Raw genomic sequence first — 144,179 nt, forward strand, 5'->3', positions numbered from 1 at the left:
AACAAATTGTTCTGATGAAGGGTCTTTGAAATGAAACTTTAGCTCTGTTTCTCTTCCCACAGATGTGGCCTGACCTGCTGAGTATTTCCAGCATTTTTTGTTTTTATTTTAGGCATAAGAATCTTTCAAAATCTGGTGAGATGATCTAGTTCTCCAGGCTTCCAAGAGACTCTTCCAAAGATCTTATCCTTACCTTAGGCTTGCTTCTTCTGGCCATGATTTTTTCTTGTGCTTGGTTAGCTTGGGGTGCCAAATCATTGAATTGTATGGACATGTACATCATAGCTCATCAAATCCATGCAGGTTCATTTGAGGAGCAATTCATTCTGCCTCACTGCCCGCTTCTTCTCTATATCCTTACAATTATTTTTCTCCATTTAACCAGTTCCATTTTGAAATCTGCAATTAAATAGTCAGAGAGAATTGGAGGAGCAAATCTGTAGAGAGATAGCAGACCGATGTACGAAACAGAAAGTTGTAATAGTAGGGGATTTTAACTTTCCACATATTGACTGGGACTCCCACACTGTAAAAGGACTGGATGGCTTGGGGTTTGTCAAATGTGTTCCAGAAAGTTTTCTAAATCAATGTATAGAGGTACCAACGAGAGAGAATGCAATACTTGATCTCCTATTAGGAAACCAGACAGGTCAGGTGACAAAAGTATATGTAGGTGAACACTTTGGGTCCAGTGACCATAATGTCATTAGTTTCAAGTTAATTAGGTCTAGTCCCCGAGTCGAGGTTCTAAATTGGAGAAAGGCCAATTTTGTGGAAATGAGAAAGGATCTAGGAAGAGTAGATTGGGATAAGTTGTTTTCTGGCAAGAATGTGTTCAGTAAGTGGAAGGCCTTCAAAAGCGAAATTTTGAGAGTGCAGAGTTTGCATATTCCTGCCAGGATTAAAGGCAAAGCTAACAAGCATAGGGAAACTTGGTTTTCAAGGGATATCGGCGATCTAGTTAAAAAAAAGAGAGGTGTATAGCAGGTATGGGCAACTAGGAACAAACGAGGTACTTGAAGAGTATAGAAAATGTAAGAAAATATTAAAAAAGGAAATCAGGAAGGCAAAAAGAAGACATGAGGTTGCTCTGGCAGATAATGTGAAGGTAAACCCAAAGGGTTTCTACAAGTATATTAAGAGTAAAAGGATAGTAAGGGACAAAATTGGTCTCCTAGAAGATCAGAGTGGTCGGCTAGGTGTGGAGCCTCAGGAGATGGGGGAAGATCTTAAGCAGTTTTGTTTTGCATCAGTACTTACTCAGGAAACTGGCATAGTGGATATGGAAGGAAGGGTAACAAGCACTAGTGTTATGGAACATATAGAGATTAAAGAGGAGGAGGTGCTTGCTGTCTTACAGCAAATAAAGGTAGATAAATCCCCAGGGCCTGACATGATATTTCCTCGGACCTTGAGAGAGACTAGTGTAGAAATTGCAGGGGCCCTGGCAGATATACTTAAAATGTCCTTAGCCACGGGTGTGGTGCCAGAGGACTGGAGGGTAGCTCATGTTGTTCCGTTGTTTAAGAAAGGCTCTAAAAGTAAACCAGGTAATTACAGGACAGTGAGTCTGACATCAGTAGTAGGTAAATTATTGGAAGGTGTTCTGAGAGATCGGGTATACAGGTATTTGGATAGCCAAGGGCTGATTAAGGATAGTCAGCATGGCTTTGTGTGCGGTAGATCGTGTTTAATGAATCTTGTAGAGTTTTTCGAGGAGGTTACCAAGAAAGTAGATGAAGGAAAGGCTGTGGATATTGTCTACATGGAATTTAGTAAGGCCTTTAACAAGGTCCCACATGGGAGATTAGTTCAGAAGGTTCAGACACTAGGTATCCATGGAGAGGTTGTAAACTGGATTCAAAATTGGCTGTGTGGGAGAAGACAGAAAGTGGTAGTGGATGGTTGTTTCTCAGACTGGAGGCCTGTAACTAATGGTGTGCCTCAGAGATCTGTGCTGGGTCCATTGTTGTTCGTTGTCTATATCAATGATTTAGATGATAATGTGGTAAATTGGATCAACAAGTTTGCTGATGACACTAAGATTGGAGGCTTTGTGGACAGCGAGGAAGACTTTCAAAGCTTGCAGAGAGATCTGGACCAACTGGAAGAATGGGCCAGAAAATGGCAGATGGAAATTAATGCGGACAAGTGTGAGGTGTTGCATTTTGGAAGGACAAATCAAGGTAGGACATACACAGTAAATGGTAGGGCACTGAGCAGTGCGGAGGAGCAAAGGGATCTGGGAGTTCAGATACATAATTTCCTGAAAGTGGCATCACAGGTGGACAGGGTTGTAAAGAAGGCTTTTGGCATCCTGGCATCCATAAATCAAAGTATTGAGTATAGGAGTTGGGATGTTATGGTGAGGTTGTATAAGACATTGATGAGGCCAAATTTGGAGTATTGTGTGCAGTTCTGGTCACCTAACTATAGGAAGGATATCAGTAAGATTGAAAGAGTGCAGAGGAGATTTACTAGAATGTTGCCAGGTTTTCAAGAGTTGAGTTACAGGGAAAGATTGAACAGGTGAGGACTTTATTCCTTGGAGTGCAGAAGAATGAGGGGAGATTTGATAGAGGTTTACAAAATTATGAGGGGTATAGACAGAGTAAATGTGAGTAGGCTCTTTCCACCTAGATTAGGTGAGATAAGTACGAGAGGACATAGCTTTAGGGTGAAAGGGGAAAGATTTAAAGGGGAAAGATTTAAAGGGGAACAGTAGGGGGAGCTTTTTCACTCAGACAGTGGTGGGAGTGTGGGACGAGCTGCCATCTGACGTGGTAAATGCGGGCTCACTCTTAAGTTCTAAGAATAAATTGGATAGATACATGGATGGGAGAGATCTGGAGGGTTATGGACTGGGTGCAGGTCAGTGGGACTAGCAGAATAAAGTTTTGGAACAGACTAGAAGGGCCGAATGGCCTGTTTTCTGTGCTGTAGTGTTCTATGGTTCTATGGGTCTATCTCAAGGGTCTAGAATATAGAACATAGAGCACTACAGCACAGTACAGGCCCTTCGACTCACAATGGATGACATCCCTAATAGATCAAAGGCTTCTCGTGTGGCTTCTTGTCTCTTTATCAATCACCTTAAATTTGTGCCTTCTCACTTTCACTCCTTTAGTTGTTATTAACTGCAAGTAAGCCCTTCATGGCTTTACAAATTCCTCCATAAAATATCTTCTCTGCTCAAATCTAACTTCTCCGGTCTATCCATGTGACTACAATCCCTCAACCCTAGAACTAGGTTGTTCAGTTCTGTGCTTTTCCTAAATCCTTAATGTCCTTTGTAAGGAATGGCACTTAGAAGTGGACACAGCATGCCTAAATGGGGCCAAACTGGTGTTTCATAACTGGCAGTGCCATTTGCATTTCAGCAAGGTCCTTACTCATGAAGGGGTGGTGGTGGGGGAGGGGGGGTAAAGAGGGTGGATGAGGGTGCAAAATGGCAACAGTCAAAAAATGCAATCTTGAAAGTATGCAAAGGTTCATATAGGTAGCTCCTATATGACCTTCTCAAAAGCAGTCAAGGATAGACAACAAATACTCACCTTGCCAGTGATGCCTACAGTCTGAAAAACAATTGAATAAAAACGGTGGCATCAGTCACCTGATTAGCACTTACTTTAACCCCTGCCTGCTCCATTCCTTCTTGGTAGGCTGAATAAAAATCCATCCTATTGCAGTTATTGAATATTTCTTGCCACTTGCAAGGTAAAGTGTCAAAATAAATGAATTCTACAGTCTATGCCATTTTGAATTTATTGATGAAATGGTCAAGGATAAAGCAGCAGCAACAGCAAGTTTCGTGCAAGTCATCCATTACTGCCATCAAGCCAGACCTGGTTTTTTGCAAAATGGGAAAACATTATATTGACTAAATCTGACCTTGCATAGCTCATCATGGGACTGAGTCTGAATCAGTTTGCCTTTGAAAGCACAGTTCATTAACCTACAGATTGAAACAACTTTGAATGGCAAGCAACTTGGTTGTGAATCTACTCATGTGCTAAATAAAGCAATCCCTGATCTAATCCATAAATTTTGCTCTGATCTTTCTGCATGATACTGCAGCAGTTAGTACAGCTGCCTCACACTCTGGGACCTGGGTTCAAACTTGACATCAAGTGTTGTCCGTATGAAGTTTGCTTGGCTCCACTGTACTTATGTGTGTTTCTGCTGGTTGTTCCAGTTTCAAAGAGTCATAGACTCACGCAGCATGGATACAGGCCCTTCAGCCCACTGAGTCTGTGCCAACCATCAACCATCTATTTGCACTACTCCCACTGTAAACCATTTTATTCTCCACACATTCCCATCCATTGATTCCTCTTATCCCCACCTCATTGTTCCTATTCACCTATACACTTGGGCAATTTACAGTGGCCAGTTAACCATACAGCACAATACAGGCCCTTCGGCCCACCATGTTGTGCCGACTTTCAAACCACTCCTAAGACTATCCAACCCCTTCCTCCCACATATCCCTCTATTTTAAATTCCTCCATATGCTTATCTAACAATCTCTTGAACTTGATCAACGTATCAGCCTCCACCACCACCCCAGGCAGCACATTCCATGCACCAACCACTCTCTGGGTGAAAAACCTCCCTCTGATATCTCCCTTGAACTTCCCACCCATTACCTTAAAGCCATGCCCTCTTGTATTGAGCATTGGTGCCCTGGAAAAGAGGTGCTGGCTGTCCACTCTATCTATTCCTCTTAATATTTTGTATACATCTATCATGTCTCCCCTCATCCTCCTTCTCTCCAATGAGAACAGCCCTAGCTCCTTTAGTCTCTCCTCATAATCCATACTCTCTAATCCAGGCAGCATCCTGGTAAATCTCCTCTGCACCCTCTCCAACGCCTCCACATCCTTCCTATAATGAGGCGACCAGAACTGGATACAGTACTCTAAGTGTGGTCTAACCAGAGTTTTGTAAAGCTGCATCATTACTTCGCTGCTCTTAAACTCAATCCCACAATTTATGAAAGCTAACATCCCATAAGCTTTCTTAACTACCCTATCCACCTGTGTGGCAACTTTCAGTGACCTGTGGATATGAACCCCCAGATCCTTCTGCTCCTCTACACTGCCCAGAATCCTGCCATTTACCTTGTATTCCGCTTTGGAGTTTGTCCTTCCAAAGTGTACCACCTCACACTTCTCCGGATTGAACTCCATCTGCCATTTGTCAGCCCAGCTCTGCATCCTATCAATATCCCTCTGTGAGCTTCGACAGCCCTCCACACTATCCACAACACCGCCAATCTTTGTGTCATCTGCAAACTTGCTAACCTACCAACCTACGTGTGTTGGGGATGTGGGAAGAAGCAAGAGCAGCCAGGGGAAACCCATGTGGTCACAGAGAGGACATGCAAATTCCACAACAGATCCCAACACTGGAGGTCAGGATCAAATCTGGGTAAATGAAGTTATGAAGCAGCAGCCGTACAGCACCACCGTACTACCAAGTTTTCCTCCCACATACTGAAGAGGTGCTGGGAGATTAATTGGCCACAGTGCTTCTCTGGTGAACTACTGCTGATTGCCAGGGGACTACCAGCTGTGCTGGTTGAAGTTAAGCCACATTTGATTGTACTGACATTTGTTAACTGGATCAAACTCAACTGATCTCTAACCATATATCCCCCATGGATTAGCAACAGAGGGAGTGATGATAGAAAGGATAAAGCTAGTAGGGCCTGGGTTCTGATTCTTTGAGCCCACGTAGAATTTACAGACGAGCAAATCTATTCACAGGACAGGAATCAGGCTGCAGTAACGTTTGGAGGGACAGTTCTGGCAGCCCTGGATAATGAAGTGGACCATTGGTAATAGAGGCAGAGTTGCCAATGGTATCTTTGTCTTGACTGAACACAAAGGAACTATAGCATGGTTCCTCACACTTCACTCCTGGGGAGAAACAGATTCCCCAGAAGGAACTGACTGCTGTGAAAACAAAGCTGGAATACTGAATTCTGGGAGAAGTAAAAAAGAAGATAGACTCTAATCAGCGATGGCCAATAGTACATGTTTGTTTCAGACAAGAGAGGTCAGGTAACAAGTCGTGAAAATCTGTCTGTCAACATGTGTTTGAATCTTCACCTGGTTAAATCCTTTTGTGGGAGCATATCTTTAAGAGGTCGTCAGTTTGTCTTCAGTATCAGTTACTTATACTGAGAGTTGTTAATCCTTTGTAGCCTTGACTGTTGGTTGGGAGAGTTCTCTGGTTCTCTAAACCAAGTCTTAAGAAGAAATGTTGAAGTAAAGGCTAAGGATTAAAGTTTTAATTGCCGATATTGGCCATCAACTGATGCAATGGTTATGATTTTGACCTTCCATATTGAACTCGAGGCTGCTGGACTTTAGGATGAGGTGTGTGAAGTATTTGAATGTATGTCACCTTCGCAATGCCCTTCATAATTTTATATACCTCTGTAGGGTCACCCCTCAGCCTCATATACTCCAGGGAAAGAGTCCAGCCTATCCAGTCTCTCCTTGTAATTCAAGCACTCCAGTCCCAACACCAGTCACAGGAAACAGAGGGTGGTGATGGATTGTTTTTTAGACTGGAGGCCCGTGACTTAGTGATGTTCCCCTGGAGTCAGTGCTAGGCCCCATTGTTATTTGTCATCTACATCAACAATTTGGATGAGAATGTACAAGGTATGGTTAGTAAGCTTGCAGATGACACTAAAATAAATGGTGTCATTGACAGTGAAGATCATTATCAGGACCTACAGTGGGATCTTGATCAGCTGGGTAAGTGGGCCGAGCAATGGCAAATGGAGTTTAATTCGGTTAGGTGTGAGGTGTTGCATTTTGGAAAGACACATCAGAGTAGGACATTCACAGTCAATGGGAAGGCCCTGGGAAGTGTCGTAGGATGGAGGGACTGAAGAGTACAAGTACATGGCTTCCTGAAAGTGGTGTCTTAGGTAGACAGGGTGGTGAAGACGGCTTTTAGCATGCTAGCCTTCATTAGTCAGAGCATTGAGCATAGAAGTTGGGATGTCATGTTGCAGTTGTACAAGATATTGGTGAGGCCACATTTGGAATATTGTGTTCAGATCTGGTCACCCTGCGATTAAGCTGGAAAGAGTGCAGAAGAGGTTTACAAAGATATTGCTCAGACTTGAAGGACTGAGTTATGGAGAGAGGTTGAGCAGGTTGGGACTTTTTTCATTGGAGTGTAGGAGAATGAGGGGTGAACTTATAGAGGTGTTTAAAATCATGAGGGGCATAGATAGGGTTAATGTGCACAGTCTTTTTCCCAGGGTTGGGGAATCAAGAATGAGATGGTATAGGTTTAGGGCAAGAGGGGAAAAATTTAAAAGGAACCCGAGGGGGAACTTTTTCACCCAGAGGATAGTCAGCATATGGAATGATCTGCCAGAGGAAGTGGTTGAGGCAGGTACATTAACAACATTTAAGAAAATATAGAAAGTTACAGGACAGGAATAGGCCCTTCGGCCCACCATGTCAATGTTGACCACGATGCCAATCTAACTAATCCCATCTGCCTACATAGGTTGCACATTCCTCTATTCCCTACCTGTTCATGTGTCTGCCTAAATGCTTCTTGAACATTGATATGGTATCTGCTTCTACCGCATTCCCTGGCAGTGTGTTTCTGTCACCTACCAACCTCTATGTAAAAAATTTACCCCACACATCTCCGATAAACTTTCCACCTCTCACCTTAGACGCATGTCCTCCAGTACTTGACATGTCTACCATGGGAAAAATATTCTGACCATCTACCCTACCTATTCTTCTCATAATTTTATCTACTTGTTGCCCCTCAGCCTCCAATGGTCCAGAGAAAACAATCTAAGTTTGTCCAACTTCTTTTAGATAACACTCTCTAATCCAGGCAACTTCCTGGTGAACCTGTTCTGCTCCGTCTCCAAAGCTTCCACATTCTTCCTGTAATGCGGTGACCAGAACTGCGTGCAATACTCCAAATGTGGCCCAACCACAGTTTTATACAGTGATAACATGACTTGTCAACTTTTATCCTCAATGCCCCGACTGGTGAAGGCAAGCATGCCTTATGCCTTCTTTATCACCCTATCCACACGTGTTGCCACTTCCAGCGAGCTATGGATTTGCACCACAAGTTCCATCGGTATATCAGTGCTCCTAAGGGTCCTGTCATTTAGTATATACTTTCCTCTTGCATTTGACATCCCAAAATGCACCACCTCCTACTTAGAGGTGTAGAAGCATAGAGACATGCTGCACCTCCACTTCCAGTGCTTTTTGTCTCTTCAAACCCTTCAATGGCTGCTGACATTTTCATATTTAGAGTCATAGTGTCATAGAGCACAAAAACAGGCCCCTTGGCCCAACCCATCCATGTCTGATCGATTCCCATCTAATCTAGTTCCATCTGCCCATGTTTGACCCATATCCTTCTAAACCTTTCCCATCCATGTACCTGTCCAAGTACCTTTTAAATGTTGTTAATGTACCTGCCTCAACCACTTCCTCTGGCAGCTCATTCCATGTACTGACCACCACCTGGGTGGAAGGAGTTGCCCGTCAGGTTCCTATTAAATCTCTCCCCTCTCTCCTTAAACCTCTGCCCTCTAGGTTTTGATTCCCTGTCCCTGGGATAAAGACTGTGCGCATTCACCCCATCTATGCCCTTCATGGTTTTAAACACCTCTATAAGGTCATCCTCACTCTCCTACACTCCAATGAAAAAAGTCCCAACCTGCTCAACCTTTCTCCATAACCCAGTCCCTCGAGTCCCGGCAACATCCTTGTAAATCTCCTTGGCACCCTTTCCGGCTTAATGGCGTCTTTCTTGTGGCAGGCTGACCAAAAAGATTTAAAAGGTACTTGAATGGACAGGAAAGGTGTAAAGGGATATGGGCCAAATGTGGGCAAATGGGACTAGCAGGTGGGAATCTCAATTGACGTGGACCAGTTTGGCCGAAGGGCCTGTTTCCATGCTGTATGACTCGATAACATCCTGGTGAAGCATCTCTGCACCCTTTCCAGCTTAATGACATCCTTCCTATAGTATGGTAACCAGAACTGCACACAATACTCCAAGAGTAGTCTCACCACATCTTGTACATTTGCAACATGATGTTTCAACTCTTGTGTTTATACACATCTTGTACTCACTAATGTTTGTGTTGATAAGGAAGGGGGAATATTTTCAGAATCAGAAACAGAGTCAAAATTAGATCACTGACATATGACGTGAAATTTGTTTTGCAGCAGCAGTACAGTGCAAAATCTATAAATTACAAAAATAAATAAATTGTGCAAAAAAAAAGGAATAATGAGGTAGTGTTCATAGGTTTATGGATCATTCAGAAATCTGAAGAGATGTTCCTATGATCAGGTGGGTGACCGGCCTAGTGCAGGTACTACCAAGGCAGTTTTGTAGAAATAGAAGTGGTGAGATTTTGAAACTAACCTGACTAACCCTTGGTTGAAGAGGTTGCCAGCAGAGGTTATGGGGGTAGATACGTTAGGGACATTTAAGAGACTCTTAGATAGACACATGAATGATAGAAGAATGGGGGGCTATGTGGGAGGGAAGAGTTAGATAGATCTTAGAGCAGGATAAAATGTCAGCACAACATCGTGGGCCGAAGGGCTTGTACTGTGCTGTAATGTTCTATGTTCTATGTTCTATGAAGGAGCATTCAATATATACAGGGGATGGACTGAGCAGCAATGACCTAATTACCTGGTGATGACCAGGCCCTCTCTTCCCTTTGTTTCAGTTTACAGGGAACACAAACCAAAATGAAAACGCTACAAAGTGGAGCAGCATGATGCTACTGCCAAAAGTCACAGGACTATCATTGGGATTCAAAGGAATCTTTGAATAGATTCCCAATGGATCAGGACAAAGAGTAAAAGAATGGCATTGTGTAACATATCTGTTGGGGAATTCATACCTGCGAGGAAAGACTGGGGCTGAGAAAGAACCCACTTTAATGCACAGCTCAGATTACATGCAGGGAGGGCAAGAGTATATGTGCACTGTTCCACTGATGCAGCATGCATTAAGGGGGGGGGGGGTCAGTGAATGATGAAACAATGGGTTTCAGTGCTGGGAACATGATAATTAACTCACTAGATATGCAGGGAGTAAAGGAGAAGGTAGAACAGCTTAAAAGATCATGAAGAACCTTATGGCACAGGTCAGGGGGATCCAGAGAGATCAACCAGGTCTGAGGCCGAGGACAGCAAAAATACACCTGGAAGGAATAGCAGTGCTAGAGGCTCTTGTCAGAACAATCAATCACTTAATTGACAGAGGGCGAGAAGACATTTGCAGGCTCCAACAAGGACGGATGTACCATTTGGTAGAATAAATAAGACACAATGTGCACCAGATCCAAAATGGGGAGGTACCCGATTGGATCAATATTCAACAAGTGGCTGAGTTTGCCAAACGGGGGAAATTCTGGATAATTGTACTCTGAAGGGTCTGATGAGAGTATACCCAGCAGTCCGCAGTTGTGAAGTCAGGCGCTTTGTCAGATTGGGGTGGTCCTAATGATTCGTATCATTGCATCTGATGCCAGTCCATACCCTTGATACTAATTGGAGAATATCTGCGTCATACAAGGCAAAAATTTTCTTTACTGTCACCTCACAGGAACCGATCAGATGCACAACAATGGGACTCTTTGTGAGGATTCCCTGACTGGGTATAAACAGTGGGGTAGTATGACTATGTGTCCTCATTCAGTCAGACAAGGAGAGCAGATCTGTACAGATGGATGTGTCCTGGAGGTAGTACCACCCTACAGCACCTCGTAAAGTCAGGGTATAGTGGAAATGGGAAAACCTGTGCTTCTACGACAGAAGCATCACACTTCCTGAACTGTCCCATCACATATCCAAGTTTCAGTTTAGCTCTTGAATGCCCATTACTGTGGGACAGGCCCAATGATGTATGTACGTACAGCAAATGGAGTTGGACACCATTCATGTCATTGATCAGGTACACATTGCCGACCTAAAGACCAAACAGGTCCCATCCCAAACTTGGTGGAAAAGTTAACAGAATTAAGGTGCAAAGTGGTCAGTCCAACCTAACCATCAGTTTCCGAATAAAATAAACTTTCTCCAGGAGGGTATTGAAGAAATACTCTGAGATCAGTATTACTGGGACTGGGGAATGAATATCCACAGCCACCCGTTGATCAGAAGAATATCAGACACAGTAGTGGGAGTACAGTTGATATTGGCCCTGGCTTGGGGAACAATGGCTTACAGAAGGCGATCAGGGCCCAGATTAAAGAGCAATGGGAGATGATGGTTTTAGAGGGGTGATGACTTACATTATACTAATTTGATCTAAATGACCGGAGTTCCTGAAATCATGTGACTGGCCACTACCTAGAAACAGGGTATACCAGATTGTTTAAAAATATAGATTGGTTAATGGGACTAGGATAGTGGGTATTGTTAGAAGTGGCCAGAGTGAAAGCAACATCGCACAAGAAGACATGTAGAAAGGTAGTTATGTAACAAAATGGAGAATAGTCACATGTTATGGTACAAAATGGAGAACTGACTGGATATTATGGGACATGACCACATTCCATTTCTGTGGTCTCATAGACAGAACTGACTAGTTGGGCCTCTGTTTATCAGTATTGAGGCAGTTCAGGTTGGATACCATAGAACCATAGAACCATACAGCACAAAACAGGCCCTTCAGCCCACCGTGTCGTGCCGTCCATCAGACCACCCTCACACTACCTAACCCCTTCCTCCCGCATATCCCTCTATCTCACGTTCCTCCATATGCCTATCCAACAAGCTCTTGAACCGGTTCAATGTATCTGCCTCCACCACCACCCCAGGCAGTGCATTCCATGCACCAACCACTCTCTGGGTGAAAAACCTCCCTCTGACATCTCCCCTGAACCTCCCACCCATAACCTTAAAGCCATGACCTCTCGTCTTGAGCACTGGTGCCCTGGGAAGGAGGCGCTGACTGTCTACTCTATCTATTCCTCTCAATATTTTATATACCTCTATCATGTCTCCTCTCATCCTCCTCCTTTCCAGTGAATAAAGCCCTAGCACCTTAAGCCTCTCCTCATATTCAATACCCTCCAATCCAGGCAGCATCCTGGTAAATCTCCTCTGCACCCTCTCCAATGCCTCCACATCCTTCCTATAATGAGGCGACCAGAACTGAACACAGTACTCTAAATGTGGCCTAACTAGAGTTTTGTAAAGCTGCATCATAACCTCGCGGCTCTTAAACTCAATCCCGCGACTTATGAAAGCCAACATCCCATTGGCCTTCTTAACTGCTCTTTCCACCTGTGAGGCAACTTCCAGTGAACTGTGAATATGAACCCCCAGATCCCTCTGCTCCTCCACACTGCCAAGTACCTTGCTGTTTACCTTGTACTCTGCCCTGGAGTTTGTCCTTCCAAAGTGTACCACCTCACACTTCTCCGGATTGAACTCCATCTGCCACTTGTCAGCCCAGCTCTGCATCCTATCAATATCCCTCTGTAAGCTCCGACAGCCCTCCACACTATCCACAACACCGCCTATCTTAGTGTCGTCCGCAAACTTACTAACCCAGCACTCCACCCCCTCATCCAAGTCATCTATAAATATCACAAAAAGTAGAGGTCCCAGAACCGATCCCTGCGGGACACCACTAGTCACTGCCTTCCAATCCGAGGGTACTCCTTCCACCACAACCCTCTGCTTTCTACTTGCAAGCCAATTCCTAATCCACACAGCCAAGCTTCCTTGGATCCCTCGGCCTCTGACCTTCTGAAGAAGCCTACCATGAGGAACCTTATCAAATGCCTTATTAAAATCCATGTAAACCACATCCACCACACTGCCCTCATCAATCTTCCTGGTCACCTCCTCAAAGAACTCTATCAGGCTTGTGAGGCAAGATCTTCCCTTCACAAAGCCATGCTGGCTGTCCCTAATCAGTCCATGATTCTCTAGGTGTTCATAAATCCTATCCCTTAGAATCCTTTCTAACAGCTTACCCACCACAGACGTGAGACTCACCGGTCTATAATTCCCTGGCCTATCCCTATTACCTTTTTTGAACAAGGGGACCACATTCGCAATCCTCCAATCCTCCGGCACCACCCCCGTAGACAACGAGGACTCAAAGATCCTTACCAGCGGTTCAGCAATCTCCTCCCTAGCCTCTCGAAGCAGCCTGGGGAAAATCCCGTCAGGCCACGGAGATTTATCTGTCTTAATATTTTTTAACAACTTCAACACATCCTCTCTCTTGATATCAACAACCTCGAGAACATTACCCTTACCAGCACTCCCTTCCGCGTCGTCAAGACCCCTCTCCCTGGTGAATACCAAAGAGAAGTACTCATTCAGAACTTCTCCCACTTCCGCCGCCTCCAGGCAAATTCTCCCACCTTTGTCTTTAATCGGACCTACCTTCAACCTAGCCATCCTCCTACCCTTCACGTACTTGAAAAAGGCCTTGGGATTTTCCTTAACCCTACTAGCCAACGCCTTTTCATGTCCCCTTCTAGCTCTCCTCAGCCCTTTCTTAAGTTCCTTCCTCGCTACCCTATATTCCTCACGGGCCCTGTCTGAACCTTGCTGCTTATACCTCACGTATGTTACCTTCTTCTCCTTAACAAGTCGTTCCATCTCTCTCGTCACCCACGGTTCCTTCACCCTGCCATTCCTTCTCTGCCTCACCGGGACATATTTATCCCTCATATCCTGCATAAGATCCCTGAATATCGACCACATCTCCATGGTACATTTTCCTTCAAAAAGGACATCCCAATTTACACTCCCAAGTTCTCTCCTTATAGCCTCGTAGTTAGCCCTTCCCCAATTGAAAAACCTCTTGTCCTCTCTGCATCTGTCCCTGTCCATGACAATTTTAAAGGTTGTGGAGCAATGGTCACTGTCCCCCAAATGCTTACCCACCAATAGATCCTTCACCTGTCCCTGTTCATTTCCTAAAACTAGATCTAACATGGCATTCCCTCTAGTCGGCCTGTCAACATACTGCATCAGGAATCCCTCCTGGACACACTTAACAAATTCCGTCCCATCTAAACCTTTGGCACTAAGCAGGTTCCAGTCTATATTTGGGAAGTTGAAGTCTCCCATTATAACAACCCTGTTATTTCTGCTTCTCTCCAAACACTGCCTGCCAATCTGCTCCTCTATATCTCTACTGCTACCGGGGGGCCTATAGAATACTCCTAGTAGAGTAACTGCTCCTTTCTTATTCCTTAACTCCACCCATACGGACTCTAGAGATGATCCTTCTACAACATCCATCTTTTCCACAGCCGTAACAGTGTCCCTGACCAGTATCGCCACCCCTCCACCTCTTCTCCCCCCTTCCCTATCCCTCTTAAAACACCGAAAACCAGGAATATTCAATATCCACTCCTCTCCTGACGTCAGCCACGTCTCAGTTATAGCCACGATATCAGAGTCCCCCATACTTATCCAAGCCCTCAGTTCATCCCCCTTATTCCTGACACTTCTTACATTTAAGTAAACACACTTCAGTCCATCTACCTTACTACTTTTACAGCTTGTATTCTGCTTCTCCTTCCCCAAAGCCTCTCTACCTGTTTGATCTAACTTTTCCCCATTCCCTTCTTCCTCTGACCTACTCCTCCGGTTCCCTTCCCCCTCACAAACTAGTTTAAACCCTCCTGTACCACCTTAGCAAATCTCACCGCAAGGATATTGGCCCCCTTCTGGTTCGGGTGTAACCTGTCCTCTCTGTACAGGTCCCACCTTCCCGAGAAGAGATCCCAATGATCCAGAAATCTAAAACCCTCCCTCCTGCACCAACTTCTCAGCCACACATTTATCTGCCACCTCCTTCTATTCCTACCTTCACTATCACGTGGCACTGGCAGCAATCCCGAGATTGCTACCCTTGAGGTCCTGTTCCTCAATTTTCTGCCTAGCTCCCTGAACTCACTCTTCAGGACCTCATCCCCCCTTCCTACCTATGTCATTGGTGCCAATATGGACCACAACTTCTGGCTGCTCTCCCTCCCGCTCAAGAATTCTGTGGACCCGATCAGTGACATCCCGGACCCTGGCACCTGGGAGGCAACATACCATCCGGGATTCATGCTCACTGCCACAGAACCTCCTATCTGTTTCCCTGACTATCGAGTCCCCTATCACTACCGCATGTCTCTTTCCCACCCTTCCCTTCTGAGCAGCAGTACCAGTTCCAGTGCCAGAGACCTGGTAACTGCAGCTAGGCCCCTGCAGGTCATCCCCCTCAACAGCTTCCAAGGCAGATACACAACGTAACTGAATATTAGGGCCGTTGTTCTGGCTCAGAGACGATGAACAGGATGTCTGGTGAACCCCATGTACAACCCAGAGCTGTCTATCACCTATTCGTTAGATGGGTAAACTGTACCCCCTTACGTCTTGGTTGAGTATGTGTGTAATATATGTAATCAATTGTTAATGTTATTGGTCTGTAGCCAGTGGAGGATTAACTGGAAAAAGATATGATACCAGATATTTCCTTTATTCTGTAAAGAAGTTGTCTGGAACACACATTGCTTCTCTCGACTAGCAATAAACAATGATACTTGTAACGGACCTAGATTTTGACTGATTCTTCAGTCATTCGATTTTCCCCTAACTGTGCCATCCCAAATGCTCCTTCTATACAACTAGTAGTCATGGACCAGGGAATACCAGAAATGGGAGTGTCGCAATGTTCAAGGAGGCTTTGGGAATATCCATGAAACCTTGTTCATCTGGTGATTGCTTCCCATGATGGAGCCCAGAATAGTGTGTCTGCTTCAGGAGTCTGGAGATTAGCCAATGGAGTGTGGCACATGGTCCAATATCAAACAGGAAACAGGCTTTTCAGATCTTCAGAAACACTTTCTCAACATAGCAGTTCTTAGAAGCATCATTGCAATTACACCAGGGTGAGGGGTGTGGGAGGAGAGAAACTGGAAATTATGGTGTGGTAGCACATAAAATTTGTGGTTGGACCTCACTATTTTGATCGTAGCATCCATCCACATTATTCTTGGATGCGGTTCCGTGAATCGTTACCATTTGTCGAAATGCAAGAAACAACAGATGCTAGAAATGCAAAATCTAAAACAAAAACAGAAGATGCTGCAAGTACCCAGCAGGTCAAGAATCAACCCTGAAACATTAACTCTGTTTCTCTCTCCATAGGTGGTGCCTGACCTGTTGAGTGTTTACAGCAAGTTCTGTTTCAGTAATACTTGTTGAAAGATGTGAACGCTAATTAAGATCATACCATCACTTCCTAGAGAGGTGTGAGATAGTGTATCTGTTAACTTTAATTACCACTATATTAACTTTAATAATCCAAAGCCATGGGAAACTTACTGAAGGAACCATGATTTGCAGAGATGGTAACAGAGAGTGGAGAGAAGGAGAGAGCTCCCCTCGACTCAAGGGACCAGGAAGTCTTCCAGTGCCATCATGTATTGAAAGTGGGAGGAGTATGCTAATGGAATCGATGACCTGAGCAGTGCACCCAGGATATTGATGTTATATCAGAAAAAAATTAACCACGTCACATGATTGGTCAAAGTCAGTGAAAACATATTAAATATCAGCAACTAAACTAATGCTGCTTCATACCTCAATGTTCAATGCTGCTTCATACTCGGGGAAGCAGCAAACATAATCCAAGATCCCTCCCACCCTGATCATCCTCCCTTCCTCCCCTCCCCTTCCATCAGGCAGAAGATATGAAAGCTTGAAAACATGCACCACCAGGCTCAAGGACAACTTCTATCCTACTGTTATAAGACTCTTGAATGGATCTCTTGTATGATAAAGATGAACTCTTGATCTCTCAATTTACCTCATCTTACTTGTCTACTTGCATTGCACTTTCTCTGTAACTGTAACACTATATTCTGCATTCTGTTTCCTTTTTTTACCACCTCGATGTACTTATGCATGGAATGATCTGTCTGGATGGCATGCAAATCAAAGCTTTTCACTGTATCTTAGTACATGTCACAATAATAAACCAATTACCGATACAATACACCCTCATCATTTATCTAACTAAAATCTCTATCCATCAATATTCCCAGCTAACCCTCTTACCACGGCTTCAACTCTTGTTTCACACCTTTTCTACACTCCTGGCTGTCCAACCATGACAGCAACACGGCCCAACACGTTGCAACACACTCATTAATATCCTTCTCTTTCCAGCCATCAAATGGGCAACAATCAAAGTCTTGTGCGTTGACTGAACATTTGAGAAGAGAGAGTGCTGGTCACCACAAAGTCAGCAGCCAGTAGCAGCACAGATGATGATAGGCTCAGATCTAACCTACTGCATGTTATCTGTTTTCCCCCTGATCCCATGATCTCTTCTGTTTCACAGCCCACTCATGATGCAAGCACTCATCACTTTCTTCATGCTCCCTTCACGATGGACATATCCATGTTTGTTTTTTTCTCTTTTCTCATACTCGCTCAACCAAGTGACAGTTGCTAAGCCACAAGAGGGACAAGAGAAGGCTTATCAAGTAGACAAAATCTACTCCCAGGCATGCTCTGTATGGTTTAATCACTGCATGCTCGAGTTTACATTCTGCTGTTTTTACCATGTAATTTAACATTCTATTGATTTTGTTGAGTGCTGCTCTGTACTGAATAGACATGTTGAGGATTGAGTCTATTAAACCTCATTAGTCTTTTTCCACCAGTGTTAGCAATTTCAACCTGAAGTATATATGTTACTTAGATTTCCACTCCATGTGCAATAATTTGCACTTGGCAGCATTAAGTGGGATCTGTCATTAATCTGGCCATATGCTTATTTTATTCATCACATTGTGCAATTTCTGAGCTTCTCTCTTCCAGTTCCACGAGACATCTCAGTTTGTTTTGAAACCTTTTGCACTAAGAAACAAAAATACTTTCAAACCAGAGTCTGGGGCTTGTTGCTGAAGGTTTCTTCCCATCTTGACATCACTTCAACTATGCCCAGCCATGCACTTGGTGACGCCTGTCTCTTTCATCACTCTGTGATACATGTCGCCCACCTCCAAAAAGTTGCTAGTTATGTGATATTATTGTGTCTCTAATACTTGCATCTCAATTAAATTAAAACCATTGGAAATACATTAACAATCACTTGTTTGTTGAAGGCATGCAACAGTTTTTATAATCTCAAAGAGGAACAGGATTTTTAAAAGTTCACTTGCAACCATCATCGACAACTTGATGATTCTTCCTTCACGATTCTCAATCTTCACGATTCTTGATAATGTAGTGGGGAATTGCCTTCATAAACTGCTGCAGTTCATGTGGTGAAGGTGCTCCCACAGTGCCCTGGGAAGAACATTCCAGGATTTAGATCAGATAACAATGAGAGACTGAGTGTTTTTATGTAAGGTCAGTATACGTAATGTTCCTACATCCCAGAAAATGTTGCCTTCCTGTGCAGATGCTAGTCAAAGGCATTTGCTGTTAGCTAATTTTGCTAAAAGTTCTGCTCCGATCTTTTCCAGCAAAGTAATTGGTGGAATTGACAAACTACATGGATGGCTTCTAGAGGATACTGGGTATGGCAATAGTTGTGGATAACATTCCCCAGAGATCTGCAGAATACAATGTAGAAAATTTCCTGGATACGTTCTGTTCACAAAAACAGGACAATCCAATCCAGCTAATTACTGCCCAATCACTCTACATCCAGTTATTGGATTTATACGGTGATAAAAACGGGCTAGCTTATCTTTTGACATATGAGTCCTGTGAACTACCTTAAACTGTATCAAAGAGTGTCTGGCATACATTGAAGATGTATTTACAAATGCTCAGTTTGGGTTTAAAGAGGACTACTTCACTTCAGACCTCATTGCAACCTTGGTTCAAATGTGGACCAAAGAACTGAATTACAGATGTGACATGAAAGTGACAGCCCTTGACATCTAGACAGCATTTGACTGCGTGTGGCATCAAGGAGCCCTGGCAAAACTGAAATCAATGGTCATCGAAGTGAAAATATTGCAGTGGCTGATGTCACTTCTCACACAAAGGAAGGTGCTTGTGATTGTTGGAGGTTAATCATCCCAGTCTCAGGACATCACTGCAGGAGTTCTTCAGGGCAGTGTCCAAGGCCCAACCATCTTCAGCTGCATCACCAAAGACCTTCCATTCATTGTAAGGTCAGAAGTGGGGTTGGTTATGAGGGAAAGTCAAAGCTGATGGATTCTGTGACAAGTGATTAATTCCTGACACACCTAACTCCTTCCACAGTCTACCAAGGCACAGTCAGGAGTGTGATAGAGTACTTTCCACTGATTGGATGGATGAGTACAATTCCAACAGCACTCCAGAAGTTTGAGAAAATTGGAAAAAAACTGAAGGTGCTGGAAATTTAAATATAAACAGAAAATGTTAGAAATACTCAGCAGTCTGTGGGAAGAGAAACAGAGTTGACGCTTCAGGTCAGAGACCCTTTGTCAGAACTAAAAAAGAGATGAAAGCAGCTTATAATGCTGCATGGAGGGTAGGGAGATGGGATGCCTCCGATAGGGTAAAACTAAATGGGAGCAGTTAGAGAGTGAGGGAGCAGTTAGAGAGTGAGAACCTAGACTAAAGGATGTGGAACTTGTGGAAGGCAGAATAGGCGGACAAGCCAAGCAGGTCAGGCTGGACGGGTCCTCCACTTCCAAAGAGAAAAACAAGGAAGATGAAAACAAGCTGAGCCATATTACAGGTGTATGACTGATACAGAATGAGAAATCAAATTACCTGAAGTTGTGGAATTCAATATTGAGCACAGAAGGCTGCAAATTGCCAGACGGAAGATGAGTTACTCTTCCTTAAGCTTGCACTGGGCCTCACTGCAACAGTACAGGAGGCCAGAGATCGACAGGTCAGAGTGGGAGTGGGATAAGGAATTAAAGTGGCAGGAGAAAGGAAGCTCAGGGTCACCCCTGTGGACTGATTCTGATGCTGGAAATCTGAAACAAAACAGAAAATGCTGGAAATACTCAGCAGAAGTACTCATGTTGCAACCTCTTTGACTCCCACCAGGTCTAAAGGTTCATCAGCAAAAAAAAATCAATGAAAACAGGTGAGAAATCTTGTGTTATGACTGTACCTTTTGTGTTCCATTTACCCGTGCTTTTGGGTGCATGCATATCATGTGTGTCTACATGTTACAATGGTGAGGAATCATATAACATCATGAATTGCAAGAGAAGAGCTCAGAAAGTTCTTATTGTTAATTGGATAAATTTCTTAACTTTAATGGCTCTTTGTAGTGTTGACTGCTAGTTACCATCTGACAACTCTGAAGGATTAACATCAGAGCCACAGCTGATTTGCTGAGAGTTTTCTGTCCAATATACGATGATGATTTATTACCATGGGACAGATCACATTAAAAAGTAAAAATACAGTTAGTTGAAACAGTCTTCCATAGAACTCTTCCAAAACGTAGTTAATGAAATATGTTTTTCTAAACATTTAGAATGATGTCTTACCATTTGTGTAAAAGTAGTCTTCACAGGGGATCCAATCAAAGGCAGATGTGTTTACTTTGGTTCAGAGGAGAGTGAGGTTTGCTGAGATGTAGACACAACACTGATCAATTACAGCTGGTTGATGGATAGTTCTGATTCTTTATTACTTCTTGGACAGAATTGCATGATGGTTCTTAAAGCTTAGATTATAATTAACAGGGAATACATGCCATCTATTATTTGAAGGAAAAGGAGCAAGGAGAAGCCATTAGGAGTATAAATCCACCAAAATTCACTCATTCAATTGCAAACACCATTCTTCTGTGTCTCTTCCACCCAGTGAGGGGATCGTTGTGAAAATTCACCGCCTATAGATTAAAGGAGAATTTATTACAGAAACAGCCCTAGCCAGCAACTACAAATGAAATTTTAGTATTCAACTTAACCTGATATCTTAAATGTATATCTTAAACATGATTAAAGGACTTGATGGGGCAGAATGGAAATAATCCTATTCCCTTGGCAGAACAGAAAGACACGAGATTAAAATTAATTATAAAAAAACGGAATATTCTAGAAAAACCCAGCAAGTCAGGCAGCATCTGTGGAAAGAGAAGCAAAGTTAACATTTCAAGTCAATGATCCTTCATCAGAACTGGGAAAGAGAAAAACGAATTAATCTTAAGTAAAATCAACTTATTTCACATTTCCAGCAATGAAAGATTTTTTTTACTTTCAAGCTTAAATTTAAAGCCAGGATGTTTTATGTGAGATTATGTATAACTTCTCCATATAAAGAGTGGTAGAAATCTGGAAACTCTTCTTCGAAAAGGAAGTCAATTGAACATTTGGGAACTAGAATAGATAGATTTTAAATAAAATGGAATTGTTAGAAATACCGAACAGGCAGAGAAGAGGACTGTTCAATACAACATTAATTCCAAAGAAGCAGCCTCGGAAACTTCTGGCTAAAGATCTTGGAAGGCTGTGGGTAATCCGTTTATAAAATTATGAATAATGAGCTTGGAAAATTGTTTGAGCTTTGAAAATTATGGGAATTAAATTTAAAAGCTGCAGGATACAGTAGCATGGTGGTTGTCATTGGGCTGTTATCTAGAGGCCAGAACCATTGATCCAGAGACACAAGTTTGAATCCCACCATGGCAGCTGGCATTTAAATTCAGTTAAATAAATCTGGAACATAGAGCTATTGGGGGGGCTATGAAAATGTTGGATTGTTATAAAATCCCATCCAGTTTACCGATGCTCCTTGGGGAATCTGCCAGACTTAGCTAGTCTGACTGGTATGTGACTCAAATTCACTGCAATCCTAAATGCTTTCTGAAATATCTTAGGAAGCCACAATGCTGGGCCATTTTCAGATGGGGAGTAAAACACTGGCCTTACCATGGATGACCAGATCCTGTGAATGAATAAAAAAACTTAGAAAATTATAGGAGCATCAGCCAAGAAAATTGTGGGGAACGAGCTCAAAAATCCAGAGTGATGAGTTAGGAAAAATGTAATCACTGACTCAGGACGTTGGGGACTATGAACTTGGAAGAGGGTTGGTAATAAGCTCAGCCGCTTCTGCCAAAATAGGTTAGAAACTTGTAACATTTGAGCGTGGAAAGGCAGATTGATAAGCCTAGGAAACTGTGGGTAACAAAAATCTGGAGATATCAAATTGTGAAAATTGTCTAGAGAAAATATAACAAAATCAGAAAATTTGGAGCAAAAATCACATAAAACTATGGGGGAGTAGGTGAGTGTGTGTTGACAGTCACAAAGCCTCACTGGGTGTTTGAGGTGTTTCAAAACCTACTCTATAAAGACCAAGGTCCAGATAGATGAGCATTACAACATTGTAATCATGCAACATAGCAACACTGCAACAGCACATAGTATCAGCAGAGCAACTCCTGTATCTGTCCCCTGCATAGCCCTGGTTATGCTTCAATGTTAAACTTCATTTACCTTTGCTGAAAATTACTTAAGATTACAAAAATACGCAACAAAATTTGCATTCCAATTTGAGACAGTCCAATATTTTATTTAATAGTATGTACATACCATTTGAAACTATTACAGGGCCAGACATACACAGAGCAGCTGGAAATCAAAGCAGTGAGTCTTTTCAGGCACAACCAATAAAATATAAATACCCACATAAGACAACAGTGGTCACTCACTGAGAAAATCAAATGTGTACTCCAGCTGCACTGGCACTAGAACTGCCCCTTGTGAGAACAAAACTCCAGGCCTGTTAATTTAATAAGCTACATTCATACTTATTAACATGTTATTTAACAATTAATAATCAAAGTATTTTAAATGGAAGTTGTTTGCCTCTTGCATTCTATTGACTATCAAATATTAAGCCATCTTTTAATACTACTAGGAGCAATGCCTTGCTCTTACCCAATGAACCACTTTGATCCAAAACTGAAAACAGTAATGTTGAAGTTCTGATGAAAGATGTTCAGCCAGAAAGATTAACTGTTTCTCTTTCCACAAATACTGGATTTTTTTCCAGCATTTTCTGTTTTTGATTTCTAAAAACAATTAATTTTTTGACTCAAGATGCAGTTGAAAGAATTTTCAATGTTAATGAGTTAAAGGGATACAGAGTTACTGCAAGAAAGTGTTGCTGAGGTGAAACGTCAGCTCTGGTCTTATTGAAGAGCAGAGCAGATTAGAGGGCCAAATATTCTACTCCTGTTCCTATTTCTTGTGTCGTTATGAAATTCAGTTCCTCTGGCTTCAATGAAACTGAACTTTGGAGATAGATTACAATGCACAGCCCTTATCTTTTGGTGTTGAGGTCAAATTTCCTCCCTGGAACTTGAGTGAAGAATATCACTCCAAGATGGTTTATTAATGCTTGATTTATACCTTGATATGACCGGAGCAATTTTAACTTAACAAGCCCAACAGGAAGGTGAAAATATGAATTCAAGCACAATTTACGCTTAGTCTTTGGTATTTGGTATTTGCCAAATTTTGTATTTAGCTTTGGTATTTCACACCAAAAGCAACGCAAAAACAGTTGTGCAAGGTGTAAAACAAGCACACCTCAGATTCCACCAGAAACATGCTGAGTGATTAATTTAAATTGGACCTCAGAATCATATAATAACCTGATAGAATTATACCAGAATTGTAATTTGATGGCAGAATCAGTTTATGACAATCTAAACACAATTGCAAGTTAGTTGAACAAGTAACAGTTAATAAATATTTGAGGAGAATGCTGGCAAAATATATTCATTAACTGTGCATTATTCATTCTCCACACTCACCAAATAACATTCCACTTCCCCCAACTTTAATCAATTATAACTCACATAATATTCCACATATTTTCTCTTCATCATATATTATTGATTTTCTCCTGGTATTGAAATTCAGCATTTCAATATAATAGTAAATTTGAGGTATCAGACACAAAACAAAATGTTTAATTTCTTAATTATCATTTTGTCACTGTAGCAGGCTAAAAACAATTCATTCTGCTCAAGTGCATAATGCATTCTTTTGTTTGGTCTTATGCTGGGGTCAGCAGTATAGTCATTGAACATCTAAAGACAAATTAAGAATAACTTCTGGTCAGATTTAGGATGGAGCTAATTACCAGATTCATACTGTTGCATTCATTTGAAAGGGGAGAAATAGTATTCAAGAATTAACACAGCGTGGTTTCTCACCACTGTTCATTCTAAAACATTTAACTAATCAGGAAAAAAGGCATACATTATTTCAAAAACTCCTGCAGTATCAGCACCAAATATCCTTTGTAATTGCTTCATGTTTAATAAGTAAAGTAAATTGGGAAGTTAGGCAATAAGTTGAGCTCATGAAAGAATTTCTTCTGGGACCTGTTATTTCTCAAATATAACTGCAAATATTCAGCTTCTAACAATTACTATGTACTTCATGTATGTTGATGGGTTCAAAACCCCTGGGTGCCTGAATTAGAACTACCTGAAGAGAGTATGTTCGGGTACAACACGCTTTGTGCATGGGTGTTTGACTGAGATACAGTGCATGCTGTTTATGGAGTGTGTTATTGAGGTACAGCACACACTCTGCATGATTGTGTGATCGGCGTACATTGCATACTGTGCATGGAGTGTCTTATCTGGATACAGTACACACTGCCTGGAGTGTCATCCAGGTACAGCAAACAGTGCATGGGGGTCTGATCCTGGTGCAGTGCACACTGTACATGAAAGAGTGATCCAAGTTCAATGTACATTATGCCTGGCTGATATAGGGGAGATGTCTAGATGACCCTGTTCGAGGACAAAGGGAGTTTAGTGAAAGTGATCGGCTCAGTGTGAAGCAACCAGCTCTGTGTCACTGGTTCAGTTCCCTGCAGGAGCCACAGTGGGCGTAGTCCAATTTCAGTGGCACTAGCAGCCTCCAGAATGGGTTCATACCACAGAAAATAGTACCATTGCTTTCTTTGAATGTCAAGTCTGGTTGTGATCCCAGAAGTTGTTCACCTGTCACTGGAAATGGTGATAATGGTGCATGTTGTGTGGGAATGCAGGGGAGCGAGCTCCAGGCAAGGCAACATTCATTGCCCATCCAAAATCAACCATGAAGTGAATTGCTTACTGGGCCATTTCAGAGGGTGCTTAAGAGCTAACTGCAGTATGCAAAGGCCAGACTGCATAAGGAGGGTATTAATGAAATGAATGAGTTTTTACGTGGTCATCTTTACTGATAATAGATTTTTCATTGCATGTTATCTGATGAGATGAATATTAATCCCCACAGGTGTTTTAGTGGGTCTTAGGAACTCACGTCTATATCATTAGTTAAGGATTCAGGGCTACTCACATAGCAATGTATCCACTCAGCAGCAGGTACATGACCTAAAACACACTAAAAAGCGAGAACCATCCACTCAATTTTTTCTCCCACCACAAACACCATTTCCAGCATCCTCCATTTGATTTCAGATTTCAGCTGCAGCTCCAACCTGCATTTCACCATTCTAACATACCTGTCTGTTAATTGTCTCTACTTTTAATTTTTGTTATTAAACTATTAATCTGGTGACTCCATAAACATTGGATTCATCTGGGAAATTCTGGCCTCACCCTATCAAAGATATTTCCTTATTTTCATCCATCCCTCCGCCTCCCTCAAAATAAAATCCTTCAATGCTGGAAATCTGAAATAAGTTAATATTACTTAAAACTAACTTGTTTTCTCAAACAGAGAAGGCATGAAAGAAATAACATCAGAATAATAGTTTAATAATAAAATGGTCATCACAAAGGTTCAGGTTATATTATTTTCATCAGGAGTAGGGCAGACAATCTAAAAACAATGTATCATTAAACCATCTTATCTGTTTATTTGTACAAAGCAGTGCAATGAACATTGGGAAAATGTGTTGAAGTTGGCATTGTGTAATGTTCTGTCGCTTTAGTTCAATGCTTTGGAGTTTGTAAAGTTCTCCTGACCAGCCATCAGTGGAGGAAGATGGGCATGTGGAGGAAAACCCTGATGAACCTGAAACGTTAACTCTGTTCCTCTCTCCACAGATGCTGTTTGATCTGCTGAGTGTTTCCAACATTTTTTTGTTTTTTGTTCAGATTTCCAGCATTTGCAGTTCTGTGATGTTTGACCAACAAATTAAGGTGACTCAGAATGTTAAGGTTAGTATGGTCCTCCTAAAATTGTGATCAGAATTGGCTTTCAGAGAGTAGATGTGCATCTTCCTCCACTGATGGCTGGTCAGGAGAACTTCACAGACTTCAAAGCATTGAACTAAAGCGACAGAATGTTACACAATGCCAACTTCAGCACATTTTCCCAATGTTCATTGCACTCCTTTGTACAAATAAACAGATAAGGTGGTTTAATGATACATTGTTTTTAGTTTGTCCCCACTACTCCTGATGAAAGTAAAATAGCTTGAACCTTTGTGATGACCATTTTATTATTAAACTATTACTCTGATGCTATTTATTTCATGCCTTCCTCTCTATTCATGCGGTCAACTGCTAATCTGCCTCTAAAGCTGAAAATATAAATAAATTAGTTATGCAGAACAGGTTTCGAAGCACAAATCTCCTTTTTGCTCTGACCCAAATGACTCCCATACATTATCTGTGACAGCATACCCCAAGAGCTCTCAAAATTCTTTTACCAACTAAAAGCTACCAATTGGTTGAGAAGCCGCGTAAAATTTTAAAATTTGCGCATGCAAGAAATAAATCCACGAATCAGTTAAAAGTCTTTCTTTTCAATGTGGGCACCCTGAAATAGTAACAAAAATAGTTAATTAATTCAACTGTGTGCTGAATGGAGGGTGGAAGAACTTACAGCAATAGTTTCAGACTCTGAACACAAGTTAATCATCACTTAATTCAAAGAATGGATAACATTCTATATAGCATTCAATCTTATAATCTTGCCAACTTCAGTGCATGAGTATGTTTATACAGGACGTAAGGAGCAAAACTACTGTATGAGGAGTTTTACTGCTTAAATCTTATAGTCTGTTTAAATAGTCATCAGATCAAGAGTGATGAACAACTGCACCAATGTAATGCCATGGTTTGTGGATCGAATTACAATCACCACCACTGTTGGTTTTAAAATGGCTACAGCCTCTAGTTTTTTCCATCACTCCATGGAGCAGACTCGATGGGCCGAATGGCCTACTTCTGCTCCTTTGTCTTGTGATCTTGTGAAATTATTAATATTATTTCAGAGCTTTGTTCTGTTGAATAAGAACCATCCCACATCAGAACCGTATCAGTGTGAATTTAAGGAAGGTGTGGATTAAAATTACTCAGACAGATTTAATGTAATTTCAGACTCCTGCAATCATCAGGGAGAGTGAACTATCTCTGCAGCTTGAGTGTAATGATTTATATTTTTGTTTGTCATTTTTCATCTGAACCAAATCATAAAAGGAATCTTGCAACTGAAACTTCTGAGAAATGCTCTGGAAAGCTTGGACACTAAGATTTGGGATGTACTTGCCAGAAACAAAAGCTGAAGATTAATTATTGAGGGCTAGACAGTTAAAAGCTTTGCAAATAAAAATTGCCTGGATGAGTGCAGCTCCCACAACGTGCACCATCTTTTCTGTTTCCTTCACATTTTCTACTCTGAACGTTTACTGTATCCTCCATCAGTACACTCTTCTCACATCATATACCATCGGCAAGCAAATGTTTCAACAGCATGCACTAAAACTGTAATTCCAGCCATTGAGAAGGACAGCACCTGGGAACCACCACCTTTTATTATCCCTCCATGTCTCATAGCACTCCTGAAGAAGGGTCCTGACCCGAAACGTTGACCACCTGCTTTTCTCCACCGATGCTACCTGGTCTGCTGAGTTCCTCCATCATCAGAGTGTTTTTCATCAAGATTCCAGCATCTGCAGTCTTTTGTTTCTCTATGTCTCATAGCATCTTGGAAGTAAGTAACTGTTCCATCATCATTACTGGGTCAAAATCCTGGAATTCTGTACCTGGAAGCACTGTGAGGAGCCTTGATCACACAGATGCAACACTTCCGGAAGCAGGGTCCTTAAGGATATTTTAGGTTTGACATTAAATACAAGTCTTTTCAGAAGTGTCCCATAAGCAAATAAATTGAAAATAAAATGATCAATACCTTATATAACTTGTTACAAAGGAAAGCAAACAGAATTAAGTGCCTTTTTTTTAGCATTTACTCTAAAACATACCATCTTAGAGAGTGAACTTAATTGCATCTTTTTTTTAATATGCAAATTGCACAGAAATGTCACTTTAGTTGACATTAGTTGAAGGTGATAATGAACATTTCCTGATGATGTCCCACCCATCACGAAATTGATCCAGGCACTTACGGGCATAAATCATCCGAGTGGAGTTGGTGGTGCCATTCGTGCACATATTGATCTCGTCAACATGCATGGTGTTCACCTCTGTCTCACTGAATGTAATTGGAGCAATAATGCGCAACCATATTTTAATCTCCCAGTAATACAAGAGGCAAACCTGGCAGCAAGTTGACTATGAGACATGAACTGGAGGGTTCAGTCAGGTGCACAGTTATATCCCCTGCTTGTGTTGTTAATGCCTTGCAGATTCCATGCAGTTTTGCTGGGTATCGCATTACTGTATTTACTGTAGTACTACATTTACTGTAGCAGAGCAGAGTTACATGAAATGATCTCTGTGGAGTAATGAGCCTGTGCCTACGTGGTACAGGATCAGATCTGAGCCAACAGTCGTTGGAGGTGGGGTAGATACAACCACACAGACAGAAGACATGCCCCCCCCCCCCACCTCCCCAATGTCTTCCCTCACCTTCACAGCAGCTTCTTATGCTGCTGTACTGTTGTTTCATCTTTAAGGCTGAAATCAGTTTTTCATGATTCCCAGCGGCAAGGACGCAGCAGCTGCAATCTCCAAAGGAATGTGCAATCAGAAAACCATGCAGGTTGCATTTTAATGCAGCAATCAGGGTGGCTCTACAATGATGACTCTTTAAAGGTAAATTCTCTCAACTTGGGGTCCTTCGCATTCAAAGCAGAACATATTCAACACACCAAGTAAGGGTGAGCTCCAATTTCAAAACAAATATCTTTTCAAAACATTACTTATTCTCAGGATATGGAAAATGCAGAACTGTGATACTTCCTGGACTTCAGCCATCCATGTGGGGAAAGTTTAAAGTGCTTGAGCATACTATTGCCTTCTGAATCCATTCTCATCTTTATCCCACTATATATTTATTTATTTTCTGAATGAACACTGGGTTGAATACAGAAAATAGGGAAAACTTAACAGGGGATGGAAGGAGCAGTGGTAATATATGTGTAGAGATTGATGAGCAATATTTAAGTGAATCTAGAAGTCTTTTGTTGTTATGTGATCAGCGAAAAGAGAACTAAGCGAATGGTAGAGCCAAGTAAGGACGAGAGAGGGGATCTTCTTGTGGAACAAACAATCTGACTCAGATAATAAATTAGTACTTTACAACTGGCTTCACAATGGAAAAGGATTCTGAAAACCACAATAAAACTGTAAGTGCCGGGAATTTGAAATAAAACCAGAAAATATTGGAAAAGCTCAGCAGGTCAAGCAGTGTTAATGGAAAGAGAAAGAATTAACATTTCAGATCTGAAGCTTTTCGTCAGGACTGAGAAAGAGAGCCGGGATTACAATAAAGGGAGAAATAATATACACCAAAAATAGATAAAAAATGTGGTACTTAAAATAGAATCTAGTAAACACACAGGCCAATAGCATAACATCATAGTTTACTGAGGAAATAAAGGACAGAATTTATATTTCCCCAGTCTTCTGTAAGGAATGTTTAAGGAAGAGCTACAAATGCGAATGAAACATGGGTGAATGTATCTTCGAGCTCACTTTTGCTCAGTCCAACTGATTAATCACCATAATGTTACAGATATAAAAACTAGCCACATCTTTTTATCAAGACAGTAAATATGTTCTTGAAGACTGGAAGTTTGTAAATGCTCTGTTCAAAGATGGAGAGAGAAATAACCTCAGCAAAAACAAGCTAATACAGGAGGTGAGAAAATTTTTAGTGATAAAAATCCACTAGAAAAGTAATTAGCACATGGAAAACTGTGGGTTAATAAATAAAAACCCATGAGGATTTGTTAATAGAAATTATATTCATCTAACTTGACCGAATTCTTTGAACTGGATTGCTGCGACCTCAACACCTTAGTTAAATCTAACCTGCTTTTGATCTGCCCAGTGAAAACTGGGCAAAGAGGCAGTTAACATCCTCTGCTATCCCAGAGGTTTCCCTTAGCAAGCTTTTCTTAGGGAAACACCCGATCAAAGAATTAGACCTCATAAATATATGCATTAATGTCCTAATCTCTCTTGTGGGACCCCATTTATAACTCTGCTGCCTACAAGCAGGACTGTCAGATCGATCCCACTCAGAATTCAGCAGCAGCCTGTACAGACACTAATGAAACATAGGTAAATGCATCTTGGAGCTCAATTTTGCTCGGTCCAACTGATTAAGCAGCATGAAGATAATGTTACAGGTAAAAAATAGCCACATCTTTTTACCAAGAGAATAAATATGTTCTTGAAGGATTGTTTCATTAATAACATAACAAAATATCGTTGTTAAATTGCTTAGTAAATGCAAAGCTTTAGTTTGCAGCATATAAGTAAACTAGGGGCAGAGAAGTATAAATTGCATTTACTCAGCTTTCTGTGTAAGAGAATGGTTACAATGACCAGATTTGCCCAACCCCTCCACTTCCCTCTCTCCCATGACTCTTTAACTGCTCTCCCCAGGTTTTTCTCCAGCACCTTCATACCCTTCACATTCACTTATTTACATTTAGATGGGCTTTCAGAGTCTGCAGTACCATATCACAAGCATGAGTTCAGTACAGAACCAATATCATTACAGTCTTTCTTTAAACTCTTGCTCCCTGAAATGGCCCAGAACATGCAGTGGTGATGATGTCATCAGATTGCTCCCATTTCACTTACCTGGAAAACGTTATCTGCCTGTACTTTATTGCAATCATTTTACAGGCTTTATTCAAGACATTTGTTGAAACTCCTCCTTGCTTCCAAGCTACATTTTCTATTTTTCATTCCATAATAGATACATAGAACGTAGAACAGTACAGCACAGTACTGACCCTTCTGCCCATGATGTTGTGTCGACCAATATAAACCTTATCCACATTCAACCTATCCTCCTCTCTGCTTCACCTCCCATAACCCTCTATTTTCCTTTTGTCCATGTGCCTATCTAATTATCTCTTAAATGATCCTATCGTATCGGCCCCTACTACCACCCCAGCAGTACATTCCAGGGACCCACCAATCTCTGTGTAAAAAACCTACCTCTGACATCTCCCCTGGACTTTCCTCCACACACCCTAAACGGGTGACCTGTAGACATTAGATATTTTTAGATACATCGAAACACACAACGAAATGCATCTTTTTGCATTACTGAGAATGTGCTGGGAGCAGCCTGCAAGTGTCGCCACTCTTCTAGCGCGAACATAGCATGCCCACAGCTCCTAACCTGTGTGTCTTTTTGGAACATGGGAGGAAACCAGAGCACCCGGAGGAAACCCTGCAGACACAAGGAGAATGTACAAACTCCTTACAGACAGCAGCGGAATTGAACCCAGGTTGCTGGTGCTGTAATAGTGTTACACTACCTGCTAGTAGTAATGGGCATTGCCACCCTGGGGAAAAGATGCTGGCTGTCCACTCTGTCTATGCCTCTCATAATCTTATATACCTCTATCAAGTCTCCTCTCATCCCCTGTCCCTCCAAAGAGAAAAGCCCTAACTATTCAATGAGTAGTATTAACTATTCATCAGAAAATGTTGCATTTTCTGTCAAATGAATTAAAACAAGAACAGGTTTATAAAAAGTAGATGAAAGGAAATGGAGACTTTAATGATTCAACTCAACTGACAAGAGCTGATTATCACTTATGCGCATTAGCAGCTTTATGTTTGAACAGATAATTAGAAATATAAGTCAGATATAAGCTGCTTATCACAACCACAGAACAAAAGACACACACAGTGTAATTTTACAGCTTGAGTGCAATAACTTGTAAGCAAAATTGCTCCAAGCTAAAAGAGAAAGAAGTATTTATATCAGGATGGTGTCTAGACATAGTTATTTCAATTACCCACTGTTTGCCATCTCACCTTGCACCCTCCTATAGTTGACCTTGTCTAAAACTCTGCTGCCAATATCCTAAAGTACTCGACCACTACTGTGCTCACCGTCCTACATCCTCTCCTCATCTGGCAACATCTTGATTAAAAATTCTCAACTTTGTTTACCAATCCCACCATGGCAACACCTTCCTATCTCCAAGACCTACTTCAGCCCCACCAGCCCCTCCAATCAATTTGTGTTCCTCCAGTCCTGGCATCTACAATACTCAATTTTAATTGGTCCCCCCATAGTGGTTGTATCTTCAGCTGCCAAGGCCATAGGCTTTGAAATTATCTCCATATATCTCTCTACCTCTTGTGTTTCCATTAATGTGCTTCGTAAAGCTTCTTCTTGATTAAACATTTAAAACTTGGCCCTGGCATTGCTTTATGCAGCTTGGTATAATATTTTATTTGAGAGTACCCTTGGCAACCATACCAGATCCTTTATTGCATGCAATTTCTATTGATTGGTGTAGAACAATGCATCTGCTAATTTGCTAAAAGCAAGGTCTCAGCAATGACATGCATACGTTAAGTTGTTTTTCTCAGTAATGCAAATGAAGGCTAAATACTAACTAAGAGATTGAGGAAAATCCATCTGCCTTGCTTCCTGTGATATCACAGGATCTTTATGAGCACCTGAGAAAGCAGAGAGTTTAACGTCTCATTCAAAAACCAGCAACATCACCAGTGTAGCGCTCCTCCAGTACTCTTCTGGAGTGTCATCAGGCAAAGTTAGACATATGGATTCTTGTTAATTTTGTAGTAGAATTTGTTGAACTAATGCAGGGAATTGGCATGGAAGCTGAACCTCTCTTGCCTGCTAGATGAGATAACTAACAATTGTATGTAATATATCAAAAGGTGCTCCTTTACATTGTGTAAAGTCAGAGTTGAAACTTAGAAAACAAGAAAGTACCATGCAAAGGAAGTGCAGATCCATTGAGAGAGTTTGCAGAAAGGTTCATAAGAGATCTCCCCAAACAGTCAATGGAAGTCATTTTGACTGATTACCTGGGTAATATATAGATAAATCATATTTTGTGACTCACTGCAAGTAAAGGTTGCAATCTTAGAAATGAATTTTAGTGTGTAATATAAAGGAGCAATTATTTATTTCTGCTGTCCATCTGTTTACTTGGTGGGCTTTTTTTTTAAACACTAAGAAGTATGTTCAGGCAAAGAAATCCTATAATATTTGGGCTCCAGACAAATGACAGACTTTATATTCTCTTTTTAAGCAAGATCTTTTCTGGCTATGTAACAAAGTATAACATTTGGAATGCAATGGGCTGGACAGCAACCTTCTGAGATCTGGATTAATGTCACTGATATAACATACGTTGGTTAGATCCTTGAGCTCAAACAATGTGTATGGGGAGCAGGACAGATTTTAAATCCTACCCTCAAGCCTCATGGGAAAGGCTGAGAAACTTCGAAGAGTGGGGATAACGTGGAGGCAGCACCTCCTCTCCAACCTGACGCCGCTCTCACACCTGCTTAACTGCCAGATTGTAGGAGATAGAAGAAGCCGGCAGGGATAGCTTTAAAAAATAAAAGTCAGGGACAGAGAACATCCATCAGATCCTGACACTATTTTAAATTGGTAGTGAATGATCAGTTGCTGGCTTCATGAGGGCATGTTATTGAGCTGCATGCCCAGAAGAGGTCCAAAAATGTCAACAGTTCTTTTAATTGCTTTCTAGGAGAGAAGGAATGCTTCTCTGGGCTGCAGCACAAAGCATTAGGATCAGCTTCCTGCCTTTCTAATCAAGCCTTTTCATCACCCACCAATTATCTTGCGGTGGGGAACGATGGGTCCAAAATGCATGCCCAATTCCACACTTTCCCAAGACTTGCCTGTTGGCCTAATGCCATTGACATATATCAGGCAAGGCAGGGGCTGGCTTTATTTTAAATGGGTGGGAGAGTTTAATATGTCCTGGATCTTATATTGATGAGATTAACCCTCAACTCAACACCCTACCCCTCACCTCCAGCCCAGTTAAGACCATGATTATCATCTGTAATAGATAGAAAACTGAGTAAGTTGCACATCTAAATGCGTGTTGTGCACTGCTGGTGGACAGAGCTCCTCGCTGAGTGTGCAGTTTCATGGAGGTGTTTCTATAAAGCGTTTCCCCCATTAAATTGCATCAGTAGAAAAAGGAAGGATTTAATATTTCCATTCCATCAGCTAGTTACTCAATTCCACTAATGAAACAATGTCTTCTTCTCTTTCATACAAAGCTAGACCCTGATAACTGGAATCCCAAACAATAGACATTAGGCTTTGCATTCTTGGGACAAGTTAGTCCACTGCTAGGCTCCAGTAGTCTGGTGCTTATCTATGTTAAGGTTAGGATTTTCTGCTCTCATTGCTGTGGCCATGATTAGTTGTCTTGGTAGGAAAGCAGACATTTTTGATGCTGATTGCAAGGAGGTTGGAATGCAAAAGGAAGAAAGTCCAGCTGTAACTATAAAGAGATACATTGAGAGCACTCTAGGAGCACTGAATACAGTCGATAGAGACACCTCCAAGAAACTGCACGTTTAAGGAGGGGTGTACTTGGTTTGCAGATGATACAGTAAAAGTTCATTTGATGAAGATGTTGTTTCATGAAGTAGGATGGATTTGATTTGATCCATAATCTCTAAAATTGAGAAGAATGAGAAGAACACGTATGACATTGAGGAGGCTTGACAAGGTAGCTGCTGAGAAGAATTTTTCTCAGCTGGGGAATCCTGAACTAAGGGCATCACCTAAGATGAAGGGATGCCCATTTATGATTGAGGTGAGGAAGAATTTCTTCTCTCATGGGTCTGTGACACTTTAATAACTTCAGAAAGTCATTAAGTACACCCAGAGCTGAAATTGGTTTATTTTTGTACTTTAGGGGAATCAATGAATCTGAGGATTAGACAGGAAAGTTTAATGATTAATTTCATTAAATCAGCTATGGTCTTATTGGATGGAGGAGCCTACTTGAGCAACGGTAAGGCCTTTTCCTGCTCCTTTTCTTATGTGCTTATTGTTGGGCTACAAGTAGGGGAAAGCAAAGTGAAAAGCACAAATCTGCTTCCACTGCAAACTTTTTATCTAAAATAACTAGCAGAGGAAATAAGCTGCAATCACAGGAGATCTTTTCATGCAGTGAGTTGTTATATCGTAATAACTCACCAAATCACTGGAAGGCAGCAACTGAAAGAGTAGACGTAATAGAGCAATTTGCCTCTTCTTCTGCTGAAAGATTCTGTGCTTTCTACAAGCTGCCAATGGGTAGCAATCCTTGGTGGAAATCTTGGCTAGCTGCTCCGTCAATCTGTGCTGGAAGTGGAAGCCTATTGCTGCCCAGTTAACGTCAGGTAGGAAATCAACCCAGGGTCTTTTGCCTGTAGGCACCATATCTATTGCTATCTTAGAATTGTAGAATGCAATGGTATAGAGGTAGGATGACATAGTAGTTAATTTGCTGGATAATTATCTAGAGGTCTTATGAATTCAAATCCCATCATGGCTGCTAGAGATTTAATGAATATGGAATAAAAAGCAAATGCCAATAATGATCACAAAGCTACCAGAATGCTGTTTAAAATGTTCATAAAATCTGCCATCCTTGCTGCAATCTGCTAATCTCTGAAACGGTGTAAATTCCAGTGATGTGTTCTAAATGCTGGCCTCAGAATGAAGCCCTCATCCTGAACAAATATAGATAATTAGGCATTTCAGTCTCTGTTTTTCACATTTCCACTGCTTACTACTGTTGCTAATTTCAGATTTTATTCACCTCCCTGTTAATCCTCCTCCAGATCTACTTGATTTACAGTGGCTCCATAACCCTCTTATACATTCAATCTCTCCTCGTTTCCATCCAATCACGTACCTTCCTTTTGATCTCAGCCTCCCTTTTTGTCTCTACCTTAAAATTTGTGTCCAGTTTTTCCCAGTTCTGATGAAACTCAATTAACCCAATTTCTTTCTTCATAGATGCCACCCAACCTGTAGAGTGTTACCAGCATTCCATTCTCTATTTAATTTCAAACAATAGGAAAACACAGGGCACCCTCTAAAAATGCTGCCTAAAAATCTCCATCCCCTTGGACTTCTCCCATAGCCCTAAAAATGTAAGCCACTATTTTAAATCCTTCCTTTCAAGGGATTCCAGATAAGAAATCACTTTATAAATTTTGTTTCCCTTGTGTTGTCTCTGACGTTTTAGCCACCAGGATGTTGGACGATCATTGCATTAGAAATTCACTAAACTATTTATATCCACACATTATCCAAGAGAGGCAATTGATGAAAGTTTGTGACCAAAAGGTCCATCTGTTATTCCAGCAACCAAGCACGGTGCTTCATTAAGTATTGCAGTTAGAGGAATGAATGTTTATTTGTTTGTTCCCATGTTACTAAAACTAAGGGTATTCTTCATACATTACTAATTTTCTTTTGGAGCATACAGAAAAAAAGATGATATTTTTCAGAGGTTAAATTAGACCTGTTCTGAGGTCACCTTCTCACAGAATAGCTGACAATGAACAGGCTGTGTTACGAATGAAGGATTACTAATCCCACCAAGTGTGAAGCCACTCTCCAGGCTCTGGTCTATGATTTCTCCTGCTCTATTGACAAATCACCTATTTTTTCAACCGTAAATGAACCCTGGAGAGAAAATCATTTGCTTTTAAGAGACTTCATCACTGAACAAGCACTTCCACTCCTTCTCCAGTGGCCCCTTAGGTCTCCCACACCCCACACCGTCCCCTCACCCCCCACCTTACCCTTATGGATCAACGCATAGATTAATGGTCGTTTGGAGACAACAATTTGAAGAATTTCTGCAACGACACCAAATACTCTGACCCATAAGGGTTTAATCATCTCACAACTCAGCAACACATGTCAAAACATTCCAAGCATGATTGGTCTCACTTCAAATTGCTATCATGCATCATTCGGTTCATGATTGATTCTGTGCAGTTTGCAAAAGAAAAAAAATACACTCTGTATGGAATATTTTATTGAACGGGACACAGAGTCCTATTTATCTGTAGCTCTGTATATATTCAGTTGAAGGTAATAGGAGCAGTTCAACATGAAGAAATAATTGCCCACTCGTTCTTCACAGGACCCATGGAGAACATTTCTGAACAATCATTTCTTACACTTAGTAGATTCTCTTGGAGGTAGAATTCACTGCAATCGTGATATTGGTGATGAATGCCATATGTTGGACCATTGTGATTGAGTGGCAAGTGTACTATGAGCTTTACTAATACAATAATGAGAATGCACTACAACTAACACAGTGGTGAATTGGGAAATGTTCAGCCAATGGCCAAAGGAAAGCCCATTGCAATGGTATAATGGTCCTGAAATTTATAAATACAAGTTGAGCTGATAGAAAGAGCCAATTCAGTTAAAGTGAATTGTTTTAGATCAGGGATTGTTTTTCTTTGTTTTTTTCATTATTTGTGACAGAGATATCCCCATTTCTCTCTTATCCTCTTCATTCTCCCCCTGCAGTTGTAAAAATAGCATGGAAAGCAGAGCTTTTAGCCTTCAATAGCTAAAGTAGGCTGCAATCCCATTATTATTTGTTTTGTTACATGAATACGTGAATATTCAATCCCCTCAGTTTGCTTTGCCATTCAATAAGATCATGTCTGCATTCCCTTCTACCCCCCCCCCCCCCCCCGAAAACTTCCATCCCCTTGTTTGTCAAGAAATTCTCTCTCTCTGCATTAAAAATATTCTAAGATTCTTCTTCCAATGGCCTTTGAGGAAGAAAACTCCAAATACTCTCAAGCAACTGAGAGAAGAATTTTCACCTCATCTCTGTCTTAAATGAATGACCCCTTGATTTTAAATAGTGACTTCTAATACTAGATCCTCCCAGAGGAGGAAGCATTCTCTCCTTCTGCTTTCTATCAAGTCCCCCTCAATCTTTCTTTATCTTAACTACTAGTGGACATATATTTAAGGTGAGAGGGGGAAAGTTTAAAGGAGATGTGCAGGGCAAGTTTTTTATATGGAGAGCAGTAGATGCCTGGAACTGTGATGGATATTCACTATCTAGGCCCAGGAGGCCTATTGTTAAAATCAGCTTTTTAGCACAGCAGAAGAAACTGTCCAAGATTCAAGATTGTTTAATAATTTGAATCTATAACTAGTTTACCCATCCTCTTGATCTGCTCATGAGAGACAATACTGTCCATGTTGACCTAACTAAGAGTGCAACCTAATCAAAAGAAAACAACGTTATCCACGTTAATCTAATCAAAATGCTCCATCCACCTGACCTGATCAATGCATTTATGAAAAACATCACAAAAAGATGAGGTTGTTACTAGATGACTGGCAAAAAAAACAATATAAATATTAGAAGGCAGTAAGGGTGGGTAGGACTTACAGAGATGAAGACATAGAGTCCACTCCTCGGCTTCGACCCAAGAAGGATCTCTTCGCAGACGGAAAACGGACAACTTGTTCGTCTGCAACTTATCGGTATGCTTTTCTAGTTTGTAAAAATTGTACTTGTGTTTGGAAATCCTTTGTAGAAATATAATCTCAGTTAGAACTTACTCCTCAAAATATAAGTGCTCCATTTAGAATAAAATAGATGTTTAGTCTGCTTTATTAGCTGTAAGTATCCCCTCCTTGGTTGGGAGGGGGGGACCAACTGCTCAAAATAGTGATTATTTTCTGCTAAGCCCCTTCAGAAGAGAGACGAAAGTAGTTAAGTAAATTGGTCTTTGAACTATTAGTTGATACAGTATAATCTTCTTAAAGTGAGGGTACCGATATACACCTTTAACTAACAGGACTTAAGGTCTTGATTAAGTCTAGGACTCTAGAATGGGTGCACTCAATATCATCACAGAACTGGCTGCGAGGGGCACTGGTGGAAGCAGATACAATCATGGTGTTTAAGAGGCTTTTATGTAGGCACAAAGATATGCAGGGACTGGAGTGGTGTGGATCATGTGCAGGCAGAAGAGATTTCATTTAACTTGGCATTGTATTTGACACAGACATTGTGGGCTGAAGGTCCTGTTCTGGTGTTGTACTGTTCTGGTATTGATATTACTTTATTATTGCGATATTGGAATTGGAATTGGTTTATTATTGTCACATGTAACAAGATACAGTGAAAAATTTAGTTTTGCAAGCCATCCATACATTTCAAAACCTAAGTACGTTGAGGTAGTACAAAGGAAAAGCAATATCAGAATGCAGAATAAAGTGTTACAGTTACAGAGAAAGTGCAATGCAGGAAGACAATAAGGTGCAAGGGCCATTACAAGGTAGATTGTAAGGACAAAAGTTCATCTTTAACATAAAAGGTGTCCATTCAAGAGTCTTACAACAGAGGGGCAGAAGCTGTCCTTGAGCCTGCTGGTGCATGTTTTCAAGCTTTTGTATATTCTGGCCAATTGAAGGGGGGGATAAGACAATATCTGGTGAGGGAGGGTCATTGACTATGTTGGTTGCTTTCCCGAGGCAGTGGGAAGTGTAGACAGAGTCCATAGAGGGGAGGTTGGTTTCTGTGATGGACTGAGTTGTGTCCACCATGGGATGCTTTCTATGGCGCATCTATAAAAATTGGTGAGGGTCAACAGGGACATGCCAAATTTCCTTAGCCTTCTGAGGAAGTAGAAGCGCTGGTGAGCTTTCTTGACCATAATGTCTGCATGATTGGACCAGGACAAGCTATTGGTGATGTTTAAAACCATAGAACCATAGAACCATACAGCACAAAACAGGCCCTTCGGCCCACCATGTTGTGCCATCCATCAAACCACCCTCACACTACCTAACCCCTTCTTCCCGCATATCCTCCCATCCCACACTCTTCCATATGCCTATCCAACAAGCTCTTGAACTTGTCCAATGTATCTGCCTCCACCACCACCCCAGGCAGTGTATTCCACGCACCAACCACTCTCTGGGTGAAAAACCTCCCCCTGACATCTCCCCTGAACCTCCCACCCATAACCTTAAAGCTATGCCCTCTCGTCTTGAGCATTGGTGCCCTGGGAAGGAGGCGCTGACTGTCTACTCTATCTATTCCTCTCAATATTTTATATACCTCTATCATGTCTCCTCTCATCCTCCTCCTTTCCAGTGAATAAAGCCCCAGCACCTTAAGCCTCTCCTCATATTCAATACTCTCTAATCCAGGCAGCATCCTGGTAAATCTCCTCTGCACCCTCTCCAATGCCTCCACATCCTTCCTATAATGAGGTGACCAGAACTGAACACAGTACTCTAAATGTGGCCTAACTAGAGTTTTGTAAAGCTGCATCATCACCTCGCGGCTCTTAAACTCAATCCTGCAATTTATGAAAGCCAACATCCCATTGGCCTTCTTAACTGCTCCTTCCACCTGTGAGGCAACTTTCAATGAACTGTGAATATGAACCCCCAGATCCCTCTTCTCCTCCACACTGCCAAGTACCTTGCCGTTTACCCAGTACTCTGCCCTGGAGTTTGTCCTTCCAAAGTGTACCACATCATACTTCTCCGGATTGAACTCCATCTGCCACTTGTCAGCCCAGCTCTGCATCCTATCAATATCCCTCTGTAAGCTCCGACAGCCCTCCACACTATCCACAACACTGCCGATTTTAGTGTCGTCCGCAAACTTACTAACCCAGCCCTCCACCCCCTCATCTAAGTCATCTATAAATATCACAAAAAGTAGAGATCCCAGAACCGATCCCTGCGGGACACCACTAGTCACTGCCTTCCAATCCGAGGGTACTCCTTCCACCACAACCCTCTGCTTTCTACATGCAAGCCAATTCCTAATCCACACAGCCAAGCTTCCTTGGATCCCTTGGCCTCTGACCTTCTGAAGAAGCCTACCATGAGGAACCTTATCAAACGCCTTACTAAAATCCATGTAAACCACATCCACCACACTGCCCTCATCAATCTTCCTGGTCACCTCCTCAAAGAACTCTATCAGGCTTGTGAGGCAAGATCTTCCCTTCACAAAGCCATGCTGGCTGTCCCTAATCAGTCCATGATTCTCTAGGTGTTCATAAATCCTATCCCTTAGAATCCTTTCTAACAGCTTATCCACCACAGACGTGAGACTCACCGGTCTACAATTCTCTGGCCTATCCCTATTACCTTTTTTGAACAAGGGGACAACATTCGCAACCCTCCAATCCTCCAGCACCATCCTCGTGGACAACGAGGACTCAAAGATCCTTACCAGCGGTTCAACAATCTCCTCCCTAGCCTCTCGAAGCAGCCTGGGGAAAATCCCGTCAGGCCCCGGAGATTTATCTGTCTTAATATTATTTAACAACTTCAACACATCCTCTCTCTTGATATCAACAACCTCGAGAACATTACCCTTACCAGCACTCCCTTCCGCGTCGTCAAGACCCCTCTCCCTGGTGAATACTGAAGAGAAGTACTCATTCAGAACTTCTCCCACTTCCGCCGCCTCCAGGCAAATTCTCCCACCTTTGTCTTTAATCGGACCTACCTTCAACCTAGCCATCCTCCTACCCTTCACGTACTTGAAAAAGGCCTTGGGATTTTCCTTAACCCTACTAGCCAAAGCCTTTTCATGTCCCCTTCTAGCTCTCCTCAGCCCTTTCTTAAGTTCCTTCCTCGCTACCCTATATTCCTCATGGGCCCTGTCTGAACCTTGCTGCTTATACCTCACGTATGTTACCTTCTTCTCCTTAACAAGTCGTTCCATCTCTCTCGTCACCCACGGTTCCTTCACCCTGCCATTCCTTCTCTGCCTCACCGGGACATATTTATCCCTCACATCCTGCATAAGATCCCTGAACATTGACCACATCTCCATGGTACATTTTCCTTCAAAAAGGACATCCCAATTTACACTCCCAAGTTCTCTCCTTATGGCCTCATAGTTCGCCCTTCCCCAATTAAAAATCCTCTTGTCCTCTCTGCACCTATCCCTGTCCATGACAATTTTAAAGGTTATGGAGCAATGGTCACTGTCCCCCAAATGCTCACCCACCAATAGATCCTTCACCTGTCCCGGTTCATTTCCTAAAACTAGATCTAACATGGCATTCCCTCTAGTCGGCCTGTCAACATACTGCATCAGGAATCCCTCCTGGGCACATTTAACAAATTCCGTCCCATCTAAACCTTTGGCACTAAGCAGGTTCCAGTCTATATTTGGGAAGTTGAAGTCTCCCATTATAACAACCCTGTTATTTTTGCTTCTTTCCAAACACTGCCTGCCAATCTGCTCCTCTATATCTCTACTGCTACCGGGGGGCCTATAGAATACTCCTAGTAGAGTAACTGCTCCTTTCTTGTTCCTTAATTCCACCCATACAGATTCTAGAGATTATCCTTCTACAACATCCATCCTTTCCACAGCCGTAACAGTGTCCCTGGCCAGTATCGCCACCCCTCCTCCTCTTCTCCCCCCTTCCCTATCCCTCTTAAAACACCGAAAACCAGGAATATTCAATATCCACTCCTCTCCTGATGTCAGCCACGTCTCAGTAATAGCCATGATATCATAGTCCCCCATACTTTTCCAAGCCCTCAGTTCATCCCCCTTATTCCTGACACTTCTTACATTTAAGTAAACACACTTCAGTCCATCTACCTTACTACTTTTATAGCCTGTATTCTGCTTTTTCTTCCCCAAAGCCTCTCTACCTGTTTGATCTAACTTTTCCCCATCCCCTTCTTCCTCTGACCTACTCCTCCGGTTCCCTTCCCCCTCACAAACTAGTTTAAACCCTCCCGAACCACCCTAGCAAATCTCGCCGCAAAGATATTGGCCCCCTTCTGGTTCGGGTGTAACCCGTCCTCTCTGTACAGGTCCCACCTTCCCGAGAAGAGATCCCAATGATCCAGAAATCTAAAACCCTCCCTCCTGCACCAGCTTCTCAGCCACGCATTTATCTGCCACCTCCTCCTATTCCTGCCTTCACTATCACGTGGCACTGGCAGCAATTCCGAGATTGCTACCCTTGAGGTCCTGTTCCTCAATTTTCTGCCTAGCTCCCTGAACTCACTCTTCAGGACCTCATCCCCTTTCCTACCTATGTCGTTGGTGCCAACATGGACCACAACTTCTGGCTGCTCTCCCTCCCGCTCAAGAATCCTGTGGACCCGATCAGTGACATCCCGGACCCTGGCACCTGGGAGGCAACATACCATCCGGGATTCATGCTCACTGCCACAGAACCTCCTGTCTGTTTCCCTGACTATCGAGTCCCCTATCACTACCGCATGTCTCTTTCCCACCCTTCCCTTCTGAGCAGCAGTACCAGTCCCAGTGCCAGAGACCTGGTAACTGCAGCTGGGCCCCTGCAGGTCATCCCCCTCAACAGCTTGCAAGGCAGAAAACTTGTTACTGAGGGGAACAGCCTCCAGGGTTCCCTGCTCTGTCTGCCTTACACCTAGGAATTTGAAGCTCTCAACCATCTCCACCTCAGCACCATTGATACTTACAGGGGTGTGGGCTTCACTTGGCTTCCTGAAGTCAATGAACAGCTATTTTGTTTTCCTTACATTGAGGGAAAAGTTGTTGTCTTGACATCATGCCACGAGGCTCTCTATCTCCTTCCTGGACTCTATCTCATCATTGTTTAAGATCCGGCCCACCATGGTGGTGTCATCTGCGACTTAGAGCAGAATCTGGCCATACAGTCATGGATATGTAACATGCCATCCAGACAGATCATGCCATACATAATTACATCAAGGTTGTTAAAGAAAACAAAAGGCAGAACATGGTGTTGCAGTTACAGAGAAAGTGCAGTGCAGTTAGACAAATAAAGTGCAAGGTAGATTGGGAGATCAAGAGTTGATCTTTTAGTGTATGAGAGGTCCATTCAAGAGGCTGATAACAGTGGGATAGAAGCTGTCCTTGTGACTGGTGATTCATGCTCTCAGGCTTTAGTATCTTCTGCGTGATGGGAGAAGAGAGAATGACCTGGGTGGGAAGGTCCTTGATTATATTAGCATCTTTCCCAAGGCAGAGGGAAGTGCAGACAGAGTCAGTGGAGGGGAGGTTGGTCTGCGTGATTGATTGGGCTGTGCTCATAACTCTTTGCAATTTCTTGAGGTTTTGGGTGGAGCAGTTGTGATCTAGGTAGGATGCTTTCTATGGTTTGTCTATAAAAATTGGTAAGAGTCAGTGGGGACCTGCTGAATTTCCTCAGCTATGTTATATCTTTTATCTTCTAAACTCCATCAGATGCAACCCTAACCTTTCCAAACTTTCACTATTAGACATCACCCTTTCCATTTATCAATCCTGCAAAACTTTGCTGACCTGCTTCCAAAACATTTGCATCCTTTCTTAATTAAGGGCACCAATAGTGTACACATGTCAAGTGTACTTGAATTGTAACAACTAACTGGAAATGGAAGATTTAAAGGCTGGAAATAATGATTATGCAAAATTGCTGGACTGAGTGGCTAGTGTGGAAGTCTTTATTGGGCTGATTTGGAAGATGAGATTTTAATACACCTTGTCCTAGACTTCCATGGAATGGGGTAAGAGGCCAAAGAATTCCAACTCTGACCTCTCTGTCTTCAGCTAATGTGACTGCCTCTTAAATTGCCAGCTAGTACTCAAAGGGGCTGCACAGTATTTTGGAAAATAACTCTGGTCCTAAGACCAAACACCAACCAGCTAACTGAGATGAGTTGATGTCAATACCAAATGCCACTTAAAAGGTTACACAGCAGATACTATACTGTGTTCACATTGGGAGACCTTTTGGTACACATTGTAATGATTTCACAAGCACTCAGATACGATTTGGCTTGAATATTTTGTGAGGCTCTCACTTAGAGAGTGTAAGTACAACCTTCTGAGTCATCAGGAGAAAGGGATGGATTGTTTAGTTCTCTTTCTGGGACTCCCACTGGTCTGGATGAGAAATGAGTGGAGGTTCTAAGGCAGATGAACAGGGGGTGAGGAGGGACACTTGCACCTTATCTCCTTGCAAGTTGAGGAAATCTCTGCTTCTCTGGGCTTTCTTTATCACATCTGATAACTTGTGTGTCCACTTGAAGTCCCTGTGGCATTCAACAAACTGCCACTGAGCTCTGGCCAGAGATCTTCACATCTTTGATGCCAATGGTAGTCAGGAGTTCACATTTACTGCAGACATTTTCCGTCATTCACATTTACACCATCAGAAAGATCAATGACCTGAAATATTAATTTTGCTTCCCTCTCGACAGATGCTGCCTAGCTTTCTGAGTGTATCCAGCATTTCTTGTTTTATTTCAGACTTCCAACAGGTATAACTTATTTTTTATTTTGGGAAGGACAACAAGTATCTGATCAGAGAACACTTGAATAAGGACATAGAGCAGATTTGTTGCAGGAAGCAGATTAATGCCCTCCTTCAACAGTAAGGAAGACAATTCATTCAGATGTGAAAATCCTGTTTTGATCCTTTCACAAAGTAGTTTTACCCGGTGATCTGCAATGAAACATAAAGCGATATGGAACAAGAAAGGGTAGCTTTATCCATTAAACCTATTTGTTCCAACAATCATAGTTTTTTTTTAAATGGAAACCCATGACCAGTTACCAACAGATGACACTTCTGTCATCCCAGCAGCATGGAAACATTTTGATATTAGTCGTATTTAATTAATACCTGCATTTAACCCTCTAACTTACAAAGCTGTTCTTGATGTTATCCAGAACATTTCAAAAAGGCTTCTTGGTGTAGCATCTGCTGCTTTTGCTGAGAGATCATTTTGTTCATATTTTGGAAGAGATGAGAGTGGAATGCGAAGGAGAAAGCTCATTTATTATATTTTCTGGTATGCATGCATAACAAAAGTAGCAGTGTGAAACTGAAAGTTACAATGAATGAAAGTTTATCCCAGAAACCACGAGTCTTCCATTGTCTGAAAGGTCCACATTTTGAAATGTTAATTCCATTTCTCTCTCAGCAGATGATCCCTGACCTGCTGAGTATTTCCAGCCTTTTCTTTTTCATTTCAGATTTTTAGCATTTGCATTTTTTGGATTATTGAGGCCTTATTGCTTTCCAAGGATTGATCAATATTAACTTCTCAGATGTTAAATAGAAACAAGATTTACAAGCTACCATTACACAAGTACCCATCTCCTTTATCTTGTCCCAACTGTTGCTGTTCCAGCAGTCCTGATCCTCTGCCCAGGGAAAGCATGGATCCAGTGAAACCACAGCAGTGACTCATCTACACCTCATAGCTCAAGTTCTTCTGTTTTTGAAGCCTCCAGGTCCATTGGTAACCAGGAAGCTACTGGCTGGTCTTGTGTCTATAATCCCTTTGATTGTGAAGGACTGAGGGGCAGGGAAATCTGCAAGACCCCTTTCTTTTTCATCTTGGGACTTGATGGACATTTATCTGTGATCTTATAACAGCAGCCAGTAGACCCTAATGATTGTAGACCTTACCCTGTGTTTACCCTTAATTTTGGTTGCTTCTCTTTCCTGGCACAAGTCCCTGAAGAGTATGGGCCTTTACTAACTAGACTGTTCTAAAGACTCAGCCCACCAAGATCAGGCTCATTGAGAGTCGACTGGTGACCTGGTGAAATTATGGGTATTAGGGAGCAACTGCGGTGAATAGCAAAATTGCTTCCGAGGGGTAGCTTTGAGGAAAAAGGGATAGGATGTTCACTCATGTGGGTCATAAACACTAATACAGGTCTGCTGGGCAGTAATGCCCTTCTCTGTAAGCTCTCTGTAAAATAAACTCTTGTTAAAAATAACATCCAGGCTAAGGTTCTAAATTGGGAAAGCCACCCGTGTTCCAAATACAACCAAACATTGCATGAATTATTCAATACGTCAATGCAAAATGTAACAATAATACGTATTGATATACAGTTATAATAGATAGAAGTGGTAGTCATGCTTTATATCTTTATGTCTCTAATTGATCAAAGTGTTTGTCCGGCAAACAGCATCGTCCAAGCAAAAAATCCATCCAACTAAATACTGATAAGGTGTAAATATTGTCTTCAGTCCCAATCACAAAATTCCTACTTTTTCTTTTGACTCTGCCTCCCTGAACCTCTGTGGGAAGCAGAATTAATTTGTCTGTATTTACAGAGAGTGGTGGTGGTGCAGGGACTATTGATGTACTAATAACCCAGTCGAGACTAGCAATCCAGAGACCATGAAACCATGGCTTGATATCTCACTTTGGCAGCTGTGGAATTTGTATATAGTTACTACTCTGGAATTTAAACAAAACACAGCTAGTCTTCACAATGATAACATAAGAATTACCAGGTTGTCATAAAAACACATCTGGCTCACTGGTGTTCTTTAGTGAGGAAATATGCCATCCTTACCTAGCCTATGGGTGACTCCAACCTTTCAGCAATGTGCTTGACTCTGAAGTGACCTAATAAGTCACTCTGTTCAGGAGCAATTAGGGCCGAGCAATAAATAATGGCCTTGTCACTGAGTCTAAAGGTGAGAGGGGATGGATATAAATGGGACCTGAGGGGCAAATTTTTTCACACAGAGGGTGGTGGGTATACTGAATGAGCTTCCAGAGGAAGTAGTAGAGGTGGAAACATTACGACATGTAAAAGACATTTGGACAGGTACATGGATAAGAAAGGTTTGGAGGGATATGGGCCAAATGCAGGTTTATGGGATTTGCTCAGGGTGAAACCTTGGTCAGCATGGATAATTTGGGCTGAAGGGCCTGTTTTCATGCTATATAACTCTATGACTATGATACATTCCCTCCCCCAAAAAAAGAATGAATTAAAAAGAGAACAAAAAACTAAAAAAAAATTGAAAACAATCAACAATTTGAAAAACATGATGGAGGAGGAAACAGTTGCTAATGATCTCACATCAGATCTGGGAACATTGGAGATTAAAAGACAGTGAAGTTGCAGAGAAAGAAAGGGGAGAGGGTGAATATTAGAGAAACTGAAAAACGCGATGTTCAGAGTCATATAGTTAGACAGCATAGAAATAGGTCCTACTGTTCAACTCATCTATGCTGAGCAAGGTGCCTTTCTGAGCTAGTGTCATCTGCCTTCATTTGGCCTGTATCCTTCAAGACCTTTCTTATCCATGAACCAGTCTAAATGTCTTTCAAATGTTGTCATTATACCCGCCTCTACCACTTCTTCCGGTTGATCGTTCCATATACCCATCACCCTCTGTGTGAAAAACTAGCCTCTCAGGTCCCCTTTAAATCATTCCCCTCTCACCGTAAACCTATGCCCTCTAGTTTTAGATTCCCTATCCTTGGAAAAAGTTGGTAGTGTCAGTTGAAGGAGGGCAGTAAAGGGTCTTGGATAAGCTAAGTTGTGTCTGGGAGAGGTCTGTAAAATATGGTAGTTACCTGAAATTGTTAAATTCAACATTGAGTCTGGAAGGTCCGTGCAGGCTTGTATCTCACATTTCTGGCTTTCATTTCTTGCTCTCACAATTTTTGTTTATCTCTTCCTATGTACACCTTTCATTATTGATTGGCCTTTAGCCGGCTCTGTCACCACTTGGGCTATTCAGTCTCGCCTTCCTCCTATTCTCAAGCTTTCATCAAAAAATGACATGGGATCTATAACTACATGACAATATGGACGGAGCTATTGGTTATTGTTTCATTCTAAAGCAATTCTGACAGTGCAAGCATTTCCCATTACTGTGAAATATTCTCAGCCGAAGCATTGCAGGAATAAATCTCGAATCCATTAACATCTGATTCACAGATAAGAGCTTGGGTTACCTCCATGTAGCCACTGAAAAATGTTTGGGTCTGATCCTTTGTATTTACCCCTCCAATTCTGTTACACTCAGGTGTAAGAAGGCACTTCACTTTTGAGGCTGTAATATCAATCTGAAATTTCAGCATAAAAATTTACACTCGCGGCTTCTAAATATTAAATTCTTGACAGTCGTGCATACAGTTTTTTATTTCTGTAAAACAGCTTTGCCACCTTAGAGACAGTCATGGTTTACAATTATTTGGAGACTGGGATCAGTGCTAGGATCATGATTTTTCCTGATTTGTATATTAATATGTTGGATTTGGAGTTATGGAGAGAATTTAAAGATTCACGGATGACATGAAACTTGGAAGTATCATGAATAATGAAGGAGACAGTGATAGACTTCAGGAGGACATAAGTGAAATGGGTAAAATCATGTTGAATAAAACTTATTGCAGAAAATGCTAATGCTTAGTAGGAAGAGTGGAGAAAGGCATGTAATATGATTTTTGTATTTCTGTAATTTTTAAAGACAGTATAGGAACAGAGAGATTGAAACTTAGAGTTACGTAAAAACTTGATGGTCGCAGGATACAACAAAGAGCTGGTTAAAAATGAGTTAAGGATCATGTGTTAAGATGGGTGGGTTAGTAAGTTTGCAGATGACACAAAGATTGGTCGAATTGTGGAGAATGTAGAGAGCTGTCAAAGGATACAGCACAATCTAGATCAGTTACAGATATGGGCAGAGAAATGGCAGATGGAGTTTAATCCAAGCAAGTGTGAGGCGGTACACTTTGGGAGGTCATTGTAAGGGGAAATACTCAGTTATCTAGAGGACATGCATTCAAGATGAGAGGGGGTGAGTTTAAAGGAGTTGTGTGGGGTAAGTTTTTTTTACACAGAGAGTGGTATGTAGCTGGAATGGGCTGCCGGGGGGAAGCAGATATGATAGATGTATTTAAGAGGTTGTTAGATGGACAAATGAATATGCAGGGAATGGAGGGATATAGATCAGATACAGGCAGAAGAGATTTAGTTTAATTTGGCATTGTATTCGGTGCAGACATTGTGGACCGTAGGGCTCATTCCTGTGCTGTACTGTTCTACATTCTACGTTCTAGTATTAGGGAAGTTAAAATGACCAACTATTACAACTCCATTATTCCTGCAGCTATCTGCGATCTCCCTATGTATTTGCTCCTCCAATTCCCGCTGACCATTGGGGAGCCTATAATACAATCTCATCAAGGTGATCACCTCCTCCGTATTTTGAAGGTCTACTCATATAGCCTCACTAGACGACAGTCCAGGAATTTCCCCCAGGAAAGTACTGCCATGACGTTCTTCCTAATCAGTAATGCAACTCCCCCTCCTCTCTTACCTCTAACGGCCGTGTAGCATATGTACCCTGGTATATTGAGCTGCCAGTCTAGCCCATCCCTCAACCATGATTCTGTAATAGCTATAGTATCCCAGTCTCATGTGCCTATCCATGTCTTGAGTTCATTAGTCTTACCTGTCAGGCTTCCCACATTAAAATAATTGCAGATTAGTCCATCAGACTTTCCACACTCGTTGTCCTGCCCCTGCCTTTCCTGCCTACTGGACTTGTTTGCTTTAACATCTATATTTGCCTCAACTTTCTCATCTGCCACAGTACTACTTTGGGTCCCACCCCCACCCTGCCAGATGAGATTAAACCCTCTTGAGTAGCTCCAGTAAATCTCCCGGCCATGATATTGGTTCTCCCCCCACCACCATCCCTTACAGGTCACCTCTGCCTCAGAGGAGATCCTGATGATCCAAGACCATGAACCCTTCTCTCCTGTACCAGTTTCTCAGCCACGCATTCATCTGCCCTATCCACCTATACCTATTCCTACCCTCAGTAGTGTGTAGCACTGGGAGTACTCCAACTCTCGAGATTCTGCTTTTTAACCTTTTGGCTAACTTTCTATTTTCACACTGTGGAACCTAATCCTTTATTCTATATATGTCATTGGTACCAATATGTACGTAACCTCTGGCTGCTCATCCTCCCCCTTGAGAACGTTCCGCAACCACTCACAGACATCCTTAACCCTGGCACCCAGGAGGAAAACATCATCCTGGAGTAATGAGGCTCATCCTCCTCGACAAAGCCTCAGTAGCTGCACCTCAAACACAGCACTTCCCCCTTACAACAGCCACTCTCTCAATGGCCGCTCAAAAAAAAACTGCTTTCAAAAGAGAATGAATCTTTGGAAGGAAGAATAATTGCTAGGTTCTGGGAAAGGGTATGGGAGTGGGATGAACTGCAGCAGTCTTCCAGAGAACAGGCATGGACTGACAGGAATGAATGACATCCTTATATCAATACTGTTACCATTCTGTGATTACTTGATGACTCCACATATTCCAGTCCAGGTCATTAGAGGATTACCTAAAGTACAATCTGAAGCTAATGTCCATGCTGCCCATCGAGATCTTCACATTCAAGCCAGACCAATGGCTCAATTGAGGGTATTCCTAGCCGTTAGAGTAACAAATATTGGGAGAGTGGATCAAAGGAGCCGGATCCGATATCATTAATTATTACAGTCACCACATCTCCACTGCCCCACATCACCCCGTCACCATTTGCTTACATTGAGTGACATGTCATAACTTACAACAAAGACAGATCTCATTGATGGACCCTGATGGTTGCTGAGAATAAAGCAAAACTAAGGAGCAATTCCACTGGATCATCAGTGGGCAATTAGAGAATGCTCATGGCTTCAAGCATGAGACCAGCTTCAGAGATGATCATCACTGTGCAGTTACTTTGAAAGGAATTCTTCTGGATTAATGTGTTCTTTATATAATGGAAAATAAGCACAGTTCAGTGCAGCACAGTGTACCATTGATTTCATACAACTGTGTCCGCACCCTATAGGACCAGAGGAACGTTCTGAGGGAGTTTCAGCCCTGGGTATCACTGTTTGTGTTACTAATTCTTGTCTCTGTCTTTACCTCTCATTGTCTTGGTGAAGCAGCCAGCATAATCAAAGACCCCACCCACCCAGGACATTCTCTCTTCTCTCCTCTTCCAGAGGGTAGAAGATACAGGAACCTGAAGGCACGTATCACCAGACTTAAGGACAGCTTCTACCCCACTGTGATAAGACTATTGAACAGTTCCCTTATACAATGAGATGGACTCTGACCTCACGATCTACCTTGTTGTGACCTTGCACCTTATTGCACTGCACTTTCTCTGTAGCTGTGACACTTTACTCTGTACTGTTATGTTTTTATCTGTACTACATCAATGCACTTTGTACTAACTCAGTGTAACTGCACTGTGTAATGAATTGACCTGTATGATCGGTTTGTAAGACAAGCTTTTCACTGTACCTCAGTACAAGTGACAATAATAAACCAATACCAATACCAGTTGACACTGGCTGTCTTCCGAATTACTTGCTCAAGTTTCTTGCAAAGGTAGTGCTCACTTGATGAACGGCCATACACAATTTCAAATGCTTGTGAAAGCAATCAGTACTGTTGGAGAGAGATTTCCAAAATTTCAACCCGGCAAATGTGAAGGGTCGGCATTATTTTTCCAAGGGGCAGCACAGTGGTGTAGTAGGTAATGCTGCTGCCTCACAGATTCATGGACCTGGATTTGATCCTGATCTCTGATGATATCTGTGTGGAGTTTGCATGTCCTCCTTGTCCTCCCTGTGGCTTTGTGGATTTTCTCCATGTGTTCCGGTTCCCTCCCACATCCCAAGGCCAGTTAATTGGCTGTTTTACATTATTTTCAGTGTAGATGGGTGATAAGAGAGGAGAAGTTAATGGACATGTGAGAGGGAATATGTTTCAGAAAAATAAGTGGGAAGGGGGGATGGAACTGGTCAGGCACAGTAGTGTAGCAGTTAGCGTAACGCTTTACAGCGCCTGGTCCTAGGTTCAATTTCGGCCACTGTCTATAAGGAGTTTGTACATTCTCCCCGTGTCTGCATGGATTTCCTCCAGGTGCTTCGGTTTCCTCCTGCATTCCAAAAGATGTATGGGTTAGGAAGTTGTGGGCATGCTATGTTGGCAACGGAAGTGTGGCAACACTTACGGGCTGCCCCTTAAACACTCTACGCAAAAGATGCATTTGTGTTTCAATGTACACGTGACTAATAAAAAGAAAAATAAATCTTCTGAGGGTCACAGTCACAATGTGCACAGTCTTTTTCCCAGGGTTGGGGAATCAAGAACTAGAGGGTACAGGTTTAAGGTGAGAAGGGAGACATTTAACATGAACCTGAGGGGCAACTTTTTCACCCAGAGAGTGGTCAGTATATGGAACGACCTGCCAGAGGAAGTGGTTGAGGCAGATACATGAACAACATTTAAAAGATACTTGGACAGGTACATGGATAGGAAAGGTATAGTGAGATATTGGAGGGCCAAATGCAGGTAAATGGGACAAGCTTAGATGGAAATCTTGGTCGGCATGGACCAGTTGGGCTGAAGAACCTGTTTCCATGCTCTATGAGTCTGTGACTATAAGTATGAAAATGTCAGCAGCCATTGAAGGCTTGGAGAGACAAAAAGCACTGGAAGCAGAAGTCTAGGAATAGAGGGCAGTAAGACTGGAGAGCAATGTAAATGAAGCCAGAGCAGGTGGAGAGTGAACATATGTGAATGCATGGGGCAGATCTAAATGGGATTTTGAGCTACAGGTTCGAGCTACAAAACAGGCTAATAATATTGTGCCAAGAACAGATTCCTGACCCAGATAAAGACAGGAACAGGAATTGATCATTCTTAGCCACAATGTAAGCAGTAAAATAGGGAACAAAAATATAAACCAATGAGGTGGCATATTAATCAAATACACTGTTGCAGCCCTTTGAGAATTCTAATTTAATTAGACCTAAGGAAAAGAATAGCAACTATTATGCTTCTGGCTAAATGCCATCGTCCGTTGACTCAGAAATGGGAGGGTAGGGGTTGAAATTTACATGCAGATTTTGGAAGGACAGGGATGATTGTTAATGTGGGACACAATTATCCAAATAATGATTAGGGAATAAACACAGTGCAAAGAGCAAAGAAAGAGAGGGATTCCTGGAATATGGAAGGAAGACCTCTCCTGTAGAAAGAATGGTACCCATTTGAGTGGATGAGACAGCCAGTGGTCCAACTAAGTTGGCATTTCACCAGAAAAGATTTCGGTACACTCCACCACCAAAGAGCACACATCCAGATCTGAGGCAAGAGAACAGGATGGCGTAGAACTGGAAGAAGGAATGAAATATTGGAGTCATTGAGGGTGGTGGGACATAATGGAGTGGAAATGGTTGTGATATTGATGGCTGGGCACATAACTCTTGCAAAGGTTGAAAGCTAGGGAAGGGAAACTGCTTCTGGGGTGATTAAAGCATGTACATTATCTAAAAGGGACCTGCCTGAGGTAGAGTCTCATCATTGGACTTCCAAGGACTTGTTCTGGTAGATCCACTTTAACTAATGCTGAGGTAACATTGTGAAGTTCTGCTCCTCTATGTGGCACCCATAGAGACCATGGTCCACACTAGGTGAAATTCTTGGAAGAAGCATCCAACTGTGTGATTTGTATCCGAAGCTGGAGCTCCCTGGATAACCAAAGCAAGTGGGATTAATACTCAACAGGAAATGATGCTTAAGTTAAATGCATTATCACAATACAGTAAAGGATACAAGATGTGAAGAAGAGAACAGTGAAAGTAAACTGCAATGTCAAAAAGAATATTATCTGGAAACTTTTTCACACTTTGTTATACTTTTGGATGCTATCTAATCCACTTTCTCTGAAAGATAAAGAATTCATTATAATCAGGCATTTATCACATGGATCAGAAAATCTGTGATTTCGAGTGCTTTGTCTTTTGATACATTGCACAGAGAACTTCAGGTATGCACATGCATCCAATGAAGTGCAATGAACGCCTGGATGCTACTTTTCTGGGATTTTCATTCACATATATTGCAAAAAGTTTTGATGGAGTCAAACACTAAAGCCAAGAAGTAATCAATTGAAAACGGTTGCGAGGTGGAGGTATTGCAAAGGGAGCGTTGTTCAGAGAATAGCAGAGCAAAAGTTGTTTGCATGCTTTAAGTTGGATAAGTATTTGAAGGTAAAAAAATACAAAGTGACAGAGTGCAGATGGCAATGGGATCAATGTCGGATGCCATTCACAATAAGGTAGCATTGATACTAGAGAAACAAAGGACTGCAGATGCTGTAGATGAAAAAATAATAAGATGCTGGAGGAACTCAGCAGGTCAGGCAGCATCCACCTATATCCACCCTGTGCCCACCCCGCTTCCCCTCTTTTGTTCACCTATCACTGCTCTGTTTCTCCCTCCTATATATTGGGCTTCCCCTTTTCCAATCTTCAGTCCTAAAGAAGAGTCCTGACCCAAAACATTGACCGCCTGCTTTTCTACATGGATGCTGCCTGGCCTGTTGAGTTCCTCCAGCGTCTTGTTGTTTTTTTCATCAAGGTAGCTATGAGCTGCATAGATTTGTTTGAACTTGACTATGTGGTTCTACCTGAATTAAGTACAAAAAATAAACTGCTGGAAGAACTCAGCAGGTCTAACAGGATCTGTGAAGGCAGAGGGACGGTCAACGTCTTAGGCTGAGATCCCTCATTAGATTATTTAAATTTTTTTATGAATGAAAGAAAATCCTCAAAGGCACATTAAAACTTCCAGGAGTCATTAGTATCGTTAAACTAAAGTAAAATAATTTAAAAAAAAACCTTCCCAATTCTGCAGGCTCAGGAAGCAGACGGGGTCTCCAATCCTACCCCAGATCTCACCAGTAGTAGGATCAGAGAGGTGGTTTCCCACCTCTGTCATCATTGACAGAGAATCTCAGCAAGGTTTGAATCTGCTGATGGACTTCTTGTGGCTGGCCAAATATTGGCTGTTGGCAGGATTTTACAGCCTTGTCCAAGTACCCACCTGAATTGCCAGTGGGAAAGTCCTATGAGTGCCAGCTGATGTTATACAAAGGCTCCCTGCCATAATTCTCTCTCCCAACATCCTAGAAACCACACAAAGGTGGATAAATTCAACAGAAATCATGGTACAGGTAATATCATCATAGGATTCAGATGGCTAAGCATACATATTTAATCCTGTGCCTAAATTACTAACTATGAATCTGCTCTCAATCTTGGGTTTTCATTGTAAGGAATGTTTGTCAGCTCCCTGTTGTCCCCCAAGATGAAATGGGGCAGAGCCAAGATCGGTGACTCACTGTTGCCCACTTTGAAACAATGGCGAGAAAACTCTCCAAAATATACAAGATCTTTGAGGGAGATTGTAAATTATAATCTTAGACCTGGTTGATCTGACTGAATGAAAGAGCAGGAAGAGGGATTCAATGGCCCTCTCCTGCCTTTATTTCTTATATTCCCCCACATGCTGTATACAAATAAAAAAAAATCACGAACCGGTGACAGGGAGCAAGTGTAGGTCAATGAGAACACGAGATACAACAAGAAGCTTAGTGCAGGACAAGGCACAGGCAGCAAAACATAATTTTGTTAGGAAGGTTACTAAAACCTTGACTATAAAACGTTCATTATGCAGTAAATTCTAGGTCTAATTCACAGTTTCTGCTCTGTGGAAAAGTGACAATATACAATTAACATGTTGTGTTCTGTGAAGCCCTTATAAAATCTCACTGAGCAGAAATGAGCATGGTATGAAATTCATTGTCTTCCACAGTTTGTACTGAACACAAAGGAGGACATTTCGGAGAAATCAGCAGTGTAATGAGATTCATTGTTGCCGTCCACTCACTGATTAGGTGAAAGGATGCAGCCAATTATTGGTATATTCTCAGGCAGAAATTGATGAAAACTTCTCTTTGTTTTTCTAACCATTGTTGGTATGATCTTCCAGAAGCTCTCTTGCTTCAAAGTTGGATCATTTAAAAACATTGCACACATATTATTTAAAAAGTTTCAAGGGGATTATGATCTTCAGTTGCCATCCTCAAGAACAATGCATATTTGACTAAAACTCTGCAGCCAAGAAATTGGATTCCACTGGTCCCACTGGGACCCTTCTGGTGATGGGTACTGGTGTTCGGGCTGATGTGTAGCTGGCAAAGTTCTTCAGGTATGTCCTAGGAGGTGATGTGAGGTTAGTTGGTGAGTTGTTAAGAAACAATAGATAGGGAGGGGACAATTTGCGTAGATGACTGGGATGGTGGGATGGAGTAGGTGATTGGGAGAATCATGGGACCAATCAGGAAGGGTGGTGTGATGGGGAAAATGTGGTTGGGATGGAGAGAAGTGCTCACAGGCTGACACAGCAGAGGAGCCAAGGACCACACTCTTGATTATCAATGTTAAGGAAACTAACATCATAATAATTTTACCTATTTGAAGGCAGCGTTTAGCATGACCTTTATGGACTTCTGGTTAGCCCCAATGTGTGTCTGAACACGCTGGCCTAGTGAAGTTCAAAGAAACACCAGTCTCCCTCTCTGTACAATGTAAGGTATAACTTCAGTTTTAGTCACAAATCCTGAAAATATGTTTTCTGTTTTATGTAGGAGACAGGTGGCACACACACCCAACACTGAATCCAGTTCCAGTATTTTGGAAAATTTGTCATCTTTTACCTGCAGTGATTGCTGGGTTTGTGTATATGGATTTTTGTTGCTGCTGCTTCCATCATCGTTATTTAATTTGATTTGATTTGGAAATAAAACTTTATTAGAAGTGTCACACACTCACTGGAAAATAATAATGAATCAAGGATTGCAACTCACAAGAGTTAATGCAAGCAAGGATACAGTATTAAAGAAAATACAATGAGGTATTGAAGACTGACAAATCCACAGGACAGGAAGATTGACAGTGAAGATTTAAAAGGAAGTCAGTGAAGAAATAATATACAAATTAGCTATTGTTTTTCAAAGTTCAGTGATTCAGGAATTGTCTCTTTAGATGGAAAAAACATTGCCAGTATATTTCAGGTAAGATAAAAGAGAGAAAGCGGAAAATCTTCTGACCCATTAGACTTACATTTGCTATGGGGAAGTTTCAGAATTTGCCTTTAAAGAAAAGGGCAAACAGAGTGGATCAATTTTACACAGAGTAGGTGGTGTTGGAGACAATTTCTGGTAGAAATTGCTCCAGACCCAAAATTAGACTGAGCACTTACCCACTCCATTCACACTCGCAGGCCTGACAATAAATTATGTTGTTATTCAAGTAACACTCAGTACTGCCCACACTGACATAAATTGGAGTAGAAGGCTCCACACTATGACTGCCATGCAACATTTATGCCAGTTTATTGTTTTTCTTTGTTGTTTAAAGGACACTCTGCTAACATGGGAAGGCCTGACGAGGCTCCTTCACATTCCAAAGTCCACAAAGTGTGCTTAAACTAACAAGGGGTTTTTTTTAATCTGCAATTATGCTCATTCAATTAGTGCCTCAGTGGTGACACTGCTGGTAGCACTCAATTATTGGAGGCATCATTGTGGGCATGGCTTGACATTCAGTGTGGATCGGGTCCCTCGGGGCAAGAGGCAAAGATGTGATCATCAGCAAAGTGCCTACTCTGGCAGTTTTCAGAGACAATATATTGTACTTGAAGCCTTCTGATGAACAATGTGTTCATAGGATTAAGTTTTCCAAGGCTGTCACTATTGAGATATTTTGCAGGAAGACTTGCGACCATGTTCATATACCTGGACTGCCCTCTTCATGGTCACATTGACTCTCAACTTCATTGCCACAGGATCTTTCCAGGTATTCACAGCAGATCTCTGCCATATCTTCCAATTTTTACTTGAACATTACATCAGGAAAGTCATGCATATACTGCTTTTTCAAAGAAGTTATTTCACCTGGTTTGATTGCAGTAGGGAGCAGGTGACATCTTGGGCTGTGTGATGGGTCAACATTGCTTGCTTCTAATGAATGCAGGCAGCCAATGACAAGTTGGACCTTTTCATCAAATGGAAAGGCTTCAGTTCCCACTGTGGATCACAACATGAATTTCCTCATGGTCAATGAGTAAACTCACCTGACTCTTGCATCTAGAGAATGTCCACACTGCAGGTCACTTTGTTATTGGTATTGGTTTATTATTGTCACTTGTACCGAGGTACAGTGAAAAACTTGTCTTGCATACCGATCGGACAGGTCAATTCATTACACAGTGCAGTTACATTGAGTTCATACAGAGTGCATTGAGGTAGTATGAGTAAAAACAATAACAGTACAAAGTGTCATAGCTACAGAGGAAGTGCAGTGCAGGTAGAAATAAGGTGCAAGGTCACAACAAGGTAGATTGTGAGGTAAGAGTCCATCTCATTGTATAAGGGAACTGTTCAATAGTCTTATCGCAGTGGGATAGAAGCTGTCCTTAAGTCTGGTGGTACGTGCCCTCGGGCTCCTGTATCTTTTACCTGATGGAAGAGGAGAGAAGAGAAAATGACCCAGGTGAGTGGGGTCTTTGATTATGCTGGCTGCTTCACCAAGGCAGTGAGAGGTATAGATAGAGTTCATGGAGGGGAGGTTGGTTTCCATGATGTGTTGGGCTGTGTCCACAACTCTCTGCAGTTTCTTGCAGTCCTGGGCAGAGCAGTTGCCGTACCAAGCTGTGATACATCCAGATAGGATGCTCTTTAAGGTGCATCGATAAAAGTTGGTGAGTGTCAAAGGGGACATAATGAATTTCTTTAGCCTCCTGAGCAAGTGGAAGTGCTGATGAGCTTTCTTGGCCGTGGCATCCACGTGATTTGACCAGGACAGGCTATTGGTGACATTCACTCCCAGGGACTTGAAACTCTCAACACTCTCGACCTCAACACCGTTGATGTAGAAAGGTGAATGTACACTGCCCCCTTTCCTGATGTCAATGACCAGCTCTTTTGTTTTGTTGACATTGAGGGAAAGTTTGTTGTCATGACACCATGCCACTAAGCTCTCTACCTCCTTCCTGTACCCCAAATCATCGTTATTTGAGGTACGACCGACTACGGTGGTATCATCTGCAAACTTGTAGATGGAGTTAGAGCCGAATCTGGCCACACAGTCATGAGTGTATAGGGAGTAGAGTAGAGGGCTGAGGACACAGCCTTGTGGGGCACCAGTGTTGAGAATAATCGTGCCGGAGGTATTGCTGCTTATCCTCACTGATTGCGGTCTGTTGGTCAAAAAGTCAAGGATTCAATTACAGAGGGAGGTGTTGAGTCCAAGGTCTCGGAGTCTGGTGAGGAGTTTGCTTGGAATTATAGTATTGAAGGCAGAGCTGTAGTCAATAAACAATAGTCTAACGTAGGTGTCTTTACTGTCCAGATGCTCCAGAGCTGAGTGTAGGGCCAGGGAGATGGCGTCTGCTGTAGGCCTGTTTCAGCGATAGGCGAATTGCAGTGGGTCCTGGTTGTCTGGTAGGCTGGAGTTGATGCATGCCATGACCAACCTCTCAAAGCATTTCATGATGGTGGATGTCAGAGCCACTGGTTGGTAGTCATTAAGGCATGATACCTTGCTTTTCTTTGGTACCGGGAATATAGTGGTCTTCTTAAAACAGGTGGGAACCTGAGATTGAAGCAGAGAGAAGTTAATTATGTCTGCAAATACTTCCACCAGCTGATCCACACAAGATCTGAGCACACAGCTAGGGACACCATCTGGGCCAAATGCTTTCCTCGTGTTCACTGTCGGGAAGACTGATTTTACTTTCTTGACGGTGACAACAGGTTCATTTGCATTGGAGGCTATCAGGGTGGGTGGTGACAATTCCTGTCTGTTGAAAACGCACATGGACTGCATTAAGCTCATCAGGAAGGGATGCCCTGTTGTTAACTATGCAGCCCGTCTTTGTCTTGTAACCTGTTATGGCATGTATTGCCTCTTGGCATTCCTGATAGTTTTCTGAAGGTCATATCTCGATTTCTTGTACAGGTCAGGATCACCAGATTTGTGTGCAGCAGTCCTCAATTTCAGTAGGGAGTGGATCTCCCAGTTCATCTATGGCTTCCGGTTTGGGAACACCAGTATTGTCCTCTTTGGTACACAGTCCTCAACGTACTTGCTGATAAAGTCTGTGATGGTGGTGGCATACTCATTTCAGCGGTCAGCGGCACCCTGACAGATAAATCCTGGTATATAAGTCTGCCATCTACTTTCCTGGCTGCTCACACCAGTGTACTTCCCAATCACAGCAGCTGAGCACAAAGACAATGTACTACACAAGTATTAGGATAATTGTGGTCTCCTGAAGGTGAGATTTTGTTGCTGGAGTCAGTCTGATGGCATCCTGCTCAGCAGGTGTGGAGACTTTAGCTTGGTGTGCTGCAAGGTGCACAATTTTGCATTCTGAAGACTGCAAACCTTGCCAGAGGAAGGAGACCTAAACCATAAGGGCTCTGAGGGAGAACCTGAAGAGCAGCAGGAGAAAGAAGGAGAATCCCAATCAGAATATACCTGCTTAAAATCCACAGGCTCATCTGCCAAATGTGCTTTAATTCCCAATTATTTAATGAACTGAATTTATATTTTCCAGTTGTTACAAAAGGATTTTAGATAAGATCAGATATCTTTATTAGTCACATGTACATCGAAATCGAGAAAAAAAATTTCGGAGGTTTTGTTAGTTTAACTTCGGCAGCCTTCGGCAGGAGTCGGGACTTCGGAACAGGTAAGTTTTTTCTCATTAATTCTCATTGGGGATAGTGGGGCAGGACTGTGCAGGCATGTGATGTAAGCAGGTAGCGCGCGGGCAGTTTAAAACAAAGACTGCCATATCCAGCGGGCAGCGTTCGGAGTGGGCTGCGGAGTGAGAGGGAGCCCCGATTGGGCTTTGGCTCAACGGGCTTAGGCGGTAATGGGGTGAGGCGGGTGAGTAGCTGGTAAGTAAAGGTAAGGTTTACCTTTATTGTTATAACTTTTAAGTAGAATACAGCTAGGTAGGGAAAGAATAGTTTCAGATGGAGGACATGGTGATGTGCTGTAGCTGCATGATGTGGGAGCTAGTGGACCCTGCTGTGGTGCATGGTGACCACTTCTGCAGTAAGTGCTTGAGGCTGGAGGAACTTCTGCTCACAATTGATGAGCTGGAGTAGCAGCTTTGAACACTGCGGAGCATCAGGGAGGGAGAGAGTTATGTAGATGCAGTGCATCAGGAGACAGTCACCCACCTTCGAGCAGGTACTTCTAGGGTCCAGGAAGCGGATAGAAGGATGACTGTCAGGGGAGAGAAAAAGAAAAAAGAAAGGGAACAAGCAGATAGTGCAGAGGGCCCCAGAGACTGTTCCCCTCAGTAACAGGTTTTCCGCTTTGGAAGCTGTTGAGGGGGATGACCTACAGGGATCAAGCGGCGGTAGCCAGGTCTCTGGCACTGGGACTGGTCCTGCTGCTCGGAAGGGAAGGGAGGAGAAGAGGAGGGCAGTAGTGATAGGGGACTCGATAGTCAGGGAAACAGATAGGAGATTCGGTGGAAGTGAGCATGAGTCCCGGATGGTATGTTGCCTCCCAGGTGTCAGGGTCCGGGATGTCTCTGATCGAGTCCACAGTATCCTTGAGCAGGAGGGAGAACAGCCAGAAGTCGTGGTACAAGTTGGTACCAACAACATAGGTAGGAAGAGGGATGAGGTCCTGAAAAGTGAGTTTAGGGAGCTAGGCGGAAGGCTGAAGAACAGGACCTCAAGGGTAGCAATCTCAGGATTGCTGCCAGTGCCACGTGATAGTGAAGATAAGAATAGGAGGAGATGGCAGATGAATGCGTGGCTGAGGAGTTGGTGCAGGAGGGAAGGTTTTAGATTTTTGGATCATTGGGATCTCTTCTGGGGAAGGTGGGACCTGTACAGAGAGGACGGGTTACACCTGAACCCGAGGGGGACCAATATCCTTGCAGGCAGGTTTGTTAGGGTGGTTCGGGACGGTTTAAACTAGTTTGCGAGGGGGATGGGAACCAGAGGGGGAGGTCAGAGGAAGAAGTGGATGGGGAAAAGTCAGATCTAACAGGTAGAGAGGCTTTGAGGAAGGAGAAGCAGAGTACAGGCTATAAAAGTAGTAAGGTGGATGGGCTAAAGTGCATTTACTTAAATGCAAGAAGTATCAGGAATAAGAGTGATGAACTGAGAGCTTGGATAAGCTCATGGGACTATGATATTGTGGCTCTGGCAGAGACTTGGCCATCACCAGGGCAGGAATGGATATTGAATATTCCTGGATTTCAGTGTTTTAAAAGGGATAGGAAGGGGGGGAGAAGAGGAGGAGGGGTAGTGTTACTGGTCAGGGACACTATTACAGCTGCAGAAAGGGTGGATAATGTAGCAGGATCCTCTCTAGAGTCAGTATGGGTAGAAGTTAGGAACAAGAAAGGAGCAGTTACTCTACTGGGAGTATTCTATAGGCCCCCCCCTGGTAGCAGCAGGGATACTGAAGGGCAGATTGGGAGGCAGATTTTGGAAAGATGCAAGAATTACAGAGTTGTTATCATGGGAGACTTCAACTTCCCAAATATTGATTGGCTCCTACTTAGTGCCAAAGGTGTAGACAGGGCGGAGTTTGTTAAGTGTGTCCAGGACGGATATATGTCACAGTATGTTGACAGGCTGACTAGGGCGAATGCCATATTAGATCTAGTATTAGGTTATGAACTGGGTCAGGTGACAGATCTCTTGGTGGGTGGGCATTTGGGGAACAGTGACCACCGCTCCCTAACCTTTAGCATTGTCATGGACAAGGATAGGAGCAAAGAGGACAGGAAGATATTTAATTGGGGAAGGGCAAATTATGAGGCTATAAGGCTAGAACTTGCGAGAGTAAATTGGGATGACACTTTCGAAGGGAAATGTACTATGCAGATGTGGTCGTTGTTCAGGGATCTCTTGCAGGACGTTAGGGATAAATTTGTCCTGGTGAGGCAGAGAAAGAATGGCAGGGTGAAGGAACCATGGGTGACAAGAGAGGTGGAACAACTAGTTAGGAGGAAGAAGGCAGCATACATAAGGTGTAGGCAGCAACAAGCTCAGGAGGAATATAGCTTAGCAAGGAAGGAACTTAAGAAGGGGCTGAGGAGAGCAAGAAGGGGACATGAAAAGGCCTTGGCTAGTAGGGTTAAGGAAAATCCCAAGGCTTTTTTCACATATGTAAAGAGCAGAAGGATGACGAGTAAAGGTAGGACCGATTAGAGACAAAGGTGGGAAGATGTGCCTGGAAGCTGTGGAAGTGGGTGAGGTTCTCAATGAATACTTCTCTTCAGTATTCACCAAGGAGAGGGGCCTTGATGACGCAGAGGACAGTGTTGGTAAGGTGAGTGTTCTAGAACATGTAGATATCAAGAGAGAGGATGTGTTGGAGCTGTTAGAAAATATTAGGACAGATAAGTCCCCGGGCCCTGACGGGATATTCCCTAGGCTGCTCCACGAGGTGAGGGAGGAGATTGCTGAACCATTGGCTAGGATCTTTGAGTCCTTGTTGTCCACAGGAATGGTACCGGAGGATTGGAGGGTGGCAAATGTTGTCCCCTTATTCAAAAAAGGTAGTAGGGATAGTCTAGGGAATTTCAGACCAGTGAGCCTTACGTCTGTGGTGGGCAAGCTGTTGGAAAGGATTCTTAGAGATAGGATCTATGAGCATTTAGAGAATCATGGACTGATTACGGACAGCCAGCATGGATTTGTGAAGGGAAGATCATGTCTCACAAGCCTGATTGGATTCTTTGAGGAGATGACCCGGAAGATTGATGAGGGTAGTACAGTAGATGTGGTCTACATGGATTTTAGTAAGGCGCTTGACAAGGTTCCGCATGGTAAGCTTCTTCAAAAGGTCAGAGGCCAAGGAATCCAGGGAGGCTTGGGCAAGCGGATTCAGAATTGGCTTGCCTGTAGAAAACAGAAGGTTGTGGTGGAGGGAGTGCATTTGGATTGGAGGGCTATGACTAGTGGTGTCCCACAAGGGTCGGTTCTGGGACCTCTACCTTTTGTGATATTTATTAATGACTTGGATGGGGGGTAGAAGGGTGGGTTAGCAAGTCTGCAGATGACACAAAGGTTGGAGGTGTTTTGGATAGTGTGGAGGACTGTAGGAGATTGCAGAGGGATATTGATATGATGCAGAGCTGGGCTGAGAAGTGGCAGATGGAGTTCAGTCCGGAGAAGTGCGAGGTGGTACACTTTGGAAGGACAAACTCCATGGCAGAGTACAAGGTTAATGGCAGGATTCTGGGTAGTGTGGAGGACCAGAGGGATCTAGGGGTTCATATCCACAGACCACTGAAAGTTACCTTGCAGTTGGATATGGCAGTTAAGAAAGCTTATGGGATGTTAGCTTTCATAAGTCGGGGGATCGAGTTTAAGAGCCGCGAGGTAATGATGCAGCTCTACAGAACTCTGGTTAGATCACACTTAGAGTACTGTGTCCAGTTCTGGTCGCTTCATTATAGGAAGGATGTGGAAACATTGGAAAGGGTGCAGAGGAGATTTACCAGGATGCTGCCTGGTTTGGGGAGTATGGATTATGAGGAGACACTAAGGGAGCTGGGGCTTTACTATTTGGAGAGAAGGAAGATGAGGGGAGACATGATAGAGGTGTACAAAATATTAAGAGGAATAGATAGAGTAGACAGCCAGCACCTCTTTCCCAGGGCACTAATGCTCAATACAAGAGGGCATGGCTTTAAATTAATGGATGGGAGGTTCAAGGGAGGTATCGGAGTGAGGTTTTTCACCCAGAGAGTGGTTAGTGTATGGAATGCCCTGCCTGGGGCGGTGGTGGAGGCAGGTACACTGGTCAAGTTCAAGAGATTGTTAGATAAGCATATGGAGGGATTTAAAATAGGGGAATATGTGGGAGGAAGCGGTTAGATAGTCTTAAGTGAGGTTTAAAGGTCAGCACAACATGGTGGGCTGAAGGGCCTGTATTGCGCTGTATTGTTCTATGAAAACACACAGTGAAATACATCTTTTTGCATAGTGTTCTGGGGGCAGCCCACAAGTGTCGCCACGCTTCTGGCACCAACATAGCATGCCCACAACTTCCTAACCTGTACGTCTTTGGAATGTGGGAGGAAACCGGAGCAACTGGAGGAAACCCATAACAGACACGGAGAACGTACAAACTCCTTACAGACAGTGGCCTGATTTGAATCCATGTCGCTGGTGCTGCCAAGCGTTACACTAACCACTTCACACCTTCACATCTCTGCATTGCAAGTTCAATAACTCAACCTCAGTACTCTGTTGCCAATCAGTCTGAAGCATTATTAATAAACAAGTTTGAATCGCAATTCAAGATGGAATCACCTAAAAAATGAACACAATGTAAGAAAGACTGGATTAAAGTGATTGAAAAAAGAGTAAAAAAAGCTTAAAATCTCCAACAAGAACTAAAATCTGAAACACTGAGAGTAAACAAATAAAATTTAATTTTCAGAAATAGAAAGTTTATATGCAACAATTACAACATATCTCACCATTAAAAAGAGGACTTAGAACGCGAGAATACAATAAAATAGCAGGAGTAGTCCACTTGGTCCTCAAGCCTGCCCTGCCATTCAAGTTAATCATGGCTGATCTACCCCAGGCCTCATCTCCTCCTCTCTGCTAGACCTCCATAGACCTCCATTCCCCCATTCTTTAAATAAATTACCTACGTCCACTTTAAATACTTCTGATGATCTGGCCTCCACAACACTCTGTGCTAGAGAAGTCCAGAGAAGAAATTGTTATGTATCTTCATTGTAAGTGTCTGGCCCTTTATCTTGAAAATATTTCCCCTTGTTTGAGATTTTCCCACAAGTAAAAACATTTTGACCTGTCAAGCTCCCTTAAGATCTTATATGTTTCAATAAGATCAGTTCTTCTGAACTCCAAAGAATATAGACCCAAGCTGTTTACCCTCTCTTGATAGGACAAGCCTCCCACCTCAGGAATTAGCCTAATGAGTCTTCTTTGGACTCCCTTCAATGATACTACATCCTTTCTCAGGATATTCCAGGTGTGGCCTCTCCAACACCCTGCAGAATTGTAATAAAACCTCCTTATTTCTAAATCCTAACCCCTTTAAAACAAAGGTCAGTGGGCCATTTGCCCTTTTAACTACTTGCTGCACCTGCCTTTCTGTGATTTATGCATGAGAACATCTAGATCCCTTTGTGCATTTACTGTCTCATTCTATTCAGATCATAATCTGTCTTTTAATTCCTCTTATCAAAGTGCATGATCTCACACTTACCCACATTAAACTCCATTTGCCAAGTTTTCACCCTCTCAATCTATCTATATACCATTGTAGAATCACGATATCCTTAGCACAACTTGCCCTTCCACCTATTTTTGTATCATTTGCAAATTTGGACACCTCACGTTCTGCTTCCTCCTCCAGGTTGTTAATATCGGTAGTAACCAACTAGGAACCTAGAACTGATCCACTAGTTGCACCCTTCCAACTTGAAAAAGAACCAGTTATTCCAACTCTCTTTTTTCCATGCTAACATGCTTCCTCCAATATGATGAGCTCTTAGCATGTGCACCAGCCTCTTAGGTGGCACATTGTCAAATCCCTTTTGGATGACCAAATACACCAGCCTCTTAGGTGGCACATTGTCAAATCCCTTTTGGATGACCAAATACACCATATCTCCAGGTTCTCCTCTACTTACTCTGCTTACATCCTCAAAGAACTCGAGCAAATTTGTCAAACGTGATTTGGCTTTCATGAAATCATGTTGACTTGATCAACTACTTCTACTTTAATTATTGACTCCAGCATCTTGTCAATCACAGACCTTTCATTTTCATCCCTTTATCAAGTAAATTGCATTTGCTGTTCTTCAAACCACTGGTACCCTCCCAGAATTAAGTTAGTTTTGAAAAAATCTTCGGCCAATAGATCTTCCTTCACTGCATCCACTTCCTTTCAAACCTTGGGTTCAAGCCTCTCGGTCCCGGTGACTTGTTTATCTTTAATTCCATGAGTTTTTCTAATACACTGTCCTTGGTGGTTTGGATTTTTACAAGTTTTTCCATGCTATTTGAAACCAGTCCACCTGGTACAATCAGGATATTTTCAGTGCAAACTGAAATGAGGACAAGCTCTTATTTTCTGTGGTGAGTTTAATCCATATCTGGGGAGTTGGAAAAACAAAATTACATTTTTGAAGAAGTGACAGGTCTTATGAATATACAAAAGGAAGAATAAAGAGCAAGAGTTGGCCACTTGGTCTCATGTGAATGCAATCCTGATTGTTACCTCAAACTTGCATTCCCATTTACTTGTGATAACCTTTCATTCCATCGCTTTTCAAGATTCTTTGTACATCTGCCTTAACAAATGTTCAAAGTCGCTGTTTCCACTGTCCATTGAGCAAGAGAGGTCCAAAGACTCACAACAGTCTGAGAGAGAAAAAAAAATCTCATCAGTCTTAAATGGATGACCTTCTATTTATAAATAGTTTTCTAAACTCCAGCAGACACAGCCTAGCTTGTTCAACCATTGCAACCCACACATTCCACATATCAGCCTAGCAAACCTTCTCTGAACTGCTTCCAAAACAGTTATATTTTTCCTTACATAGGGAGACCAGTACTGTGCATTGGTCTCCCTATTTAAGGGAAGTACTCCAGATATGGTCTCACCAATGTCCTACATAACTGATGCATACCCTCCCTACCTTTAAATTCAATTCCTTTACTTGCTGGACCAGGATAATGACCTTCCACAAATCATGCTCTCAGTCACCCATATCCCACTGCATCAGAGCTCTGCAATCTCTCACCATTTGGATAATATGCTTCATTTTCATTTTTCCTGCCAATCTCAGTTTTGCCCACATTACACACCATTTGGCAGATCTTTACCACACACTTAACCTATTTATACTTCTGTGGCCTCCTAATGTCCTCTTCAAAACTTACTTTTGAAGAGTTTAGCATGCAAGCCTTTGGTGACTTCATTCAAGTCATTTATTTCAATTATAAAAAGTTGACCTCCTCGCACCAATCCCCATTGCACACCACTCACTACATCTTGTCAACCAGAAAAAGAGCCATTTATGCTGACTTTTTTTTCTTTTGGCCAGTCAATCTTATATCCTTTTCAATATGTTTGAATATATTTCTGGGTTCCCTTTATCCACAACATGCACTAATTCATCAAAGAACTCCAATGAATTGGTGAAACATCATTTCCCTTTTCCAAAATCATATTGACTTTGCCTGATTTCCTTCAATTTTTCTAACTGTCTTGATGTAACATCATAGCCTTGACTATTTCCTCCACAACTGATGCTAAGCTAACTGTCCTGTAGTTTCCTGCCCTTTGCCTCCTTCACTTTTTTGAATAAAGGAGCTTTCTATGTTATTTTCCAATCTAATGGAACTTTCCCAGAATGTAAGAAATTATGGCAAATTAAAACCAATATATCTCACCAGCAATTTCATTTCAGAAAAAAAAACAGAACATGCTGGAAATACTCTGTAGGTCTGGCCACATCTGTGCGAAGAGAAACCAAGTTAACATTTCAGGTCCAAGATGGTTATTTGGTCAATGAGTAAATGGGAGAAGTGAGAGAGTGAGAATGTAGACAAAAGCACATAGACAAAAGAATGTAGGAGTGCGAAATGCAGAGCAGAGTGACTGACAGATCAGGCTGGACATGTCCTCCAATCCCAGAGAAAAAAATAAAGACAAATAGGAAAGAAAACAACAAGCTGAGCTAATGTCGCAGATCCTAGAATGAAATCCATCAGCATCAGAAGACATGTCAGCCCACAAGTCCAACTATTTGCTCAGTACCACTGCTTGATTGAGTGGCTGAATGATGCTGTAACAACAACCTCTCACTCACTGGAAGTAAAGGAGCTGCTTGTTGACTACAGGAAGGGGAAGGAGGGCGAATATGCACCAGTCTACATTGGGGGATCAGCAGTGGAGAGAGTCAGTAGCTTTAAATTCCTGGGCGTTAACATATTGGATGACCTATCCTGGGCCCTGCATATCAATGCAATCATAAGGAAGGTGTGCCAGAGTCTTTACTTTCTTAGGAGGTTAAGGAGGTTCAGCTTGTCACCGAACACTCTAACAAACGTCTACACATGTACTGTTGAAAGTATCCTGACTGGTTGCATCATAGTCTAGTACAGCAATTCGAATGCACAAGAAGGTAGGAAGCTGCAGGGAGTGGTGGACTCAGCACACTACATCACGGGCACATCACTCCCCACCACTGGTAGTACCTACAGGAGGTGCTGCCTCAAGAAGGCAACATCCATCATCAAAGATCTCCACCACTGAGGTTTTGCCATCTTCTCACAACTACCATCAGGCAGGAGGTACAGAAGCCTGAAGTCCCACGCCACCAGGTTCAAGAACAGCTCTTTTCCTTCAACCGTTTGGCTCAACCCTAATCACTACAGTTTAGCAACAATATGACCACTTTGATCACTAAAATGGACTTTGGTTTTTTTTTGGTTCTAATTGTTTTCTTTATTGGAAAAATTTTGCATAATGTATGTTTAATATGTTTTGCATGTGAGTGCTGCTTATCTGATGCTATGTGCCTGTTATGCTGCTGCAAGTAAGTTTTTCATTGCACCCATCAGAATCAGAATTAGAATCAGACTCAGATTTATTATCACTGACTTAGATGATGTGAATTTTGTTGTTTTGCAGCAGCAATACAGTACAAAGACATAAAAATTACTATAAATTACAAAAATAGTGCAAAAAGAGGGAATAATGAGGTAGTGTTCATGGGTTCATGGACCGTTCAGAAATCTGATGGTGGATGGAAAGAAGCTGTTCCTAAATCACTGAGTGTGGGTCTTGAGGCTCCTGTACCTCCTTCCCAATGGTAGTAATGAGAAGAAGGTACATTTCAGATGGTGAGGATCCTTCGTGATGGATGCTGCCTTCTTGAGGCATCGCCTCTTGAAGATGTCCTCAATAAGAACATAAGAACATAAGAAATAGGAGCAGGAGTAAGGCACCTGGCCCATTGAGCCTGCCCTGCCATTCAATAAGATCATGGTTGATCTGGCCGTGGACTCAGCTCCATCTACTGCCTTTTCCTCATAACCCTTAATTCCCCTATATGCAAAAATCTATCTTACCGTGTCTGAAATATATTTAATGAGGTAGCCTCCACTGCTTCCCTGGGCAGAGAATTCCACAGATTCACTACTCTCTGGGAAAATTAGTTTCTCCTCATTTCCACCCTGAATCTACTCCCCTGAATCTTGAGGCTATGTCCCCTAGTTCTAGTCTCACCTACCAGTGGAAACAACCTTCCTGTCTCTATCTTATTTATTCCTTTCATAATTTTAAATGTTGCTATAAGATCCCCTCTCATTCTTCTGAATTCCAGTGAGTATAGTCCCAGGTGACTCAATCTCTCCTCATAGGCCAACCTCCTCATCTCCGGAATCAATCTGGTGAACCTCCTTTGCACTGCCTCCAAAGCCAGTATATCCTTCCTCAGGTAAGGAGACCAGAACTGCACGCAGTACTCCAGATGCGGCCTCATCAGTACCCTGCACAGTTGCAGCATAACCTCCCTGCTCTTAAATTCAATCCCTTTAGCAATGAAGACCAACATTCTATTTGCCTTCTTGATAACCTGTTGCACCTGCAAACCAACCTTTTGTGATTCCTGCACAAGCACTCCCAAGTCCCTCTGCACAACAGCATGCTGCAAAACAATCTTTCACCATTTAAGTAATAATCTGATCTTCTATTTTTCCCTCCAAAGTGGATGACCTCACATGTACTAACATTGTACCCAATCTGTCAGGCCCTTGCCCACTTAGTTAACCCATCCATATCTCTTTGCAGACTCTCCAGATCCTCTGCACAATTTGCATTTCCACTCAATTTAGTGCCATCAGCAAACTTAGATACACTACACTCGATCCCCTCTTTCAAAGCATTAATGTATATTGTGAACAGTTGTGGGTCCAGCACCGACCCCTGCATTGCCCCACTCACCATTGATTGCCAACCAGAGAAATATCCCAACTCTCTGCCTTCTACATAGAACATAGAACACAGAACATTACAGCACAGTACAGACCCATCAGCCCACAATGTTGTGCTGACATTTTATTCTGCTCTAAGATCTATCTAACCCTTCCATCCCACATAGCTCCACCTTCCTCTATCATTCATGTGTCTATCTAAGAGACTCTTAAATGTCCCTAATATAGCTGCCCCCACAACCTCTGCTGGCAGTGCGTTCCATGCACCCACCACTCTCTGAGTAAAAAACTTACCCCTGACATCCCCCTTATATCTTCCTTCAATCACTTTAAAATTATGTCCCCTTGTGTTAGCCATTGTCGCCTTGGGAAAAAGTCTCTGACTGTCGACTCGATCTATGTCTCTTATCATCTTGTACACCTCTACCAAGTCACCTCTCATCCTCCTTCTATCTAATGAGAAAAGCCCCAGCTCACTCAACCTATCCTCATAAGACATGCTCTACAATCCAGACAACATCCTGGTAAATCTCCTCTGCACCCTCTCTAAAGCTTCCACATCCTTCCTATAATGAGGCGACCAGAACCAAATACAATACTCCAGTTGGTTAACCTATTGGTTAACCAATCCTCTATCCCTGCTAATACATTACCCCCAACTCCAAGCATCCTTATTTTATGGATGTCTTTTATGCATATCTTATTGAATGCCTTCTGGAAATCCAAGTATACAACATCCACCTGTTCCCCTCTATCCACTGCAGTCATTATATCCTCAAAGAACTCCAGTAAGTTTTTCAAATAGGACCTGCCCTTCCTAGATCCATGATGTGTCTGCCTGATGGAACCACTTCTGTGCAGATATCTTGCTAATTTCTTCCTTAATGATAGCTTCAAGCATTTTCCCAACTACAGACGTTAAGCTAACTATAGTTAACCATTTTTTTGCCTGCATCCTAATTTAAACAATAGCGTGACATTCACTGCTTTCCAATCTGCAGGGTCCTGCTCAGATTCCAGAAAATTTTGGTAAATTATCACAAATACCTCTACTATAACTTCTGCCATTTTCTTCAGACACCTGGGATGCATCCCATCAGGACCAGCGGACTTGTCTACCTTTAGGCCCACGAGTTTCCTCATCACTACCTCTTCAGTGACAGTGATTGTATCAAGGTCCTCACCTCCCATCGCATCCATAACATCTCTCTTTAGCATGTTAGATGAGTCCTCCACCATGAAGACGGACATAAAATAGTTGTTCAAGGCATGGGCCATTTCCATATTACCCAGAATTAATTCCCCCTTCTCATCTTCAAAGGGACCAACATTCACTTTAGCCACCTTTTTCCACTTTATATAATTATAAAATCTTTTACTGTCTGTTTTTATAGTTTGTGCTAGTTTACTTCCATAATCTATCTTCCCTTTCCTTATTGCTTGCTTAGTGGTTCCTTGTTGCTTTTTAAAGTTTTCCACTACACTTGGCGAATTTGTTTGCATGAGCTTTTAGCTTCATGCCTTCTTTTATTTTCTTCATTATCCAAGGCTGGCTCTCCCACCCTTATTGTCCTTGCTTTTAACTGAAATATACTTTTGTTGAGCACTGTGAAAAATCTGTTTGAAAGTCTTCCACTGTTCCTCAACTATCCCGCCATATGGCCTATGTTTCAAGTCTATGCTAGCCAACTCCTCCCTCATCCCATTGTAGTCTCTCTTGTTTAGGCATAATACACTTTTTAGATCGAACTATTGCACCCTCCATTTGTATGAGATGGTGGGCAAGGCTGTGCCCGTGATGGAGCTGGCTGAGTCTACAACCCTCTGCAGCCTCTTGCAATCCTGTGCACTGGAGCCTCCATAGCACATTGTGATGCAATAAGTCAGAATGCTGTCCACCATATGTCTACAGAAATTTGCAAGAGTCTTTGGTGACATACCAAATCTCCTCAAACTCCTATTGAAGTAAATCAGCTGGTGGGTATTCATGATTGTATCAATGTGTTGGACCCAGCATAGATCCTCAGAGATATTGACGCCGAGGAAATTGAAGCTGCTCACCCTTTCCACCGCTGACCCCTCAATGAGGACTAGGTGTGTGTTCTCCTGACTTCCCCTTCCCGAAGTCCACAATCAGTTCCTTAGTGTTGTTGATGCTGAGTACAAGGTTGTTATCGTGACACCACTTAACCAGCCGATCTATCTCACACCTGTACCCCTAATCGTCAAGATCTGAGATCTGTGCATACATGCACTTGTGCATATGAGAATAAACTTGACATTGAAACTTTATTGTAACTTTTCTGAGTTCCTCCCTAACTTCCAAAACCCAATTTGCAGCTATTTCTGGAATGTTACTTGTATCTTCTGTAGTGAAGACTAATGCATAGGACGTATTTAATTCATCTGCCTTCTCCTTGTTTTCTATTATTAATTCCCCAGACTCAGTTTCTATAGCATCCGTACTCAGATTTCTTTTTAAATCTTTCCTATTTTTTCAATATCAATGGAAATTCTGTTATCTGTTTTTACATTACTGGCTAGCTGTATCTCACACTTCAATCTGTCCTTCCTTGTCAATCGTTTAGTCATTTTTTTTTATATACGCTGTTCAATTTACTGATCAGCCACTGGTTTTTGTGCAATCTTTTTCTTTAATCCTGAATGTACCTTTAACGTTTTAAATTAACTCCGGATTATGGGTAGTCAATATGGAATTTTTGCTTCTCATTAGCATGTATCTCGAGAGAGAATAGCAGAGTCACACAGCATGGAAACAATTTGGCTCAGCAAGTATGCACTGACCATCAAGCACCCATTTACTCTTTTCTTGCATGAATCCCATTTTTTACCCTTCCCAAATACCCATTAACTTCCCCCATCTCCTACCACATACCTATACACAGGAAGCAATTTCTAGTTGTCAATTAATCTACAAATCAGCATGTATTTGGGTTATGGGAAGAAACTGGAGCTCCCAGAGGAAACACACATGGTCACAGACAGAACGTGCAAACTCCACATAGCCTGGAGGTCAGGATTGAACCTGGAGCTGTTAGGCAGCAACTTCACCAGCTACACCACTGTACTGCCCTATTCTAAATGATCCCCTTAAATGTCTGCCACTGTATTTCGACTGACCAATCCATTCACCTAATTTTTCAGTTTACTCCACCTAGATCTGTTATCATGCCCTCATATTTACCTCTAATTAAACTTTAACTACCAGTTGTGGACCCATTCTTCCCTTCCTCAAACTGAAAATAAAATTCAATCATATTATGATCGTTGTTTCCTCCGAGTGCCTTCATGATGAGGTCATTAATTAATCCTATCTCATTGCACAATACTAACAGCAATGTTTAGATTCTTGTGTTTAAGTGCACTTCTGTGTGCTCACTTGAAGTTAGTGCTTGACTTGTACATAGAAAAAAAATTAAAGTAAATTCTGGTCTACCAGGACTGGCAGGCAGAAGCAGGTTTTGAGGAGTAACTTAATGCAGAGGAAGGAGAGGGACTGGAAGATTTAGCATAGGAATTATAGAGTTTAATACCTGGGCAGTTGAAGACACATCCACCAAAGGTGGAAGTAGGGAATGTGCAAGAGAACAGACAGTATTTGGAAAGTGCAGAGATCTTGAGGGAATATAAAGCTAGAGGAAAATTACAGAATGCTTATTGTAAACTCAGTTGTTTCAGCCCTTGTATTAATGATTAAAGGAGCACATTAGTGCCCTACAAAATGTTTCTTTATTGCAACCTGCTGCAACTATGCACAGTGTTTAAGAAGGGAAATGCACGTAATGTTCTTCAAGTGGGTACACTGACATAAGAATAACATAATGTTGTGGAGGAACAAAGTCATGGAGAGAATTCAAAAAGACGTTGAGTCTAAAATCAAGGCATTGATGGATCAGGACCCCATATGGATCACATAACAGTTGTGTTATGGTTAAATTGCTCATAATATTAAATGGGATAAATAAATGGGTGATTATTTTTCCTATTTATAACAGATTATTTATGCAGGAACAGAAATACACTTCAAAAATGCCACATAATTAACCTTCGGCTGTTTCTGGAAGGTACATTTTAACTTTCAGAACAAAGCTACCTGGCCTCTGTCTTTAAGTTCATCTCATTTCGACAAACTTCAATGCAAGGTGTAGAATTTTAATTCAAGTGAGCAACATTCCTTCAGCTTATTTTATATTCCAAAAACATTCAGCTGTTTTAAATATGGCTAGACCTCAATCCTGCTTTCATTATGAATTCATGGTGTTTGATATGCTTTATGGCAAAGGCTATTTCGATTCACAGCAAGCGGACCAAAACGAGCTGATAATTAATTTTTGTTCACTGTTAAGCTAATAAAATTGTGATTAGTATCCTTACTCTTTTTGCCTGGCTGACTGAAGGCAACACAATTTGAATTATTGCAATTAATATTCCAGATTGCATGTAATCCAACTGTACCTTCTCCTGTCTGCTCATTCTTTACGTTCTTTTAATTTATTAGCAAATTCACACCACTCTAAAGAACATAATGGTAACAAAGATAATGCCGCACTACCTTAGAAGCAATTTGTTCTTTTTTAAGGAAATTGCTTTATTATGGATGCTTTAATATCAACTATTTCAAACGAGTCTTGCAATAAATGCTGCCAGTGTCATCAGGCGTGGCAGTAGATTTCACAATGCTTTTTGCATTTGCTGTGTTTGATATCTGATTGTTACTTTCATTTCTCATTTTTTCTTGAAGTCCAGGAGTGTCATTTATTGTGGCAAAAAGGCACATTCACAAAATAATGATTACTATAATATTAATGTTTTAATGAAGACAAATGAGCTTCCAGTGGAATCCATGGATAGACATTCCCTTTGCTTTCTGTTGCCATCAGGTTCTTTAAGAGTACAAGCCTCTCAGTGTGCATCAGTCTCTCAGTGTGCATCATCCACTGAAATAAGATCTATTTATCAGGTGAGTGAGCATGGAACATCTCAATAGGTCGTCTAAAACACCAGGCAGCCCTCTGTACATCTTCTTCCTCAATTGCCAGATAGGTAACTTCCCAATGGAAAAGCAACTGGTGCCCGTCATGATGCTCGGGAGCGACAGAACATAAAATTCATAGAAACATAGAAATTTGGAAAACAGTTAGAGGTCATTTGGCCCATTGAGCCTGCTCTACCATTCAATCTGATCATGGCTCATCATTCAAATTCAGTTCCCCATTTCAGCTTTCCATCCCCACTAAACTGCCCCCCACCCTCTCCCACCTCCACCACCACCTCAATATCCATTGATCACTCTAGTCCTCAGAAGAACATCTAACTCCTTCTTGAATATATTTAATGATTTGATTTCAACTGCTTCCCATAGTATAGAATTCCACAGATTTGCCACTCTTTGAGAAAAGAAATTTCTCCTCTTGAATGGCTTACCTCTTATCCATACACTGTAACCCTTGCCCCTGGACTTAGCACCAACGGAAACATCCCTCCTGCAATTAAACTATCCGGTCTGTTGGAATTTAGTTTGTTTCTTTGCAACCCGTCTCATTCTGCTGAAGTCTAGTGAATATAAGCCTAACTGACTGAATCATTATACACATGTAAGTCCTGTCATCCCAGGAATCAGTCTGGTGAACCTTCACTGAACTCTCTTCATAGAATGAACATTGTTCTTCAGATAAGGAGACCCAAACAGCACACGGTACTCAAGGTACAATTGCAGCAAACCATCTCTGCTCCTCTCGCTATGAAACCCAGCATACCATTTGCCTGGCTGCTTACCTTCAGCAACTGGTGCAAAAGGACATCCACATCTTATTGCGCCTCTCCCTTTTCCAATATATCACTATCCAGGTTGTAATCAGCCTTTCTGTTTTGCCACCAAAGTGAATAATCCACATTATACTGTATCTACCACGTATTTGTCCACTCCCTCATCCTGTCCAAATCTGCCTGGAGCTTCTTTGCATCCTCCTCAGAGTTTTATCTCACACCCAGCTTTGTGTTTGGTTTTCTGCCTGGTCCCAGCTACCTGCACCTGGACCATATCCCTCCATACCTCTCTCATCCATGCATCTATTCAAACTTCTCTTAAATGTTACAATTGAACCTACATCCAACAACTTCCCCTGGCAGCTCATTCCACACTTGCACCACCCTCTGAGTAAAGTAGTTCCCCTTCAGATTCCTCTTAAATATTTCACCCTTCACCCTAAACCTATGACCTAGTCTCACCCAACCTGAGGGGGAAAAGCCTGCATGCATTCATCCTATCTATACCCTACATAATTTTGTATACATCTATAAGATCTCCCCTCATTCTTCTGAGCTCCAGGAAGTAAAACCTTAAACTATTCAACCTTTCCCTATAACTCAAGTCCTCAAATCCCGGCAACATCCGTGTAAATTTTCTCTGCACTCTTTGAAGCTTATTGATATCTCTCCTGTAGGTAGGTAACCAGAAATACATACAATACTCTTAATTTTGGCCTCACCAACATCTCATACAACTTCAACAAAGAATCGCAACTCCTGTACACAATACCCTGATTTATGAAGGCCAATGTGCTAAAAACTTGCTTTATGACATTATCTATCTGTGATGCCACTTTCAAGAAATTATGGATCTGTATTCCCAAGTCCCTTTGTTCTACTGCACACCTCAGTGCCCTACCATTTACTATGTAAGTCTTACCCTGGTTTGTCCTCCCAAAGTTCATCACCTCACACTTGTCTGCATTAAATTCCATCTGCCATTTTTCAGCCTGTTTTCCTACTGGTCCAGATCAGTTTGCAAGCTTTGATAGCCTTCCTCACTGTCCACTACGAACCAATATGGTGTCATCTGCAAATTTACTGATCCAGTTTACCACATTATCATCTATATCATTAATATAGAGGATAAACAATAATGGGCCCAGCACTGATCCCTGTGGCACACCACTAGTCACAGGCCTCCAGTCAGAGAGACAACCATCTACTACCACTTTCTGGCTTCTCCAGCTAAGGCAATGTGAAATCCAATTGGCTATTTCATCCTGAATTGGCAAATTATTTATGTAGATATATTGTAAACAGATGGACTCCCAATAGTCATAGAGTCAAAGAGTCATACAGCACAGAAACAGGCCCTTTGGCCCAACTTGTTCATGCTGAACACGATGCCTATCTAAGTTAGTCCCATTTGCCCATGTTTGACCCATATTCCTCACTGATCTCTGGCCCCTGATTCATCAAAACATAAAGCAGGAAAGAAAAAGAAGTAAAATAGTTGATATTTTACATCATGGTGGTTAAGAAGTCAGCTTAAAGTGGCAGAATCAATTTGCAGCCCTTGAGCACTTGGTGGGAAAGAAGACCTGAGATCAGATCAGATCAAATCAGATTTATTATCACTGATATATGACATGAAATTTGTTGTTTTGTGGCAGCAGTATAGTACAAAGACATAAAAATCTATAAAATACAGAAGTAAATAAATAGTGCAAGAAGAAAGGAATAATGAGGTAGCGTTCATGGATTCATGGATCATTCGGAAATCTGATGGAGGAGGGGAAGAACTTGTTCCTGAATCATTGAGGAGGGATCTTCAAGCTCCTGTACCTCCTCCCTGATGATAGTAATGAGAAGAGGCTCCTTAGTGATGGATGTGGCAGGGGATCAGCCATGATCCTATTGGATAGTGGTGTGTATGGCCTTGTAAGACATGCAAATAATGGTCAGGACCAATAAAAGGCCAACAAACACTATGAGTTTCAACAAACATTTATTATAATGCTCAGTGAGTTCTCGGATTACAATTCACTCTGCAAGCACTCATGCATAAACATTAAATGCAATATAAATCCAGAGGACTGATTGGGCAATGATTCTAGACTTCAGTGGAATGGTTGATCAAGCTACTCACCCATTAATTATGCCACCAAAGTTTCCGGTGTCAGAAATAGAACTAGGTTAGGTAAAGTTTGTATCAGTGAGAAAACATCATTCATTTGCTGAGCTATTTATGATGACTTTTTCACTGGCCTTGTTTGGACAAGTCCATGTCTACACAACACAGGATTTGTGCAAAGTTTTATGGTTCAATTTCCTTGCAACAGCAGATATTCCAAGAAATCATATGATTCGCATAAATCAGTTAAGCAGTGCAAAAGTGCCATTGTGCAATCAGGGTCTTACAGCCTTGCGGGTCATATGCCCTGTCCCTGCCTCTGTTCCTTAGTCTCTTGTCCTATGTCTTGAGCAAGGCAGAATGACATCAGAACAACAAGTGCTCTGAATCCCCCTTTGACATGGGCATCATTTGAAGCCATGTCCTCCCGGACATTTACAATTTGACAGCTGGTATTCCGGATGTTCCATCCCCAAATGAATTAAAAGTCTGTGTGTTGAAGCCAAGCATCACTCCAACCCTTGAGAAGGAATCACAGCACCAGCCAAACCAAGCCCCAGTTTTAGTTTGGAAGAACAAGAGACTGCAGATATTGAAATCTGGAGTAACAACCATCTGCTGGAGGAACTCAATGGGTCAAGCAGCATCTGTAGAGGGAAAGGAATTGTCGATGTTTCAGGTCGAAACCCTGCATCAGGACCAAGGCAGGGTTTTGACCCAAAACGTCAACAATTCCTTTACCCCCACAGTTGCTACTTGATCCATTGAGTCTCTCGAGCAGATTGTTTGTTGCCCCAGTTTTAGCTCGCTGGTGAAACCAACAGTGTAAATCAAAATATTTCAGCTTAAGTCTGCCTGCCAAAAACTTCATGCTCAATACAGAGGATTAATTGAGAAAGATTGAGTTATGCTTTTGGATATAAATTATAAATTAGATTCAGACTCGGTTACTGGCTCACCTTATCATAGCTTAGTTAATGGCTCCACATAGGTGTTTGAATGGTATTTTTTCCACTAGAGCTCTCTGCTCTTTAATGCTTAACAATACTTCTAATTATATCCTAGGCACACGAAATTGCATGTAATACTAGTCATATCAGATGCAGAAAATTAACATTGCAAGATGTTTTATATATAACTGCGTGTGAATAGTTAGAGGACTTAAAAAAGGCTTTTCCACCTGTCAATCCTCATCCCTCTAGTTTTGTAACTTGCCTGCCATGGCATCCAGCTGTGGTGTTGAATCCCAATGGTCTGTATTATCTTTCATGCCGGATTATTTGAATCATGTGTTGAATTCTGATGAAGCAGCCCAAAAATCTAAAGGCCTCCTTGTGTAGTCCTAACATAGTTTCATCAGACGAGTGGAAAACCATATACTTAGTCTGCATGCTGACCTGTCAATAAAGTTCCTGTTTGGTCATTTAAGGGATAGGACAAAGCCTACCCCTGAAAAAGTGACTGTCAAACTTACCATCTTGTCTCTGCCAAGAAAAACATCCATGAAAAGATCAGCAGCCAATGTATATGCAGTAGCCTGTTTTTGCATCTCATGAAAGAGGTCCAGTTAGAAGCCTCCTCATATGTGAAGAGAGAAATAGAGTGCTCCTTAAGCTTTGTTATTCGGTACAACGTTAATGTTGACTTCAATGCAGAATATATCGGATCCAAAAGGAAATGTATTTAAGTTTGGAACTAGAAAATCTCAAGGACAGAATAAATCTTTTCCTTCTCCTTGCCTTTGTCCAACAATAAATTTACTGGACAATCAGTGAAAGTGCAATTGTGTAAATGAGGTTCCAGTCTGATTCTGGTGAATAGAAAGTCTTTGAAAAAATCAGGATGAAATCTCAGGACAGATTTCTTTTGGGACTGTTTCTGGACCCAGCCTCAATGTCCAATGCTGCTTGATCAAAAGACTGGAGGGTGACTACTCAACTGTACATTTGGAGGTAAGCAGGCTGGAGGAGACAGTTTTCTTCTGTGTTCATTTAACATTAAACAATTACATAGCTGAACATATAAAGGAAATCTGCATACAGAAGATTATGTGCACATAAAAATGCTTGATCAATTTTCCATTCATAATTTCACCCCGATGGTTCTTTCCAGCTTTTAGGTTAGAATCCTACTTATGTTGTCAAAAAAGCCAAAGTAATTAATCAGGCAGGATAACGTCTTCTAAAATCATGGTGGATGCCACCTATTGAGTTAGTTTCATGCAGATTATTTTAAACCTTGATTCCAACAATTTAATTCATTTGCTTGCCCCTTGTCAATGTAAAGCAAATAAGCGTTCATTAGTTTGTCTTCTAAATGGCCTTGAATGTACTGCCTCTCATACCCTTTTGGTAAATGATGTATTATCTGATATCTAAGTAGTGTAAGGATTTAAGACACTTTGATCACCTGATGGTTTTTGAGCACCTTAATTATTAATATATGAAAGAGCAAGCATTAATATAGTAATTTGTTGAGAAAAAGAGCTTTATTTGTACTGCATTTACCTTACACAGTTAATGCCTAGTGATCTTGCATATTAAAACATTTCAAACATCTTTTCAAATTCCTGTCAGACTTTGGTTGGGTTTATTGTACGGCGATGTTTTCTGCAGGCAGTAATGAGCATTCTATCTGTCCTAATAATATGGTTAACCCAAAGCAGCATCATTATCTTGTTCTCTAATTCGTGCACAAGTCAAAACAAAGTCAAAGGTCACACAAAGGACAACAGGAAAATAACGCAAGAAAACAGCAAAGTGCCACAAAGTGAAGAGAAACGAAACAAAGAGGCAAGGATGTTAATGTGGAACAAGTGTCCATTACTCCAATACAAACATCAAGTATTCTTATAAGCAATAGCAAATAAAATAAAATTAAAAGAAAAATCTAAAATGCTTACTAAATTAGCAATACCTGGGCAGGTGATCAAAGGCAAATGATTATGCTTTCAAGCCCCCTTCCAGATATTGCTGTTTGTAAGTCAGACTTATGTTGCAGTACTGATGGAGTGCTGTATAGCTGAAGGTGCCCTCTCTTACACTACCCTTTTAGAGTGATTCAAAAGCTACCTCAGCACTAATGTTAAATACTGCAGTGATGATTATCAAAACTACATTTGTTCATTTATCTTTTGATCTTCGTGAGACCTTGGTATGTGTTGTAACTTCTTTCTCAGACTGTAAGTGTCAACCAGTTACTGCTCATCCCCAAGTTCTGTCTTGTTATCCTTAATGTAAAGTCATTTCAGAGAACAGTTGAAAGTCAAACACTAAAAGCAAAAAAAAATTATGAATGATAGAAATCTGAAATAAACATAGAAAACACTAGAAATAATCAGCAGGGCAGCCTCTCCAATAACACTCCAAATAGTTTACTGTTTTGCATCTTATATGTGACTCTGGATTTACAATGTGGTTGACTGTTAACTGCCTTTGTGGCCCAGGCATTATCAGGGATGGGCAATAAATGCCAATAAGGTCTAAAAGCTGTAAATGAATAAATAAAAAAAAAGAAAAGTTGCTGGGATAAGATAAGATAAGATATTTATTTATTAGTCACATGTACACCAAAACACACAGCGAAATGTGTCTTTTTGTGTTACTGAGAATGCACTGGTGGCAGCCCACAAGTGTCGCCACTCTTCCAGTGCCAACATAGCATTTCCACAGCTCCTAACCTGTACGTCTTTGGAATGTGGGAGGAAACCGGAGCACCAAGAGGAAACCCACGCAGACACACAGGAGAACATACAAACTCCTTACAGACAGCAGCAGGAATTGAACCCGGTTTGCTGGTGCTATAATAGTGTTACGCTAACCTCTACACTAACGCGTCACCCTAATAACAACCAAGAATTAAAATAAACCAATTTGACAAAGAAAATGAAGACAAAAGAGACAGCAGAATCTGGAATCAAGAACAAAAACAGAATGCTGGAAGAACACAGCGGGTCAAGCAGTATCTGTGGACACAAAAGGTGTAAGACACAAGACCCTGCATCAGGATTGAGAGTGAAGAGGAAAGATTGCCAGTATATAGCAAAATGTAGGGGGAGATATAGAGGCTGAGGGGTGGAACCAGATGGGGAGGGGATGATGGGTAGATGGAATCAGGTGGGGGGAAGGAGATGGGAGGGTTGAACAAAGGGAGAAGAAAAGTATTTGGACGGACAAGTGTACAGTATGTGTGCATGTGTGTGTGTGTGGTGGGGGGGTAGAGCACCAGAGGTGTGGGTCACCTGAAACTGGAAAGTTCAATGTTCACACCACTGGGTTGTAAGCTACCCAAGCGGAATATGAGATGCTGTTCTTCTAATATGCCTTTGGCCTCTCAGTAACAATGGACAAAGCCAAAGACAGACAGGTCCGTGTGGGAGTGGGAAGGGGTGTTAAAATGATGTGCAACCAAGCTTCCAGTTGTCCTCTCCCAATCCCCAAGCTGTGCGACAAGATCCTGACAAAGACTTGGCCTCAGGTGGCCGAATGCTGAAGCCCTGCTCGCAGAATGCCCCTGACAGCATTTGACAGGAAGCAAGGCTGTGGGGACTGAAACTTTGGCTTCAGTCAAAAATGTGATACATCCTAACAGTTTATAAATATCTCTTACATTCAGAAACATTTAAAAACTATTAATATTGAAATAAATGATGAAAAGGGTATTTAAAAAATAAAGTTAATTAACAATTAAATAAAAAATAGATGGCCCACTAATCCACAGACTTGAAACTTCCATTGAAATTGAAAAGTCTTTGATCTGTGCCAGATATGACCTGGCATAGGATCTAAGAGGCGATTCCAAAATTCAATGTTGGGGAGTCCCAGCCAGACAGAACCATGCTGCTAGATTCCTCCTGATGTTCAGTGATGGAGCACAGAGATGTGTGCAGTGCCATCTGTCACTCAGTTAGTCTCAGGTCTCTTCATCAGGCAGCTCACCTGCAGAGATCTGGGACTTATTGAGGTTACAGTGGTTGAAAGCCAACTGTTCTGGTTGGAACTGTTGGCCCCAGCCAACAAGACTTCATCCATTAAACTCACTCCATGGGTATTTACTGTTAAGAACCAGGAACCAACAAAAATGTCTTTTATATTATAAGCATAACTCAGCTAACTTTAATCTGCTTCCCAGGATTTAAATTATAAAGCCTCACATATATATTTAATATATATATTTTCCTCAGAAATGCAATGAATAATGAATTAGCTTGAGGGTACAACCATTGTTAAATCAGTATATTTAATAGTCATGTCAAATGCAAAAAAAAATCCCAAATAGTTGTCTGCTCTGGAAATACTCTCAGCATTGCAATTTTGGCTATCTTGAGATTAATATTTTTCATTTAGTTGAGAAATAATTGTAGAAAGGAAAAGATCATATGAAATGACAATGCTTGAATACCTTATCAATTTGACATATTTGTACAAAGAGCATGGCACTTGGATACTGACTGGTTGCATAGTGAGATTTCAGAGCAGCAAAAGAAAAAGACACTAAATCATGCACATAATCAATTATAAATAGCAACCACGGAAACACAGTTCAACAAGGTCAACTCTGTTACATGAAATGTAATTCAGGGCTGAGTTCCTCATGATCACTTTTTCAATATGCCTGCAAAATAATAGGATAAACATTCACTCGTATTATTTGTGTGCAATGGATGTGCAAAATCAGTTGCAGTTCTCCAGCAGCACTTATAGTATGTCTCCTGCATAATGAAACATTTCATTGGCCCCAATACATGCATGTAATGTGCACATGCGTGGTCAACACTGGGTTGGCAGCAGTGACTTCAATTGTTGTGGAATGCACTTTGATGCCTTTGCTGCAACATTTGTCTGCAGATTTGCAACAAAGAAACTATGTGTGCCATGTACAGAAAACTAGGTCTTAACTGGAATAAGCGGTCCATTTTAGGTGATCATCCATTGTTGTTGTGAAGTTCAATCATTTTTCTGACAATTAGTCTTGTAAAAGGTTTTCTATTTCTGTAGGGATAATTCTGATCCTCTCTGCTGTTGTCCATCTCTTGCAAAATGACCTCAGCTCAGTGTCAGGGACTCCTGTGTTTGTCTCACAAATTCTCCAAAGAATTCATCCCACACTATCCAATGACTTTGAGCAGAGTTTCAATTAAGCATTGCCATTTTAGGAAGGACAGATGTGATTTCAAATTTTGAAGGTCTGCTCACTGAGGTGCACTACCTTGTGAAATTACTCATAGTGTTGTTTTGTGTATGTATGTGAGATTGTGGGAAAGCTTGTGAATGGTGCTATTTGAATGCACAAAACCTTGCAAGGGGAAAACCAATAAGAACCTCTCTCTAAGGGGAGCTGTTTGTGATGCCTGCATAGAGTGACCGTGGACCATCAAACTACCTGCTGGTGGAACTCAGCTGGTCAAGCAGCACCTGTGGGAGGAAAAGAATTGTCGATGTTTCAGGTCGAAACCCTGCATCAGGACTGGAGAAAAGGATGACTTCCTTAAAATCAGCATATCTTGAAGAGACTTTGCAGTGAAGTAGAAGTAAGGAACAGGATCCTATGGGTTTCAAACCACAACATCGACAATTCCTTTCCTCCCACAGATGCTGCTTGACCTGCTGAGTTCCTCCAGCAGATTGTTTGTTGCTCCAGATTTCAGCCACTCCAGTCCCTGACTTTAGAGAATGTTTTCCTGCATGGATGATTTTCTACCCTAGCATATTAAATCCAAAATTGATGTTAGAATTTGCTTTGTTACATTTTCCAATCAAAACTTTCTCAGCCTTGAGTCAAGACTTCCATTTGGAGTTCCTTACATCACAGTTTGGCCTCAAAAATGAGAGTTGGAGATGTGAAGGAATCTGAAACCTTCTGTACCTTTATAAATGGAAACTGCCAGGGAGGCTTGGGTGGAGGGATGTCACTTCACCACATTTTCTGAGCATCATGTGTCATGACTTGCATTGAAGAAAACTTTGGACTTTTGTGGAAGGACTAAGTAAGAATTCTTCTCAATAGTCACATTCTTTGGAGGAGGAGTTCACTGGATAGTCAGACATGAAATGGCTATAGAAGCCATGCTTGGTCACTGTGGGTCTGCAAGAAACCAGGTTGTTTTTGTTTATTCTATATTGGTATTGGTATTGGTTTATTATTGTCCCTTGTACCGAGGTACAGTGAAAAACTTGTCTTGCATACTGATCATACAGGTCAGTTCATTACACAGTGCAGTTACATTGAGTTAGTACAGAGTGCATTGAGGTAGTACAGGTAAAAACATAACAGTACAGAGTAAAGTGTCACAGCTACAGAGAAAGTGCGGTGCAATAAGGTGCAAGGTCACCACAAGGTAGGTCGTGAGGTCAGAGTCCATTTCATCGTATAAGGGAACCATTCAATAGTCTTATCACAGTGGGGTAGAAGCTGTCCTTAATGGTTACAGTATTTTTGATATCTGAGATATAAACTTACATTTGTGCATTCAAGCTTGAACCATGCAGAACCTATTAATTAATTTTAAAGGGGACGTCTTCAACATGGCTGTTTGAGAATTCAAAGTAGTAGGACTGCTAAAGAAAAAAGTGGTTTATTAATGCCTGTTAGGAAATGAAACCTACTGTCCTTCCCTGCTCTTGGCGACAAGTGATTCTAGTTCACATCAATGCTGTTGGCACAGCAGCATCCATCCATGAATCAAACATCCATGCTGAGAAGCAATAAATGGCAGCCATGTCTGTAAGACATACATTCTGAGAATACATTTAAAAATATATAATTTAGCAGTGAAATCATTTTTTAATTTAAAGGATTATTAAATAAAACATAAATATTCATCACGTCATCCTTTAATGCCAGTTATCAATTACTTTGTTATATTTAAAATGTTAAGAAGGAATGTTTTGCAAAGTTATCCTTGTGCTCAGTTTTCTCTGTTTTTTGGAGCCTTTCAGTGTACAGTATGATGATTCTGAAACTATGTTAATATATGCACCCATAAGGTAGCTTGTCTGATGCCAATTAATTTATTGTGAAATTTGGATGCTGTGAAATTTCAAATTATATTGTAATTGTATTTGCCACTTTAAATCACGTATATCAAATAATCAAATACAACTTGTAATTCCAAAAAGGTCACCCATTAATTATACAAAGTTGAACGCATCAGGTATTGCATCACAGTGAGAGATAATGAAGGCTTGGAGTTAAATATTTCACAACACACTCTTACACAGAAAGTGAAGAGGTTATCCATTAGTAACTGGCTGTGTGAGCTGCTGAGCGGCAGTAAATATCACTTCCGATTTGACCTATGCATCCCATGTCTAATATCCTAAAAAAGACAGGACAAATGCTGTCTTGGTCATTCAAATGTGATCCACCCTCTAATAACTTTCAACAGCTTTACTGCTTTCAACTGTATTTTAGACAATATGATTCAGCAGCTCTGCTTGATAGCACAGAAGAAATTAAAGCAAGTGATAAATTTTCCTCTTTCATCAGTGAGAGGGAAAATGCCTGTTTTTCATGAATATTTACGATATTGAGGAAACAGTTTTAAAAATACTTTTTCTGAAAGCCAAATTCCATTGGTAGCTCATTAAGGAAAAAGTACTCACTCTGTTGATTTTCATCAAGAGGATTTTATTCTTGTGTTTTGCCTTTATTTTTTTTTATTGTCAGTGGTGACATGCCTCTGTTTGGTTGCTTTTTGGTTAATGTGTATCACAAGGGCAATCTACTTTCACACACCTTCAGACAATTTGTCTGCTTCATTATGAAAGTAGCCTCCCTAGATCTAGCATTCCCTGACTGCCATGAATGGTCAGTGCCAAGAAACAAAAAGAAACCTCCAAATGCTAAAGATATTTTCTTCAATCAGAGATTAATCACAAAAAACAACCCGGCATACTGGTGTGCTGTTGTGTATGGCTGTGTTTCAGAGAATAAGTGATTTAGTACATTGGAAGGGAGAGAACAATAGGAAAAGAAGCTGCCTGACATCTGAGCGTGGAGAAGAATTCATTGGTCTTCCCTTTATGACCTCCAGCCAATTGACTTGCCAGGGCTTTTTTTCCAAATTGGTTATTAGAGCCAATCGCATCATATTCATAGAGAAACACAACACAGAAACAGGACCTTCAGCCCACTGAATTCGTGCTGACCGTCAACCAACTATTTACACTAATCCTACATTAAACCATTTTATTCTCCCCACATTCTCATTAACTCCCTCCAGATTCCACCACTAACCCACACACTAGGGGCAATTCACAGTACCCAATTAACCCACCAACATGCACACCTTTGGTATGTGGGAGAAGACCAGAGCACCCAGACGAAAACCACGCGATCACAGGGAGAATCAAGGTCAGGATTGAACCTGGGTCTCTGGAGGTGCGAGGCAACAACTCTGCTTGTTGGGCCATTGTGCCACCCACTGTGTTCTGCACACTTTTTTTTACAAACATGAGGAAACAATTGTCACAAAATCAAGGTTACTGCATAGAAGGATGCTATTCAGCCCATTGGACCCCTGATGGCTCTGTCTAACAGTGATCCAGTTTCTTCCATTCCCTCACCGTCTACTCATTGCCTTTCATTTTTATTTCATCTCAGTTGCATATTTAGTGTGCTTTTGAACATGTGGATTGAATTACAAACAGAAATTGCTCAGCAGATCAGGCCACATCAGTGGAAAGAGAAAGATAACGTTTCAGCTCGAAGACCCTTCATCAAAGCTGGGAAGGAGAAAAAAGAAGCTTGTTAAATGGCATGGAGGGGGAGGAGGGGGATGTCTCTGAATTTATAACATTGGGGATGCGATGGTTATCTGGTCAATGAGTGAATGGGAGCAGTTAGAGAGTGAGAACATAGACAAAAGAATGTAGGAAGTTGCAAAATTCAGAGCAGGAAGATGTGCTCAGCAAGTCAGGCTGGGTATGTCCTCCATTCCCAGAGAAAAACAAAAGGAGAAAAATGAAAAGAACATGATCTGAGCCAATTTCATAGATGGACAACTGATATAGACCGGGAACAGCTTCTTCCCCTCCGCCATCAGATTTCTGAATGATCTATGAACACTACTTCATTATTCCTTTTTTTTTGCACTATTTACTTATTTTTGTAATTTATAGATTTTATGTCTTTACACTGTACCGCTGCCGCAAAACAACAAATTTCATGTTAAATTTAAATTTTTTTTAAATTTTATTTACAGCGTGGTAACAGGCCCTTCTGGCCCAATGAGTCCGCGCCGCCCATTTTAAACCCATATTAACCTACCTGTACGTCTTTAGAATGTGGGAGGAAACCGGAGCACCTGGAGGAAACCCACGCAGACACGGGAGAACGTATAAACTCCTTACAGACAGCGACGGGAATCAAACCACGATCGCTGGCGCTGTAATAGCGTCGCGCTAACCGCTACGCTACCTTGCCGTCCCTTGTGTCATATGTCAGTGACAATAAATCTGATTCTGATTCTGAAATTAAGTTATCTGAAGTTGCATAATTCGATATTAGGTTGATGACTGGCTGGGAGATCATGGCCTGATGTTGAATGGTGGGGTCATGATCCAAAAGGAAGTATGAGGAGGTGTCCGAAAGCTGATGTCTGGCCTCTGCAAGATAGAGGTCAATTTTCCAGACCATAGCAACACCTCCCTTGTCCGTGGGTTTGCTGATGATAATGGGGCTGGTTCTTGGTGAACAGAGTGTTGTAGGTTCAGAAAGGGGTAGGTTAGTGTGAGGAAGGGGAGTGGGAAAGTCAAGACAGTCTATGTCACACAGTCAGCAACAAATAGACCTAGAGAAAGTAAATGGTTAGAGGGAGGAGTCCAGGTGGATCCAGAGTACTGAAAATGGGTAAGAGGGTCTATGGTTTGGAGTGAAGGCTCCTGGCCAAAGAAATGGGCACAGAGGCAGAAGAGTTGGAAGGAGAGTTTGACATTATGCCGGGCTTGGAATTCATTGAGATAGGGACATAGGAGGAAGAAATCGAAGCCTCTGCTGAGGACTGATCCTGAAGGATCAGAGAGGGGGAGATCAGAAGGGAAAGTGAAGACATGGCAGGGGGTCAAACTGGTGGGAAGAGATGGGGCTTGAGGAAAATGAAGGGGGAGAAAGATCCAGAGGGATATTGCAGACCTCGACAATTTCATTTCATATATAATGCATGTGCCAGATTACTGGTAATAAGATAAAAACAAACATTTAATCTGCATGAGTTTAATAGAGGTATGATTATTAGCCTCACTCTTTCAGCAAGGTTTATGAGAAAGGCCTAGAAAATAATTGCAAGTCAATTACATTAAAATTTCCTGGAACTTCTGTGCTAGAATGACAGTGTACATTGTAGGTTGGTTAAGGTTATATGGTGTATATTTTCAGGAAATCTCTGGCTCATATATTTTTACTTCTGGGGCTTTGAAATTTGCACCTTTAGGCTCTTCAGCAAAGCTGGAATATAACCTGACCTGCAAGTCAACTCTTCTGTGGGCTGTCTTTAATATCTCTGCTTTCTCTTTTTCATATGTCCTCGGCAAATCTTTATGTATAGTCATTATGTAGAGTCTTTATGTATAATTCACCCTCGAATTATTGCAGGATACTGATTTTGGCAGCTACTGCTACTTCCCCCAGGCAGAACAGGGATAGAGCTCCCCTGGTCCTCACCTACCAGCTCACCAGCATCCAACATATCATTCTTCACAACTTCCGCCATCTACAATGGGATCCCACCACCAACCCCATCTTCCCCTCCCCTCTCCACTTTCCACAGGGATCACTCTTTCCATGATTCCCTGGTCTGCTCATCCATCCCACACATCCCCCTCCCTCCCCGGACAGTCTCCCCTGTATCTACAAAAGGTAACACACCTGCCCCGTCATCTTCTCCCTCACCACCATTCAGGGCCCTAAACAGCCCTTCCAGGTGAGGCAGTCTTTCACATGTGAATCCCATGGGGTTATTTAGAACATAGAACGTGGAAAACCTACAGCACAATTCAGGCCCTTCGGCCCACAAAGTTGTGCCGAACATGTCCCTACCCTAAAAATTACTAGGCTTACCCATAGCCCTCTATTTTTCTAAGCTCTTATCTAAAAGTCTCTTAAAAGACCCTATCATACCTGCCTCCACCACCGTTGCCGGCAGCCCATTCCACGTACTCACCACTCTCTGAGTAAAAAACTTACCCCTGACATCTCCTCTGTAGCTACTCCCCAGCACCTTAAACCTATGTCCTCTTGTGGCCACCATTTCAGCCCTGGGAAAAAGCCTATGACTATCCACATGATCAATGACTCTCATCATCTTATACACCTCTATCAGGTCCCCCCTCATCCTCTGTCACTCCAAGGAGAAAAGACCAAGTTCACTCAACCTGTTTTCATAAGGCATCTCCCCAATCCAGGCAACATCCTTGTAAATCTCTTCTGCACCCTTTCTATGGCTTCCACATCCTTCCTGTAGTAAGGTGACCAGAACGGAGCACAGTACTCCAAGTAGGGTCTGACCAGGGTCCTATATAGCTGCAACATTACCTCTCGGCTCCTAAATTCAATTCCACAATTGATGAAGGACAATATACCATATGCCTTCTTAACCACAGAGTCAACCTGTGCAGCTGCTTTGAGCGTCCTATGGACTCGGACCCCAAGGTCCCTCTGATCCTCCACACTGCCTAGAGTCTTACCATTAATACTATATTCTGCCATCATATTTGACCTACCAAAATGAACCACTTCACACTTATCTGGGTTGAACTCCATCTGCCACTTCTCAGCCCAGTTTCATGTCCTATCTATGTCCCACTGTAACATCTGACAGCCCTCCACACCATCCACAACACCTCCAAACTTTGTGTCATCAGCAAACTTACTAACCCATCCCTCCACTTCCTCATCCAGGTCATTTATAAAAATCACGAAGAGGTAGGGTCCCAGAACAGATTCCCGAGGCACACCACTGATCAACGACCTCCATGCAGAATATGACCTGTCAACAACCATCTAGTGCTCCTGTTGTGACCTCCTCTACATTGGTGAGGCTGGACGCAGATTGGGTGACCGCTTCATTGAGCACCTTTGCTCCTTTACTCCGTTCGCCGTGGCAGTCCAGGTCCCCCGATTGTCAACTATTTTAATTCTCCTTCCCATTCCCACATTGACATGTCTGTCCTTGGCCTTCTCTGGTGAAGGTGAAGGGGGAAAGGTTTAGGGGGAACATTAGAGGGAACTTCTTCACTCAAAGAGTGGTGGGAGTGTGGAATGGGCTGCCATCTGATGTGGTAAATGCGGGCTCGCTCTTAACTTTTAAGAGTAAATTGGATAGATACACGGATGAGAGAGGTCTGGAGGGGTATGGGCTGGGGGCAGGTAAATGGGACTAGCGGAATAATGTTTCGGCACAGACTAGAAGGGCCAAATGGCCTGTTTTCTGTGCTGTAGTTTTCTATGGTTTCTACTGCCAAGTCGAGGCTAAACGCAAACTAGAAGAACAGCAACTTATATCACCTGGGTAGTCTCCAACCTGATGGCATGAACACCGAATTCTCCAACTTCCAGTAACCTCTCCCCCTCTGTCCCTTTTCTCTTTACTTCTCCTTCCGATCCACCTGGCCCCCAGCAGCATTTCTTTTTCCCCTCCCCCACCCTCTCTATCTACCCATCACCCACACACTCCTCCTATTGGTTCCCATCCCCACTCCCTTCCCTTTATTCCATGCTCCACCTTCCTCTCCTATCAGATTCCATTATCTTCAGCCCTTTGTCACTTTTACATATCACCTTCCAGCTTCTGACGCCATTCTCACTCTCTCCCCTCCCTCATCCACCTATCACTCCCCTTCACCTGGATCCACCCATCACTACCAGCTCTTTCTCCACCCCTTCTTTCCACTCTTTTATACTGGCTATCTCCCCTCTATCTTTCAGTCCAGATGAGAGGCCTTGACTCAAAATGTTGACTGTCCATTTCCCTTCATAGATGCTGCCTGACCTGTTGAGTTTCTTCCAGCGCTTTGTGTGTTGCTCCATATTCCAGCATCTGCAGTCTCTTGTGTCTCCACTACTTTGCAATTGATTGCTCGTTGTATTAGTTTTAATGAACAATCCCTCCTCCATGAGAATCCAAGGTCCAGAAATGGCAGAGGTGATTCTGTGTTTTGAGCAAACGTGCACACTCAACTATTTTGCACATACCAGATAATGTGGTTGCAGGATCCATATGAAATTTGTCTAAAGATCTGTTAAAATAATTCAAGTGTGTAGTTCATAAGGTGAATGCTCCTGCTCTGGCTTCATCTGCTCAGGTTCCACTATGCGTTCATACTTTCAATTATTATTACTAGTATCCTTTCATCCAGTAGCTGGATGAGTAGGGATTCACACTTTGGCCAATAGCATTTAAGGCAGTGGATAATGCAGTGTGGGGGGTTCGGTTCTGGTCTCTAAACTCGACTTAATCCAATCCATTCTGATCAACACTTCCTCACTTACTGGCAAAGCTTCCTGGCTGCTACTTCACAATTACTTCCTGTTTTCAACTATAATGACCTTCCCCAGCTAATAAATGAACTCCTTTCATTCCAGCCTATGAGAAACAAGTTATCACATTCAAGCCATAAGTGATATTGCCGCTTATGTGAAAAATGACCTTTCCATGCAAACTCCCTGAGGATGTGGCATCAGTCTAATAAATTGTATAAAATCAATATTTCATTTTTCATAAAGATTCTAGCACAAAATCAAAGTTGGGTAAGAACACCTCATAGCCGATTCTAGAGGTTGGCTGAGTTGTGTAGTGGCATGCTGACAAGGACGAAAGTTTATGTAAATCCACCATCTGTGATCACTGTAGGCTCTTGATGACTGCACTTCAGGAATATGTATTTCAACATTGTTGCTCTCCTGGTCTGAGTGACACTTATAATTGTCTTGCTTTCCATGTCACAGGAAAATGTTACTGCTCCCAAGGCTGGCAACTTTGCCTTAAAACTTTGGAGTGAAAAATTCACACTTCACCATTTTGAGCAAAATTATACATGTGTGTCTGATTCAACTTTAACCTCCAAACGAAACATATTGGTTTTACAGCACTAGAACATGTCCCATATATACCAAAGAAAAGTTTAAGTCCTGGAGAAATTGACAAGCTTTTATTCATTATACTAACAAATAAATGGCATGCAAATTTTTTGGCAGATGGCCATAGTGTAAGATGACAAGTCATGATTATGTAGTTGGTACAGGAGTATAATTGCTGAAGTAAGTTCACTCCCAAACCAATCTTTGACCTGAAGTGAAACAACTGGGACAATATCATGTAGCTTTTATTTCTGTGCTGCTGATAATTACTTGTTCATGTGCTGTTGATGGGATTTTAGTATTAATTACTGCAACAGTTCTGGTCCCAGACTTGTTGGTGTGTGGGAAAGGATGTCAGAAAATTTCAGTCCAGGATGCCAGGCTTGACTGGAGAAGTTGATTTATGCCAAGGTTCTGCTGAAAAAGCCTCAACCCCTCCTTCATTTTTCCAAAATTACTCCCACCAGCAGAAATTCTAGTTCATTTTAAGGACGAGTGAGGAATTACAGTTAAGCCAGCCACCCAATACAATTCAGCTTTGAAAAGTATGCACTACATCACAGTTTGCTTTACTGGAGATACCACCATAATAAAATTGTTTGTGGTTGTCAATGGCCAAAGAGTGGGACTCAATACATGTATTACACAACACTGGGACCCTTCCTGTGTGTGACAGAGGTGTAGGGATGCTATGCATTATTGATTCTTGATTCTTGATATTCTCTTTTCCTCTTTGCTTCCTCCATTCTAGTTTCGTCACATAAGCGAGCACCACTTTTTATGCGGGTACGCCAAACATAACGATCCAATGTTTGTTGTTTCCAGTGGTATGTGTCAATGTTGAAACTTTTTAAGGATAGAGTCAGAGAGTCATAGAGTTATACAGCACAGAAACAACTCGTCCATACCAACAAATTTGTCTACTAGTCCCATTTTCCCCTGTTTGGCCGACGTCCCTCTAATCCTTTCCTGTCCATGGTTTAAGAGAGTCTTTGAATCTTTTCTTTTGTCCACCACATGGTCATTTGCCCTCAGTCAGCTCTCCATAAAGTAGCTGCTTTGGTATCCTATCATCAGATGTTCTTCTGACATGTCCTGCCCACCTGATCTGTGATTCTTTCAACAATGTGTAAATCCTGCTGCTCCCCACTATGATGATCACACAGGGGGGTATCCAATAGGGAAAGCTGTATCACCGTCTGAAAACATCTGGCTGCAGTGGAAGGGAAGGAAGAAGCTGAGTGTTGTCAACCTTCGTGCTGGCTGAGGCATTAGTGTTTGGTCAAAATGAAGTGCAGTGTTGGATAATCAAAATGCAAATTAAAGTATACAATTTCTGAATGTATAAAGGATAAGATCCATTTTGTTTTCCTTAGTCACCCCAATACCAGCACAACATAGCGCTGATGGACCAGTTAACTAATGATGGTAAATAGCAACTAAGGCAAGGCATAAAGTTAGGGGAAAAATTATTCCCACATTACCTCTACCATACAACATACACTATGTTGGATAAAAATAGAAAATAAAATAATTCTACAAGGCATTCATTTGTGAGGAAATTATGCAATTTGCATTGCTTTCATGTTCTCTGGATGTTGGAGCTGCCACATCCTTGGGAGCAAGTCACAGGCAGGAAGCTCACATGGGCCTTTTGTTGCCGGCTTGGGGTGGTTAGAGTTGATGGGGGAAGTATTGCTTGCAAGACAGACTGTTGCAAAACTGAGAAGATGTGGAAACTTGAGGTATCTGATGTAAGTGTGCACCAGCAGTCGGAACTGTTTCCTGTCCAATGTTCTCACTGCTGGTGATCATCCCCGTACTGCTGCTTTACCAGTAGCAGTAAGAAAATTCACCTTCAAGGAATCTTTCACCTTTTAATTTGAATTCTTCCAAGCTTTATCAATCCTAGCTTTTCAAAGACCTGGCTTTGGCAGAGTCAGATTGAAAATATACAATGATTTAGCCTTGATCTCATGCCGGATTCAGCCATCGCAGCATACTGACTTAGGCTAGAGGACTTTTTCATGTATTTTCCGATCTGCTGTTGACCAAAGGTACAGCTCAAGTCATTGAATTCTGCTATATTTTGTAACCATGCTGTGTACTAATTCTCTCAGGACTTCCTGGATATCTTTGCAGAATGACATTGTCCAGTACGAACATTTATACTGCAGATGCTCTGACTTTTTCTACTCCCTTTGTCTTCTCTACCACTGTGCATAATTTAACTTTGTGTGTCAAGCTAAGATTGTTAATCATTTTCTCCATATAATCAAGCCTCTCTGGCATGCTTCAATAACATCTGTCAAGACTTCCTTTTAGTGCGAGTTACATATGTGTGGAGAGAATAAATAACCTTGCTTGCATTTTACCATTACAATAATTAACTTTTCAACCAGCAAATTTGCTCATCAAACCTGATTAACTGATCGGCTTCATTACAAGCCATACATTATATCAAGTGCCCATATAGTTTCCACATAAAAAGCCTTCCTACCAGCATAGTTCATTAGCTTGACTAACAACCCTCTATCAAGAACATCAGTGGACTGACTGTTTTTAGACTGGTTCCTGGCCTTTCACCTGCTTGGTTGGTTGGTCCTGCCAGGATTTATAATTCTGCCAGTCACTCTTTGGGTCCAGCAACTCACAAGCCTTCTGATCACTTTAAGCAGCAGTTCCAAGACAAGATATGCAACATTTGGAAATGCTTCAATCCTGTCTAATTTAGTTGGCTGCAGGGGAATTTGCACTTGATTTATGTTGGTCTAAATGTATGAATGGCACAAAAGTTAGACAATCCTAGGCATGACTTCACCACAGAGGAACATCTAATCAAATGAGGTGTAAAGGACTTGAGCTGGTACATTGGTAAGGCTGTCAAATAGATTTAGTAGCCTATGGCCAGAGCACTGACAGTAGATGAGGCATGTAATGTGCCAAAGGCTAGTTTTCTAACAGCAAATAGTTTACAACAACACAATAAAGATCCAAGTGTTCCTAATACCAAGGAAAATGTACCGATTTCTATTTGTCAAATGCAAGTCTACTTGAGGTTAAGGTGTTATCCTACACAATATTTTTCAACTGGGGTGCAGGTCCTTTTTTTCATGATGTGAATATAAAAACTGTAAAACTGTTTAATAAATATGTCCAGACATATATTAAATTGTACACAGAGAAGTAACCTTCCATCTAGTATCAAATTAGATGAAAATCATAATAAAAACATTCACATGTACTTTACATCTTCCTTGTCATTGAGCAGATTTGCATTGTAGCCCTTAGCTAACATTATATTCTGTTTGACCTTGTTCTAGTCAATGCACATTACAATGGTCTATTCTTTGATTTCATAGCCCTTAACTGATCTTATATTCTGTTTGGCCTTGCTCAAGTTGAATCACATTAGAATGGACTACTCCTTGATTGTAGTGCATTGTGGATTAATTAAATCTGAGAATATGATTATATTTCCGAGTTGGTATTAACCCTACTTGTACTTGTTCAGAAATTCTTGCCCCTTTTTGCTATCAAGAACTGGAAGAGTTACAAAATATCAATATCATTTTTCTGCCACAGTGCAGTGTCCATGACCAAGTTAAATGAGTTTATCTTATCCTTTTCCATTTCTTTTGACACAGCAGACTGCAAATCCACACTCCAACTTCTCCCTGTCATCATGCTTGGTGGAACTGCACTAGCCTATTCTATTTGCTTTTATTGAGTGTTAGGCAGGGAATCATTTTGCTTCCTCTGCCCACAATAGTAGAACTGGAGTTGCAACAGGATATGTTCCTACGACCACCCCCACCCCACCACCCCCATTCCCAAACCCTGGCCGTTACCATCCAGATGCTGGAGCTAAAATGAGTTAACCTGAAAAACAGGGAGCTTATCAAAAAACTTCTGTCCAAATACAGCACATTCATTGCTTCTCTCCTATATATTCTAATTGTTACTCTTTCAGAAAACTCTAATAAATTTGATTTCAGTTTCATAAACCCTTCTTGACTTTGTCCAATCCTGTTAATACTTTCCAAATGTTCTGTTATTATAGTTTAAATAGATTCTCACATTTTTTTCTGCTATAAAGTTACAAGTTGATGTTCTTCTGCCCTGGAATGACCCTATCTTGCATAAGTTCCCGAAGATATGCAAAGCATCAGCATATGCTTAATTATGGAGATTTTTATAATATATGCTCTTGATAAGAGCATAAGAAAGAAAAAGACAGTAGTAGGCCATTCAGCCCCTCATATCCCTCACCATTCAATCAGATCATGGCTGATCTTTTACTTCAGCATCATTTTCCTGCACCAACCCAGTATACCTTGATTTCCTCAATACCTTGAAATCAATTTATTTCTGTCTTGAATACATTGAGTGACTAAGACGCCACAGTCTTTCTGGGTAGCAAATTCCAAAAATTCACCACTTTCTGAGTAAAGAGATTTCTTCTCATCTTCATTTTGAATGGTCAACACCTTATTTTGAGTCTGTGACCCTCAATTCTAGCAATCCAGCTAGCAGAAACATCAGCTTTGCATATAAGCTGTCAAGCCTCATCATCATCAAGCAGGTTGAGATTGGGTTCAAGTTAATTTCACTGTTTCAACTTCTTTAGAAAGTAGTCTTTCCTGGCTTTGCTTGGATTTAGCTTCTAAATCTGGTTGTGGAAAAGGATTGTGCTTTACATTTTCTATCTGTTTCCTGGCATTCACAGTGATTGACTGATGAGGAAAGCATTTCAAATGCCATTGTCTCAGTTGGCAAGGGCATTGAGTAAGTATGTCACGGAGACCATAATTCCCACATTTTACTCCCCAATTTAGTCCAAGTTAGCGTAGTTTTAGCCACAGAGACATGTATAAAATCATGGCAGGTGTAGATAGGGTAAATACAGAGTCTTTATTCCAGGTCTAGGGAATCATCAACTAGAGGGCATAGGTTTAAGGTAAGAGGGGAAAGATTTAATAGGAACCTGAGGGGCAACTCTTTCACCCAGAAGATGGTCAGTATAAGGAATGAGTTGTCGGAGGAAGTGCTTGAGGCAGGTATATTAACAACATTTGAAAAGTACTTGGACAGATGCATGGATAGGAAAGGTTTAGAAGGATGTGTGCAAACCTGGGCATATGAGACTAGCTTATATGGGAATCTTGGTTGGCATGGACCTGTTGGGCCGAAGGGCATGTTTCTGTGCTGTATGACTCTATGTTTCACTCATCTCCTTCAAGTGAAGGAAATCTGCCAAGTTTATCTCATCTGGCCAATATATGACTCCAAACCTACTAAAGCGAGTGATTCTCAACTGACTTCCAAAATGACCTTGCAAGTATTCCCTTCGTGGGGAAATTAGGAAGGATTGGTAAACGTTGGCCTTGCCAGCAACATGCCCATCCCATGAATGAATTTAGAAGACTGTGAAATAGTGTCAGTAGTCCAGTAGTCACAGTTTTCATGGTTGATGGAAAGAAAACTCAGGATGCTATTCTTTCGATACACACAACACACACAAAATGCTGGAGGAACTCAACAGGTCAGGCAGAATCCATGGAGGGAAATAAACAGTAGACAATTTGGGTTAAGAACCTTCAGCAGGCCTTGAAATGAAGAGGGCAGAACTGATTGTTTCCCTCCATAGATGCTACCTGGCCTGTTGAGTGTCTCCAGCATTTTGTGTGTGTTGCTCCAGATTCCAGCATCTGCAGAATCTCTTGTGTCTCAGTATTCGCTTGACCCTATTTAGCGATCCATATAGATTGATGGAAGCTTAGCTTCGTGCCGTGGTAAAAAATGGTTGACACAAGTCAAGAGACAATTGTAAATTGGAGCTATCAAGAGAGGTGGTGTATGTGTGGGTGGGGGGGAGCTGGTGTACAGGGGAATGATAACACACACTGCAGATTCACTGTCACTACTTTACAATAATATACAGTCAAAACTATCCTCTTATTGAGTGATTGGTCATATTCATGTGATATCCTTCTCTATCACCCCCACTCCCACGTTCCAATAACCTTTTGGCACTCACCAATTAGGCTCATACATAAAGAGTGGCCATCTTGATTGAGCATAGTAACCGGCTACTGTGGAATCGTATCTCAGCAGGAATTATAGAGTCATAGAGCACTGCAGCGCAGAAACAGGCCATTCAGCCCATCTAGTCCATGCCGGCCTGGCTTTCTGGCTAGTCCCATCTATCTGGCACCGGGACCATAGCCCTCCGTACCTCTTTCATCCACGCACCTATTCAAACTTCTCTTAAATGTTACAATTGAACCTGCATCCACCACTTCTACTGGCGGCTCATTCCACTCTTGCACCACCCTCTGAGGGAAGTAGTTACCTCTCAGATTCCTCTTAAATATTTCACCTTTCACCCTAAACCTTTGACCTCTAGTTTTAGTCTCACCTAACCTGAGGGGAAAAAGTTTGCATGAATTCACCCTATCTATACCCCTCACAATTTTGTATACCTCTATAAGGTCTCCCCTCATTCTCCTGTACTCCAGGGAATAAAGTCCAAGCCTGTTCAACCTTTCCCTAATGCCTTAAAGAAGTGGTCACACATTTATCAGTGTGAAGCAATTAGAGAATTTCACCCAGACATAAAACATTAGAAATTAAAATGGCTGTTTTGAATGCTTTCAGAATGGAGCCAGTCAGATTAAAGACAGATAGATCCTTAGAATGATGCTTACAAGCAGAAATTTAAGTTCCTTTTCAACAAAATTATTTTTCACAGCTGCAATCCATGCTGGACCTCTACATGGAGGTGAGCCTTGAAATACCATTGATTGTTTGTTCTTTAATCAGCTTCATGAAACTCAGTGTTTGAATTATACACTGTAAATAATTTCCCAGCACTGAAATCTGATGCATATTTGGAGGGTCAGTGTTCAGCCATAACTGAATAAGTATGAACAATGGAAAAGTAAACAGCAGTCTTTGCTTTTCAACTCAAGTATATTAGACGATGAGGATTTTGGACAGAGTAGATAGTGGGTGGCTATTCCTGTCGATAGAGGGGTCAAGGTTCAGGGGGTCACAAGCAGAAAATAAAGAGGAAGAGAATTTGAACGATGTGAGGAAAAGCTTTTATCTGCAGTGTGTTGTTGGAATCTGGAATACGTTGACTGCAGATGTGGTGGAGACAAGTTTCATTGTGGTCTTTAAGAGGGAGTTTGATAAATCTAAGGAATAATGTATATGGCTACGGAGAAGTGGTTGGGCAGTGACACGGGAGAGTTGCTCTGGTCTTTTCTGTGCAGTGAAAATTCTACATGAATCAATGAACATTCTCCATGTTAGACTTCAATACGGGTAACATGGCAGTATAGATCCCTAACACAGTTTGGAGGGGAAATAAGTTTTAATGACACAAAACTGGATTGCAATTCCTGGTAAAGTAGGCTTGTTTTATGTTAAGATTCCCCCCAAAGCCCTTATACATCTCCAACTGATGTTCTTATTAACCCAGATCTCAACTCACCTGTCACTAACCTAATCACAGCCCCAATTCAGCCTCAATCCTCAGTCCCTTAACTGATTGTTACCACCACTCCCAATCATTTAACTTCTTCTGCCTATCTTACATTCAGCCTGATTTGTACCCTCAGTCTTTGCAGAGCCATCTTATTGTCTTCTGTCCCTGCTCACTGACCTGACTCCAGGCATCAATCCTCAGCCTGTGGTGAATAGCCCTTTCTCCGCATTGATCCTGATGGTGCATTTTGGGCCCCAGGCACTACAGAAATTTTTAGTGGTCTGAAACGGTCACTCACACACCACTACAATGACCACCATTTGAGTGTGCTAGAATTTTTAGGCTGGCATCTTCACTGGTATATCAGTCCAAGCTTTGCACTAGATTGTCAGACTGGATCTTTGTGCTTAAGTCTCTGGGGTGGGATTTCAGGATGCAACTTTCAGCCACAAATGGCAAAGAGAGAATTATTACAATAAGATCAGGCAACACCAAGCACTCATGTGCAGGTAAAACTCAACAATACCAGAGCAAATCTGGTTCATTACATAAGGCTCACCTGATTAACACCAGGGTGGATTTTAACCTCAGAAAGAAATCAGTGTGCGGTGAAAAAAAAATCACCTCTTGGTTTGACTTCAGCGTTCTGTACTTCTGAGGCACTTTGCAGATGCCAATTAATCGACCAATCTTTGGAATGTGGGAGGAAACCAGAGCACCTGGAGCGAACCCACATACTCACAGGGAGAACATGCAAACTCCCCACAGACAGCACCAGTGGTCAGGAATAAACCTAGGTCACAGGAGCTGTGAGGTCACAGCTCTCCTAGCTTTGACCCTGTGCTGCCTGTTTTTCTTCTGTATTCATTAATTTCATTCCTAGTGTTTAAGACAATGGACTAGGACTTCCACAGTATACAAATGATCATAGAACGTAAACGTAACAGCACAGTACAGGCCCTTCAGCCCACGATGTTGTGCCAACATTTTATCCTGCTCTAAGATCTATCTAACCCTTCCCTCCCAAACTGCCCTCCATTTTTCAATCATTCATGTGTCTATCTAAGAGTCCCTAATGTATCTGCCTGCACAACCTCTGCTGGCAGTGCGTTTCATGCACCCACCACTCTCTGTGTAAAAAACTTACCCCTGACATCCCCTTTATACCTTCCTCCAATCACGTTAAAAATATGTCCCCTCATGTTAGCCATTTTTGCCCTGGGAAAAAGTCTCTGTCTGTCCACTTGATCTATGCCTCTTATCATCTTGTACACCTCTATCAAACTACTTCTGATCCTCCTTCTCTTCGAAGAAAAAGCCCTAGCTCACTCAACCTATCCTCCTAAGACATGCTCTCCAGTCCAGGCAGCATACTGACAAATCTCCTCTGCACCATCTCTAAAGCTTCCACATCCTTCCTATAGTGAGGCGACTAGAACTGAACACAATATTCCAAGTGTGGCCTAACCATAGTTCTGTAGAGCTGGAACATTACCTCATTGCTCTTGAACTCAATACCCCGACTAATGAAGGCTAACACACCATTTGCCTTATCGACCTGCATGGCAACCTTGAGGGATCTATGGACGTGGACCCCAAGATCCCTCGGTTCCTCCACACTGCTAAGAGTCCTGCCATTAACCTTGTATTCTGCCTTCAAATTCAATCTGCTGAAGTGTATCACTTACACTTTTCCGGCTTGAACACCATCTGCCACTTCTCAGCCTAGCTCTGCATTCTATCAATATCCTGTTGTAATCTACAACAACCTTCTACACTATCCACAACACCGCCGACCTTTGTGTCATCGGCAAACTTACTAACCCACCCTTCCACATCCTCATCCAAGTCATTTATAAAAATCACAAAGAGCAGTGGTCCCAGAACAGATCCTTGCGGAACACCACTGGTCACCAACCTCCAGGCAGAATATGCTTCACCTACCACCACCCTCTGTCTTTTGTGGGTGAGCCAATTCTGAATCTACACAGTCAAGTTTCCATGGATCCCATGCCTCCTGACTTTCTGAATGAGCCTTCTATGAAACGCCTTACTAAAATCCATGTATACCAAATCCACTGTTCTACCTTCATCAAAGTGCTTTGTCACATCCTCAAAGAATTCAGTCAGGCTTGTGAGGCATGACCTGCTCTTCACAAAGCCATGCTGACTGTCTCTAATCATTCTATGCTTCTCTAAATGCCCATAAATCCTGTCTCTAAGAGTCTTCTCTAGTAATTTGCCCACCACTGAAGTTAAGACTCACTGGTATGTAATTCCCAGAGCTATCCCTACTTTCTTTCTTAAATAAAGGAACAACATTTGCCACCCTCCAATCATCTGGCACTACTCCTGTGGCCAGTGAGGATGCAAAGATCATCGCCAAAGATGCAACAATCTCTTCCCTCGCTTCTCGTAATAACCTTGGATAAATCCCGTCTGGAACAAGGCAGTGGGGCAGTGATGCTGACGTTTGGAATGCCATTCCTCCATCTGACAACCTATTGTGCAAGGCTGCATGAGGACGCCTCTCAAGTTTTATTTCCATTAAAAGCTTCACCTCCTGCTTCCACACTGCAATGGTCCTCAGCCAGGAACTCCACTGCTTGCACATGGGCACTGTATAATAATTGTCTCTCCTTCATTGGAATTGGAATTAGTTTATTATTGTCACTTGTACCAAGGTACAGTGAAAAACTTGTCATGCATACCGTTCATACAGATCACTTCATTACACAGTGCATTGAGGCAGTACAGGGTAAAAACAATAACAGAATACAGAGTAAAGTGTCACAGCTACAGGGAAGAGCATTGCAGGTAGCTGCATGGGTTTCCTCTGGGTGCCCCAGTTTCTTCCCACATTCCAAATAAGACATATGGGTTAGGAAGTTGTAGGACTGCTATGTTGGTGCAGGAAGCGTTGCAACACTTGCAGGCTGCCCCCAGAACACTCTATGTAAAAGATGCATTTCACTGTGTGTTTTGATGTACATGTGACTAATAAAGATATCTTATCTCATCGTACAAGGGAACAGCTCAGTTGTCTTACAACAGTGGGTTAGAAGCTGTCTTTGAGCCTGGTGGTACATGCTTTCAGGCTTTTGTATCTTCTGCCCAATGGGAGAGGGGAGAAGAAAGAATGTCCGGGTTGGCTGTCTGCTTTACCGAGGCAGCGAGAAGTATCGACAGAGTCCATGGAGGAGTTCATAACTATGATGGCTAGGAATTTTTGTCCAGGAATGTGCACAATTCTTGCTGAATTTATCAGGTATGCTTCCTTTTAGCATGAATAAAAGAACACATAACCTCCAAACATGTAGCCCTAACTCATTCCACAAAGTGGTAACAGTTGAAATCCCAGGTCCTATGTCATTTGGTTTTAGATCAGTGAGACTGTTGTCGTATAATAAATAAAACCATTATGTGAGCCTTCATTAGTGGATTCGTATCAATATGAAAACAGTTCAAGGACTGGTCTCGGGTGTGGGAATGCACTTATTTATGAAACTCTGTGCAGAATTTTCCATGCTTATTGAAGAATGCATTATGCATTTCAAATGGCTGTGAAAATTGTTTTGGAATACAGCGACTCACTATATTAATGCCCATAATACTTTCATGAAGTATTATTATTTCTAGTCACCCCTGCTGACTTAGAAAACCTCTCCATTCAACAAGCTGAATATGGCAGTCATGAGTAAAATGCTAATAAGCACATGGCTGATAACAAGGACATGCAATGATTCATTCTGAGCACAGAATGTCCAACTTTTATTCAATCTGACAGAATGATAGAACTGTTTCCACTAACAATAGTATGGCTCAAGGTGAGCATATAAACCAAGTTTGGAATAAACATTGACACAATACAGTGTCAGCATTGAGTACAGTAACAGTGGTGTCGGACTGGAAGATTTTCCAGTCTATTGGATGTTATTCCAATTACTACCACAACACACATTTCATTTTTTTTAGATGTTACACAGTAGAATAATACATTTTCCAATGGACAGTAAGATTAAATGGTGTATGGGAAATGGTGCCCAGTGAATTTAAAAGGACCACTGGAAACAGGGTCCTGTGAGTTGAAAAGGAGTGTAAGAATCAGAGCTCTAGTGCATTTAAAGGCAGCATAGGAACCATGGTCCCAGTGTTTTAAAATGAGTGCAGGAACTGGGGCCCCAGTGAGTTTATGGGAACAGAGGAACTGGGGTCCCAGTGTGTTCAAAAGAGTTCAGGAACCGGGGCCCCAGTGCGTTTGTGGGAGCACAGGAACTAGAGCCTCAGTGGGTTCAAAAGAGTGCAGGAACAGGGGCCACATTGTGAGTTTATGGGAGCACAGGAACTGGGGCCCCAATGTGTTAAAGGGAGCACAGAATCAGCATTTGGTGAGCTAGATGTTGAATTATCAGGATTCCTGAATAATCAGATAGTGGACTATTGGAAATTTAGTTAAATTATTGGTGCATTGAAAGGCATAGAAAGTTAGACCATAAGACATAAGAGCAGAATTAGGCCATTCAGCCCTTTGAGTCTGCTCTGCCATTCAATCACGGCTGATTTATTTTTCCCTCTCAACCCCATTCTTCTGTCTTCTCCCCATAACCTTTGACACCCTTACTAATCAAGAACCTATCAACTTCTGCTTTAAATATACCCAATAACTTGGCCTCCACAGTCGTCTGTGGCAATGAATTCCACAAATTCATCACTATCTGGCTAAAGAAATTCCTCCTCATCTCTGTTCTAAAGGGACATCCTTCTATTCTGAGGCTGTGCCCTCTGGTCCTAAACTCTCCCACTGCTGGAAACATCCTCTCCACGTCCACTCTATCCCAGCCTTTCAATATTCGGCAGGTTTCAGTGAGAATCCGCCCCCCCATCCTTCTAAAGTCCAGAGAGTACAGGCCCAGGACCATCAAACGCTCCTCATATGTTAACCCTTTCATTCCTGGGGTCATTCTTGTAAATCTCCTCTGGACACTCTCCAATGCCAGCACATCCTTCCTTAGATATGGGGCTCAAAACTGCTCACAATTCTCTGAATGTGGTCTGACCAATGCCTTATAAAGCTTCAGCATTACATCCTTGCTATTATATTCAAGTCCTCTCGAAATGAATGCTAGCATTGCATTTGCCTTCCTTACTACTGACTCAGCCTGCAAGTTAACTTTTCAGGAATCCTGCATGAGGACTCCCATGTCCCTTTGCATCTCTGATTTCTGAATTTGCTCCCTGCTTAGAAAATAGTCTAGCCTTTATTCCTTCTACCAAAGTGCATGACCATACACTTCCCCACGCTGTATTCCATCTACCACTTCTTTGCCCATTCTCCCAACCTGTCCAAGTCCTTCTGCAGACTCCCTGCTTCCTCAACACAACCTGCCCCTCCACCTATCTTTGTATCATCCACAAACTTGGCCACAAAGCCCTCAATTCAATCATCCAGATCATTAACATATAATGTGAAAAGCAGCGGACTCAACACCGACCCCTGAGAAACACCACTAGTCACCGGCAGCCAACCAGAAAAGGCCCCCTTTATTCCCACTCTTTGCCTTCTGCCAGTCAGCCAATCTTCTATCCATGCTAGTACCTTTCCTGTAATACCATGGGCTCCTATCTTGTTTAGCAGCCTCATGTGCGGCACCTTGTCAAAGGCAAAGGTTGGAGGTTTCACAGGTATAATGACCCCATGACTATAATCTCTCAAAGCTCTTTGGATACAGGGTCATACTAGAGGATTGGAGAGTGACAAATGTCACTTCGTTGTTCAAGAAAGAGAATAATAATAAGCCCCAGCAACTACAGGCCAGTCTGTTTAACATCAGTAGTTGGAAAGCTGGTGGGAAACATCGATCAGGAACAGAATTAATAGGAACCTGGAGAAAAACAGTTTAATTAGGGCAATCCAACAAGGGAAAATTATGTTAACCAATTTGACTGAATGCTTTAGAGACACAAAAGACTGCAGATGCTGAAATCTGGAGCAACCAACAATTTGCTGGAGAAACTCAGCGGGTCAAACAAGTCGGATGCTGCCTGACCCGCTGAGTTCCTCCAGCAGACTGTTTGCTGATTGATTTTTTTTTATATATGAGGGTAATGCAGCTGGTGTGGTGTATGTGGACCTCCAGGAGGATTTTGGTAAGATGCTGTAGAACAGGTTCATGAGTAAAATTGAAGCAGATGGCATAAAAGGCACATCAGTATGAAGTTGGCTAAGTAACAGGCAACAGAGGGTGATGGTAAAAGGTTGCTTTAAATACCGGAGGGAGATGAACAGTGACATTCTGCAGGGATCGGTGTGGGGGCCATTGCCTTTTCTGATCTATATTACACAAGCCATGATTTCTAAATTTGCAGCTGACACAAAATTTGGCATTATTGTGAACTGCGGTGTGGGGGGGGGCGCGATACTGATAGACTGCAGCAGGATATGAAGAGCGTAGTGGAATGGGCAGATGCATGGCAGATGAAGTTTAAGGACTGTGAAATTGGAGAATGAGGAGAGGCAATATCGAAGAATACTATTGTAAAAGGTATGCAAGAGCAGAGGGACCTGGAGGTAAATGTACACAGATCATTGAAAGTGACAGAGCATTCTGAGAAAGTGGTTAATGGCATATATCTTTTGGGGCTATTTCAATGGATGCATAATGTATAAAAACAAGGAAGTCATGTTAAACCTTTATAAGATACTAGCCCAGCCTCTAATGAGTATTGTTTTCCATTCCGGTTAGCACATTATATGAAGAACGTGAAGGTATTATAAAGGATCCAGAAAAGATTTACCAGAACGGTTCCTGAGATAAGGACTTCAGTTACAAGAATATATAATAGATGCTGGGACTGTTTTGTTTTCTTTAGAGAAGGGCAGTTTAAGATGTTATTTCATAAAAGTACATAAAATAATGAGATGTCTGGACAGAGTGCATAGTGGGAGGCTGCTCCCTTTGATGGAAGGTTCAAGGATTAGAAATCACCAGTGGAAAATAATGGAGAAGAGAATTAAGAGTGACATGAAGGTGATATCTTTGCAGAATACCTTTGTTCAGCCTGCACAGATGACTCTGAGCTTCCAGTCACCAGTCTCAATAATTCTTCACTCCATTCCCACTGCAACCTCTATACTTTGGGCCTCCTATACTGTTCCATCCATGCCCAATGGAACCTCAATTAATAGTACTTCGTCTTCCATCTCGGCATGTTGGAGCCTTTGAAACTCAATTCAACATTTTTAGATAACCAGTCATTCCTGACCAGTTCTAATGTGACATAGTCTCTCCACAGATGCTGCATGATTTGCTGGGTACTTTCAGCATTTTCTTTTGTTTCAAAATTCCTGCAATTGCATCTCATAATTCCAGCATGTTCTTTTCTCTCTAACTATCTGCACCCAAAGCAATTACATAATCTGGAAACCCTTGATCTCACAGTTATTCACTCTCTACACCTCCCCTTCTCTGTGACTTACAACTCATTTTCTCACTTTGCCAATTCTAATGAAAGGTCATTGACTTGAAATGTTGACCCTGTTTCTCCCTCCACAGAAGCTGCCTGACCTGTTGAAAGTTAGTTAGTTTCAGGCATTTCCTGTTACCACCAGCATTTTTCCAGCTGCAGGAAAGTGTTGTTTACTTCAAAATGGGGCTGTAGCAATGATTCCTGAGGACTTGAAGCACACTCCTAGGTTTAGTGAATGGGACCTGGACAGATTTGTGGATAACAGTACTTACAGGAGGGATCCCTGTTCAAGGGAGCCACTGGAAAGTCTCTAGGCCTTTCTGCAGGTGACATGGGCAAGAGGTTGCCAGGGAAGTCTTTTCTTGGAACAACATTGCTCACATTGTTGTGAAATATATCATGGCCTCTCAAAATTGGTGAAGCAGAGTCCACACAACTTGACTCCTTCCTCACATCTACAGCTCTAGCCTTTACCTCCATTCACACCCTGCTAGCACCTATCCTTACAAGACATCTACTCTCTCATTCACACAGGGCTTCTCTCTTCTCACTCCACTTCCCTCTGCCTTACTGTCCTGCTTGTCTTCCTCTCCTTTTCCCTGCAGCTCTCAGTGCTCCTCTCCCTGTGTGCCTCTATCTATCTGTCCCTCTCCCTAGCACTCTCCCTCTATGTCTCTCTCCCACCCTCTGTTTGTTCTTTACTCTTGGTTTGCCGCTAACTATGTGGACTCAGGGCCAGTGTCCTGCTCACAGTGGTAAAACGTATGCTAAATGTGGCTCCTTCAGACCAGGGACCACACATCCATTGCCAACACATCCCAGAGGGGTGGGACTCTGCAGCTATGGGTGGAGGGGTTGCACGTTGGTCATACAGCAGTGAACTCGGGAATATTGCAGAGAATGGAGCTGGGATCCATCCATAGGGTTGTGAAAGGCTCAGAAGTTGGGAAGATTCTCACTGCAACAAAGCTTAATATTCAAAAGGGAAGATTCTCAAACTTTAATTGAGATATTCTCACTATCCCCTACTCTTTGTATCCTCTCTCCCTCTCTCTCTTTCTCTTTCTTTCTCTTTCTCTCTCTCTCTCACACACACACACACACACACACACACACACACACACACACACACACACACACACACACACACAAAACGAAGCTCTATGCTCCCAATACTGACTTTATCAGTGCACTATCTGCCTCACTCACATATTGATTCAGCAGTATACTTTGTCTATCATTTCATTAATCTCCCTATATCATACTCACATTCGCATTCCCTGACCACTCAGTATCATCATCCAAGAAGGCCACAGTTGCATGTTCCACTCAACTAACTTTCATGATTGTTGTCAGTTGTAAGTGAAGGTCAACTGGAACTGGCTGATGGTGCTTCAGAGGAGAAAAAGACCAGCTCAGGGGCGTAAGTTGATGCCTTTGCAAGAGAAAGGGCTGGACCAGAGGATGATGCAAGCCCAGTATCAGGTGAAACAGCTTTTTTTGAGATCTGCCTAGGATGATTTCATTGCACCTTAGAAGAATCTTACTCACTGGTACAGATACCTTTGTGTACTTGGCTTGCACCTATAATCAGGAGCATTTACATCAGTGGTGGGAAAGTTATTGGAAGCAATTTTGAGTGCCAGGATTTATTTTAATTTGAAAAGGCAATGATTGATTAGGGATAGTCAACATGACTTTGTGCATGGGAAGTCATGTCTCATGAATTTGATTGGGTTTTTTGAAGAGGAGACCAAGAGGATTGACAAGGGCAGGGCGGTAGACATTGTCTACATATACTTTAGCAAGGTCTTTGACAAGGTCCTGCATAGTAGGCTGGTCCAGAAGGTTCGCCAAATAGATACCCTATTGGCTTGGTGGTAGTGAAGGTTGGTTATTCAGATTGGAGGCCTGTGACCAGTGGTGTGCTGCAGGGATTGCCGCTGGCCTCTCTGTTGTTTGTCATATATACTAATGATTTGGATGAAGATGTAGGTGGCTTAATGAGCAAGTTTGCAGATGACACCAAAATTTGGGGTTAGTGGATAATAAAGAAGGTTGTCTAAGGTTACAACAGGATATAGATCAGCTGGTAAAACAGGCAAGGGAATAGCAGATGGAATTTAACACAAACAAGTGTGAAGTGATGAATCTTGGGGAAATTGAACCAGGGCAGACATACACAGTGAATGGCAGGACCTTGGGGAGTGTTGTTGAACAGAGAGACTTTGGGGTACAAGTACATAGTTCACTGAAAGTGGCAACACAGACAGACAGGGTGGTGTAGAAAGTATTCGCAATGCTCACTTTCAGCGGCCGAGGCATTAAATGTCAGAGATGGGACGTTATGTACAGCTGTACAAAACATTGGTTAGGCCGTATTTAGAATATTGTGTGCAGTTCTAGTCACCACATAAAAGGAAGGACATAATTAAGCTGGAGAGGTGCAGTAAAGATTCACAAGGATGTTGTCTAGATTGGGAGGCTTTAGTTATCAGAGAGCTTGGTAGGCTAGGTCCTTTTCCCTGATGCAAAGAAGGCTGAGAGCTGACATGATACAGGTACATAAAATTGTGAGAAGCATAAGGCAGGTAGCCAGAGTCTGTTTCCCATGGTAGGGGTGTCTAAAACTAGAGGGTGTAGGTTCAATGTGAGAAGGAAATGGTTTAAAGGAGACCCAAGAGGTAAATATTTCACACAAGAGTAGTTTGTATCTGGAATGAGTTGCCAGAGGTGGAGGCAGGAACAGGAACAAAATTAAAGGGCATCTTGGCAGGTATTTGAATTGGTATTCGTATTGGTTTATTACTGTCACTTGTACCGAGGTACAGTGAAAAACTTGTCTTGCATACCGTTCGTACAGATCAATGAGCAGGGCATAGAGGGATATGGAATTAATGCAGCCATGGTTGGTAAAGGTAGGTACAATTACAATGTTTAAAAGACATTCGGAAAGGTTCATGGATAGGAAAGGTTTAGAGGGATATGGGGCAAATGTAGGCAAATGGGACTAGTTCAGGAAGGCACTTTGGATGAATTGGGCCGAAGGGCCTGTTTCTGTGCTGTATAACTCTCTGACTCTATGCAAATGGGATTAGTAAGGACAGGCATGATGATCAGCATAGAAACAGTGGACCAAAGTGCCTGTTTCTATACTGTACTATTCTATGACTTATTTCTAAGCAATCACAATTAATAGAACCTTCAGACATCAGGAGGATATTAAATCAATTCATCAGCTGAGTACAAACAATGGCCCATACCACACATACCACTGAGCTGCACTCCTAAGGGAACAGTAGCTAAGGATGCTTGTGGCATGCTATACAGGGATCAGGGAGCATAACACTCCCTCCTTGTAAAAAATTACTATGGTTGCATTGTAGATGTGCAGTGGAAGCTTGTAATCAGCTGCACACTGATTAATTTGAATAGTTAGACGTGATTTCAGCCTTCAACAATAACTCTTGGCTCTTGCAAACTCATCTATTTATGTCAACTAACTCTGAGTCATTTTCTTCAGCAAGAGCTCATCATTCTATCACAATTAACAAACGGTTTGAAACATAACCAAAAGTCAATATTTGTAAAAGGATGATGACTGTTGTGCTCTCATTGCAGTTATGAGGCATGCTTGCTGATGCGATACTATACTGTGGAACAGCATTGCTGCAGGGACCACCAATATGGATTTATTTTCTTCTTAGAGTTTCCTCATAGAAGCAGCACAGAGACACCTAAGCCACTGCCTGTGCTCTAGAGGAGCCACCAAAGTCATGTGGAGGAGATGATGACACTGACTGTTACAGTTGAAGAGCTCCCCATTGTGCTCAGATGCATGTCCCTGTAGCACACTAGCTTGGAACATAGAACATAGAAAAGTACAGCACAGGAACAGGCCCTTCGGCCCACAAAATCTGGGCCAAACACTATGCCAAATTAAACTAAAGCTCTTCTGCCTGCACATGATCCATAACCCTCTACTCCCTCCATATTCATTTGTCTATCTAAAAGCTATTTAAACACCATTATCATATCTTGAATGCTTACATTGGAAGTGAAGAGATTAGATTAACATGGCTCCTTTTTTTCATAACATCAATGCATTGAGGTAGCACAAGGGAAAAGCAATAACAGAATGCAGAATAATGTGTTACACTTAGAGAGAAAGTGCAATGCAGATAGACAATAAGGTGCAAGGTCATAATGAGGTAGGTTGCAAGGTCAAGAGTCCATTTTATTGTACTAGGGGACTATTCAAGAATCTTATAACAGTGGGATAGAAGCTGTCCTTGAGCTTGGTGGTGCATGTTTTCAAGTTTTTGTATCTTCTGCCCAATGAGAGGGGAAGAAGAGAGAATGATGGGGGTGGGAGGGGACTTTGATAATGCTGACTGTTTTCCTGAGGCAGTGGGAAGTGTAGACAGAGTCCATGGAGGGGCAGCTGGTTTTTGTGATGGACTGAGCTGTGTCCACAACTCTCTACAATTTCTTGTGGTCTTGGCAGAGCAGTTACCATACCAAGCCGTGATGCATCCAGATAGGACGCTTTCTATGGTGCATCTGTAAAAATTGATGAGGGTCAACGGGGACATGCTGAATTTCCTTAGCCAGTCCCAGTCCTCCATAGCTGTGTTATCCCTGATCCACCGACAGGGCGGATTGCTGCTCGGTAGGGCATTGCTGCTGTTGTTGGAGAAGATGACCAATGTTCATGGTCTATTTGCTGGCCTTGGTAAGGTTCTGCAAATCTGCAGTCATGCAATCAGGGTAACGCCATATGGGCTTGCCATTATCTGCCTGGCACCAAGAGAGTGCATTTGACAGTGTGTGATCTGAGCCTCCTATCTCTTTTTGGGCCTTAACATCTCTCATGCAGTCTCTGACACAGTCGTCACCAATGCACAGAAGCTCAATATCCAAGACTGCAGGCTCACCAGTCAGTACCTTGTCTGGATCAAGGCCGTAAAGGATGCAAGTTCATCATGGGCATCCTGACAGGACATCCAAACCTCTGGGCCAAGAACAGAGTTCATTATCTATCCACCAGGTAGCAGCTACAGGGGAAGTACTATGTAGTGGTAGGGTTTACAAGCTAACATGGAAAAATTTGAGGCCATCTACTTTGATGAACAAAACTAAGAAGCAGATTATTCTTTTAAATGGTGAGAAACTGGTGAAAGCTGATGTTAAATGACACCTGGGTGACCTGGTTCACAATCAGTGAAGTCCAAAATGAAGGTGCAACAGAGAAGATAAATAGTATGCTGCCCTTTATTACAAGAGCATTTGGGTACAGTAGAAAAACTACATGTCGAAGCTTGGTGACATATCACCTGAAGTATTGGTCTCCTTCCCGAAAGAGGGAAGTACCTGTCATAGTGGGATTGTAGGAAAGATTCTTCAGATTGATTCCTGTGATGGTAGGTTTACTGTTTGAGGAGATGGTGAGTGGTCTAGCCCTGTATTCTCTTTAGTTTAGAAGAATATTTTTGAGTTTAGAAGAACTTGTATTGCTACTTTCTTCCTGAAAGTGGCAACACAAGTAGTTCCCTGAAAGCGGCAACACAAGTCGGTAGAGTGGTAAAGAAGGCACGTGGCATGCTTGCCTTCATTGCTAGGGGCATAGAGCATAAGAGTCAGGAAGTCGAGATGTAGTTATATAAAACTTTGGTTCGGCTTTGCTCAGAGTATTGCATGCAGTTCTGGGCGCCCCATTACAGGAAAGATGTGGAGACGTTAGAGAGGGTTCAGAGGAGGTTTACCAGGATGCTGCCAGGAGCTACAAGGAGAGGTTGGACAAACTTGAATTGTTTTCTCTGGAGCGTCGGATGCTGAGGGGAGACCTGATAGAAGTTCATAAGGCAAAGATAGGATAGATAGAAAAATCTTTTTCCCAGGGTAGAAGAATACTAGAGGGCATAGTTTGAAGATGAGAGGGAAAGTTTAAAAGGGATGTGTGGGGCAAGTTTTATTTTAACAGAGAGTGGTAAGTGCCTGGAAGGCACTGCCAGGAGTGGTAGTTGAAGCATGTACGATAGTGGCATATAAGAGGCTTTTAGAGAGGCACATGAATAAGCAGGGAATGGGGGAACATGGATTATGTGCAGACAGAAGGGATTAGTTTAATTTGGCATCGTGTTTGGCACAGACATTGTGGGCTGAAAGGCCTGTTCCTGTGCTCTACTGTTTGAAATTCTATGTAATAAGAGATGATGTAATAAGAGAGACAGTGGACTGGTCCATGTTCAAAGACTCAGCTGCCAGCCTTGATGAGTATGTCACCACCACCACAGACTGTATCAGCAAGTGTGCTGAGGACTGTGTACCAAAGAAGACAATACGGGTGTTCCCAAACAGGAAACTATGGATCAACTGGGAGATCCACTCCCTACTGAAGGCGAGGACTGCTGCACACAAATCTGGTGATCCTGATCTGTACAAGAAGTCAAGGTATGACCTTCAGAAAGCTATCAGGGATGCCAAGAGGCAATACCAACTCAAAATAGAGTCCCTGACCAGCCGCCAGTTATGGCAGGGCTTACATGCCATAACAGGCTACAAGATGAAGTCGGGCTGCATAGTTAACAACAGCGCATCCCTTCCTGATGAACTAAACGCATTCTATGTGCGTTTTGAACAAAAGGGAAGTGGATTGTCACCATCCACCCTGACAGCCATCAATGCAGCTGAACCTGTGATCACAGTGGAGGATGTAAGATCAGTCTTTCGGAGAGTGAACATGAGGAAAGCACCAGGCCCAGATGGGGTCCAGGGCCGCGCGCTCAGATCTTGTGTTGATCAGCTGGCAGAAGTATTTGTGGACATATTCAACCTCTCCCTGCTTTAATCTCAGGTTCCCACCTGTTTTAAGAAGACCACTATCATCCTGGTACCAAAGAAAAGCAAGGTAACATGCCTCAATGACTACCGACCAGTGGCTCTGACATCCACCATCATGAAGTGCTTTGAGAGGTTGGTCATGGCACGCATCAACTCCAGCCTACCAGACAACCTGGACCCATTGCAATTCGCCTATCGACGAAACAGGTCTACAGCGGATGCCATCTTGCTGGCCCTACACTCAGCTCTGGACCATCTGGACAGTAAAGACACCTACGTTAGACTATTGTTTATTGACTACAGCTCTGCCTCCAATACAATAATTCCAAGCAAGCTTGTCACCAAACTCCGAGACCTGGGACTCAACACCTCCCTCTGTAACTGGATCCTTGACTTTCTAACAAACAGACCACAATCAGTGAGGATAGGCAGCAATACCTCCGGCACGATTATTCTCAACATTGGTGCCCCACAAGGCTGCGTCCTTAGCCTTCTACTCTACTCCCTATACACTCACGACTGTGTGGCCAGATTCTGCTCTAACTCCACCTACAAGTTTGCAGATGATACCACCGTTGTAGGCTGTATCTCAAACAGTGATGAGTTGGAGTACAGGAAGGAGATAGAGAGCTTAGTGGAATGGTGTCATGACAACAACCTTTCCCTCAATGTCAACAAAACTAAAGAGCTGGTCATTGACTTCAGGAAAGGGAGCGGTGTACATGCACCTGTCTACATCAATGGTGCTGAGGTCAAGAGGGTTGAGAGCTTCAAGTTTCTGGGTGTGAACATCACCAACAGCCTGTCCTGGTCAAATCACATGGATGCCACAGCCAAGAAAGCTCACCAGCGCCTCTACTTCCTCAGGAAGCTAAAGAAATTTTGTTTGTCCCCTTTGACTCTCACCAACTTTTACTGATGCACCATAGAAAACATCCTATCTGGATGTATCACGGCTTGGTACAGCAACTGCTCTGCCCAGGACCACAAGAAGCTGCAGAGACACAGACACAGACACAGCCCAGCGCATGGCGGACACCAGCCTCCCCTCCTTGGACTCTGTCTTTACCTCTCGTTGTCTTGGTGAAGCAACCAGGATAATCAAAGACCCCATCCACCCTTGTCATTCTCTCTTCTCTCCTCTTCCATCGGGTAGAAGATACAGGTGCCTGAGGGCACGTACCACCAGAATTAAAAACAGCTTCTACCCCACTGTGATAAGACTATTGAACAGTTCCCTTATACAATGAGATGGACTATGACCTCACGATCTACCTTGTTGTGATCTTGCACCTTATTGCACTGTACTTTCTCTGTAACTGTGACACTTTTCTCTGTACTGTTACTGTTTTTACCTGTACTACATCAATGCACTTTGTACTAACTCAATGTAACTGCACTGTGTATTGAATTGACCTGTACAATCAGTTTGTAAGACATGCTTTTCACAGTACCTCGGTACAAGTGTCAATAATAAACCAACACCAATACCAATGATCTCACCGAGATTTACAAAATTCTTAGCAAGCTTGACATATCTGACTTCTTAACAGCAGACTGCAGATACCATTCATGTTTTTCATGTTTCATTTTCTTCCCCTTCCCTAAGCAAGGTGAGTCACTTGAATGTATTAAGGTTCTTGTGTCTTTGTCATTTCAAGGCAGAAGATGAACGTCGTTGTAAGCGCGTGGAACCTTTCCATACATCAGCAAGATTATCAAGTCCCTTTCTTATGTGATGCTATTCCTTTCCCTGGATAGTCTTCCCAAGGTCAGTGAGCATAGTTGTACAAGGGCAATCTAGAATGCATGTTACATGGCCACTTGAAGTTACCTGAACTCTTTTATGCGGTCTGCCATCAGAGTTCAATCAATGGTGCCGCCAGCAGGCTGTTGCTGTCGAGATCCCTTGCAGCATGATGATCTAATGGTTGCAACAATGGTGTACTTATGCAGGTAGTTCAAAGGCTTATTGTAGTGACACTGTGGAGGCAGGGAATTCTACAGAAATCCAGTATTAGCACTGAGTGACACCACAATGAATCCAATCCCACAGGCACAGTCAGTAGTGACTTGAGATGCCTTTGGACAAGTGAGGATGATCTCAAATTAATAATTACACTGACAGATGCCAAATATTAGAATGTCATACCAATCCTCAGGTCTTGCTGTTTGAGAACTTCCTGTCATTGTAAAGTCATTGTTATTTGAAGAATTAAAGAAGATAAAGGCTTGAAGCACGGTGTTGCATAGTTCCAATTTTGTGTTTCTTTCCCAGAGGCTTTGAGGAAGCACTGAGACATGAATATGGTTTGTGGTTGGATAAATTGATTAGCCAAATGGGTTGTGTTATTTGAGCAGGAGATTTGTAAAGAGGTGAGTCTCTGTGCTTGTGCATAGGAGTTTCACCTTGCAGGAGTTGGGACTTGGAGCGAGATTTGGAGTGGGAGATTTGAAAAGAGGTGTCTTTGTGCTTGGGAGTTTCACCTTGCAAGAGTCTAAAAGAGGCACATTTGCAAGTTGTTAATAGTTGATTAGCTCATTGGCTAGTTAACAGCAGCCAATAAAAAGAAGTAAGGATCAAGTGGAGCATCCATTGTTAGGGCGGAGCTGAGCTGAGGCGAGGCGAGGCGAGGCGAGGCGAGGCCTTAGCTCAAGTGGCTTTGGTGGGAAGAGACAGAGGTTAATGAGTTGGTGACTTGGAGTGGGAGAATTGAAAAGAAGTGAGTCTCCTTGCTTGTGAGTTTTACTTGCAGGAATTTAAGAGGTAAATCAGCTAATTGTTAGTTGATAGGTGATTGGCTAATTATCAGCTGCTAGTAGAAAGTTAGGATTAAGCAGAGTTGCCATTTTGGAGCTGCCATTTTGAAAGTGAATACCAGGCTTCAGTGAGGGGGCTGAGCAACACTAAGGTAATGTGAGGGTCATTTTTTCTGTCTCTTTATTTTCCCTCAAAGCTTCTTAGTCATGGCAGGTTCCATTGCTCCTCCTGTGAAATGTGGGAACTCTGGGAGGCAGCTGGTGCAGGAAGTGTGTCCAGCTGCAGCTCCTGATGGACTGCATGGTGGCACTGGAGCTGTGCATGGATTTGCTTTAGAGCATCTGTGGTGCTGAGAATGTTGTGACTAGCATGTTTAGTGAGTTGGTCACACTGCAGTTTAAAGACTGAGGGAAAGATAGGAAATGAGTGACCAACAGGCAGAGCAGTAGCAAGAAGGTAGTGTAGGGGTCCCCTGTGGTTGTCTCCCTCCAAAACAGATATACTGTTTTGGATACCACTGGGGAGATGGCTCATCAGGGGAAGGCAGCAGTAGCCAGGATCATGGCACTGTGAGTGGCTCTGCTGCACAAGAGGACAGGAAAAAGAGTGGTAGAGCCATAGTGTTAGGGGATTCTGTGGTAAGGGGAATAGATAGGAGCTTCTGTGGCTGCAAGTAGGACTCCTGGTTGGTGTATTGCCTCCCAGGTGCAAGGGTCAGGGATGTCTCAGAACAGCTGTGGGTGTTCTGGAAGGGGAGGGTGAACAGCCAGTTGTCATGGTGCACGTAGGTACCAATGATATAGGGGGGGGAAAGTGGGATGAGGTCCTACAAGCTGAATTTAGGCAGCTAGGAGATAGATTAAGAAGTAGGGCCTCAAAGGTAATAATCTCAGGATTACTATGTGTGTCATGTGCTAGTCAGAGTAGGAATAGCAGCATAGTTAGGATAACTGCAGATTGAGCAGTGGTGCAGGAGGGAGGGTTTTAGATTCCTGGGGCATTGGAACTGGTTCTGGGGGAGGTGGGACCAGTACAAACCAGATGATCTACACCTGGCCATGACTAGGATCAATGTCCTAGGGGGATTGTTTGCTAGTGCTGTTGGGGAGGGTTTAAACTATTATGGCAGGGGGATGGGAATCCATGCTGAAAGACAGAGAAGCGAAGCAGAGACCAGAGCAAAAGTTTAAAAAAAATAAGAGTGGAGTACAGAAAAGTCAAACACAAGGGACATAAAAGTTAGATTCCAAAAAGATGATGAGTGTAAGGGCACTCTATTTGAATGCCTGTAGTATTTCAAATAAGGTCAGTGAACCTATGGTACAAAGGGGTATGATTTAGTGGCCATTACAGAAACATGGTTGCAGGGTGGAGATTAGTGGGAATTAAATATCCAAGGGTATCAGGAAATACAGATGGATAGGTAGGAAGGTAAGGGAGATGGGGGAGTGCTCTTAAGAATGAGATCAGGGTGATAGTGAGAGATGATATAAGATCAAGGAGCAGAATTTTGGGCCCATCTGGGTAGGGATTAGGAATAGTAAAGGGAAAAAGGTCACTGGTGGGAGTTGTCTATAGGCCACTGAACACTAACATTAGTGGCGAGGCAATAAACCAAGAAATATTTGATGCATGTAAGAATGGAATGGCAGTTGTCATGGGGGATTTTAACTTCTGCATAGATTAGGTGAATCAAGTTGGTTGAGACAGTCTTAAGGAGGACTTCATAGAATGCATCCACGATAGCTTTCTTGAACAGCAGGTTAGTGAAGCTACAAGGGAAAATACTATCTTAGATCTGATCCGGTGCAATGAGACAGGTAAAATTAATGAGCTTGTAGTTAGGGATCCTCTTGAAGAGTGATCATAGTGTGATTGAATTTCTCATACAAATGGAAGGTGCAATAGTTTGATCTAATACCAGTGTATTATGCCTAAACAAGGGAGACCACCTCCTGATGAGGGAGCAGTTGGCTGGCGTAGACTGGGAACACAGGGTGAGGAACAGTGGAAGACTTCCAGTGATTTTTTCCAGTGCTCAGCGGAAGTATATTCCAGTTAAAAGCAAGGACAGTAAGGGTGGGGAGAGCCAGCCTTGGATAACTAAGGAAATAAGAGGGTATCAAGCTAAAAGTGCATACATACACAGTTGCCAAGAGTAGTGGGAAACTGGAAGATTGGGAAAACTTTAAGAAGCAACAAAGAACCACTAAGCAAGCAATAAGGAAAAGGAAGATAGATTATGGAAGTAAACTAGCACAAAATATAGAAACAGAAGTTTTTTATTATATAGTGAAAAGGGTGGCTAAAGTGACAGAGTTCCTTGAAAGATGAGAAGATGGAGTTAATATTGGTTAATGTGGAAATGGCTAAGGTCTTGAATGACTATTTTGTGTTGATCTTCATAGTGGAGAACACATCTAACATGCCAAGTAGAGATGTTATGGGTGTGATGGGAGGTGAGGACCTCTATACAATTGCTGTCACTAAAGAGGTAGTGATGAGGAAACTAGGCAGACAAATCCCCTGGTCCTGATGTGATGCATCCCAGGGTGCTGAAGAAATGGTGGAAGTTATAATAGAGGTGTTTTTGATAAGTTACCTAAATTCACTGGGCAGGTCCCTGTAGATTGGGAGATAGCAAATGTCATGCCATTGTTTAAAAAAGGATGTAGGCAAAAGGTAGTTAACCAGTTTTGCCAGTTAGCTTAATGTCTGTAGTCTACACTCTACTGCTCCTGCTGTCTTGGCTGCTGGCAATAACTGCCTGCCTGATGGACAAATATACAGTGCATGACAGAGTCCAATACCTGGCAGATGGAGTACAATGTTAGTAAATTCAAGGTCATCCACTTTGGAAGGAAAAATAGAAGATCAGATTATTATTTAAATGGTGAAAGATTGCAGCATGCTGTTGGGCAGAGGGACTTGGGACTGCTTGTGCAGGAATCACAAAAGGTTGGTTTGCAGGTGCAGCAGGTTATCAGAAGGCAAATGAAATGTTGGCCTTCATTGCTAGAGGGACTGAATTTAACAGCAGGGAGGTTGTGCTGCAACTGTACAGGGTACTGGTGAGGCTACACCTGGAGTACTGCGTGCAGTTCTGGCTTCCTCACTTGAAGGATATACTGGCTTTGGAAGCAGTGCAGAGGATGTTCTGGAGATGAGGGGGTTAGCCTACAGAGGGAGAGTCACCTGGGACTATACTTGCTGGGATTAAGAATGAGAAGGGATCTTGTAGAAACATAAAATTATGAAAAGTTAAATGCAGGAAGGTTGTTTCCACTGGTAGGTGAGACTAGAACTAGGGGACATAGCCTCAAGATTCAGGAGTAGATTTAGGATGGAGATGAGGAGGAAATGCTTTTCCCAGAGTAGTGAATCTGTGGAATTCTTTGCCCAAGGAAGCAGTAGAGGCTACCTCATTAAAAATTTTTCAGACACAGTTAAATAGAATTTTGCAAAGTGGGGGAATTAATGGTTATGGTGGAAGAGGCAGGTAGGTGAAGCTGAGTCCATGGCCAGATCTGCCGTGATCTTATTGAATGGTGGAGCAGGCTTGGCAGGCCAGATGGCTGCCTCCTGCTCCTATTTCTTGTGTTCCTATTAACAGAAATCTGGCTGCAATTTCAGATGAGATCATGAGGCAACAGATTGCATGTCTTGATCAGTGAAGTGATAGCCATTTGCAGCTGCTGCTTAAGTATTCCATTAAATCAGGAGGAGATTATGAAGTGTCCTTCAGAACTCATTGAGTATCCCTGGAACTAAGAATTGCTCTGATCTTAAATATCCATGAGTACACCTGACTGGAACTGCTTTCAAATAGGCTATTTGATGAGCATCTGCAAGGTTTGTGAATGGCAAGAACTATCTACCAGAAAAATATCCAGCTGATGAGACTAATTCAAGATTTAATAGGTGGTATGCTTAAATTGAATAGTGTATACAATTAAGAATATACATAGCTTCAGTTAAGCATGAGCCTTTGTGAAAATGTTTGGCTGAGATTGAGAACTGAATTGGTATCTTCAGCCTCTTTATGGGAGAGACTGTCCATTTTAAGCTGAACAACTATCTGGAATTCATTCAAGTTGCAATACTGTAAAGATTGAATCATTCTGTCAGACTGAAGACTAAGGTTGAGGGGTGACCTGCTAGAGGTAGATGAAGTTATGAGGCATACTTGATCAATAACTATATTCTCCCTTGGTGGAGATCTCTAAAACAAGAGGGTGTAAGTTTAAGGTGAGAGAGGAGGTTTAGAGGGATTAGATGGGTAAGTTTTTACGACAGAAGTTGATATCTGGAGCATGCTGCAAGAAGACATGGTGGAGGTAGGTATAATCACAACATCTAAGAGATACTTAGACATGCACTTGAATAACTAAGACATTGAAGGCTATGGACCTAATGTGGGCAAATGGATTACTGTGGATAGGTGCAGCAGTTGGCATGAGCATGGTGTGTCAAAGCCTCTGTTTCTGTGCTGGAGGACTCAATGATTCTATGACTACTAAGATACTCTAGAGTATCCAGAAGTATCTTACACCAGTAGGTGTGTAAGTGATTTGAGAATGAGTCTGCAGAAAGGGGTGGATGTTATGAGAACCTTCCCAGGATGAAACTTGGCCTCGCAGCACTCGCAGAAAGATTCTCTTCAGGGAAGCCTGGTGGGGGCCTCCTGTTGTTCAGGCTGTGCACTGAGTGGCTACTCTCCAACATTGCCTTCCTCTCACTGCAGTTTCTGCTGGTCATCCTGGTGTGGGACTTCACTCTACTGCTCCTGCTATCTTGGCCACTGGCAATAACTGAGCCTGCCTGATGGACAAATATACAGTGCACAACAGAGCTTGATACCTGTCTGCTGATGCTGCAGAACAGCTGTACTGGACTGATACTGCCAGTGAAGTCACACTGTGTATTCTTATTATGGTCTCCACTGAACAGCTGGCAGGCATGTAGATGTGATGACAGTTGCTTGGAGGTGTGAGCAGAATAAATGGGTATTAGAGTTGTACAGCATGAAAATTGGTCCTTGGCCTAAATGGTTCATGCTGACCAAGATGCCCATCTAAGCTGGTCTCATTTGGCTCGTATCCCCCAGACCTTCCCTATTCATGTACCTGCCTGTATGTTTTAATTGTTAACATACCTGCCTCAACCACTTCCTCTGGCAGCTCATTCCATATACATTCCACCCTTTGTAAAAAGTTGCCCCTCCGGTTCCTATTAAATCTCTCCCTTCTCACCTTAAACCTATTCCCTCTTGTTCTTGATTCCCCAACCCTGGGGGAAAAGACTGAATATTCACCCTATCTATGCCCCTCATGATTTTATATACCTCTGTAATATCACCCCTCATTCTCCTGCATTCCAATGAGTAAACTCCCAGCCTGCTCAACCTCTTCTTATAACTCAGTCCCTCAAGACCCGGCAACATCCTCAAATCTTAGCACAGGGCCAAGCTGTTATCAACTAATGAATCCTTGAGGGTAGTGTGACCTCAGTGTGACTGGCTATGATTGGATGAGTCATGGAAGTTGCCATCATATCAGGAACAGACCAACACTGAGTTCTCCTGCTGCTCTAGCAGCATGTGCACATTGAGAGGACGTGCTGAGATTGGGAAATGGCCAAATGGGTCTGGTACATGAGGGGTTGCACTCTAGGGGATCCTGCAACAGCTATAAACTCCAGTGTTGGAGAAGGAAAGGAAGTCTTTGTGGAGCAGAAGACCTCCCTGATGCAGTGATGAGCAGCCAACTGATGCATGTGTCAAATGTCAGTAGCTTGTGGCTGAGAATGATGCTGAGGCCAGAAAGCTGAGAGTGGGAGTAAGTTTGGCTTCCAATAGGAAAGCAGAGCAGGAACTGGCATGAGCTTGTATTTGAGGTTTTATGGGGTCACAGACCTGAGGGAGGACCATCCTTTAGGATCGATGCCCACACAGGCATTGCTCATCTGAAAAGTGTAGATAAGCAGGGCTCCTATGAAGCCTGAGTGGATAAGGTGTTAAATACTGAGCCTTTGTATGCATCCTGTAGTGGGTTCCTTATGGGTGGCTGTGGTGCCAGGGAGGCAGTTTTTGCACACTCATCATGATGAGGGATGATAGGGACAGACAAATGGGCATTCAAAGTCAGTTTTGGTTGCAACAGACTGTTAGTAGATGTGATGAAGGATGAGTGTTTAATATGAGCAATGTATTATTGGTAATGCCATGTGTGTGTAAAATGAAATATAGCAGTCTGGCTTAGAATGCAAGTTTGGTGAGTCTCCCTTTTAAACAAGCAACACTGTTGCTGAGTTGACACAGAAGAGTTGAGGCCAGCATAGATCAGCCACAATTACAATGAATGGCATGGCAAGCTTGAGTCTGCTAGCCTACTCCTATTTTGGAGACACAAAACTTCAAATGCCAGAATCCGGAGCAACAGACAATCTGCTGGAGGAACTCAGCAGGTCCAGCAGCATCTGACAGGTCCTGATGCAGGCTTGAAATATCCCCCACAGATGCTGCTCAACCCACTGAGTTCCTCCAGCTGATTGTTTTACTCCAATCATTTTCTTGTGTTTAACATTAGTAAAAACTTGTTCTGTGAGTGAACAACCTGTTTCTCACCAATGAGACAGAAACTCTCACTGATGATGAATTATGCATGATTGGGCTATTAATGTTATGAGGGAGAGTTTGATATCAGAACAGCAATGCTGGCAACACAAGTCTTCATAAATGGAGATATCCTAGTGACCAGGACTAGGATGCCCATGCCTATATTTTGTAATGAATCACAACTGTTTTTGTCTGCAAATCATAGGTTACTTTTGTACAGAACAAAACCTATGCTGTTTATCCTAGAATCTCAATCAATGAAGGCTCATCTTAATGTTAATCAATGGTGTAAAACAGGAAACTGTAGTTCAACCAATTCAATGAAGGTATTTCCCAACTTTCATTCCCATTCACTGAAGGAAATTATCTCATTCTTCCCAAAAGTTGTCTCCATGTGGAGAAAGGAAAATGGTGTGTCTGAAGATTCTGCTACCCATGGTCATGTTGAATGGATGAAGGATGCAAATGAGGATAGTTTTAAGAAGATGAGCTCAGGAGGACTTAAGCCAGAGTTGTTTCGAATATAGAAGATGGTTATAGCACATCAAGGAATGAAGATTCAGGTGGGATAATAAAGGTGAGGAAATGGGCAACTTGCTTTCCTAAAGAGGTACAATTCCAACAACACAAGAAAATCAACATCATGGATACTCAAGCCTTTTGCACAGTATCCCATCCAACACCTTGAATGTTCCCTCCATACACCACAATCTTGGCCATAGTCTGCAATCTACAAAATGGTCTCTAGCAACCCACCTACGTAATTTTAGGAGAACCTCTGAAATGCATGATATCTTGCCCTTGGCAGGATAAGGATATCAGACACAGGGAAATACCATCACCCACAAGTTCCTCTCCAAATTATGCATCATAATTTGGAAATATTCTGTGATAACTTTATTAGGTCAAAATCCTTGATCTCCATGTTTAATACCATTATGGCAACACTTCAATGATACAGACTTCATCTGATAGAAAAAAGGACAGCTCACAATCTTCTCAAGGGCTGTTAGGGATGGACATTAAGTCAAGGTATTGACAATGATGTCCACACTTCACCCACGAATGAAAAGAAAACTGGATCTTTGAGGCAAAGAATACATGGGGCAAATCTTTGAGTAAAGTTTGAAATTTCTGAGGCTCATACCCTAACAATGTACAATAATTTCAGTAGTGGAGAAACTAAGGCACAACTGGAGAGCTGGAAAGAGAATAGGTTTTAAAACTCTACAGATTTTTTTAAAACGAAAGCTTGCTTTTAAGACTTGACTACCTGTTGTTTCATGACCTTAGCAATAAAAATTGACTTGGAAAAATCCATGAGATGACCCTGAATCATAAACTTCTCTCAAGCAATAGCATTGTTACAGCAAAAGAGCTTGCATTCAATGTTGAAAGTATAGATATATTGGTTTTGATTTTGTGCTATGCCCCAGTTAGTGTCTGCTAATCTTAAGACTGTCAAGATATTTTCTTGTCATCTGCCTCATGTAATATGACACAACCTGTCCATTATATTGTGTACTCCATAGCAGGATAATTAATGATAGATCTAATATCACTGCTATAGTAAAAGTGGAGGACCTAGATTATTCAATTTAGCAATGCAGCAACAGGAAAGGGTGCCTCATTGAAATAATAATATTGATCTTGATGACTTTAATACAAAATGCAACTAAACCAGATAAGAATCTGTTTATTTTGAGGTTTTAAATTATCTACAATGGGGACCTAGGCTTTCTTGTAATCATATATTTTATACTCTTGTGGAATGTATGTGTTTCTGAAGTTTTCTATTTTTATTTTGGATTTCCAGCATCTACAATACTTTGCTTTTTGGGTTGCAACATCTATCAACAGATTTACTTGTGAACTCTCCAGTCCCCTCCAGTACCATTGGATTCTTGCCTTGGCGTCTGAGTTCTAACAAGCTTGAAGTCCACATGCAAGAAGTTAAAGTTCATAACTTGTATTGCTGTTACTCTAAAAGACTAACATATCAAAGTTGACAAGGAGTGGTGATGGTGTAGAGTTGAAGCATTAGGCTAAATGCAGAGTTGGCAGATTGAAGGAGGATTATTGATTTGTTATTACTTTAGTGCATTTTCCTGCTTACTACAGCATGGAAAGAGGCCACTCACCCCGTTAGGTCCATGCCAGCTCCCAGCAGAGCAATCCCCTCAGTCCACCCCCACCCCACTTCCCTGTAGCCCTGAAACTTTTCTCTTACATGCCCATTTACCCATTATTGTTTTGCCACTTATTTACACTAAGGGGTAATTTACAGTAGCCAATTAACTTAAATTCCAACCCACACTCCAATCCATTGACTGAGAAGTTAAAACCCAGGCCTAATTTAGGGCTGAATATCCATTTTGTGAATGTTGTACTTAAGCATTCCTTATAACTTGCCACTTATTCTGTGATGTCCCTATATCTGACCAACAATCTTCCTTGCGGAGTGTTGATGAGCTAGCAGAAGTTACAAACAATGCTTCACCTCTTCAGTAATAACTTTGAAGTAAAAGGCACTCCCTGGAGTGCAAATAATCCCTACTACAACATAAGGAAGAAAATCACTTGATACCATTAACTGAGTAATACTTTTCTATGTATGTCTAATGAGTATACCTGGAGCATAACAGATGTAACATAATAGGTCTGATTGCTGAAGTGTAACTAATCTTATACAAAGTGCCATGGGACCAAAACTCAAATTTCAAGATAACATGGATGTCAAGTTGTTTAGTTACTCTATCTTCAGAACATACAACATTGGATCAGCTTCTCTGTTTCAGCATAAACACCCATTTTGCTGCAGGGTTTTATATCTCTTAGTACATCACTCTTGGTGAACAATTAAACTACTTGCATTAAGTTCCCACTTGTATTATTTAAAATCACCATGAGCTCTTTTCTAAGCACGTTAACAATGCAATAAACAGAAGGGACTGGATTCAATGCCAGTACATTAGGTAATGTGATAAATGAAGGAGAGGGGGTGGTGATGGAGACATTCATTTGAAGTCTCCTAAAATGCAAAGGTTTGCCTTGAGATAGTTTGGAGCTAGGCTTCATGTTTTGTGAATCAGATAAGGACCTCTGAGTGGAGATATGCTAATGACGGGGAACCACTAACACAAACAAAAGGAGTGGGTAGCAGAGATGGGAAAGTTAAGTGGATCTTGAAATGTACTGTCAGATGGACCTGGCATGAATCCTACATAATGATTATGATTAAAGATGTATATCCTGGCCTTGTGCAGTTTACTTCTGATCCCTTTACCATGATGGGTATATTCAGATATCAGTCCTGGAAATGCTAAAATCAAATGAAGTTTGCATATAGGGTGTTATAAAGAGCAGAACATGACATATGTTGAAGAGGAGGCTCGGAGTTACATGAAGGAAATAGCTTGAATTTGTTTATTGTATTTCATGACCTTAAGATGTTCCAAAATGTACTGTCTCCAGTGTAACAAGGAAATGTATTGGTTTATTATTGTCACTTGTACTGAGGTACAGTGAAAAAGTTGTCTTGCATACCAATTGTACAGGTCAATTCATTACACAATGCAGTTACATTGAGTTAGTACAGAGTGCATTGATGTAGTACAGGTAAAAACAGTAACTACAGAATAGTGTCACAGCCACAGAGAGTGCAGTGCAATAAGGTGCAAGGTCACAACAAGGTCAGTCCATCTCATTGTATAAGGGAACCCTTCTATAGTTTTATCACAGTGGGGTAGAAGCTGTCCTTGAGTCTGGTGGTACATGCCCTCAGGCTCCTGCATCTTTTACCTGATGGAAGATGAGAGAAGAATGTCCTGGGAAGATGAGAGAAGAATGTCCTGGGTGAGTGGGGTCTTTGATTATGCTGGCTGCTTCAAGGAGTCCAAGGAGGGGAGGTTTGTGTCTGATGCGCTGGGCTGTGTCCACAACTCTAGTTTCTTGTCCTGGGCAGAGCAGTTGCCATACCAAGCCATGATGCATATAGATAGGATGCTTTCTATGGTGCATCTGTAAAAGTTGGTGAGAGTCAAATGGGACAAACTGATTTTCTTTAGCCCCCTGAGGAAGTAGAGGCACTGGTGAGCTTTGTTGGCTGTGGCATCTACATGATTTGACCAGGACAGGCTGTTGATGTTCACTCCCAGGAACATCAACCCTCCTGACCTCAGCACCATTGATGTTGACAGGTGCATGTACACCGCCCCCTTTCCTGAAGTCAATGATCAGCTCTTTTGTTTTCCTGACATTGAAGGAAAGGTTGTTGTCATGACATCATTCCACTAAGCTCTCTATCTCCTTCCTGTACTGACTTGTCGCCATTTGACACATAGCCTACGATGGTGGTATCATCTGAAAACTTCTAAATGGAGTTAGAGCAGAATCTGGCCACACAGTCATGAGTGCATAGGGAGTAGAGTAGAGGGCTGAGGACGCAGCCTTGTGGGGCACCAGTGTTGAGAATAATCGTGCCAGAGGTATTTGCTGCCTATCCTCAAAGCTGGTGAGACAGTAAATGTTTATTAATTTTAATGCCTCAGCATAAACCTGGCAGTTCAGATCACCCACCAGTTGCCCAAGTTTTGACCTACTGTCAGACAACTGTCCAGGTGACAATGTTGAGAATTAGACTTCAGAATTGTGTCACATTAAGGTATGTTATTCCTACTTCAAATACCTAGAAATGAGAAAATATTATTTGCAATAATATTATTTATTAGACATCTTTGTTAGCTTTACGCTTGGTACCTTCAGCTAGCAGTGTTTATTCATTTATTTGAATATATTACTTGCATGTATGCCTCAACATTGTGTCAGGTAGTGTATTAGCCCACTGGGAGAATTGGTGGCATTTAGTATATTGGCAAATACAAAGAGCAAAATTACTTTGGGAAAACATTTCAGTAGTTTCCATCAGTTTTTTAAAAAAAACCAATTGAAAAGGCTTCCAAGATTTGTTCATTTAAATGAAATCCTTGGACTTGATCCATTTTTGGATACTGAAGGAAAACATTAAATTTGTGCAGTATTGAAAAAAGCATCAATACAAATGTGCTAAAGCATGATTACTAACCTCTGAAAGACCATATTTCAGAAGAGACTATCCTCACATGTTATAGCATGTGACTTTTCATTTCAAAATTAGCATTTGTCCTGATTTATGATATTGTACAGACCTTGTGCATCAATGCTCTGATCCTTCACCCAAATGTTTTGCAATATTATCATCTTCAAGAATGAGTTACTTTTTGATTTTTCACTGTCATGTGCGTGCTCAATTAGCACACATCTGTTGCAATCCAGCAGCTCCCTGGAACATACTTGTGTGGATGCTGTTGCCATGGTTCTTCATCCTTCCACTAAGATTTATATTGGCCTGAACACAAGACTGTTGCTATAAATTATACTTTCAAATTGAGAAACAATGTCAAGATAACAATCCACTGGATTTTAGAAAATTATACATTGGTTTGAAAGTAAACATTGTAAGGATTAAAAGAAAGATGGTTTAACATTGTGTCCTATTAAATAGTTGCATTGCCTTTACTTTTGTAACTGTAAGAGAAGTATACAGAAATGTTTAAATTGCTTTTCTTCCTTTAAAATATAGGTCACTGAGGCTTATCTTGAATTGCCCTTTTTGTGCTTCTATAATTTGTAACACCCAACCAAGCCAAATTTGTCATAATACACTGGCATTCTCAGGAAAAATTTGCACATAATTGCTATTATATATAAGAAATTAAGAATTGCAGGGAAGAAAATGAACTTTTGCTGGAAAATTACTATTATTCTTTCAATCAGTTTGGAACTGAGGTGAAGGCAAGTGGCCCTTTACAGTTCTCAGACATCGCACTATGTACAATTAACTGCAACAATGGGATGCATTCCAAGTCATCTTCAATAATACATTACACCAGGTGGTGCATTATAATATGCAAGCTTGAATAATGTTATACCCAGTGATGTGTTGTAACATTATGGCACTTTAACATGAAGGTGTTGTTGAGAAAATGAACTCTTAAATTCTATGAAATATCAGTGCTGTATGTATTGAGTGAGTAATTATGTCCATTCTGTAAGGTAGAGGGAGCTAAAGTGCAGCTGATCTCAGTCACAAAGGAATCAATGGCTGGTTTGGCTAGTTCTCCTTTAGCTATGTAACGACCAAGTTGTTGGATGTAGCTAATATCCTTAACATCTTCCTTTACCACATTTATTAGTTAAGAATTACTGTCTTAGTGTCCTTCTCCATATTATGATTTATCATGTCCTCTTGTTTTAGAATGCCCAAGATTTTAAAAAAAGCAGACCTCCCTCAGAGCAAGGATGAGTTTTCCTGAACATCTTCTTATTAGTACATATTTTTTGTTTCTGGTCACTATTTGGGAGATAGTGTAAACTTGTCCTTCTGCTCACCTTGGTTGAAATGCCATCTATCTGAAACATTCAATTTGTCTCAGAACCAATGGTCTAGTAATTTAATTAAAGCTGCAGTGTCCATATTTCACAATTTCTATTCTAATGAATAAAACTTCAATTTTGGTGAACAATGAAAACAGAAACCATCAAGCTTTTTTTAAAACTGCAGCTAACTTTCTATTTCTCTCTCATTCATAGTCACTGAGGGGCTCTGACCCCTTCCCCCAATGTTTATGGAACTCAAATGATTGGAGGCTAACTCATCTCCTGACCCTCTTTATTCATTTGCCAGCACTTCCTTCACTTGTGAATCCTATTTTCTGCCCGTACAAAGGCAGCAGGTGGGTGAACGTACTGATCTCACCACAGTTAACAGGAACACCATTGTTTAGCAATTTCGCCTGGCACATGCCAAAACTCAAGGACAGGAAAATGCTTTTCTCCCCAAAAGCCACATAAAAACATTCAGCTATAAAGTTTAGTTTGTTGTTTTATGGAAAATAAAGCCATTTAAAAATACAACAAAGAGGAGCTGGTTTTCACAGTGACTTTTATACCAGCAACCATCTTATTTGGCTGACATATATCATAGTTTTTTATCAACTACTTGCACTCCTTAAATATATCTAACAAAACATACCAAATACAAACACCAGCAGCTGTTTTATCTTCATCTGCATGCAATACGGAAAAGGAGAGTTAAATAGCAAATGTTCCCTTAGCAACCAGTTTGCTACTAATGGGCAAGCAAACTGAAGTAGCCAATTATGACACCATCTACAGCCGCAGCTTGACAATAACTACAGAAACAATGATTATTTCACAGCTTTGAAGAGAGTGCATCTCTGTGAGGTCATTATGTCACTTCATGCTGCATCAAATTGATCGGTGACATATCCGATTCATTCCTACTCTCATTTCTTTATCATCTGCAACCACCATTCCAAATTTGTATCTACATCTGTGTGAAGCCACAGTACTCTCAATACTTTGAGATATTGAGGTCTATGGTTAGCATTGTGTAAAATTGCTCAAAGCATTTATTGGGTGCTAGTTGACCATATGCCTCAGCATCATACAGTCATCGACTGATACAGCGCAGGGGACACCATTTAGCCTACCAAGTTCATGCTTGGTTTTTCAAAGAGCTAGCCACAGTTTTTCTTTGATCCCTGAATGTTTTTGTTCTCCTTCCACTATTAACACAATTCTCTTTTGGAGGCTACTATTGCACCTATTTCCACCAGTGTCAGTTAATGCAATTGACGTCTTGATCACCACTTTTTCTCTCTGACATTTGGTTCTTTTTGCCATTTTTATTCTTAAAACTATAGTCTGAAATTGCCACTAATACATCCAAACTTTCAAAATGTACAATGCAGAACCACCACAATAGTGTAAGCCTGGTGCCAGTGATTGAAGATGAATTTTTATGACTGGCAAAGGATAGGATATCACATGCTTTATTGACTGCTTTGTTAACCTGTTTTGCTGTCTTCATAGTGCACAAATACTTCTGTATCTGTCCCTTATTGCACCACCAAGTTTTCTCATGTCTCTCCTCATGCTGCTTACCAAATGTATCTCCTCTCACTTTGTTGAATTTTATTTACCATGTATCTACCCACTGAACTAACCTTTCTATGCACTTTTTCAATCTAGCTATTTGTACTTGTGTAATATGCATACAAGTTGTGTGGCAACTGGAAAATTTGAAATACTATCTCAATCAAAGTTATCAAAATTTCAAACAGCATTTGCTAATCCCAATTTTGTGCTTTAGTAAATGTCTTCTGAAAGTTCTCATTCACAACAATAAATGTATTTGCTATGTGGCCCTTTTATTACCTTGTGGGGGCAAGAAAAAACCTAGTTTATCTGGACCAAGAGGCAATTCACTTTCACCCATATTATCTTTGAATTTATTGCAATGGATTTAAGCTAGGCTGCATTTGATACTTTCAGTGCTTCTCTCCTTCCTTAAATAAGGATACAAAATTGGTAATTCTAGACCTGCCTGTAGCCATTAGTCTGAAGGGATTCAAAGAATATAGAACAGCACGAGAGCGGGTCTTTTGTCCCACCATGTCTCTGCTGATCATGATGCCGATCCAAGTAATCTCATCTGCCTGCACATGGTCCATATCCTTCACTTCCTGCCTGTTCATGTCTGTCTAAATGCCTCTTAAACATTACTGTTATCTGCTAACATTCCAGTCCAGATGCTTTGCAATTTCTTCCTCTACTTCACTCAAAAACTCAAAATACATTCTATCTAGGCAGGTAACATGTTTTTAAGTACTTAAAACTTTCCAAGTACCTTCCTTTTCATATTTATTTATTTCATCATTATTCTAGCACTGTCACTCCGTCTGATGGAAGAGCCAGGATAACCTGGTGGCCAGCCATTTTAATTCCATTTCCCATTCCCACACCATGTCTGTCCATGGCCTCCTCTACTGCCAGATTGAGGCTAAACACAGGTTAGAGGAATAACACCTCGTATTCTGTCTTGGTAGTCTCCAACCTGATGACATTAATCTTGATTTCCCTAACTTCTCGTAACTACTCCCCCGCTTCTCTTCTCCCCCCCCCCCCCCAACCTTTTGGTTTTTCCTTATCCCTCCAGCCAGCCCTGTTTACCCCTTCTTTCCCTCCCCCACCCTCACAACCTGGACATCACCCACACCTTCTTTCCTCTGGTTCCCCACCTCCTTCCCTTTATTGCATGGTCTACTGTCTTTTCCTCTCAGATTCCATCTTGTTCAGCCCTTTGCCTCTTCCACCTCTCACCGCCCAGCTTCTCACATCATTCTCACCCCCCCCCCCCCCCCAACCTGTGTTCATCTATCACCTGCCAGCTCATGCTCCTCCCCCTACTCTTTCTATTCAGGCTTCTGCCCTCTTTCTTTCCGGTCTTGATGAAGGGTCCCAGCCCAAAACGTCAACTGTTCTTTCCCTCCAGTTGAGTTCCTCCAGCATTTTGTATGTTGCCTTTCTTGACCATGGTTTTCCCAATATCATCTTCCTTGGTTGACATCACAACAAAGAATTCACTGAGTACCTCAGTCAAGACCTATTGCTCAATCAGTAGTCAAGTTGTCACAGCTTGAATTACTTGAGTGTTAAAGAGAAGGAAAAAAGACCTGGCTTCTACCCAGCAGACACTCAGCATCACCTTAGTTCCTGTTAAGCTACTTCATAATTATGTTCCTAAATGGTCTCATTTACACATTAATTCCTTATTTTTAAAAAGCTAATGTGTGTAAATATACTGAACTCAGACATGTTGTTTCCTGCTGATTATCCTATAACATTTGGTGGAAGATGTCTAGAAACTTATGGAAATTATCTCATCTTACAGGGTTAAATATTTATGGATGGACTAAGAGTTCCAGATCGTTGTTCATGATTTGCAAATGAATCCAACCTTTAGATGAGTATTTCCACAATGTAATTGTTAATGAAATCGAAACTGTTTCAGTGGTATAAAGAATCCATGCCTTGTACTTGCTCAGCACACTTTTTAAAAAAAAACTTGAATAGTCCATTCTAATTTAGCTGTGGAAACCTCACTTGTTTAATGTTATTTGTTCATCATGAGGCACCCTGGAGTATATCTACCCCTTGCTCCTCCCAAGTTCCCTGAGACAGGCCTGATTCCCCCCAATAGTGATGCAAACCAGTGATAAAAGACCTTTTCCCATAAGACATCCCAGCCTTTCTGAATTGCTTTCAATGCATTAAGACTTTCTCAAGTTAGAGCAACACTGTACACAGTAGTCCAGATCCAGTCTTTTTGTGCCCTATACAAATGAAGCACAACTTCCCTCCTGTGCATTCAATACTCTGAGCACTAAAAGAAAATGCTCTATGAACTTTCCTGATTAGGTTCTATGTCTCTGAGTCTTGAGCAGATCATATGAGCCTTCTGCATTTCAGAGCTGTTTACATTTGTTTATTGTCCTGCCCACTCTCCCTATACCAAAATTCTCTCTGTCTTGGCCATAAGTAATGCAATGCTCAGTCATGTCTTTATAAAAAGGTGATCAGGAATAAACCTGGGCAATATGCAAGGTAACCACAGACAGGCATACTTGACCTGTACATACAAGGGAGGGGCCAATTACATTGATCAGTAGGGTGAGTTGTGTCCAGAATCAAAGTTGAAGCTAATTACATGGAAGTTGAAGAGTTAAAAGCTGTGTATAATTGTACAAGACGCGCACAAGTCCGTCTGCACCCAGCATCAAGCACCCATTAGCACTAACCCTACTTTTTTATTGTTCCCATAACTCTCCCCTGATTCTACCACCCACCTACAAACCAGTAACCAATTAACATGCTGACCCACATTTCTTTGTGATACGGGGGTTGGAACCGAACCACCTGGAGAAATTCCACACAGTCGCAGGGAAAACATGGAAACTCTACACGGACAATGCCGGAGGCCAGTATTGCACCTGGGTTACTGGAGCTGTGAAGTAGCAGCTCTACTAGCTGTGCCATTGTGCTGGCTGTGCAAGGTTGTTAAAGTACAAATGCTGCAGTAATCCATGGTACTTTGCTCTAGTTTATAACATCCTATATTGTGTAGTCCTATAATATACGATGTTTTTGTAGTTCCTTGTGATATGTCACTTGCACTGCTTTACATTTTTATTAGTAATTTTTCTTTGTGGCAATCCTTTTTTAAAGAAAAAAGATTTTGTAAAAAGAAAACCTTTGAAAAGCATTCTGAGCTGTGCTGCTCTGAGTCTTGGCTAGTTTTACCCCACTAGGACTGGTTCAGGACACAACACTGATAATAGGTAATGGGAGGACAAAAGGCAGCACCCACAGTCCACTGAGATACAGAATTCCAAACAAAGAATTTACTCTCATGGTGTGTTTGGATAGGTTGTATTTAACCCTGTGAGCTGTTCTAGTCTCCAAATGATAGGGTGCAGGAGAAGGGGCACAAAAGATTCACAATGATATTGAGAGTTTTTAACCACTAGAAAGACTGGGCTTGCTGAGGATCCATAGAAAAGGGAAGATATGTCAGCACTAAGATAATATAAAATTGGAATTGGTTTATTATTATCATGTGTATCGCGATACTGTGAAAAGCTTTTGCTTGTATGCCATCCAGATAGATCATGCCATATGTAAGTACATCAAGGTATTAAAAAATAAAACAATCCAGAATATAGTGTTACATTTACAGCGAAAGTGCAGAATGAGTAGGCAAATAAAGTGCAAGGGCCAGGATGAGGAAGATTGGGAGATCAAGAGTTCATCATTTAGCAAAAGAGATCAACTCAAGAGTCGGATAACTCTGAGATGGAAGCTGTCCTTGAGCCTGGTGGTATGTGCTCTCAAGCTTTTGGATCTTCTGCCCAACAGGAACGGGGAGAACAGAATGACCAGTGTTGGAAGGGTCCTTGATTTTGGCTGCATTCCCAAGGCAGTGGGAAGTGTGGGAGTCAATGGAGGGGAAACTGGTTTGCGTGATGGACTGGGCTGCATTCAAAACTCTCTGGAATTTCTCACGGTCTTGGGCAGAGCAGTTGCCATACCAAACTGATGCATCCAGATAGGATGTTTTCTATGGTGCATTCATAAAAATTGGTGGGAATCATCAGTGACACGGTGTGTACTCCATCCTGCTTCCTGAAGTCAATGTTATGGTAGTTAACAACTTAGCCTTCTGAGGAAGTAAAGGCATTTGTGTACTTTCTTGGCTGTAGTGTCCACGTGGCTGGACCAGGACAAATTGTTGGTGATATTTACACCCAAGAACTGGAAGCTCTCAACCTTAATCTTCATCTCCGCACCATTGATGCTGACAGCGGCATGTACTCCACCCTGCTTCCTGAAGTCAATGTCATGGTAGTTAACAACTTACACTTGTATTTTTTCATTTATACAATTCTGACAGGGTCTCAAACCTTGACTGTTTCTCTGGCAAATTCTGCCTGACTTGCTGAGTTTTTCAAGTGTTTTGTTTTGTTTTCCAGATTTCTAGCATCTGCAGTTGTTTTGAGTTACATTCATATAGCACCTTTGTACCAAAATGTTCTGAGGTACTTTAGAAGATTGTATTCAAGTAATTTTTGATACTTTACCATGAAAGAAATATTAAAACAGTCAAAACAAGTGATTTAAAGAGGTTGCAAACCTGAGAGACCTGGTAATGGAACACCAGAGGTTAGAGCCCATTCAGCAGAAAGAATAGCCTCCAATGCTGGAGCATTAAAATTAGATGTGTAACGTGCCAGAAAAGGAGGAGTGCAGTGATATCAGAAGATTGTAAAGCTAGGAGAGTTTGGGGCTGGATGGAGAGGGGCAATACTATGGAGAGAATTGAAACTAATGGCATGAAATCCAGCAGTTGCAAAATGGACAGAAGCAAACATTTGGGGCAAGTTGGGACTGTTATTAGTAGTCAGAGAAAACATGCCATCTGCAGAGAAGAGCACATTCGTGCAGAAGAACCTCCACAAATCAAAGGAGCTTAAGGACTCCTGCACAATTTGGGGAATCCAAACAAAGGTTATGTACATTTACCTACTCTTTTCAGCCAATCCATAGAAGTTGGATTAAAGGAAATTTTGTGTCTGACTTTTAAGCACGAGTCCCATCAAAACAAATTGCTTGTGTTTTGAAGTGTTTGTGCCCATTTCCCACTGAAATGTCCATTGGGAAGTTGGATCAGGCACTTCCTGTCAAGATATTTGCTGTCATTTAGGCACACGTGATGTCATTGCATGTGCATTTCTGATTCACTGACTGAAGTTGGGTCAAAAGGTCACAACTTTGTGTTCCTAGTTTAACTGTGAGTTACCAATATCACACAGAAATTGGGGAAACAAACATTAATTGTCTCTGCTGAGGTATTACTTACAAAGATCACATAATCTGTGTGTGATGCTGTGAGCTGTGGTCCTGATAATCATAGAGCAGTCTGTTTGTGGCATGGGGCCAAATCAGGTCACTCTATTGTATGGGTCCCAATGAAACTGTCATTCAATCCCTCTCCTATATTTCCCTGCCCCAAATATTCCCCTTTCCCTCTGTCTTGATTACTTTTCTCCCACTTTGTTTCCTTCACCCCCAAAGTTTTTCCATGATAGACCCTGTGACTGTCACCGAGAGATCACTTTAACAGCACTGACCTGCTTCCCAGGTCAAGTCAGCTTCTGATATTCTTAAATGGGAGAAAAACATTACAGTGATTTCTTGAAATAGATACCTCAACAGTTTTCCTTTTGGCAGTGCTGAATTTGGCTTTGGGGCAGTTAATGCAATAAAAATGAGTGAAATCCAATCTCTTAGCACATGTTCCTAATGTAAAAATTAGGATTCTGTCCTAAATAGTCTTTTAAAATGAATAAAAAGGGATTTACTCTTTCCTCCAAGGCTAAATTTATCACTCCAATCAGAAGCAGCTTTAGCATGACCTTTACAGGGTTAATGATAAATTCCAAAATAGAGAAGGTTTGTGATTTAAATAGTGCAAACAAGGTGCATTATTTTATTCATTTTGCATAACAATTACATCATGCACTGACTTCCATCCAATTACCTCTATTATAGCTTCTTAGGAGATGTTGAGTGGTTTCATCTGGTGAAAATCATGGCTGTCTGAACTTGGGTGCTTTCTGTTGACTAACCTTTCCCATGAGGAAAAGGAAAATATCATTTAAGTGAATACATATTCGGATTTGTCTTTTAGACTTGTAACAGTCCCACTGGTTCCATGCATGACTTCTACAAAAGTGAAATCATTATCAGTTAACTTACTTAATAGCTACAATTATCAAGTGTAAGCTATTCTAATTCATTTTATTTGAGATGCAGCTTCCTGGGTTTTTTGGGTGTAAAACAAGTAGAAATTGGACTGATGGGAATGCCTGAGAGCTGGCATTGACTCGATGGGCAAATTGGCCTCCTTCTCTGATTTGAGATAATATGAAAAATATGGTAAAACGGGATTGTATATTTCTGGGATTGGCATATTATCCATGTTCTCTATTCTAGTCACTAGACCTATTCTTACTTTGCTGAGGTCCCTGGTGACAAATTCCCCAATGTAGTTGACAGTTACCTGATAAGCCAAAAGAAGTGTTAGGCCTCACTAATCATGTATCCCAAGGAAATTATTTCACAACCAGTTAAGCCATGCCAGTAGGCTGTGAGTACTTCTAAAATCATTAGGGTTTGGATATAAATCCTTATAACACAAATAAACACAGGAACTCACAAAAATTAAAAAAAATGTTTTTCAAATATAACAAAAGATCACTTAAAATGCTATTAAAAAAACAAAACATTTAAACTGAGATTAACATTTACATTTAGATTAATAATTAAATCAGATGTATGTAAATACAAATAATGTGGAATCTACCTCTTTCCCTCGCAGCATCTGTCCATTCAAATGGGCTTGCTTTCCCTGCCCTGGGTTTCATCAGCAAGCAGGCTTTTTTTGTGTAAGTGCAAACAAACTCCAATAGGTTAGGGCTCCACTACTAGACTGCATGGTTTCTTCAATGTTTGTGCACAGTGGGAGAAATCTTTGGCTGTGAGAGACTTCCTTGTCATTAAAAAAAAAATTAATAATTTTCTCAAAATTCCTGATGGTTGTTTCCAATTGCCTGAATTTCCCTGCCAGTATTTTATTTGTATATCACAATTCTGGCAGGGTCCTGGATCAATTCTGCTAAGTACAAATGAACACTGAAGGAAATTCAGATTTCAAACTACTTTATCTCATCTATAGCTGTCTGAATATGTGTTAACATTCATATGTACCAGACTACATACGTCATCCATAATTGGTGCTTTTCTTCAAGTCAGACTTTCTTGAGTCAAGTCAGACTTTTCTTCAAGTCAGAACTTTCATTCCTGCATGTAAATAATTAAATGACTATGATTAGGGAAATGTTCTCCCAAACTTGGCTATGTGATCATTACTGGAGTCTCTTATTACTCCAGACATGTCATTGCCCTATCTACTATCACCTAAAGATCTTTGCTGGATTCTGTTACTTGTGTTGTTCCTCCAGTTTTTCCAAAATTGCCGACTTGGAGTGGGGTAAATCCTGCACCATTTCTTTTTCTACACTACCTGACAAGTCTTTTATTTCAGCTACAGGGGTGGGCAGTTTTTGTTCAGAAAGGGTAGCCAAGGTGCCAGACAATAAATTGGGTACAATTATGAAAGTGCTGCAAGTGCTGGGAGCAAAATTGAGTGAAATGCAATTGTCAGTGAAAGCATGATATGTTCTCGAAGAAATGTCAGCCTTCTATGATAGTGGAGTCTGGATTAAGGAAAATATTCTACACACACAGAGCACTGGAACAAGTATTGGAACTTGCACTCCATGGGCCAGGCAATATGGTGCCCATTAATACAGGAGCATTTTTCCATTTTTCTCCTATTTTCTTACATCATAGAAGGGGGCCATTCAGCCAATCAAATCTATTCTGGCTCTTGGAGCAATCCCATCAATCCCATTCCCCTACCAATTTCCCTACCACCCATTTGTTCTCCTCCCATCCTGATCCACCTCCACTAGAAGTAATTTAGAGTAGCCAATTAAAGTTGCAGATGTAGAAGAAAATGGGAAAACCTGGGGAAAGCCCACAGAGTCACAGAGTGTGAGGTCTCCACACAGACAGCGCTGGATGTCAGAATCAAACCTGGGTCACTGGAGCTGCAAAGCAGCACCTACTGCATGACTACTTTACATTATTCAATAAAAATCATTTCCTGTTTATTCATTGAAAATGGAATCAAAGGAGGTCAATGCACATCCTTCTGGTGCAATGAACACCAATCACAATTCTGCATTCTCATAAAGAATGCATGTTAACAGGTGAATGTCTTGATAAGAAATAATGCTTCTTGATAACCAATTTTCCTCAGAATCAGCACCATAGCTCAGAGGTTCCTTTCTACAAACTGCTGAGTTAACTCAATCATATTTGTGTTCACTTTGATTTGGATCCCAGTATTTCTGACCATCATAAAAGTCTACTTAGGGAATCAATACATACTAAGAGACTGGCTCCTCAGCAGCAGATGAGTGGTATTAGATTACATCAAAACTATTAACCTGACTGTATTTCTTCACTTGAGAAAAGAAACCAGCAGAATTCAGGATGGCAATATCATGACAGAAGAATTAAAACTATATTAGCTGCAATGTTGACTGAAATTTTTTTAAATTTCAGAGTGGGATGTCTTTATGAGGAAATCAATTGACTATTCTTTGTCTATTGTACGTTGAATTTCCAAGAGGTCTCGATGTTTTGTTGTCTTTTGCATCGTCTGTAAAAACGTTAATCAGAGGTCAATGAATGTTATGTTTGAGACTCCGCTGCTGGGAAGTCCAGCAGTGTACCAAGCCAAAGATATTCAAATAAGGATGGAGGCTCATGGTTTGTTGGGGGTTGGAGAGAAGTCCAGGATTGACTGGAGGTCAGTGGTGATATTTGGGTTAAGTAGTTGGGACAAGGATTATAGCGATGGATTAGCAGCTGGAAGTGGGACATCAGGAAAGGTACAATTAATAGCTGTGAAGTGATACTTATTGTCAGGAGGAGCGATGGGTACTCTGGATTTGCAGTCAGTGCAAATGCACTAGCAATAAAATGCCCAACTAAACTAATCCCTTCTGCCTACACAACAGCTATATCCTACCATTTCCCTCACATTCATGTGCCTATCTAAGAGCTTATTGAATACCCCTATCGTGTCTACCTCCACCACCACCCCAGAGAGCACACTCCAGGCACCCACCACTCTGTAAAACAAAAAAGAACTTGCCCTGCACATCTCCTTTGAACTTGCCCCCTCTCACCTTAAATGTATGCCCTCTGGTGTGAGACATTTCAACCCCGGGGAAATGATACTGGCTGTCTACACTAGCTATGCTTCTCATAATCTTATATACCTACATCAAATCTCCCCTCAGCCTCTGCTGCTCCAGAGAGGAGAACACAAGTCTGTCCAACCTATCCTCAGCACATGCCTTCTAATCCAAGATGTTTAACATCTTGGTAAACATCTTCTGCACCTTCTCCAAAGCTCGATATCCATCCTATAATGGGGCAACCAGAACTGAATGTAATACTCCAGATGTGGCCTAACTAAAGTTTTATAAAGCTGCAGCAAAATTTCCTGACTCTTGAACTCAATGCCTCGACTAATGAAGGCAAGCATGCCATTTTGCCATACCACCCAGGTAATTTATATACTGTACATCACAAACAGCAGTGGTCCCAGTACAGATTGCCACTAGTCACAAACTTCCAGCTAGAATAAGTTGCATCGGCTACTGCCCTCTGTCTTCTGTGGGCAAGCCAGTTCTGAATCCAAATGGCCAATTCACCATGGATTCCGTACATCTTAATCTTCTGGATGAGCTTCCCATGGGGGACCTTGTCAACCACTTTTCTAAAATCCACGTAGGCAACATCCAAAGCTCTACCTTCATCAATCACCCTTGTCACCTTGTCAAAAAAACTCAAACAAGTTAGTAAGGCATGACTTGCTGTGCACAAAGCCATGCTGACTGTCCCTAATTAGGCCATGGTTTTCCAAATGCTCATAAATCCTATCCCTAAGAATCCTCTCCAGTAACTTCCCTACCAC

The sequence above is a fragment of the Pristis pectinata genome, chromosome 10 (genome assembly GCF_009764475.1).
Source record: "Pristis pectinata isolate sPriPec2 chromosome 10, sPriPec2.1.pri, whole genome shotgun sequence".
NCBI classification, from domain to species: Eukaryota; Metazoa; Chordata; class Chondrichthyes; order Rhinopristiformes; family Pristidae; genus Pristis; species Pristis pectinata.